Below are 144,179 nucleotides of genomic sequence, written 5' to 3'. Positions count from 1 at the left end.
TCCCTCTTACCTTTTGCCATCCCTTCCCATCCACCTATGTCTCTGATAGTACCAGTACGTCCCACTCTCTTAGCTTCTTCCAGAATTCCTCATCCTTCCCTCTCAATCCCGCTACGTTCTAAAATGGTATCTTCTATCTCTCTCCCCCCTCTTCACATCTACCCACCCCTCTTTCGCCTTCTCTTCTCTTCTTTACTTCATTTTCTCTAGTTCCTTCTTCCCCTCTTCTCCCCTCTTCCTCTCCTCCCCCTGCTCATCTCTCTCACCCTCCCCTCCTCATTTTTAGCACCCCCTCTCCCTCATCCCACCGCCACCATTGGCCACCATTTCTCATTTTCCCATAACCAACCCACACCCTCCTCCCTAGTCTCTCCTCCTCCCTCACTATCTTCTCCAGATTCCATTTCATTCTCCTTTCCTCTCATGTCCAGTCCTCCGCAATCTTTTCCCTCCTTCCCCTCAGGTTTCTTTTTTTCATCAGAACCTTCCTCCTCTGCTCCTCGTTCTCCAGCCTTGCCCATATCATCTCCTCCCCTTTCTCTCTTTCACCTCCCATTCTCTTCACCTCCCTCACGCTTGCTTCTGCTCCTTGCTATCACTCTAATAATTTCCTACACTGCTTCCCTTCTCTTCCCCTTCTTTACCTTTACTCCTCTAATTATGATGTTCCTCCTCCTATTCTCCCTCTCCATCTCCATTCTTCTTTTCATCTCTCTCAATTTTCTCTCCACCTTCCTTTCCCTCCCCCTCTCTCGCCCCTTCCCCTTTGCCCCCTTTAATTTTCTCCAGCTCCCTAACTTTCTCTTCTAACCACTTTATGTACTGCCTAATCTCCTCCTTCTCCACTCTCCATCTTTCTTCTTTCTCCCTGAACTCCTTTTTCATCATTTCTATCTCTCCTTTCATTAAGCTCCCTTGCTCCCTTATCCCCTTCTTAACCTGCTTCTAAACCTCTTTCTTAATCTCCTCTTTCATCCCTTTCAAACCCTCCTCCCGTTCCACTCTCCACCTCCCCATCATTTCCTCTATACATACCTCTCTGTTCTCCGTCGGAGATCTTAAAGTCTTTCTGCTTTTACTAAACACTCCCTGCCCCTTCCTTTTTCCCCCCGGTTCTTCTCTATTTCTTTTCAATAATTCCTCTATATTTCCATAGCTTCCTCTCCTTTCCTTACCATCTGCCAGCTTTCCGAGCTTACTTTCTGCCATTTTTCTTTTTCCCGCGCCACTTTTCCTAGTTTCCTGTCTCCTAGTCTCCTCTCTATACTTTATATTTTCCCTGCCCAACTGTCACTTTGCTCTCCGTCGCACTCTTTCCTAGCCTTTTCCCTCGCTTATCCCTCTTCACCCGCTTTCCCTCTTACTTCTCCCTCACGCTCACTCAATCCCTCTCACTCACTCACTCCACTTACTCTACTCTATCACTCCTTTTACACTGCTTATCCACAAGCTCACTCTTTCCACGTGTCACTATCTTACGCACCAGAACCAGAAACCCTTGTAAAATTTAGTATTTATACATATATACTTATTATTATTTTGGTAAATATCCCGAATAGGGGACCCAGTTCCAATGACCTTGATCTTGACATTTGTTGTCAAAGTCATGACTCTGAGTAACAATCAAAAGGTTTTAATCGTCGCTCGTTGTTTATTAAAAAGTTATAAACAAAAAAAGATTTATAAATAGCACATTATTTTCTCACATTGTGTACATTTAATGAGGCGTACTTTTAATGGATCTAATGTAATATATTGAATGCGTGAGCGGGGGAGGAGCTTCGTCCCTCCCTCTACATCCTTCTGCACAAAAAAACTAACCCAATCCAACCTTTGTCTAAGGTATGAAATAGATTTTGTTTCGTAACATAGATTGGGTTGGGTTAGTTTCTTGTGGGGTGGAGGTGCAGGGAGAGCAGCTCCGCCCCTCCCCCGCTCACGCATTCAATGTATCACATTTAAATAGTCTTCCTTTCAATGTCAAACGTGATTTATTATTGCACCATTTCATATAGACTCTTGTTTTGATTTTTTCTGTCATATTTATACATACTTTGTATTGATACGTTTCAACACTTCAAGTGCCCAGCACTCAGTCCACAGAAATATTTCTGCTGGTGAACATTGTAATAGAAAATTTTGCAATGCATTTGCACGAATTCATAAATATTACACATAAATTTTGGACAACATATGTCAAGATCATTGAAACTAGGTCGCCTATTCGCGATTTTTACCATTATTTTTAATAAACCGTAATACAGTAGTAGATATTTTAATACATATTATAATTTCTCTGCATTTCTTATTTCTGATAAATATAAAATATAAATTAATTAATAGATTTATCCATTTATTTTTATTACATAATACATAGAAATTGTTAGTACGTATTAACAAAAAATTTCTGGAATCAGTATGGCTGTAAATAATCAAAATTAATCCATCTCAAGAGATATTACTATTTTCGCATTTATGTAGTAATTTAATGTTTGTTTCATATACAGGGTGGCCAAATAACCTATGACAGGCTATTTTCTCCGAAACTATTGGAGACATGGACTTGAATTTTTTTACATTAAATGGCACATGGGGGTTAATTACTTGGCGTGTAAGAAAATTTTTTGGGGGGACTTTTAGGAAGACAAAAAGAAAGTACCCCTTATTTTTTTAATTGAATGGGGTACGTTTTTTAAACATTCGGGTAGCTTTCATCAAATTAACATTTACTTGAAACATTTTTTTTATTTTTGTACTGTTAAGAAGTTATGAAAGATCTCAATTTGATTTACAGGATACATTTATTGATGTACTCTAAGTTATTTCAACCTTGTTTACAAACATTCGGCATTGAAAAGGTAATTTCTTACAAAATATTAACAAATTTGCTGGATATGAGAACGGATTTAAAATTATTACGCATCGAAAATAATTCTAAATCTGCGGGCTCAGGGCCGATGGTACATATTCCGTCTGGAAGGCATCTCGGATCGGAAGGAATTGACTAAGAAGGTATTGCAGGGGATCTATAGGAGAGAGACGATGAGGCTCTCGATGTTCTGAGTTGTCGCGTTGTTCCCCTTCGGTAGAACCTGCGATTTCCTCCTCGAGGTCGATGACGACCTCGGCGAACTTACGAAGAATTCCTCACAAAGAAGCCTCCCAAATTTTATCTGACTCTCCTTGAGAATCAGGTATATTTTGAGGGGAAGATGGGGGCGAGTTCCCCAAGATAATGGTGGAGGCTGAGGATGGACGTGGAGGGGGTTCGGAATTAGAGGGGGGGTTTCCTTGGAAAGACCTGGTAAATCTGAAGAAGAAAAGGGAGGATGTACGTGTTCAGAGGGTGATACCATGAAGTGTAAAAGGAGAGGGAGATCGCTGAAGGCGAGAGGAGAAGGGTTAGGTAAGTGGGGTGATTCCGGCTCTCTCGAAGGAGGAGGAAGAGGAGAAGTGTTTACTGAAGTAGAAGAGGAAATGTCAGTGTTAGGTTGTGGATTCGATTGCTTAGTTACTAGTAACTTAAATAAATCTACATTAATTTTTGAAAAATCTACGACAAAGTTTTTGTCCTCTGCTGCCCGTGCCGCGACTCTGACGGTATGATGATTACGGCGCCGTTTATTTATTTACTCTAGCGCCCGACTTGATACATTTGAAAGAGACAAGATCCATTAAGAACCTCCACGAAGAAGTGTTAATATTTTATCTTTATTTAGAGAAGTAGTTCTTGATTGATCTATATGCTAAATTACAATAACTAATAATAATAACACGAGAGAAACCGAGAATAGAATAATATAGAATAATATCGATAATAATTATAATAGCATTAAAAGATAATAATATTAAAATAATAGGTCTTACACTGTTTGTAATGACGGTACGGCAATATAAGTTAACAAGATATTATTATCAGTATTAGGAGGAAATGAACGAGGAAGGAATATAAGTTTCCCTTAAATGTATTTAATGACCTAGCATGTGAAAGCCGGTACACATAAATACAGGGGTTAAAAGGGAAAGAAAAGATTACTCTTAATCGTATTTAGTAACCTAGCGTGTGAATGTCGATATATACATAAATACAGGGTTAAAGCGAAAAAGAAAAAGATTACCTTTAATTGTATTTAGTAACCTGGTTTGTGAAGGCCGGTATACATAAATACAGGGGTAAAGAGAGAAGCGAAGATAAGAGTAACAGAGAGGAGAAGAGGAGAGGAGAAGAGGAGAGGACAGGCAAAACAAAATTTAAATATTAATACTTAAATCATTGACTGATAGACCAAGAACTGCTTCAATGAAATTTAGTCTAGGAGTGGTAACAATCAAATAAAATGATCTATTAAAACTCACTACTTTTTAATTGCACTGGTATTTTTTCGCAAGGGACCTCGGCAGCGGATCCTGTGGCGTTGGTGAGTGGATTTAGCAGCGACCTTTGTTAACGGTACAATCTCGGAGTTGAATGGCACAATTACTTTATGAGTGTTATCAGTTTCGACACTTAGTATTGTGCTAGAGAACACTTGCACGCAACCACTTCACAAACAGTTCCGTGTTAAGTCGGAGCCGAACGGTGTACCGCGAGATTGAAAGGTAACTCCGCTTCTACCCGAAGAATTGATATGTGTTAAGTCGGAGCCAAACCGCGTGCCACGAAATTGAAAGGTAACACTGTTTCCACCCGAAGTATTGATATTGAAGAAGAAGAAAAAGTAATCAATTCAGCGTCCCGGAACCAAGATCAAAATGGTAGCGAGTACTAACGTTCGAGCAGCAGTGGTGTCGCGGCGCATTACTCTTGGCTTAAATAATAGACTTACAAGGAAAGGGTTGGAAGTGTCCCCTTCCGATTTTAATGAGCTTTGAATATGTTGTAGTCTAGGTCAAAATAGGAGACACGTATTTTTTTATAAGTGCCCATACGCCCGTTAAAGGGGTGAAACACCCTCTTGAGAAAAATCGATTTTTACATTTCTAAGCGAATACCGTCGAAACAATAAGATATAAAAAAAATGTTTTAAATAAAAGTTTTATGATTTTTTATGTACTTTAAAACCGTGCAATCAGATTTTTCAAAAATGTTATATTTTTTGAAATCCCTCCTTCTCCCTTTCAATTTTTGAAAATTTTAAAATTTGTCTTATAGCAAAACTTATAACTCATTTAAAGACAAATTCAACCATATATGATAAAGTTGTATTCCAAAGTCGCATTTTTCAGAAATAAGTTAAAAATATCTCTATATATCACTATACGCGCGCTTTATTCGCCTCATAACACTCGCTATTTACAGCGACAGTTTTTTTTTCGCAAACTTACAGAGGCAACCATAAATTATTATCAATAAATAATTTATGAGAATATACATTTATAAATTATAGCAATTATATTTATATAATTTACAATTATATAATATATATATATACATATATGTATATATACATATATATATATATATATATATATATATACAGGGTGTCCGGTAATAACCGCCTCACCGCTCATATACAGGTAGAGCAGGTCAAACTGAGTAGAAAAGTCCTCTACCATTTTTTGATTTTCGAAATAATTATCGAGAAATTAATTAACAAAGATTGACAAATCTGGGCGAGTATAAGCACGCGGCGAGAAGGCCTGTATATGAGTGGTGAGGCGGTTATTATCGGACACCCTGTATATATACAAGGTATCTCCGAATTACCAGATCAACTCTCATGGGTAGATAGAGCGTGTTAAACTGAAAACAAAAGTCTTATATTATTTTGCTAAATTTACAATAATTAATGAGATATAAATTAATAAAGATCGACCAATCCGTGCCAGTATAAGTGCGCGGCGCGAAGAAGCCTCCTACTTGTTATTTGATACTAGGCGCGCGACGAGACAGTAGGCGGAGCGCTCTACAAAGGACGTACAAAGGACGTACAAAGGGCGTATTAAAAGAGACACGTACAGTGCGCGCTGCGTTTATGTCTTGCCGCGCGCCTAGTATCAAGTAACAACTGGGAGGTTTCTTCGCGCCGCGCGCTTATACTGGCACAGATTGGCCGATCTTTATTAATTTATATTTCATTAATTATTGCGAATTTAGCAAAATGACATAAGACTTTTGTTTTCAGTTTAACACGTTCTATCTACTCACGAGAGTTGATCTGGCAATTCGGGGACACCCTGTATATATATATATATATATATATATATATATATATATATATACATATATATATATACATATATATATATATACATATATATATATATATATATATATAAATAATATATATGTTATGTGACAATAAATATATAATTTGCATAAGAAAAAGAATGTTTTTATACATTAAAAATAGAACTAGTCGAACAAGGAAAATTTTTGACAGAATGCAGAGGTTAATAGATTAATGATTCAGTTCTATGAATAAACAGATACGTTTACGCAACTGCGAGATAAGTTGGTGCAATATAGTTTTATTTACAACCACGTGTAGCACAACACGTATTACTACAAAAGCATCCATCGAATCAAGCAGCAGTTTAGTTGAATTCAGCAGCAGTTCTGTCTTGCGTGTATGCATATTATGTATGTTTTTTTTTTATTTTTTTAAATTTTTATTGTTTTTTGCTCTCACATATTTAAATTTTATTCAAAATTTAAGTTTATCTGTTTTGTTTTATTTAAGTTATAATTAATATTTTATTAAATTATTTAAATTATTATAAATTATGTGATAAAACAGTGTGCTATTTTTCATGAAACTCGGAAAATACTTATAACAAAGTGTTAATACGCATTAAATAATAAAATATTTTTGCGGCTGATAAATATTTTTGTTACTAATATTTATAAAATAAATATATATAATTTTAATAACTTTTTAGAGAATAATGTTTAATCCAAGAAACATAATAATGCTGCTATACGCAGTTTTTATTACTATGGATTTCCCAGAAAGTCCTGTTACTAGAGAAGAAATAGAAACAAAAAGCAAGATTGAAACTTAAATTAATGCATGAAGAAGCGTATGAAATTGATGAAGAAGTATCATTAGATTTTGAAAACGCATTTGATATACCCGAAGTAGAACGAGTAATTGATGAAGAAAGAGAAGATGACACATATGTTGTAAAGGAAATTACATGTGTTGCGGATTGTATACCAATACAATATAAAAAAAAGCTGTAGAATTTTGGAGAAGTGAGACAACAAAGTCAAGAAATCTTGAAACTGTAAAACATAAATTTCGGAAAGTCATGTCACTTCGTCAATTAAGAAGATGGAAACAACAGGTAAATCAAGGTGGTAGCAGATTTGATAACCTGAAAGTTTGTGTTATTAAATTTTCTTGTAACTTCAATTAGTTGCGAGATATTTACTCTGACATCTATGGACAGACATCCTGTATACAATGTATACAGGATGTATACATATATTTATACGCATTGTTACACTATGCAGTCTTTAATATTTTTATAATAATTGCTAAAAATGTGTCATTGTCTGAAGTATATCGTTAAATTGGAATAGGTTTATATTATATACAGGGTGTTAGAAAAGTCTGGAAACGGTGAAATATCTCAAAAACGAAACGTTTCTGAGAAAAATGTTTCCAACCAAAGTTGTAGGGTTTCGAGAAAGCCATAAAATGATATCATTGGTTTGACCTTTGGAGGTCATGTAAAGGTCACGTCAATTTTTTTAAATGGTACACCTTATATATTATTGCATATTCTTGTAGCTTATCTCGAGAGCTTTCCAAAACACTAAAATCAAATATTTTTTCATTAAATACTTTTCGAGTTATAACGCTTTAAAGTTGCAATATTGTGACATAAAATACAAGATATTTCGTAAAATATTCATTTTCCGATTAGCTTGCCCTAATACTTTTAAGCACAGAATAATGAGACGAATCAATTGGTGTAATTAAAATACATAATTATGTTAAAGTAAAAATGTGTAACTGTTAGTTGCAAATTCAGATTTTTTTCTTAAAGATAACTATGTGTTTTAATTGGTTTGAGATATAATTTAACTTTGATTTTCTTGAAAACTATCACTCGTATGGTAAAAATGAATAGAGTATAAAATGCATATTTCGAAGAGATCTTCAACTTTTGTTTAAAACATTTTTTTAATATTCTAATATTTGATAAATTAAACGCAAAAAAACGTCAATTTTTAACGATTTTTTATGGTTTTCACCATGAAACCATTTTCAATTTGCGCTAATTTTCACTATCATATTCGTAATCAGCACGTCAAAATACGTAAGTATACGTACTTCCAAACAAATAGGACATATATCCTATTCGGAAGTACACCCATAAATTTTAAGAATAAATTTTAAAAGTACATTTTCTAAAATGTATGTAATGTTTAAAAATTACGTGTAATTCGTAAAACTTTGTTTGTTAATAGCTTTTAATAAACAACGAGCTAAAATTGTTTTGTGGTTATTTAAAATTATTAATTTTGAGACTATATCAAGATTAAGGATATTAGAGCTGAATCCTCTTTTTGATGTTTTTACCAAAAATGGATATAATTTTGATAAATTCATAGTTTTCCATATAAAATGTATTTTATTTATTTTCTCTATATATTATAAAGAAAACACATGTAATTTGCTCGCAATTTATTATTCACTTTTTCAAAATTAAACCTGACTTTATTATGAGTAACATATCCACACAGCACAGAAAGAATATATACACATTACAACAATATTTCACCGCAATATTGCAAATTTACTGCGAAATGTTGTTGCACCATTGCTGTAGGATTGCAGTAATGTTAAAATGTTCGCCTTTAGGGAGATTGCAACGAAATATTATAGCAATATTGCAATGTTATGAATTTGCAATATTGCATTGTTACTGCAATCGTGGAATAATGTTGCACATAGGAATATTTTTGTTTCTGATAGATAAATGTTAGAAGTATATGAACACATAAAATACGAAAAAATTTAACTTAAACAAATGTTTGTAATAATTTTTTGCCTCTGTGAGTTTACGAAGAAAAAACCGTCGCTGAATAGCGAGTGTCATGAAGCAGATAAAACGCGCGTATAGTGGTATATAGAGATATTTTTAGTTTATTTTTGAAAAATGCGACTTCGGAGTACAACTTTATTATGTATGGTTGAATTTGTCGTTAAATGAGCTATAAGTTTTGCTATAAGACAAATTTTAAAATTTTTTAAAATTGAATTGGGGGGTGGGATTTCGAAAAATATGATATTTTAGAAAAATCTGATTGCATAGTTTTAAAGTACATTACAAGCCATAAAACTTTTATTGAAAACTTTTTTTTATATCTCTTATCGTTTTGACGGTATTCGCTCAGAAATATAAAGACCGATTTTTTTTCAAGAGGGTGTTTCACTCCCTTGACGGCCGTAAGAGCACATATAAAAAAATACGTGTCTCCTATTTTGACCTAGACTACAATATATTTAAAGCTCATTAAAATCGGAAGGGGACACTTCCAATCCTTTCCTTGTTAGATAAGTATTGTTGCGAGCATTTATTTTAAGTCCAACTTTTTCATATTTTATGTTTCCCATACGTTTTACCATAAATATAATTATAGAATTTTGATTTTGAAATTTTTCCAAAATATTTATGTAATGTTACGACAACTGTGCTCGTATTTTGTGAATTTATATTTCTGCAATGTCTTTGTAATGTTTCATTGCAATTTGCAATATTGCAACGTTACTGCAATGTAATTGCAATGATCTGTGCTGTATGGGTAATATTTAGTATAGAGTTATAATAATGTGCACATATTATTTAGAAAGAAGATTATAAATATCAAATTATTAAAATTGACAATAATTGAACAAACCAAGAAAGACGATGGCATTTTTCTTTTTTATGGGTTCGTTCAATGTAACTCATTTTCACATCGACATCGTCCTTCAGCATTTTGAACTTGATTGTGTTATAGTCACCTAAAAACATATCAAAATGATAACAGATTTTCTTTCTTTGGTAAATATTTAGAATAACGGAGCCAGCTCCGATCGCGTTGACCTTGACATAGGTTGTCAAGGTCATGACCCTGAGTAACATCTAAAAGGTTTTAGCCGTCGCTCGTTGTTTATTTAAAAGTTATTAACAAAAAAAGTTTAGAAAATATAACAGTTATTTTGAATCATTTAAATCATTTGAATCATTTAAAGCAGTTAATCGTTAATATATATAATAGTTTTTTATTAAAAATTCAAAATATTTTTTACTTTAACCACAAATAGTTAAATCAATTTATTCTCTGCTTTAACCAAACCATTTTACATATTATGGGTGTATATCTGAAAAGATGAAACAATATTTTCATAATATACGCACGCACACACACACCCGTGTGTGTGTGTGTGTGTGTGTGTGTGTGTGTGTGTGTGCGTGCGTGCGCGCGCGCGTGTGCGTATGCGTGTGCGTGCGCGCGCGTGTGTGCGTATGCGTGTGCGTGTGCGTGTGAAAGAAGAAATCAAAACAGAAAGTAAAGGACAACACATATTGCCCTGTGCTTCGGATGCGTATATATGTGGACACATATATACCCATGCATATTTGAAATATATAAAATATTGAAACCTCTGTGATATCGTGCAATGATAGTTAACAAATACATTTACTGTAAAGTTATTATACATTGTAAAATGTTACTTTACTTTCAAGAAGAACGAAAAATTGCATCACATTTTTCAAACTTTTTTTGTTAATAACTTTTAAATAAATAACAAGCGACGGCTAAAACCTTTTGGATGTTACTCAGGGTCATGACCTTGACAACATGTCAAGGTCAACGCGATCGGAGCTGGCTTCGTTATTCTAAATATTTACCCTTTCTTTTTGTTCTTCTTTCTTTTTAAAAGTTATGTTCCTGTTATGCGAAAAAATAAAAAATAAATGAAAAGTAAAATAATCAAAGCGTGTAAGGAAAACAAGAATAATTTATTTCTGGAATGCATTGGATATAATTAATTTCTTCAGTGACATAAGCGTCATGGGGTAGATGGGCTTCCAGTGTAGACGCATATACAGGGTTTACCAAAAGTGTGAAAACCCCTTAATATTTCGAAAAAATATGCATTTTCAAAAAAAATGTTTCATATAAAAGTTATAGAGTTTTATATAGCGTATTACATAGCAACATTATTATGACCTCGAATAGTGCTGTCAAGGTTATGTGAAGGACAGCTTCAATTTTTTAAATGGAACCCTATATTTTTTATTACAATTGCAGCTTAACTTAAGAGCTTTTTCAAACACGAAGACAGATAATATTCCGAATCACATAATGCGCATTTTTGTGCTGTCACGGCAGCAGTATATGATTGTGCGCCTGTCGAAGGTCGAGAAAAAGTCGAGCTCGATATCTGTTGTTTTTGCGGGAGCGACCGTTCAAGAGCCTCGAGAGTGTATATCCGACTGACGAGAAACATTTCGAAGTCGGCGAAGGACGGCAGATTGGATTGAGCGCCAAGAGTCTCCTCCCAACGTCTTAAAAGATCTGAGTCGAGCTTCCGTGTCATCATAAAGATGATGATGAGATCCCAATGACGGACAAGGCAGTCGAGAGCTTCGAGGGCTCCAAGCGCTTCCTTCACATCGCTGAGAAGTCATTTTTAACTCTGTTGCACTTTCAGGTTTCACTTTACGTGTTGCAAAGAGCGACGAAATTTGCACATCTATGAGAATTGCTTGTTCTCGTAGCGAGCGACGAGAATATCCCAAGCACGTGCGAAGTTTTCGCCTGAGATTGCGATATTCTTCAGATGTTATACAATAACATTATAAGAAACAAAACAATGTTCTTTTTTAAAGCACAAAACAAGGAAAATACAAAAATTTTTTAATGTACTGATAACGCATTAAAGTTGCTATCGGTAATTTAAAAAAATTTTTGTATTTTCCTTGTTTTGTGCTTTAAAAAAGAACATTGTTTTGTTTCTTAAAATATATTTTATTGTATTTTTGACATTGCAACTCGGTAAAAAAATTTCTCTCGAAAAATTTAAGTCAAGTTCCATAAACTACAATATTTTGCTTACAAAATGCTTTTTTTAAAACTTTCCTACAATTTTTTTTGACCGAGATACATAATTTTGAAACTAAATATGTATTTTTCAAACATATTGTCGATACTGGGAGAAAAATTACAAACAAAAAATTAAAAAACATTTTACAGCTTGACATTTCAGCTTTAAAGTGCTATTGATAGTTTTTTAAAATGTTTTAATCTTTTTAGTATTTATATACTATTAACAAAATAAGAAATACGGAAAATTTAAGGGTGTCTAATAATTTTGTCAATGACTGTACGTTTTAGGGTGGGGTAAAAAATATTTCTATAACTTTGATACAGAAACGAGACTATGTTTATATTTTATTGAACATTACAAGCATCTGCGAAGCTTTGCGACTTCTCCTAAACTAAGGTCCATTGACCCAAATCCCTTTAGGGTTTTTATTTTCTACCTTTAACCGAAGGTGCTAAGACTCATTAAAAAAGCGATTTTCAAGTTGGCGTCATCTCCTTGTTAGTATAGAACGACAAACAAACTATTAAAGAACTACTTAAGAACATATAACAATGAACATTTTAAAGGAATTTTTAAGTTATTAATTTTGACGCGAAAGAAGTAATTCCAGGTTTCTATTGCCTGTATTAGAAAATTTATTAATTATATCTGCAATATTTATTCCAATCTCTTTATAAATATTAAGAAGAGCGAGACCATTTAATCGATTTTCCGACATTAAAGAGTTTTACCAACTTTTAAACGTCTCAGTGTTGAAAAGCTTTGTTTAAATTCACTCGTCGTTATCGGAATGATGCAAAAGATTTTAAGAATTATTTTTATATTAGGGAAAAATTCTTCGCTGCATGCTCTTAAGGCAACTATTGCAGTTTTTAGAGCATTTTCCTCTACTAGCCACTTTAACCTCCATCTCTCCACTTCAAACATAAGCAGAATTTTATCAATATCTGGTTCTTCAATTTTTTTACGGTTTCTTCTATTTCTTTTGTTGGAGATTGCCATTCGCGCATCTGAGTTTTAATTCATGAGATTCACATAGATGATATACTTTGCCCAGATGGCGCTGGACCCTCTCTCGACGAGTGCGCCTCTCTTCGTACGGACGCAATTCTTCATCACACCGTGCCTTATATATTAACTATATACTCTATTGTTGTTGTTCATCACACCGTACTTTCTATATGTGTTTATAATACTGTTCTTGACTATTAAGGATCAACAGGACCGGCGAGAAAATTCCAGCGTCACTGTCATCAACATTGAGAAATGAATTCTTATTCAATGTATTGGTGTATGTCTGTACACGTACAAACATCATTGCATTTCAAGAGAGACAAAGACGACGTTATTGTCTTTCATTGTCTCTTCTTAGCAAGCAGTGCTGCCAACTCAATTTCTTACAATTAGCTGCACTTGCACTTTAGGTACAGATACAATATTCTATTCGGTAATATTTTGCCTCGAAGAAGTTATATTTCTGTATAAAACTTTTTTTGCTACATTTCTTGTAAAGTTTATTACCTCGCTAAAGAGCCGGATTTTACATTTTGGCTTTTAAAAAATTTATAATAATTACAATCGGTGCACATGGTCTATATACTTCATTCACGATCAGTATACCTTATTCATGTCAACTTTATGAAATTTTATTTTGAGCTTTTTTTCCAAAAAATCGCTCTTTAGCGGGCTGTGAGCAATTCTCCTGAATAAGAATATCATAATTTAAATATAATTCTTTCTTAATTTATAACCGAAATATCGTCGAAAAGAATTTGTAGTTCCGAAGTCTCCGCATGAGGTCTCCACCGTCGGTCTTCTCGACCCTTAAAGTAAAGAGTCAGTAGTATATTCCCCAAAGAGTAAAAAGAAACAGGAGGGAGCATTTGGCTCGAGCTAAACGGACGGAAATGCTTAGGGTAGTGGTCCCTATTACTGTGTGCCTGTCCTTATTAATGTGTCCTTGTATTTAAAGAAGCCATAAAAAAAGCTAGTAATAAATAAATAGAAAAAATATTTTTTTAAAATAAGGGGATCCCGGAGTGACAGGCGAACTCCGACGGATTTGCGCCCTCTTCTTAGTGGAACTAAAATTGTCGATAATACCGATCGATTATTCTATCGCTCTGTCTCTCTCTCTTGCCTTGATCTCACGCACACATAAGGGGATCCCGGAGTGACATACACGAAAATTTCAACTACATTTATCTTTTTTATTAGACTTCCGAACTCATTTCTAAAAGCTCACTAATACTCTCTTATGTTATTCCTATCGAGCCAGCTACATTTGCTGCATGAATAAGCTGCAGAACTTTTACATCAGATAAATATTCTTGTGATCTGACGCAAGAAAGTCATAACAAAATTGTAAATGTTTGATTTTTTATTTGAAATATAGCTGTCACGCATTGTTATTAAAAATACTTCAATCGTAGAAAAGGATTTATCAATAATTTTAATTAACAAAGATATCGGTGAGTTTAAAAAATATTAGCGTTTTATCGGTAAGGTAGGACAGTACAGCATCCCCTTAAGTTAAACTATTAATGTATATGATACAAAAGAAAATATTCTATTTGTTAACTATTAAAGGAACGTAAACATTTTTTGAAAAATACATATTACGATTCTGAGGAATTTACTCAAATGTCTTATCAAAAATCTTAAGAAACGCTTATTCAACAGAAGTGACTAAATTAATTATTAATATTATTTTCATCGCATAGAATGTAAATTACATCTTAATTTGGTTTAATATAATGATAAAATAAAGAAATAAGCACTTTTAAAGCATTTAAACAATTTTTTAAAGTAAGTAATACCGCGAGATTTTAAGGCTTCTCCGTATTAGTGTGCCCTCTTGTTCTCCTATATTACCGATTAACCTAACCTTTGTTTTTAATATCGAGACAGTTAGATACGGTGTGCGAATGTTATGTGAAATTGTAAGTATAATTAAAATGATTTATAAAATATTAATTTAAACAATTAATTACATCTATTACATAATTTAGGTAGTAACCAGTATCTTAAAATGAGTCAGTCTTATAAGAAAAAGCGTAAAGATTATGACAAAGAGATCATGGATAAAGCCTTAGAAGCAGTAAAATCAGGAACACTGATTAATACTGCTAGAAAAATGTATAAGGTTCCACGATCATCTCTTCACAGCAAATTTATAAATAAATATAGTCATGAAAAAACTGGACCAGGTACTGTGTTAACTTCGAATGAAGAAAATAATCTTGTACAATGGATTCTCCGTATGTGTTTTCTTGGCTGTCCAGTAAATAAAGAACACTTAATCCATAGTGTGGCAATATTAATTAAAAAGTTGGATAAGCCAAGTCCTTTTGTTGATGGACGATCAGGTCGCCACTGGTACGAGGGCTTCCTTCGTCGACATACAGTGCTGAGGAATAGAATTTATGAGAATGTTTCACTTTCTAGAGCCTCAGTTAGTGAAGAGTCTGCTAGAAACTGGTTTAAAGATGTTGAAAACTATTTAAAAAAAGAAAATCTTAAAAATATTGATGGTTCCAGAATATTTAATAGATAAAACAGCTTTGCTATTAAATCCTAAAGGAGGTTCTATATTAGCAGCGAGAGGTTCTAGAAACGTTTACAACATTATGAATAACAATGAAAAGGAAAACCTGACAGTATTAGTTACTGGTAATACTGTAGGTCAGTTGGCTCCGACGTTAGTTGTGTTTAATTACAAGCGAGTTCCTAATATTATTTACAGTACACTACTAAAAGAATTTCATGTTGGCACATCTGAAAAAGGATGGATGACTGCGATGCTCTTTTATGAATATATAGCGAATAAATTTTGGCTTTGGATTGTTACAAATAATATCCAATTACCAGTAATTTTATTTTTGGATGGTCACGTATCTCACCTAACACAACTATTAAGTGAATTTTGCCACACACATCAAATAGTGTTAATAGTTTTACCACCGAATACAACTCATTTCATGCAACCGATGGATGTTAGTATGTTTTCACCATTAAAGGCTCATTGGAAAAAACAAGTGCAATTTTATAGAATAGAAAAAGAAGTTCCGAGTGTTGGTAAACATGATTTTGCACCTTTATTGGAAAAAGTTTTCAATAATATGGATCTAATAAGAATTCTATCGCATGGTTTTTCAAGCTTGTGGTCTACATCCATTCTCAGTTGAAGGAGTAGATTTTAGCAAAGTTTTTATTCGATCTAAGAAAAATCAACAATTAGATGTTGAAACTATTACTTCAAAAAATAAATGAGAATTATTGAAATCTATTGAAAAGTATATTGATCAATCAACGCTAAAAACATTCAAATCCTGTAAAAATGAAGAAAAATGGATGGGTCCAACTGAGGACAAAAATCTCTTCTATTTTTGGAAAAAAATATTAAATGAATATGATGAGACTGACGTTGAATCCAATTCTTTGGTTAATGTAAGTAATAAAATTTAATTCTCTGGTCGTCAATTTTCTCAATCTAATATAAACAAAAATGTAAATAAATATAAAATTATTTTATAGCAGAATGAGATGTCTATGGAACCAGAACAAGTAAAAGATCAAACTGATATCTCACAAATAGAGAATAAAACTGATATTCCACAAGTAGAAGATGAAATTGATATTCCACAAAACAAATCACAAATCACAAATAATGAAGAAAACATGCAGTCGTTGAATGAAATTTTACATAAAGAAATTTTAGATGCAGAAGTAAATTAGAAATTATAATTTAAATTTCAAGAATATATTTTAAATCTATATAGGATATTTTAAATCTATATCAACAGAATATTTAAAGTTATTTTTTATTTAGTAGTTTAAATCTATTTTATAAATTTTTACAGGTAATTGTTTTGCAAAATAATAATAAACAAGATGTGTTATGTGAAGAATAGCTATGACATTGTTAATAAGTTGAATAACACCCGCATAGATGACGATATGAAATTTATTTCATTAGATGTGACCTCACTCCTTACTAACATTCCATTAAATTTAGCGCTTGACAGCATTTCAAACAGATGGCAATTTTTAAGCAATAACTGAATTTTCTGAAGCAGAGTTTTTAAATGGAATCAGGATGATTTTAAACTATACGTTTTTTACATTTAATAACGTTATATATAGACAAACATTTGGGACTCCCATGGGCTCACCATTATCACCCATTATAGCGGACATAGTTATGCAAGACTTAGAGATGAAAGCTTTGAACACTTTACATTTTAATCCTCCGTTTTATTTTAGATTCGTGGATGACATAATCATGGCTGTTCCCTCAGACTCTATTGAATACACGCTTAATATTTTTAATTCACAACATGTTAGATTGCAGTTCACTATTAAAGTAGAGAAGGATCATAAAATTAATTTTCTTGACTTAACATTCATGACGGAAAATAATAATTTAATATTTGACTGATATCACAAACCCACCTTTTCAGGGAGATACCTTAACTACTTCTCACATCACCCACTCCACCAAAAACGAGGCACAATCATAGGGCTAGTAGACAGAATAATTTTTCTCTCAAATCCTAGATACCACAAAAAAAATTTTGAATTGATCATCAGAATTCTGTTAGACAATAGTTACCTATTAAAACTGATTTTTAATGTCATCCGACTAAGATTAAAATCTATTATTGATAAAAAAACCCTCACTAGTAACATACCAAATGCAGTGAAACCGGTTTATTTCACGATTCCTTACATACAAGGATTAACAGAAAAATTTAATAGCATACCTAAAAATTCGAGGGTGAAAATCGCACAGTATAGTCTTAACAAAATAAATTAATTAGAGCTCACAAAGACATCATTTCCACTGAATCAAAAACTAACGTCGTTTATAAAATAAACTGTTTTCATTGTGACGCCTCATATGTTGGTCAAACGTCACGCAAGTTAAAAACTAGAATCACTGAACATAAAAGACATATACATCACAATACGAACACAAACTCGGTAATTACTAATCATAGGCGGGAGTTAAATCATGATTTTGCCTGGGGAGATACTTGATGAGACTCCATTTTATACTAAGAGGCCTATCTCTGAGATGCTGTTCATCAAAAGACAAAAGAACGGTCTAAATTTACAAATTGACACGGAAAATTTACCGAGTGTCTATCATGATGTTGTTAATGCTCTTCCTAAAATCTAGTGGTGGGAACACATTATATATATACGTAGCTTGTTATTGTTATTTGTCACTATCCGAGCGAACTCCATAGAACACGAATCAACAATTTTAATACCAACCATCACTATATATTGTTAATGAGTGAGTGAGCGCCTATCAGTTACTATTATTAAGTCATAAGTTACTTTAGTTAAAATATCACTTATTTGTAGATTTCAACGACCATTGCTATTCACATACAATATTATAAGGTCAGTGATTTTTTTTTAATGTTGACTTTGATGTCTACCACATTTTTAAAAAACATCCATTGGAGATGGTCCTAACAATCAAGTTAATAGCTTTATTACACTTACATTTTTAATTTATTATTAATAATTCTCGTTGTACTAAAACTGTACATTTATATTTTAATTATTGCGCTGAAGAAGACTAAAAAATGAGCTCGAAACGTCCGCATTTGTAATATATTTAATTGTATTTTAATTTTTCTGTAAACATTTATCGTTTTAATATATCTGGTTAGGTAATGATGCGAAAATGCGATACATAATTACGATATCAGGGATTTATTATTAGAGTTTTTGCGACATATGTATGTTAAAGTTAAAATTTCCGTTATTAATTATAACACACCTTACTTTGAGTAATTATATGATTTCTTACTTATCACCTAACTTGTTTTATCAGTACATAGTTTTTGCTCTCCATTGCCGTTTGTAATTTATTGTTCTTAATAAGATGTAAATTCTGATATTAATCTTACTTTCTATGATTGATGATCATGGAAATGTTAACCTTCATGAAGCTCTAAAGACATCACAAAATCAACTCCTTGAGCCTTTAGATATATCGAAAAATCTATATCTCAATCCTTTAAAGTTATCACAAGATTCACACCTTGAGCCTTTACAGTTATCGCAAGAACCACTTCTTAATCAAGATGAAAATCAAAATTCTAACATTAATGTGGATCAAAGTAGTAAAGCAGTTCAAGATACTGTTTTACAAAACTTAGATTCAAAAATATTATCTCCATTTAAAGAATTTATATTCTGGCCAAAAGAAAATACTTCTACAAAAAAGAAGAGAGCACCAAAGATAAAAATACCATCCGTACTATCATAGGAGGAAGGTTTGAAATGGTATAGTGAACAAGAAGAAAAGAAAAGAAAAATTGAAGAGCAAAAAGAACTGAAAAAAAGAATAAGAGCTGAAAAAGCTGTAATTAAAAAAGAAACAGTGGAAAAGAAAAAGCAAAAAAAATATATAATAAAAAAATAAATATAAAATAAAAAATACCTATATACAAAATAATATATATAATAATAATAATATATTTGTAATAAACTATTTAATTAAAATTAATTTATCATGATTTTATTTAATCGAAAATTATATACCTACAACCTACATAACAAAATGTTTTAAGAAAACAATTAAAATTGCTATAAGATCTATTAACCAGAAGCACATTAATCAGGCACACACAAATGCGGACAGGTACACTAATCGGGCACACACAAATACGAACAAGCACACTAATCGGGCACACACAAATACGGACAGGCACATTAATTGAGAGCACACAAATATGGACAGGCACACTAATGGGGGGGCATATTAATATGCTCATCGCCGTTGGAGAGGCACATTAATCGGAACAAAAACATCTTTATTTATTTTTATTATACCATTATAAAATATTAAGATTTTTCGTTTAAAAAAATACTTTAAGATAAAAAAATATCTGAAAAATCGATATTGAATTTAAACAGAAATTAAAGTTGCAATATTTAATAATTAATGTAATGAACAAATAGGCTTAAAGGCACACTAATATGGACATCTACCCTATATATACCAGCATAAAAGTGGACACTCAAAATGGTTGCTTATGGGCGCCAAAATTGAATGACTTTTCGGAGATACTGGAAAAACAAAGTTTTAAATATAAATATGGAATATACTTTATATTTTTAATAAAATCAGCTCAATAAGATTAAATTGAAATATATAATTTTAATATGCAACAAATAAAATAATATATATTAATAATATTGAAATTTTAACACATTGTTTTCTGTTCTTTAAATAGTCTAAATAAAACATAACCTTCAAAACATTAAATTTTCTTGTTATTATATTGATTACAATTACTAACCGATGAAATGTTATCTCATAATTTCGCGCTGTTGTTGTTATGCCACAGGCCTGACAATGCACCATAATTTTATTTCACTATTTTTTTTAGAATTAATAATTGTGCAAAATAATACGCACATGTGTCTCTCTGACAACAGCTACAGACGATACTAATAAGCGTTAAAAAAGTGGACACTCAAGATAGCGGCTTCCGTCAGCGATTTGGCTAGCCCCCACCGATACATTCCCTCTTGTTTTTTTTTACATTTTGATATTCCCTGCGTTCTTATTTTCGGATTGCCTTCAACATCTTTAAATAAATATTTTTTTATAGTATTTGGAAAAAAACATTTGCATAAGAGATTTTTTTTTTAAGTGAACCAACTCTTTCTGAAATTTCATTTAGTAAATAATATAAAAGGTATAAATACTGTTATTTTATAATATTGTTGTGCGTTTTCTGTCTGTACATTAAATCTATTTTGCTGCCGTCCACAAATTCTTGGAAGCGATTGTTCTATGTCGTTTTCTTCTGCGATTTTTTAAATTTGTTTGTAGATCCGCTCAAAATGGTTGATGACATTGTACCTAAATTTTATATTAATTTTTCTAAATTCTTTATTTCTTCAAATGCTTTCAGAAAGTCACATCCAGGACATTGCAAACTTATATTAATTAGCATAGAAAAGAACTGAAAACTTCCATTAATTTCAAGCACATAACCAAATTCAGTACCGAATTTAAATGAACCGCAAAACTATTGTTCTCTCTGACAATGAGAGACTGCAGAATATGGATTATTGTTGGAAATAACTTTACAAAGTCATTTATTATTTTATGACGCTCAACCCACCCTATTTCACATAAATTTCATCATCTATTAAGATAATACAAATATTAATTTATATTATCTGGTAAGTTTTATTTAAAATAATTTCGCCTTATATGATTGTCTCTTATAAAATTTGTTACAGTTTTTATTGTACCGATTCTATTCTAAATTTACTGGGTTTTATAACTTGACGTAATTACTAAATTTAGAGCATGACTTGAACAATGAGTATATTGAGCTAAAGGAATTTTTTGTAAAATTGTCTTTACACCTTTAAATCTTGTTTTTACACCGTTAACTTTCTCTATCATATTTAAAGCTCCGTCGAATCCCTGTCCTCGTAATTTAGTTAAATCTAATTCGAGAGTTTTCATAACTGAAATGATTGTATTTGCTATATTTTCACCAGATGTGTTATCAACAGGAGTAAATTTCAAAAATTTCTTGACAACTGTCGCATCTTTTAAATATCTCACACATAATGACATATATTCTATTCCAGCAACATCAGTTGTTTTCTCTACTAAAATAGAATAGTACGGTGATTCGCTTATTTCTTGAACAACTTTATTTGAACTTTCTTTACCTATGATTTCAATTATTTCATTTTGTATAGTAAGACTTACATAAATTGCGTTTTTTGATGCAGTTTCAAAATGGTTTTTTAATACGATATTACCAGCGTCTATTCTGAAGTTTAAAAGTGCCTGAAAATTACCTTCATTAATATTAGTATTATTAACTACTAAAATTGCTGATTGGTTTTTTCTTCGTGTTTTCATAACGGGAGATTCTACCGACCACAAAATATCAAGATTTTTAGAATAGATGTTAATAAATCTTTTTTGCCAAGTTATGTTGTGCAACGACGTTCAACTTTTCATTTTTATGAATTTTTATAAATTCTTCTGCAGAAGATGCAAACAAGTCTGATGATAAGAGATCTTTTCATGACTTCGAAAATACTCAAGAGCTTTTTTTCACTTAATTAAAGATTTTGTTATTAAAAACCCAAATTTATTATTATGAGCAGATGAAACGTGGAATATATAGTACAAAATTTGCAAAATGTTCCGCTATATTTCTGAGAATACACCATGAAAATTGTTCAAGCCATTTATGTTAAAAAGATTGCAATAAATCTCTTTCCGCCTATATAGGAAAGATATAATTTTGAGAAACTTTAAAATTGTAATTTAAAACCATAAACTTTTTTCATTTGTTAAGTTTGAAATGTGTTGGTCCAAAATACAACCAAAATCATCATTGTCTGAAAACACATTGACATGTTTACTTCTCTTTGATATGCTCATCAGGAAGGCTTTGTAAATGCAAAGGAGTTCTATTATCATCAGCATGATTATCATCTGAAGTCGAGATTTGATTTTCACTAGTCCGTTTAAGGAATTTTCTGATATTCATTTTGAAAATTTCTTATCAAAATCATACAAAAATAGGTACCTTATTTTCAAACTACATATTCTGCATATTAATTAAAAATACATAACAATAATAATCGAATAATTATTAAAGTTATCATCAATTTATAGGAGAAATAAGTATTGATTACTTCTATACTAAGTCGACGTTTCGATTTTATTCAAAATTATCAGGACTAAAAATATATACAAAAAAATCATTAGACAAGTATAATACGTATAATATAGATTGTTAAAAATTTATATTATTGTACTTATCAAATCATTCTTTTGTATATATTTTCAGTCCTGATGAAGATTTTGAATAAAATCGAAACATTGACTTAGTATAAAATATTTAGTACTTATTTCTCCTATGAACCGATAACTATTATCTCATCTACCCAGAAAAGAGATGAATCAGTCAAACTAGCAAATAGCAAACATTAATGACTAATTTCTTAATTTATATGTAGCATGTCAAAGAATTCTTGACAATGAGAGAATTTTATTATTGATTCAGAAAATTTTACTTTTACTCCACTTTCCTCTCCTCAACATATGTATTTTAGAATATCCACGCTGTTCTACCACGCTTAAAACTTATTACACCCTTATACATTATTGCCCAGAAAAACATTCACCCATCCCTTTGTATTCTCTAGTACATCCCTTTCCTTCTATCATCTCAATATCGGATGATTCCAGATTTCAGTTTCTAACGACTACTAATTTTAAGACTGTTCTTTCCACCGTAATTTTATCCCATAACTCACACTATCACATCGTTGAGCTTTTTAGTGACTCCTTTTCTGTCTTCCCCTACACTATTCCCACGGATTCCGATCGTGACTCAATTCTTTCTATGAGATCTAGGCTTTCAACTATTCCCACTCACACTTTACTCGATAGATATTTTGAATCAATTTAAATCCATTTTTTAACACACCTACACATTTCTTTATTTTGCATTCTTTTTTATTCAAGTAACATCATTGTAAATCACTAACCAGGATCTAAGTTTTAATAATAGAATCTAACTCTCCTTTCTATTCTGGTTGGCCTCCTCCGGACTTATGTAACACCCGTGATTAACACATACACGCACGCACGTATACACACGCACACAAATTATTAATTGAAAATAATTAATAAAATATGTAATATTATTAATTAGAAAAAATTAAAGTTTTATCACATTTGTCTTTATCTACTATAACTTCACCTTGAATCTGATTTCTTGAAATACATTATAGCTGAAATTACCGAGTTTCTCGTATGTCGGTTCTTCTATATTTGAATTATTCACTGTATATCCAGCTTGCAGCAGTGTGGCAATACATGCATTATAGATTACGTTCGATGTCAGTTCTCGAAACTCATCTAATTTTTTTTTGGCGTACTCCAATTTAGTGAGCTGTTTAAATATACAAAATATATAAAGTTACACAAAATATGTGTATACACAGAATGTATATTGCCGGATAAAGAACCTCTGAGACAGAAAATTATAAACCGGTCATCACTAACTATTTCGTTATTAATTAGCATAATATATGTTAACTTGCACATTGCGACGCCAATGCAGAACCAGTGAACTCTATATTATACTAGAATGGCTAGTACTGTGTTAAGAAAATGAGTCATAGTAAAGGTAAAGGACAGAGGATAAGTACTATTTTTCTCTTTGTCTAATTGTTTTTTGATTAATCAATGATTTTTTCTATCTTTCTTATCTTCCGAACTTTTATGTTCAGTAGAAAAAAGATACAGATAAGTACTTATCTTTTCTTTTACTCGCGCTTTCTTTTTCCATTTGACTAAGCATTTCCGTGTAGAATAGAGTTCACTGTATAGAATATGTATCCCAATTGGCATGGAACATTCACAAAACATCCCACAAAGATGCTATAAATATGACAGTGGTATTTATACACTTAAAAATATGACATACTCATATCTGAAATAGGTATAAAATATAAGTTACTTCATAATTTTATATTTTGCTGATTTCAGATATAAGTATTTCATAATTTTATATGTCCTAATACAACAGTAATAACATAAAATTAACAATATCTTAAAATATTTACTTTTATAGAATCTTTTATCAATTTTTATGTTCACAGAATACAACACCTGTAACATCCCAGACAGCGCAAAAAACTAAAAGATGATGAAAAGATTCCTTTTTTTAAGTCATCTTTTCGACAAGGCTAAAAGATGTCTAAAAAGATGTCTTTCTGCTTACACAAATAAGTCATCTTTTGAAAGATGTTTAAAAGATGTCTTCTAAAAGTCATAATTAATTTTAGTCGACGAAAATATGTTTTTTTGGTCATCTTTTTAGTCATTTTTTCGACAAGACAAAAATATTTATTTTGTAATATATGTGTGCCTTTGTTTGCTCCTACGTGGCGCGCTCAGATTTAACTCGTATTCAAGTTTTCATAAAATGTATATAAAGCCTACAAATAACAGGTACTACTAAATATGAAATTTAAAGTATATGTCTTTTTGTCAATTTAATTTCTGATATAATCTGAACAAGAGATTCAGAACATGATGAAATAGATTACTTGCTGGTCGCTAAATTGGAAGTTAGTCCGTTTTATTGTCTATTTGAAGCACAAAATCGAAATTTTTATATAACTTAAATACATATATATAATTTATTATATTATTAGTTATGATCAATTCTAAGTGGAATTGCAAAGCATTTCAATTTTGAACTGACCATATTTTGACGTCAAAATGTCGTGTGTTGCTACCTGGGATATCTAAAATATAATTTTAAAAAATAACTAAAAGATGTCTAAAATTAGACGTCTTTTAGATATCTTATGAATTAACGCTATAAGATAACTTTTAATGAGACATGAGACATCTTTTATTCATCTTTTTGTCGACTATACGCTCAGACTAAAAGATGTCCAAGCCGAAAATCCGTCATCTTTTAGTCGTCTATATGCTGTCTGGGATTCCTGGAACAAGACAATAAGTATTGCCAGCATATTCCAATAAAATATTCTATAAATATTTCAGGCTGTGCCAACCAGAGGTTCCAGAAATATTTTTTGAAACATTAATGAAACATCTGAACATTTCATTTAAGATATTTCTGGAATATATCTGACATATTCCGATACAAATTGAGATGTTATCTTTTTCCTACATCTGTTCTGCATTAACATTATAATATCCAAATCGGCACATATTATACCAGACAATCACGGAATGGCTGGTCACATGACCCATTAGTGATTCTTTCTCCTAGAGCTTGTCTATTTCCAAAAATAGATTAGTTCCTCTATCGGAGTACGAAGTAAACATGAAAGTATACATGACATCTTTAGATAGCAGTGGTTAACTATTATAGACTTTCATTGATCATTGATCGCCGAAATATATTGCTCTACATCGATAAAGAATAATATATGCACGATTTATCCAAAAGACATTAAAAATAATATTAAATTAAAAATATAAGCTTCTATATATTACTAAAACTGCTAATTCCCAAAATTTTGCTTGTACAAAACAACTTGAAGAAGCATGTAATAAAAGTATTTTATTTTGCACATGCGCAGAAGTAAAGTAATAGATTGTTAACAATTTGTCATTATTTTAATCTCTTATATTACATATAAATATCGTGTATGTAAAAGAGAAATAGAAAAATGATGAAAAAGTAAGAGTTAGTAAAACTAATTGCTTCAATTATAATTTATGTAGTTTGATATAGCTTTTGTAAATTCATTTTGTTATGACAAACAAGTGCGCTAACTATGCTGATGCTGGACATTCCATTTATGTTTAAATTTTACCTTTGACACGATTTGCTGTTTTCACTCTAACAAAATTAAAATAACTTTTAAATATTTATATGTTTTTCTTAAATTTTTTAAAACTCCCATTAGTAAGATTGTGTCCAAAAATAATTAAATCTTGATTTTAATACTTTCTCATACCATTAATTTATATATTTTTTAAAAGATTTTTATGGAGATAAAATCTGTCCAAAAAAAGTTTTTTTTACAGTTTTTTTATGTGAGAAAAAGAAGAGACAACTAGACAAAACTGAATAATTTTATAAATGTATTTTATTTTGCTCATTTATCGCATAAGTTATTTTATCAACTATTATCAACTATTCTAACTATTCTAACTTTGTCATGTTAGATGGAATCTTAAATTTACCTGTAACTCGACGAAGTCAGACAGTAATAATTTCTCAATAACATTGATATCCACCAAAGAGAAATTTAGAAATATCACGCACAAACTTCTGAAGTTAACCAGAGCCTTGCCGAGAATTAAATCGGACATAAATAAATTTTCTTGTATATAATGCCTCGCTTCAGTGAATTTTCGGCAGTTTATTGATTTTCGCCATATAAAGAAACTTTTCCAAAGTCGAAATGTTAGGAAGACTTTTAGCTGTTACAAAAAAAAACTAATAAATTTTAATGAATTATGTTTTTGACTTTTATTTATTTTGTTTGTCTTATTGTTAGAAAAAGATGGGATAAAATAGTGAATTCAATATTTAATGTTAAAAATAAGCCAATAAAGATTCAATTGTAATGTTTAAAGATATCAGAAAATTGTCACATTTTAAATAAACAAATACTACCTGAGCGTCTTTTTCTGGCATGTACATACCAGAAAATACATGTTGGAAAAGAATGTTAGCCGTCGCTCGTTGTTTGTTAAAAAGTTATTAACAAGAAAAGTTTTATTTCAAAAGATTATAGTTTTTCAACATAGTGTACATTTGAGAAGTAAATATATGATCTGCTATATAGAAATATAATATATATCTAATATATAGTAAAGTTTGCTATTTTTTTTTTATTTCTACGGTCAAATATCATATGAATTAAAGAGTCAGTGTGCTATACATTTCTATATCAGACGGTTGGAAGATTATCGATTTTCTGCATTTTTAATATGTTTACACGAATTTCTTAATATGACACACAATTTTGATTGTTTATAGAATTTTTTGTATGAGAAGAAAGTCATTCGTGAATCTATTTATGTAATGGATCTATTTATTTAACCATATATTGAATGCGGGAAAGGGGCTCTGCCCTTTCCCCTGCGCCCCCGCTCAAAAAACTAACCCAATCCAACCTGTGTCTAAGGCATAATATAGATTTTGCTTTGTAATTTAGGTTCGGTTAGTTTTTTTGGGTGGTAAGGATGCAGGGGGAGGGGCAAAGCCCCTCCCCCACCCACGCATTCGATGTATCACATTTAAATAAATAGATCTATTAAAAGTACGCTTCATCAAACATGATATGAAAAAATTATGTCCTATTTATAAAACTTTATGTGTTTATAACTTTCTAACAAATAACGAGCGAGTCAAAACCTCTTGAAGGTTATTCAGGGTGACTTTGACAATATATGTCAAGGTGAAAGTTATTAAAGCATCCTTCCTTAAATAGGAGTTTTATCTCTTCCCCTTTAAAATTAGTTTTAGTTTTCAAGATACAATCTGTTTTAAAACTGTGTCTTGTCCATAGTATAGCTCGAACGTTATTGTAAATGCAAAAAGGCAAGATGATTTGAGCAGTTCTATTGCTTGTGGCTAAATATGGTGACCTTTCTCATATATATGTATTTACAAATTATTTACAAGTTATTTTAACTATAAAAATAATAAAATAAAATGTCTAAATTAAAGGCTCTTGATATTACAAAGTAATAAAATTAAAATAACTAGGCAATAAAGAAATATTTGATCGATATGCCATGAGATTGTTGATCTCGTTCGTGTTATTTTGATTTACCAGTGTCAATTTGTAATAACTTCTTTATCAAGCAGAGCAGATCACAACAATTATACTACAGCTACGAAAGTACAAGGTTAAAAAAGAAATTTGGTTATTGTACAAACAAAATAAATTAACACAAAAAAATATTCGGCCCGTTCGATATTTTTGTAATGTATCGGACAATTCATCCAAAAGTCTGTCGCTTTCAGGAGCTAGTCAGTCATTGGTTGGATTCTGCGAATTTTTCCTTTAACCATATAAATCCTTCACCTTTTTCTTTTTCCTTTTGTATTTCTGTTGAGCCTTTGTCCTTCACTCCATCTGTTTCTTTTGTTTTCGAAAGAAATTAAAAGAAAAATAATTTATTAATTTATCGTCATCAATTATACCTCAGGAAGTGCAATCCCTTTTACAACTAAGGAAAAGATTCTGTTTACCTATCATTGATAAAGGAAAAACTATTATTGATTTATTAAAAAATGTAAAGTTTAACATTGATAAACTTCCTACGGAAGTTCATATGGCAAGGAACAGATCCTTCCCTTTAATAAATAAGTTTCATAATTCCATCATCCACAGATCCCTATGTGATAAATTTTTCTTAAATGCCTTTAAGAATACTAAGAAATTTATACAAGAAAATCCCAATATTATGTTCATTAAAGCTGACATATAAAATAATAAATAAAAACCCAGTTAGAGAGATGATCAGTAATTTACATGAGCTGTTGAGTCGATGGAAGACTCGTAATTATATTTCGAACGCGATATACAAGTTTTTAAATTGTACAGATGGAGTATGATCGAGGGCTTATGGGCTGCTTAAGATCCATAAACAGGTTTACTCATTGCGAATCATTGTCTCATCGCTAAACAGGCCTTTATATGACCTTGCGAAATTTTTGCATAAGATTATTTACAAATCTGTCCTGAGACCCGACAGACAAGTCTCCAATAGCGCTCATTTAATATAAAAACTTGATGGTCGACGTATTGATAAAAACATTAAACTAGTCTCCTTAGATGTTATCTTGCTATTTACTAACCATAATTATTAGACATGACGATAGACAACATCGTAAAAAGATAGGAGTTTATTGAAAAAACGTGTGCAATGCCTTGAGATACATTTCTAATTGCGGTATGCTTTATTATGAATTCAACTTATTTTACATTCAATGACGTTTGTTACTAACAAACTTTTGCTATCAACACCCATGGGCTCTCCGCTCTCTCTCTCCGATTATCACAGATATTACATTCTAGAATTTAGAAAATAGCTTGCGACTCTCCCTGTTAATCTTCCTTTTTATGTAAAATATGTTGACGATGTTGCGTTAGCGGCTCTTCCCTCGACACTCAACATGATTTTAAATATTATCAATTCTTACTATCCTAGATTACAATTTACTATGAAGGAGAGAGTTGATAACCACCTGACTTTTCTTGACATCACAATTATTTTAAACAATGGAGTAATAGAGTTTTACTGATTTCATAAACCTACTTTTTCCGGAAGATATCTGCATTTGGAGTCGCGGCACCCTTTGTGCCAAAAAAGTGGCAATGTGATTAGTAAAATTAATTGATAGAGTTTTTATAGTTTTCTCACTCAAGATTTCATCAGAGAAATTTTGAATTAGTATTGAGAATTCATTTAAATAACGGATATCCTCTCTCTTTTATTTTTGACACTATTAACGAGCGTTTCAAAAAGTTGTTTTTATAAAAGAAAGATAAGAGCTTGGATAATTTGTCAATCAACACTCACGCTAATAAAAATTAAAAAAAATTTCGTATTTTAATGTATGTCCTATATATCAGAATATTTTTGAACATTTTCGATATTGCACTAAAGATTTGGACGTTAGATTGTCTTACGAAATAAATAATGTGCGCTGTTTTATTAAAGTGGGAAAAACCAATTTGCAAACAGGGTTACACAACATAGTATATAAAATTAATTGTACAAACTGTGGTACTTCTTATGTGGGACAAACAGGATGGTTGTTAAAAACAAAAATAAAAGAACATATGAAAAATCATATTTCGGTTATTGCTAATCATAGATTATTAAATCATATTTTTAATTTTGACGATGTTGAAATTTTGGATGAGGAACCGTTCCTGGGAAACAGATTAATATCCGAGATGATTCACATCAAACGTCAAAAAAATGCGTTAAATCTTCAAAACGATACGTTAAAATTGAATAACTTTTGCCTAACAATTATTAACAATCTATCAAAGATTTGATATATATGTTGTTTTGATACGTGTCTTGTATATCGGAATCTAATATTTTCTACTTTTTTTTTTGACATTCAATGGTTATTTAAATTATTAGGTAAATTCTATCAGTCATATATCCGCGGTTTATCTTGTCTCTACTGTTCTTCTCGGTCTGAGTAAGTTGTCTCGGTTTCATATTATTGCTTTATTTTAAATTTTAATTTTAACAGTCTAAAAATTTGCTTCATTTTTATCAGTGCATCCCCTCCTCATGTTTTGTACCGTTTAGGAGGCTTCTTACATTAGACATTCGTGATAATCGGCTGAGATATCATGTACTAAACATCTTGAAAATGTATGTATTGTAATTTTATTATCAATTTCGTATATTGTTATTTTGAATCTATTTTGATTCTATCTTATAAGAAGGTTGTAATTTAAGTCACTGACCTTGAAAGGAGTCTGAAACGTAGGGATCATGAATAAATAATTAATTGAATTATTGTCTGAAACTATTTTACGCTTTACATTTGCGTCAGCTCTTCATTGCTTAGTTATTTTAATTTTATTACTTTATAAAAATAATGAATAAAAAATTGCGCTAACCAAAAATGAAAACTTATAAAAATTAATAATATTTTAACCAAAAAGAGTTGTATGAAATAGTTGTTTCAATATTCTGAGGAAACTTAACTGAGAAATTGCAAGATATAGGGGGAGTTTCCCTAACGCCGGACACAATTAATATCTATAACTGTTAGAAATGTGATTAATGCCCGTTTCTACCAACGCAGTTTAAAGCGTTAATCCCTAGTGACATTCGATTAACCAAAGTTTAGCAAAATATTGATTTTAACCAACGATTCAAGTTTAAACTTATATAAACTGAGATCAATTTAAGCGGCCAATTTTGGCCGTTTAAAGATTATTTACTGTCCAGTTAAAAATGTAACTAGCTTATCTGATACAAAAAGTAGCTCTAACCTCTAAACGTATATTTTTCAGATATGGACAATTTATTTAATCTTATGCTTTCATCCTCAGATGATTAAAATCTTGATGATTATCAAGAACAACATCGAAGAAGAATGTTTAAACAACGTATAAATTATTTTGACGAATTAGATGATATAGAATTTAAAATTTCGATTAAATAAACATTCTGTATTGTTAATATTAGAAGAAATAAAAGAAGAATTGGAATTTGCTAACCGGTAAGTTAAAATTATACTGTATAATTAAATTATAATTAAATTACTATATAATTAAATTTTTAAATATTAAGAAAAAGATGAGTAAATACAATATTTTTTTAGGAATAATGCCATATCTCCTATGGAACAATTATTATTAACACTTCGCATTTATGCAACCGGCTCATTTTTTATAACAATGGGTGATTTTTCTGGTGTAAGCACAACATCTGCGCATTATATAGTTCATCGAGTCAGTGCAGCAATTGCTAGACTGAGATCTCGTTGTATTCAGTTTCCAAGTACTGTACAAGAAATAAGAAACGAACAATTAGGTTTTTATAATATTGCTCGTTTTCCAAGGGTCATTGGCTGCATAGAGTGTACACATGTACGTGTTCAATCATTTGGTAAATTGTATTATCACAATAATATATTTAATTACTTTATTTATCTGAAATAGATTTATTAATAATATATTGCATTTATATTTTGATTATTGCAGGTGGAGAAAATGCCGAACTATTTCACAACAGAAAAAATTATTTTTCTTTAAATGGTGAAACAGTATGCAATAGTAATTTAGAGATAACGAATGTAGTTGCTCGTTGGCAAAAATCAGTACATGACAGCACTATTTTTAACAATAGTCACTTGCGACCAAACTTTGAAGATGGAACATACGGCAATAGTTTATTATTAGGAGACTCTGCTTATCCTTCAAAACAGTATCTTATAACTCCATTGCTAAATCCACAAACTGCTGCAGAGCGACTTTACAACGAGTCACATATTCGTACAAGAAATATAATAGAGCGCTTGTTTGATGTCTGGAAAAGAAGATGTCCAATATTAGCACTTGGGATGCGATACCATTTACATAGAATAATGTCTGTCATTGTCGCCACAGCTGTACTTCATAATATTGCGAGAAGGAATAATGATGTGGTGCCAGATCTCGATAGAATTGCATGTACCCCTACCATGGAATGAAATGTTAGGAGAATGTAATATCAACATTAACAACAGAATTAATAACGACGAAATTAACGATGTAGCAACTCGAACAGAAATAGTTGATAACTACTTTGCCAAATATGTTAGCATAAATTTTTGTATAAAAGTAACGTTTTGATATCTGAGAGATTACGTGTGTGTGTGTGTGTGCGTGTAACGAGTTTTTTTAATTCATCGATTGATCAATCAATGAATTAAAAAACTCGCCAATATTTGTGTATTAGCATAGTTATAATGTATGTAAATTATTCAATGTTGTATATAATATATTTATCTTTTTCAGCTTGCTATAAATAGAATACCGAATACCAATTTTATATCTGAAAAGATATATTAGAAATAAAGTTATAAATAAATAAGTTAACGGATATAAATGTGTATGTGAACAGAGGTTTAAATGAAAAGTTACAAAATACATTATATAATTTGTATGTTATAAAATATATATTTAACTCAAAAATATACATTTTTGTATATTATATTATTTTATACGCTTAATACTTATATTATTATATCTTCAAATATATTTATTGTTTAATAAAATATATAATTAATATTACTTTAATATCACAAAACAGGAACATTTTCTTCAAAACTATTTATTAAACTAAAATATATAGTTATCGCACAATAACGAAAATATATATTTATTTTTCTTAAAATAATTATAAATATTGGCAAAATATGTTTATAAAAACTCAGTCTTTTATAAAAAAAAATAATAATTAATATTTTTAAACAATCTTATTATGTCGTTCTAACAAAAGAAATTAAATATTTTTGATAAAATAATTTTAAAACTTGCTATAAAATAAAATGAATCTTTGTGACTCTTTTATATGAAAATCTTAAATAGAGTAAAGAAAACCTTAAATAAAATATAAAAATAAAAAACAGAGATTAAACATTAAAAACGTAACTTTTGTTGCTTGCTTTGCAGCATGTTTTCTTTTAACTCCAGCTCTTTTTGCAATATTTGTACTTCCAATTTCTCCTTCTCTAGTTGCGTTTGTAATATTTTTATTTCAATATCACTTTTTATTTTTAAATCTTCTACCATAAATTGCACAAGCTCAATTTTTGTGTCTCCTAATATTTTATATTGCAATATTTTTCAGTTATAGACTCTGGTCTCTTATATTTTCGTTCCTTACAGACTTTTCCTAGACTATCTTCATGTTTTGAAAGGTTCCTTTTTCTAAGTGGTGCACTTATCTTGCTAGTTAGTATTCCTACTGCAGATGTTTTATTAATGTTCTGTTCTTCTGTTTTCTGCATTTTGCCCTTTTCCTTTGAAATGTTATCCATGCACTAAAAGAAAAACATGTACGTATAATAATAAGAAATATATAAAATAAAAATAGATTCGTATTCTACATATTTTCTTAATATCTTCGATAAAAGTTCCAAATAAAACTTACAAACTACTTAATTGGCTGAGAAGTCACACATTTGAAGCACTTTTATTGATAAGAAAGATAAGTTCAGAATAAAGAAAGTTTAAAATATGAATTATAGTTTTATTTAAACTTACATGTAAGTTTATCGGTGTTCTATTATTAGTGTTTAAATCTGAACCGCTACTTTCAGTAATGTTATTTTCATTGTCGTTGTCTAATGCTGTATATGTATTTAAAACATTATTAGATGATTTTTCTTCTATACCAATAGCATTTCGATTTTTCAACACCTACAAATTAATACATTGAATATATTATTACGCTGCTCGCGTGCACATTTGGATATAAAATATATATATTTGAAAAAAACTGAAAACAATCAATTAATATTACAGATTTTTTCCCAACGTTCTGCTTTCACTTCTTTTACAAGATATAAATAGATGTGATATATCTTAATACTTACATTTAGTATATCATTCTCATTTCTGCTTTCATCTGTATCATCATCGAGCCATTCGATTATACTTTTGTTAATGTTACTTGTTGTTGCCTCATATAAATTTGTATTTGTATTTGTATATGTAATAGGAAGTTTACATGAATTTAAATTGTCATCTAAAAGATAATAAAAAAATAATGTCATAATATATTAGATACATTAATACATCATTAATGTCTTTCTATGATGACATCTATTGAGTATATTTTACCTATTGTATCACTGTCAAAATTATTAGTTATACCATCAACTGAAGGTTTTATAACTTCCCGTACATGTTCCAGAAGCACATCTAATTTTGATTGATAAAATCCTCCACCTAATGTTAAAATTATATAATATAGAATTATATTATTTTAAAATATATTTCTGCAAATTAATTTTTATTTTTCTTGGAATAATCATTAAGCAAAGACAACAGTTAATAATACCAAAAAGGTGAAACTAAAATATTTACCTGTTTTGTACAACTGCATCTTTTCATCAGCAAAAAATTTTCTTGTTTTCTTCTTTAAATTATCCCAACAGCTTCTCAAAACTTCAGAACTTCGATATTCGCTCGAAGATCTATTATTAAATAAATGTTCTATAATTTTCCAACATTTGTCTTTGTCTTTTGAAGTTACCGCGTCAGACCTTTTATTTTCAAGAATATCTTTATTTTCTTGTACTAAACTTATTAAAATCATTTTCTCTGCTTTGGAGAAATTTTAAGCACGTTTGCGTTACGGTTTATTTGTCATTTTTTCTTTACTCATGACGATACTACGGAGATAATAACAAGATATTTTTAGATTTGCACCATATTGTACATAGGTATGTCCGTTAGAGCAAATGTTGAACCAATCATATGCAATATCTCTAAATTTTCTGGAGTTATATCGCACAAGTCATAAGTTTTATTAAACGTTCCAAGTGGAGTGTTTATATAAACCAATCAATATTAAACTGAGAATTAATTCTAATTAAAGTTTTACTAAACTTTAGTTAAAACCAAACTTGGTAGAAACGGGCATAAGCCGTTACTGTGGCGAAAAGGGCGTGGGGGTGGAGCGATAGACGTGCATGTAACGACATGGCTCAGTCTTGCACGGAGGAAAGCGAGGAAAAGCGCTTCTTTGTTGCAGTTAGGAGGGAAAAACTGTACGACGCAAACTTTAGACAAATATATTTACAAAATTTGTGTTCTTAAATATTTATACATGGTATTTTTACGTGCCTGGTAAGTACTCTTTCAGTTACATTAGTGTTTTTGTACGTAAATACAAAGTTTAAACAAATATATTTTTTCTTTCGAAAATTAACTGTCCTCTGGTACCGGACAAACAATTGTTCCCTAATGCCGGACAAAAGATATGTCAATGTTATGTGTTTATATTTATTCTAAAATAGTATATTTTATGTTTAGAGAATATAAGAAATTCCTGGACGATATGGATACTAAAAAGAAAGCGTCATAGGATAAAGATAATTTGAAAACTGCTTTTGATAAAATCATGTCAAAAAAAATTAGTCTGAGCGAAGCTTCGCTGCAATTTGGCATTCCTAAAAGCACTTTACATGACAAAATAACCTGTCTCAAATCTGGCAAAGAAATTACATTACAGCCCAAGATTGATAGGTTTACCAAAACATTGTCATCAGCATATAAAGAACAATTAGTGGATCACATAAAAGACTTAACCAAACGATGTATGCCTTTGATAAAAAAAGAATTTCTAAAGTTGGCCTACAACTTAGCAATAGAGCACAAGTTTCCTCATCGCTTTAACACTGAAAAGAAAACAGCTGTAAACATTTTTATTATGAGTTTATGGCTAGACACTCTGATCTATCATTAAGAACACCTGAGTCTATGAGTATCATGCGAACTAGGATTTAATAAGCCGCAAGTTGATACCTTCTTTTCAAATGTTGAGAAACTCATGAATGAGTATAATTTTTCTTCTTCTAATATATATATATAATTGCAAAGAAACGGGAATCAGTTATGTTCAAAAATATCAAAAAGTTTTAGCTTCAAAGGCTGTATGTCAAGTAGAAAAGCTTACTTCAGTTAAAAGAGGCAAGAATATTACCATCTTGTTTTGTATGAGTGCCAACGGATATTTTAACCACCATTTTTCGTTTTCCCAAGACAGAGAATGAATGATCGTCTGATAATTAATGCTCCCGCACAAAGTAAAGGTGTGGCCCAATCAAAAGGTTGAATAAACAGCGACTTTTTTCTACAATGGTTGCAACATTTTGTACAATTTTCACGTCCTTCAAAAGAATCACTTGTGCTTATTCTCCTAGATGGTCATAGTAGCCATAGAACATTAGATGTTATATAAATTTTTGTAGAGAACATTACATTCATTATGATTAGTTCACTACCACACATAACCCATAAGTTACAGCCTTTGGATAGAACTTTTATGAAGCCTTTCAAAAATGCTTTCCATGAGCGATGTGATATGTGGATGAAAGTCAACGCAGGAACACGAATAACAGACTTCGAAATTGCTTGGTTGGTGAAGCACTTACAAAAGTAGCTCGATTAGACATTGCAGTGTCTGGTTTCACAAATGCACAAGAATTTATCCCTTTGATAGAAACATATTTTCAGACAGTGATTATCTATCATGTGATATGACAAATGTTCCATTAGAAGAAAAGGATTCAGCCTCCTATGCTTCCTTCCAGCGCAGAAACTCCTGCAATATCCAACGTTTTTGATGCTCAACCGTCTACTAGTTTTGCTGCTGAGATTTCCAAAAATATACGAAAGTTATCTCCATTACTCGATGCTGCAAAGAAGAGATCAAAATCAAAGAAAAGAAAAGTCGAAAGAAGTGAAATTTTCACTTCATCTCCCTATAAATTACTTACTGAAAAGAAAGAGAATGCAAAGAGAGCTAAAGAATTAAAAAAAAACTTTGGGAAGAAGTTAAAAAAACTAATCGAATCAAACAAGATAAAGAAAAGCAAAGCACTAACACCGAAAACTACAAATATTGAAAATATCTGTGTAGTCTGCACAGAATCTATGGATGAAGATTGGATTCAGTGCTCAAGCTGCCAAGGTTGGGCTCAAAGCTTGTGCCGATATTCCTGAATGTTCTGATGATTATATTTCTGATCGACGCAAATTATTTTAAGATTATCCGGTGTTAGGCGACCTAATTTTATTGTGTCCGGTACTAGGTGCCATTTTATGTTTCTCCAAAATCACAAGTCAAAGTTTGGTTATTATTTTAGATAATTGTACGGAGGAAATTTATAATTACATTTCTTTATTTTGAATTCTAATACTGGTTACTTGTAATAAATATAATATATATAACAATATAATTTTCAACTTATGATGAGAAATCCTTAAGTGTCCGCCACTAGGGGAACTCCTCCTACATGTATATTCATATGTAATATACACAAGATGTCTCATTTTATTTTTAATAGTTAAATATCTAAAGATCAGGGTTTTATAATTTTTTATAATTTTATAATTTTTTATATTTTTATGTATCAGATGAAAGTTGTTTGAATCTAAAGGGGAAAAAGAGATAGAGATATTAATTTGACTTTAGGTATTCGTGCCAAGATTATTAAGGAAAATCAACCTAGTTTTTTTTAAATAAAATTATCCTAATTTTTGAATATAAATCGATTCTTCGCAATATTCTACGTAAAAACTTATGAATATTTGATAGTCAAAATTTAATAGTTTGCAAGATATTTTATAATTTAATTTAACATAATTTTAGATAAATTATAAAATATTCATTTTTTTATTATCTTACCTCAATACTTTTATGCACAAAATAATAAGAATTAACTGATGTAAAGAAAACACATAGTTGTCTTGAAAATAAATATAAATTTGCAACAAGTAATTTAGATTTTTGTACCACTTGACACATCTGAGCCACTCATATATATAAAATAAGAAATGTATAATACCTCCATTAATTTTAAATAATATATATACTCCTTTTCCCACAATTCGATAGGAGTAAATGTCATCTCGTCTGGCCTATATTGCGTCACTCCACTTACATTGATCGTCATATATGTTTTATTTACATCTTTATAATCCACAATTCTGTAATAAAGTTAAATAATTTATTGCTACTAAAAGACGCTTAAAACAAATATTGACAAAAATGAATTCATTCTTAACTTCCTTACGGTTTAATCCGAGTCAGTCAGAGAAAGCAAATCGAATGGTTAACCTTGAGTCTGACTCAAGATATTATTTTTAATAGTTAAATATCTAAAGATCAGGGTTTTATAATTTTTTATAATTTTATAATTTTTTATATTTTTATGTATCAGATGAAAGTTGTCTTCCTTCATAACTTAATAATCAAATATCATACAAATATAAATAAAAATGAAAATTAAAGCCAAAATTAAAGACTATATATTAAAGTAATTAATCATACTAATGATAAATTATTTTAATCATTAAAGTTCGCTCATTTAAATGTTTAAAATAATTAATTTTTTTTTAAACTAACAAAAAAACAATTACTAGTTATATATATTATTTTATATATATTGTTAAGTCCCTGCTTGGCGTTCCCGTGCCATCATACCGCTCGTTGGGGCAAAGTAGACGTTCGTTGTTTGACAGCGCGAATGTCAATTTGTCAACAGCGAACATTAGAGATCTTAGTGAACTGCCAAGCTGTGCGGACGCGTTTTGACAGCTTCGCGATTTTTAAATATTAATCGCATATAATATCTGTATTTGTGCGTTCTGTTATTGTTGTGTTCGTTATTAAAGTTCTCGTATCATTATAAAAATCTTTTTTATTCCGACAGGTCTACGAGTATCGGTTGCGTCGCGCGTTTGATAAATATCGAAACTCGTCCCGCGGACGTAACAATATTATTATATATATTATTATAAGTAAGAATATTTAAAATTATATTCAGAACTTTATAAGTAAGAATGATATTGTGACAGTGTTTGAAGATGCTTTAAATTGTAAAGTGGCCATTGTTATACAATTCAAAATGACGAATCCAAAGATGTCAAATGATACAATCAGTACTCAGTACTGATATTGGTACTCAGTTTTGCGTCATTGAAAGATTTAAGCTAAAAATTTAAGATACAGAAAAATACGATCTATCATCAGTATAAGCACACTGAATTCGTCTGATTTTTCAAGATTAATCAGTATGCATAGTAAAACCATTTGTACTTATAGTAAAAACAAAAAAGTTCGTATTTCTCAAATTTTTGTTTTTTGAATTTGTATTACTTGGTATCTGAATCATTTATACATAAAGGATATTTCAATAAATAAGATAATAAAACTCAAGATGGTTCACAATTTGATATTTTTATATCAAATTGTGAACCTGAAATCAATAAATAAGCTATCAAATCAATAAAAGTAAAGTGTAAAAAAAGAAGAGAAGATAATAAACATTATATTTTAGTATAACGATGGATGAAAAGTCGATAAAAGAAAAAATTGAATATCATAGTCAAGAATGTTGCTGGTATGTTGATATTGGCATTAATATTAATAATATTAATATTTAGAACAATAATAACATACAGATAACGTTGCACGTTATGCGTTGGTCGTAATGTTAGTATAAATGATGACTGGAAACTTTCTATTAGCATATTATTTAATTAATGATTTATCTAGCGATAAACGCGTAGCAATTATTAATAAATGTTTAGAACAATTACATGCAATCGATGCAAATGTTGCGATAACAACTAATGGTGCTGCATGTAATTTATCAACTTTTAAAAAATTTGGTGCTTTCTTTGATATTGACAATCTTAAACTATTTTTTAACTATCCATCAATAAGAAAAAATGTTTACATACTTTTAGATCTTTGCCTTATGCTCAAATTAATTAGAAATTGTTTGGCTTTTAAAGGTATATTTATTGATAATGATAATAACATTATTAATTGGTTATATATTATTAAACGGATCCTAATAGGGTAGTGCATGCGAATCACAGAGCACACAACAAGAGAGATCACCACAGTTAGAGCCCGTCTATCGAGAGTCTAATAATTAACGACACTGAAGACTCCAAAGCTTGATATAGAAAAGCTAAGGAGACGGGAGATAACAGATAGGCTCAATGAGAAAATTCGTGAAGACTTGGAGACAACACAGATGGAGTCAGCACTTTCTCTGGGAATGGAAAATATTTGGACAGGGATAAGGGATAACCACCAGATGTTGATCTGCAGAAAGATAATTGAAATGAAAAAAATACACCAGGCAATGCTATTGTTTCGACAATGAATGTGGCATAGTAATTAAAAGAAAAAAACCAAGCATACTTGAAAGTGCAAGATAGGCGTACTAGACAGAACATGGAAGATTATAAGGCAAGAAGGGGAGAGAAAAAGCAACGTAAATAGAAAGAAAAAGATAGTACATTAATGTAAAATATAGACAAATTTAATAGAGAACATGACTACAAGAAATTTTATAAGAAAGTTAACATCAGTAGAAAAGGTTTTGCACCAAGGACAATCATGTGTATGGATGACAATGGAAAGCTGCTAACCAATAAACACAATATCCTTAACCGCTGGGCAGACCATTTTGAACAGCTGCTGCAAACCGGGAAGTAAGGCTATAATACACGGGATGTTGGCCACTGGCCAGCAGGCCAGAGAGATGCGTGTGGTGAAGACAGCCTGCGCTCCTATGAAGAGATGCAGAAAATGATTGAAAAGCTAGCAAACAATCACCTGGATCTAATAGGATACTATCGGAAATATTAAAGGTGGCTGGAACGACACCTCTCGCTAAGCCACACCTTCTAATCGTAGACATATGGAAAAAGAGAAAACTATTCGAAGATGGAATACTGCTATTGTATGTCCTATATACAAAAAAGAGAACTTGATGGAATGCGAGAACTATAGAAGAATAAATTTGCTGAACACAACGTGCAAGGTGTTCTCATCGGTTCTTTGTGAAAGATTGGCGCCATACGCTGAGAATAAAAGAATACCAGATAGGGTTCTGTAAAAATAAATCAACAACTGACTAAATATTTAGTCTTAAACAATATTGGAAAAAACTAAGGAATACAACATCGACACCCACCATATATATATTCATAGATTTCAAGGCAGTATACGACTCCATTAATAGGAATAAACTGGCATCGGTATTGCTGGAATTTGGAATACCAAATTACTTGGTAGAACTCGTGAGGTCAATCATGAGAAGAATAAAATGCAGAGTCAGAATTGGCGAAGACATGACCAGGAAGTTCTACACAAATAAACGCCTCAGACAGTAAGACGTGCTTTTCTGTATTTTGTTCAACCTAGCGTTGGAGAAGGCAATAAGGAGCTAGTATTCACACCGCTGAAAATATATTTAATAAGAGTACGCAAACGTTAGCGTATGGCGTCGATATTGACACTGTAGAAAGAATAAAAAATGATGTTAGTGAAGAAGAACAAAAGATGATATATATTACTCTTTTTTAAAAAAAGCGGCAAATGAAATAGGACTGTACAGTAATACAGTGAAAACAAATTTATGGTGGTTACGCAAAGACCAATAGTGAGTAATCGAGAGTGATACCTGCAGTATAAGATTGAGGTCGTCACGGAGTTTGTATACTTGGGATTGATAGTAGACGACGGCAACGACATGTCCAAAGAAATTTGGAGGCGTATAATGATGGCTAACAAATGCTATTTGAGCTTATTGCACAGCTAAAATCCCGAAATATCACAAGAGGCACTAAAATTAAGCTATATAAAACTTAATGCCAGTGCCAGATCCTAAGGCCAGTGCTATTATATGGCTCGGAAACCTGGACCGTGACAAAGAGGGGCATGGCGTTGCTTGGCTGTTTCGAAAAAAATACTCGTAAAATAGTATTCACTTTCCGATAGTCTTATCTTACATTGTCCGATCAGTCAAGGTACGATTCGGACATAATCCAGCCAACCAAGGCAAGATTTTACGAGATATTTTGTAGGTATTTTTATCAAAATACTGCAATTTGAAGCCTTATGACTCGAAACATACTTAATGAAAAAATATTTTATTATAATGTTTTGGAAAGCTCTCGAGATAAGTTACAATAATATGCAAAAATATATAGGGTGTCCCATTTAAAAAATTCAAGGTGGCCTTTATATGACCTTCAAACGACTATTCAAAGTCAAACTAATGGTACCATCTTATGTCCCCCTTAAAACCATACAACTTTTGTCTGAAACATTTTTCTCTAAAATGCTTTGTTTTCGAAATAAAAGGGATGTACGGGTGGTCTCAGACACCCTGTAGGGCGGACCAAATAACTTGTGACGGCTATTTTCTCCGAAACTATTGCAGATATGGACTTGAATTTTTGTTTTACATTAAATGGCACATCGGGGCTGATTACTTGGTGCGTAGGAAAATTTTTTGGGGGGACTTTTAGGGGGACTTTCAGGGGGACAAAAAGAAGGTGACCCTTATTTTTTTAATTGAATAGGATACATTTTTTTAAATATTCGGGTAGTTTTTATTAAATTAACATTTACTTGAAACATTTTTTTTATTTTTGTACTGTGAAGCAGTTATGAAAGATTTCAATTTGATTTACAGGAAACATTTATTGATGTACTCTAAGTTATTTCAACCTTCTTTACAAACATGTTCGAATTGAGCATTAAGAAGGTAATTTCTTACAATCAGTTGTCAGTATTATAATGGAAATTCTGTCGCAAATTAAACGTAAAAGATGTCCGAAACAATCTTTGCAAATGCATTAACGTGTATTTAGAAGCTGGTGGACACTATTTTAAACATTTAATAAAGTGACTCCATGTAAATACTAATAATTTACATTGTACATTTATTTCTTTAGTTACTCTATATTAAGCGCAAATTTGTTAATATTTTGGGTAATTATTTACTATAGAGGAGGCAGCCCTAATGACCTTGACCTTGACATATGTTGTTAAGGTCACTGTCCTGAGTAATGTTCAAAAGGTTTTAGCCGTCGCTCGTTGTTTCTTAAAAAGTTATTAACAAAAACGTTTGACAAATAGGATATTATTATTCGTCAGTAGGAATAATTATATAATATCTTATATTGTAAATTGTATAATTTTATTTAATTTATTTCATTTATTCATTTACATTTTCACTTTGAGGATACTTAATAGCCATTACTTCGAGAAAAGCATCTAATCGTTTTTCAAAATCAAATCTCTTTTTAAATACAAACTCTAAATAATGATTAAAATGTTCCTCTTTACGATCATACTTTCAGTGAACAACATAATACGAAAGGATACAGTCTATACACATACACATACACACACACACACACACACACACACACGGGGGAGAGTGCAAGGGGGGACCATCGGGCCCCTCCCTCTCGCACCCACCCCGTCCACCTCACTTCACATATACGTTGCAAGCAAAGCAAAGTTCACATGGGTTTGTAACTTTCCACGCGAAGCTAGGTCGACGAAGCGGTTGCGGGAGGGGGGGCCGAAGGCCCCCCTTGCACCCCACCGTGTGTATGTGTTTTATGAAAATATTCCCTGGCTCATATTTATATTATTCCATGCAAAATTCGAAGCACGCGTTACTTAGGAGTGTACTTTCTACAAGATCATCATCCGATATCAAGGTCGTCATCGGCGCGGTGTCCCTTAAAGTAAGTTTTTTTACATGTATGTATCACTGCTCACGCGATTGATTTAATACATCTAAATAAATAAACCCACTTTATTAAATATATATTAGGTGAGAAAATTGTCCTATTTATGAAACTTGTTTTGATAATAACATTTTAAGAAACAACGAGCGACTTTTAGAAGGCTAAAACCTTTTGAACATTACTTAGGACAGCGACCTTGACAACATATGTCAAGGTTAAGGTCATTGGAGCTGCCTCCCCTATAGTAAATAATTACCATATTTTGTAAGAAATTATACCTTCTCAATACCGAACATGTTTGTAAACAAAGTTGAAATAACTTAGAGTACATCAATAAATGTATCCTGTAAATCAAATTGAAATCTTTCATAACTCTTTAACAGTATAAAAATTAAAAAAAAGTTTTAAGTAAATATTGTGTCGTTACAGCGCTATGGCACACAGAGTGTTCAAAAAAGGTTGGAAGAAAAACTGAATAACTTTGAAACGACTGATCCAAAGTAGATAATAATGTTTTGAAAAGCTTTTGAGGAGGGCTACAAAAATATGCGATGAAAACTAAGTGGTCTTATTTAAAAAAATTCAAGGTGATCTTGACCTGACCTTAGCGACGTTTCTGACCCTAGGTTCATTTGCGAAAAATGATCATTTTGGTGCTCCCTACTACTGCTGCAAGTTTGTCGGTTTAATTTCCAAACACCCTGTATACTTACGAGGGAACCTCGCGAACCTAAAAATTTTGATTTTGATGAAACTTAGCACACGTAGAGTCAATAAATAAATTTAAAAATTTTCAGTTGCGTCTAAAAACCGTTTTAAGGAGTAAAATTATCCCTCATATGTAGAGCAGTTTTTCGATTTTTTCAAATATTATTTGAAATATGAAAAATTGTTTCATACAAAAGCTTCATAGTAAAAGCACCTCTATTTAACTATATTAATGAAATTAAGTGAAAAAATGTTTCAAAAAATTATCTTTTTTAAATTATATTTGGAAAATTATTCGAGATATAAAAAAATATTTTATTAAAAGTTTCATGATAAAATTATTTTTATTTAACCACATAAAGCAAATTAAAAAAAAAATTTTTTTTAATTTTTGAAAAAAATTATCTTTTTAAAATTTTGTTAATTAAAAAGTGATTTTACCATGAACCTTTTGTATGTAATATTTTTTTGTATCTCGAATAGTTTTCGAAATATATTGAGAAAATAAAAAACTGCTCTACATATGAAGGATGGTTTAACCTCTCAGAATCGTTTTGTAGCAGCAACTAAAAATTATTTTATTCATCTATTGACTCCGTATCTACGTGTGTGTCAAGGTTCATCAAAATCAGAATTTTCGGGTTCGCGAGATTTCCTTATTAGGACTAACAAAAAGTAATATAATAATGTTTTGAAAAATAACTAAAAAATTGATTTTAGCTTCATTTTCAGTTGTTTTGATCACTGTGCATCATATGAAGTACACACTCTGTAACATACTCAGAAAAGGTGTACTTTATTTGAGTTTTATCATACATTACAAGTTGTTTTATAGAATTACTGCCAGAGAGCTAAATGTATTTTTATTTTTATTATTAGTGACTGTCTCTTTATTTTATTATTTTATATATTTATAAATAATATCTCTTCTATATATTTATCTGTGCCTTATTAATGAAATGATTTTATTTATATTAATAGAACTCTTTCACGATGTATCATATAATCAGATATATTATTAATTATAAAAATTCGCAGAATATTTAGATTTAATTGACTTTTTTATTTAATTAAATATTCATGAGCTTTTAAATTTAAAAAATTAATGTAAAATTTTGCCTTTATGCAATATTGAAAAATAAATTAGAAATCAGATTGATCATAATCTTTAATTAAGCCATAATATATAAAAAAAATTTCTTACTTTAAAGCATAAGGAGAAAAATACTCAGAGGATCGGTCTGCAGCATAGATCATGTAATAGAACTTTCCACTTGGATCTTCTCGTAATTGTTTGATTAAATTTAATTGATCTATTATAGGTGGCTTGATTCTCATTGTATATTTTTTACTGTCCTTCTTATCATCTTTTGGTTGCACTTGTACTTATAAAATAAGATAACGTTATTATATGAAAATTAATTAATAAACTATAAAATTTAATTTACAGAAATAATGTTACATATATACAAAATTATTATTGTGCAAATAAAATAAAAAAATAATCATTTATAAAATTTTTTTACACTTTAAATTGTTAGATTTATATTTTGTAAAATAATAGCTTTTTATAATTTTTATTGCAAATAACTGCTCATAATTCTGAAGATATATGCTTTAAAAATAATGCTTTTAAAATAATAACTTTTATCTTGTGAATGTAAACAACTATTATCCTATATTTTTCCTATATATTATCCTATATATTTTCAATGCAAAATAATCTCAAAATCATACATTTTATATTTTCTATGTAAAAAAATCATATCTAAATTAAATTAAATTTTAAGTTAAATAAAAATTTATTAAATGTTCTCTCAGAATTACAATAAATACATTATATTAAATACATTAGCACTGTAATACCTTATCTATTAACTTTTATCTATTTTATATTAACTTATATGCGATTATGTTATCTTACTTTCTTAAACCTAATCTTACACCTCCTCTACTTCTTTTCTCCTAACACACACAGACATACACACACACGCACGCACGTACGTACACATATATAAATTTCTCTTATTTTATGTATTTACATTATTCTTTCTTTTCCTTTATCTAGTCAACAGTTTGTTATTTTTAATAAATTACGAAGGAATTCTAATTAAATAATTTCTTTGTATATTACCTCGGATTGGAGTGTGCAGTATAAAATTCTTTTTAGATGAATTTATTTCTCTCTCTGACACTTCAGTTATAATTGGTAAGTAAAGTTTATCTGTTTTTTGCTTGATTATATTTTGCTGCCAATGAAATCCACACTGAAAAATTTAAAACTATATAACTAAAATGAAGATAAAACGTCGAAAAAGGTTATTTAAAGGTTTTTTCATAAAAATTTTTATTACTACAATTATTTTAATAATTAGTTAATAAACAATATATTCAATATTTTAAATAACTCATATGTATAAATATTATTGTATATGTATATACAAGGTAGGCCATTTTAATCTATACACTGTGATATCTCAAAATCCATAAGTTTAAGACAAAAATGTTTCAGACAAAAGTTGTATGGTTTAGTGGGGGACATAAGATAGTACCATTGGTTTGACCTTGGATAGTCGTTTGAAGGTCACGTAAAGGTCATCTTTAATTTCTTAAATGGAACCTACTATTTTTTATTACATATTTTTGTAGCTTATCGAGAGCTTTCCAAAACACTATAATAAAAAATGTTTTCATTAAATACTTTTCTTGTTATAAGGCTTCAAAGTTACAGTATTTTGACATAAAATACAAGATATCTCGTAAAATATTCATTTCTCGATTATCTTATTCTAATACTTTCACAGAATAATGAAACAAATCAATTGACGTAATTAAAACACATAATTATGTTAAAGTAAAAATGTGTGTGTGTGTAACTGCTAGTTGCAAATTCAGATTTTTTTTCAAAGATAACTGTGTTTTCTTTACACCAATTGATTTGTCTCATTATTTTGTGCATAAAAGTATTAGGGTAAGATAATCGGAAAATGAATATTTTACGAAATATCTTGTATTTTATGTCACAATATTGCAACTTTAAAGCGTTATAACTCGAAAAGTATTTAATGAAAAAATATTTTATTATAGTGTTTTGGAAAGCTCTCGAGATAAGCTACAAGAATATGCAATAAATATATAAGGTGTCCCATTTAAAAAATTAAACGTGACGTTTATGTGACCTTCAAATAACTCTTCAAGGTCAAACCAATGGTACTCTCTTATGTCCCCCTCGAAACCATACAACTTTTGTCTGAAACATTTTTGTCTTAAACTTATGAATTTTGAGATATTACAGTGCATAGATTAAAATGGCCTACCCTGTATATGTATATACATACATATTATATATATATATATATATATATATATATATATATATATATATATATATATATATATATATATATATTGTATATACACAGGATGTCCTGGTAAAGGTGGGCAATTTCTCGTGGGCATGTAAAGCAGATAAAAATAATCCCATAAGTTCGTATAAATTTTTTTTCTAAAATGCATTTCTACCGAGGTAGTCTCTAAAGTTTGTCTTTAAAGTTTGAATTTGAGAATTATTTTTCTTAAATAATTTTTATTATTTTGTAGATCTTATTAATGTATGAGAACTTTTTTTATTATTAAGTAAGGATAATAGAGTATAGATTTTTTGATATCATCTCCGAGAGTCAGAATCGGATCACTTGTCTTTTAATTTACAAAACTTTAAAGCCGGTGTATTTTTTTACTTTTAAATTATGTTTTTAGATTCTTCACATCTTTCTCTAACAATAAGAAAAAGGTATTTTTATTTCATTTCGTTAAAACTAACTATTTTCAAGAAAAACGCATTTGATCGATAGAAAATAAACCTTTATTCGTAATAATTGAATAATGATTTTCAAAATAATATAGCATTGGATAAGAACAACAGCCAGGAATATTACGAGACTTTGGACGATCTTGATAGATAAGTCGGTGAGTTTGATTGTTGCGGATCAGTCTGGCACGACGTGATCGGAACGCCTAAGATGCGCAGAATTCATGGGCCGTCAGACAATCCTCGCGCAAGGAGCCAGGGTAGTACGAGGCCCCCCACAGGATACCCGAGGCGGAGGTGTTGGCTTATCAAGAGCGAAGAATGCTGTCGGAGGATCTCGAAGAAGATTGGCCATCAAAATCGAGAATCCAGACTCCAGCAGCGAGCCCTTCGACGACCTCGAAACCACACAGCGTGTCGTAATCGAAGGCGCGTGCACCTCGATACGGCCATAAGCGCGCGGCCTGGCGGCAAGACAACGTGCCGCGAGGTAATTGGCCACGCGGCACGCTGTCCGTATTATTTTCCGATTTTCGCAATAATTATTAAAATATTAATTAAAAACGCTCAGTGTATGAGCGCGCGCCGCATATAGCGCTTAACATACCCTGAGCATTTTTAATTAATAGTTCAATAATTATTGCGCTAATCGCAAAATGATAGACATTCATGTTTAGTTTGACCTGTTCTATCTGCCCTAGAGAGTTGGGGCGATTATTATCGGACATCTTGTACATATGTATAATATTGTTCGCTAAGCGTTTTTAATTAATATTTTAATAATTTTTGCGAAAATCGCAAAATGACCAAATACTTTTTTGTTCAGTTCACTGTACTCTATCCGTTCACGAGCGTTGGCTCGTTAGTTATGAGACACCCTGTATAGTGAACTTTAAGTTTAATAGTACTTTTAAATTTAATAATAATTAGGAATTTGCATTAGCATTCTTTGTATAAATCACAATTGTACCATATAAATAAATTTAGTTTAATACACATTAGTTGATTTTTTAGGCTTACATTAATTTCGATAATTTAAAAAATAAATAAGAGTACATACATATAATAATTTTAAATTTTTTCTTAGATGTAATTTATCAATTTGTTTTATCAATATGTAAATAGTTTACATAAAATTGTACTATACACATTTGTTTAAAAAGATTTATTTATTTATACTGAATTTTAATAATATAATAATGAAAAAGCTTTTAGATATAAATGTACGTCATGAAACGGTTTAGTTAATAAAAAAATTATTTTGTTTTACTTTAAAAATTTCTCAAATTTTCGGAAACTTAAGGAGGAATATTTTGCGATCTTTTATTTGAAAAATTGTATTGAAATTTTCCTTCGAATTTTTTATATACATATAATAACTATATGCATGCAAAAAGTTGATCTTACCAATGGTTTTTCTTCTTCTTCGTGTTTGATTTTCTTTAATAACTTTTTATGGGGCACGAATAATGGTATCTTGTCATCATATCTGCAGAATTATTTTCTTATTGAAAATAGCATATAGCAAAATATGAATAAAAATTAAATATATATATATATATATATATATAATGTGTATATAATGAGAAATATATGTATATTAATTGTAATAATTGCTAATTATAAATTAAAAAATTATAGAATAAAATTTTTTAATGTGAAATACTATTTAAGGAAACCAATTAAAAACAAAACAAAATAGAAATCAGCAACAGTATAACTTGACTAAATTCAGTTTTAGATATTATAAACTATACTATACCATGTTATGTTTATTTACAAAGTTTTTTATGATTTATTGCAATAATTTTATATAATATAAAATCTTCCATGACGTAAACATATAATATTGTATAAATGTGTAGGTAATTGCTAAAAATCGAAAAAACATTAACGTTTCGATTTTTTTAAACTTAATTTTCAAAAATTTTATATCGTACATTTTTGAATGACTTTCAAAATAATATTAAAATTAATATTGATATTATAATAATATATCTCGTACACCTCTCACATGCAAATAATGAATAAAAACAATATAAACTAATATAACCATTATATAACTAAAAATATGTATATAAAAATATTAAAATTGCTTTAATTGTAATTTTACATAATGTATTAGTTCTATATTAAGTATATTTTAATATTTTAAAAATTGCTAAAATACTTTTATATAAAAAATAGAAATTATTCTTATATAATTGTAGCATAATATAATGTTACAAATATGAAGATTATTTTTTCGTTTTTATTATATTAGATTATAATCGTTTATTATATATATATATTGAAATAATATAAACTGAATTATCGTTAAAATTAGAAAAAATATCAATTATTGTTATTTCAAAAATTATTTTTTATATTGCAAGCAAAGTTTTGTATAAAAATTAAATATAAATAGAATTTTCTGCTATATTTTATATTTATTCTTTAAAAAAATAACTTTTTCTGGTCATACACTATTCATCGACTAATTTTAAAGATATAAAAAAATAATTTATATACACAGAATTAAAAATTATATAATAAATACAATACAAAATATATAATAAATACAAAGTATATAATATAAATGCAAACTTTAATATGATGTAAGTTCTTTGTACACACAGACAAATAATTTCTATTACTTTTTATAAATTTCTTGCTGTGTCAAATACAGTCGGGATGCAAGGCTTCTAGAGAAGAAATTAAAGTTGAATTTTCTCTTAAAATTATTCAAATCTGCATTGCAATTGGAACTAATGTAATCACTATCTTTCTTATTCATCTCCATTTTTCTCTGTCAAAGAAAAACATACGAAGTAAAAAAAGTATTAAAGGTTAGCTGATCACTGATATATTGGCTATGAAGTCGATTGATATTGAAAGCTTATTGATTTAACAAATGACTAGTACTGCATCTGCTACATTTAGTAGTTATAAAAATGCCATATGTTATTAAAGATAATAATTATTATATTAAAAAAATTTATTTATTATTGCAGGAAATATAATAAAACTCACAAATTTGCAAAATTTTATATTTTTATTTTTTTATATATATTTATATTATTTATATTATTTATATATTATTTAATTATTATTTATATATTATTATGTATATATTATTACGTGTAATATAATATTATATAATATTATTTAATTCTAAAATAAGAAAAATGCAGTATAATTAAAATAAATTTCTATAATATTTTTATTAATTTATGTTATTAATTTATGTTAGTGCTAATTCTTATTAACTGATTAGGCCTAGCATGTACAAATGTTTTTTTGGCTTTGTGATTATTTTTCCACAATAATAAAAGGATTCAAAAGCTGTTCTATATTATCAACTAAAATTTAACCTAACATGACAATATATTTGCTTAATATAAAAGTTTTGCAATTTTTACACACAAAATAAGATAGATTTCTACTAGGAATTGCATGAAGTAATATTTGTGAATTTTTAGAAATGACATCTGACGTGAGTTTGTGTTTCAATCTCGCACACTCACAGATGCACGAGAGTAATATGTTTTACAGATTTTGAAAATCTTTTTTACTAGGTTTCTAAAGTCATTTCCGAAAATTTACTAATATTCTGTTATGTTATTCCAAACGCGGACGCTATATCTCTTACACGAACATACCGTAGAACTTTTTATATTAAATAAATATTGTTACGACGTAACTGTCATCTTTTAATTTTTTATCATTTTTATATGAAATTATTAACCCCCGCTGTTGTTGTTTTTATAAGTATTTTAATTGTGAAGGTTGTTGTTTTTATAAGTACTTTAATTTTGGAGAAGGATTTATTAATCCTTATAGCCAAAAAAGGAATTTTCAAAATCTTATTCATGTTCTGTCGGTAATTTTGGATCCTCTTAAATTAAGAAAATGTAATGATGCACGTATAAATAAATTATTTTAAGAATTAAAAGAATTTTTACAAGCGTAATCTTATTAATAATCTATTATATTTATTATACTTAATACTTATACTTATACTTAATACTTTGAATATAAGACTTTTAATATTTACAAACAAAAAACTAAGAAATTTGCAAATAAGAGCCAACGCGGATGTTGATGCGTCAGTTTCGTAGAAAATATGTGCCCCGTGCACTCATCAATTTCACAAAATAGATTATTGTATGCGAAATCAGCGCATTAATATCCGCATTGGCTGTTATTCGCCAATTTCCTAGTTCTTTGTTTATTATATTTATTATATTTTCTTTCGATGCAATAGTGATGTGACAACTAGTTGATAGCTATATGAATGTATGTATTATATATCAAACATTGTAAAAAAATTATATATACAGCATGTCTTATAATTGGTGAAAGACCTGCTAAACCGCTGGTGTTAGCATTATTCAAAGCTATGAGGAGATCGTACGGTCGGATTTAAATTCCGTTTTGTGTATATATGTGTATGCTTGCATAGAGATCTTACAACATCGCTTTTGTGGTTTTTTTTTACTTCAACCGGTTCGAGCTTTTCATGGTGGTTCTGTAATGTTATGGGCAGGAATATCTCAATTTTCACGAACATCTCTAGTAGTTATCCTCCCACCAAGAGTGGTTTCTAGACGATAAGTTTATGAGATACTGCAGCCATACATTGTACCAATTAAAAATTGCCTCTACATTATTTACTCACTCCACACACATACATACATACACACACACGCGCGCGCGCGCGCACACACACACACGTATGCATAAAAAAGAGTTAGAAGTGGAATTTTTTATTAAAACTAAATTAATAGATTATTGTATAATCTGTACATATAGGTTATTGTCCAAATAATAAAGTTTGATAACTAAAAGTAATTATTTACTTATACGGAGCCACCTCCGATTTCAATGTCCTTCACATATGTTATCAAGGTCATCACCTTGAGTAATGTTGTGAAGATTTTAGGCCGCGCTCGGCATTTATTAAAAAATTATTAAGATGGAAAGTTTGTAATTTTCAACGTTGAAATCTATTTATTGACATTTTCATATATGGGATACATAGTACATGTGCTATACTGATTTATCTTTCTCGAAAGATGATGTCTGATAATAACGATTTATTAGTTACCAAAGCTGACAAGGGACAGTCCACAGTCGTAATGAACAAGACTGATTATTTGTTAAAAATGGAGTCGTTGTTGAGTGATGAATTTACTTACAAGAAAATCAATAAAAATCCGACAAAACCACTTATGAACAAGATAAATTCATTACTAAAATCTTGGCTCAACAACAAGCTCATTGACGAAAGAACTTACAAACATCTAAACTGTACTAATGGAAATTTACCACGTTGCTATGGGTTGCCCAAGACCCATAAGCCTGGTTTTCCATTAAGAATCATTGTTTCGACTGTTGGCAGTGCTTTGTACAATTTATCAACTTACATACAGGATATACTGCAAAGGTCAGTTGTAAAACCAGCTTCACATATAAACGACGGATGGTCTTTTTCCAAAAAGATCAAGGACGTTATTATTGAGGGCGGTCAAGTAATGATATCATTGGATGTTAGCTCGTTATTTACTAATATCCCTAAAGAATTGGTTCTGACCGCCATTGAAAAGCGATGGAATAGCATCAGTTCTGCTACTAACTTTAGCCTTGCTCAATTTATTCATGTTGTGGAATTGATTTTAGATTCGACAAGTTTTAGTTTTAATGGACAGTTTTACGAGCAAATTTTCGGAAGCCCCATGGGCTCTCCTTTATCTCCGATATTAGCGGACATTGTTATGGATGATTTAGAGTCTCATTGTCTAAATTTGTTAAGTTTTAAAGTCCCAATTTACTATAGATATGTGGACGACATATTTGCAATAATTCCACGCACAAGCATTGATGAGATGTTGGATACCTTTAATAATTTTCACCCTCGTTTAAAATTTACGTTTGAGATTGAACAGAATAAGTCCATTAGCTTCTTAAATACTACTGTTTTACGTGCTGACAATGGACTCATAACTAATTGGTACAGGAAACCCACTTGGTCGGGAAGATATATCAACTTTTATTCGAATCACCCCATGAAATATAAAATTAATACGATTTATAGTCTTGTTGATCATGCATTGTTGCTCTCTGATACTAGGTTCCATAATGAGAATTTGTGTATCGTTTATAAAACTTTGCGTAATAATTGTTTCCCTGACAACCTTATTGGACGACACATCAAAAAGAGGGTCAATTTTTTAAAAAATCGCAACAATTTGGAATTTGAACCCCGGGTGAAGGAATTACAAAGAGGCAGACCTTATGTTTCAATTCCTTATGTTAATGAATTTAGCTTTTGTTTACGTCGTATTGTTTGTGACGCTGGTTTGAACGTCGTTATGACTATAACTAATAAACTTAATACATTGATTAAGCGTGGTAAAGACAGATTACATACTGACTTTAGAACTGATGTGGTTTATAAATTACAGTGTAAGGATTGCGATGCGCTTTACATTGGCCAAACAAAGCGACATATACGCACACGTATTAGAGAACATCTTAACAATATAAAATTACATCCTACCAATCAATCAGTCGTTAGCAAACACAGAGTTGAATTTGGGCATGATTTTGAGTGGGATGATCCGGTTATTTTACACAATGAAAAATTTATTAAGAAAAGAGAAATAGCTGAAATGTTTTTTATTAAGAAATTTAACTCCACCATTAATCTACAAAGAGATACTGAAAATTTAAATAATATTTATGACAAAATTATAAAGGTCGTTTGAACTGTTTTTCTTTTTAAATATTCACAGTTTTGTTCAAAAAACTCATGCTGACATGACGTGTCTCCTTGTTTGTGTTCATCTCAAAATTTATAACCATTGTTTTTAACTAAGTGACATATTTAATTATTCCATCATTATGTTCTACCTTTAAACATGCCCCATTGGATTTTTTCATCTCTTTCTTAATTTACGTGTGAGTAGACTAGTTTTATGACGCCTTTATGTTGTATTGTTTGGCTAAAATCTGGTAAAAATTGTATCTATATATCAATGTTTGATCCGTTATTTATTTATTTTCTTTATAGTTACACTTGAAAAGGACCACAACCATATGGTCGAAACGTCGTGTAAGTAAATTGAATAATTTTGGCTAGTCAGGTCGTTTTTAATTAACCCGTTGTTTATAATCAAATACTAGCGACTTTAATAACTTATAATTTTAAAATTGCTCTTGGACCTAATTATGGAGCCTCCCCGTATTGAAGACTTCTTTAAATTCATATCGAATCTTTATGGCGACCATTGCACATCTCTACTGAAGTCATGGATCAACTACAAAAAGAAGTTTTTTACCTCCAAACATCAATTGACTTTCCTATTACGATGCAGAAGACTGGATCTCGTTCCTACACACATAAAGAACCTCAAGACTTACATTGAGTTTCACAGTTGTAGTGTTAACCACAAATTTCAAAAGTTGTTAAATTTAAGTCAGCATTCTATTCTAAATTTCGAGATTGAAGACTTGAACATTAGTTTGATGTTTTTTAGAAAAAAGATCTGTTATATTGAGAAAGGACTCTTTGAATGTTTACCACATGACTTGGTTTTTGACTTTTTTAAACGTAGCAAACAAAGGATGTTCTCATTCGGTTTAAAGATAAAAAATAATTTAATTAATAAGTTTGACAAATTAAAATTAAAAAATGATTTCAAAGAGGATCCTTTTCATAATATTGATAAATCCAAATGGTTTGTAAACATTAGTGATAAGACCATTCCCGAACATGTCTCCACTCTCTTAAGCTTGGGTGACAATTTTGCGCTACCCATAAATCCTTCACGCAGAAAAGATCGCGTTGATTATGTATTAAACGTCGTTAAAGGTTTTGAGGCGTGTTCTAGCATGATTCCAACTGATCTTATAGAGACTACCAGAATCTCTGTTGCGAATACACTGCAGAGATTTTTATGTTCTCGTCGTCATGTCAGTTATATTGAAAGACATATAGGGCGGGCCTTTACACTTTCGAAAAAATTTTTGTCTGATAATAACGATTTATTAGTTACCAAAGCTGACAAGGGACAGTCCACAGTCGTAATGAACAAGACTGATTATTTGTTAAAAATGGAGTCGTTGTTGAGTGATGAATTTACTTACAAGAAAATCAATAAAAATCCGACAAAACCACTTATGAACAAGATAAATTCATTACTAAAATCTTGGCTCAACAACAAGCTCATTGACGAAAGAACTTACAAACATCTAAACTGTACTAATGGAAATTTACCACGTTGCTATGGGTTGCCCAAGACCCATAAGCCTGGTTTTCCATTAAGAATCATTGTTTCGACTGTTGGCAGTGCTTTGTACAATTTATCAACTTACATACAGGATATACTGCAAAGGTCAGTTGTAAAACCAGCTTCACATATAAACGACGGATGGTCTTTTTCCAAAAAGATCAAGGACGTTATTATTGAGGGCGGTCAAGTAATGATATCATTGGATGTTAGCTCGTTATTTACTAATATCCCTAAAGAATTGGTTCTGACCGCCATTGAAAAGCGATGGAATAGCATCAGTTCTGCTACTAACTTTAGCCTTGCTCAATTTATTCATGTTGTGGAATTGATTTTAGATTCGACAAGTTTTAGTTTTAATGGACAGTTTTACGAGCAAATTTTCGGAAGCCCCATGGGCTCTCCTTTATCTCCGATATTAGCGGACATTGTTATGGATGATTTAGAGTCTCATTGTCTAAATTTGTTAAGTTTTAAAGTCCCAATTTACTATAGATATGTGGACGACATATTTGCAATAATTCCACGCACAAGCATTGATGAGATGTTGGATACCTTTAATAATTTTCACCCTCGTTTAAAATTTACGTTTGAGATTGAACAGAATAAGTCCATTAGCTTCTTAAATACTACTGTTTTACGTGCTGACAATGGACTCATAACTAATTGGTACAGGAAACCCACTTGGTCGGGAAGATATATCAACTTTTATTCGAATCACCCCATGAAATATAAAATTAATACGATTTATAGTCTTGTTGATCATGCATTGTTGCTCTCTGATACTAGGTTCCATAATGAGAATTTGTGTATCGTTTATAAAACTTTGCGTAATAATTGTTTCCCTGACAACCTTATTGGACGACACATCAAAAAGAGGGTCAATTTTTTAAAAAATCGCAACAATTTGGAATTTGAACCCCGGGTGAAGGAATTACAAAGAGGCAGACCTTATGTTTCAATTCCTTATGTTAATGAATTTAGCTTTTGTTTACGTCGTATTGTTTGTGACGCTGGTTTGAACGTCGTTATGACTATAACTAATAAACTTAATACATTGATTAAGCGTGGTAAAGACAGATTACATACTGACTTTAGAACTGATGTGGTTTATAAATTACAGTGTAAGGATTGCGATGCGCTTTACATTGGCCAAACAAAGCGACATATACGCACACGTATTAGAGAACATCTTAACAATATAAAATTACATCCTACCAATCAATCAGTCGTTAGCAAACACAGAGTTGAATTTGGGCATGATTTTGAGTGGGATGATCCGGTTATTTTACACAATGAAAAATTTATTAAGAAAAGAGAAATAGCTGAAATGTTTTTTATTAAGAAATTTAACTCCACCATTAATCTACAAAGAGATACTGAAAATTTAAATAATATTTATGACAAAATTATAAAGGTCGTTTGAACTGTTTTTCTTTTTAAATATTCACAGTTTTGTTCAAAAAACTCATGCTGACATGACGTGTCTCCTTGTTTGTGTTCATCTCAAAATTTATAACCATTGTTTTTAACTAAGTGACATATTTAATTATTCCATCATTATGTTCTACCTTTAAACATGCCCCATTGGATTTTTTCATCTCTTTCTTAATTTACGTGTGAGTAGACTAGTTTTATGACGCCTTTATGTTGTATTGTTTGGCTAAAATCTGGTAAAAATTGTATCTATATATCAATGTTTGATCCGTTATTTATTTATTTTCTTTATAGTTACACTTGAAAAGGACCACAACCATATGGTCGAAACGTCGTGTAAGTAAATTGAATAATTTTGGCTAGTCAGGTCGTTTTTAATTAACCCGTTGTTTATAATCAAATACTAGCGACTTTAATAACTTATAATTTTAAAATTGCTCTTGGACCTAATTATGGAGCCTCCCCGTATTGAAGACTTCTTTAAATTCATATCGAATCTTTATGGCGACCATTGCACATCTCTACTGAAGTCATGGATCAACTACAAAAAGAAGTTTTTTACCTCCAAACATCAATTGACTTTCCTATTACGATGCAGAAGACTGGATCTCGTTCCTACACACATAAAGAACCTCAAGACTTACATTGAGTTTCACAGTTGTAGTGTTAACCACAAATTTCAAAAGTTGTTAAATTTAAGTCAGCATTCTATTCTAAATTTCGAGATTGAAGACTTGAACATTAGTTTGATGTTTTTTAGAAAAAAGATCTGTTATATTGAGAAAGGACTCTTTGAATGTTTACCACATGACTTGGTTTTTGACTTTTTTAAACGTAGCAAACAAAGGATGTTCTCATTCGGTTTAAAGATAAAAAATAATTTAATTAATAAGTTTGACAAATTAAAATTAAAAAATGATTTCAAAGAGGATCCTTTTCATAATATTGATAAATCCAAATGGTTTGTAAACATTAGTGATAAGACCATTCCCGAACATGTCTCCACTCTCTTAAGCTTGGGTGACAATTTTGCGCTACCCATAAATCCTTCACGCAGAAAAGATCGCGTTGATTATGTATTAAACGTCGTTAAAGGTTTTGAGGCGTGTTCTAGCATGATTCCAACTGATCTTATAGAGACTACCAGAATCTCTGTTGCGAATACACTGCAGAGATTTTTATGTTCTCGTCGTCATGTCAGTTATATTGAAAGACATATAGGGCGGGCCTTTACACTTTCGAAAAAATTTTTGTCTGATAATAACGATTTATTAGTTACCAAAGCTGACAAGGGACAGTCCACAGTCGTAATGAACAAGACTGATTATTTGTTAAAAATGGAGTCGTTGTTGAGTGATGAATTTACTTACAAGAAAATCAATAAAAATCCGACAAAACCACTTATGAACAAGATAAATTCATTACTAAAATCTTGGCTCAACAACAAGCTCATTGACGAAAGAACTTACAAACATCTAAACTGTACTAATGGAAATTTACCACGTTGCTATGGGTTGCCCAAGACCCATAAGCCTGGTTTTCCATTAAGAATCATTGTTTCGACTGTTGGCAGTGCTTTGTACAATTTATCAACTTACATACAGGATATACTGCAAAGGTCAGTTGTAAAACCAGCTTCACATATAAACGACGGATGGTCTTTTTCCAAAAAGATCAAGGACGTTATTATTGAGGGCGGTCAAGTAATGATATCATTGGATGTTAGCTCGTTATTTACTAATATCCCTAAAGAATTGGTTCTGACCGCCATTGAAAAGCGATGGAATAGCATCAGTTCTGCTACTAACTTTAGCCTTGCTCAATTTATTCATGTTGTGGAATTGATTTTAGATTCGACAAGTTTTAGTTTTAATGGACAGTTTTACGAGCAAATTTTCGGAAGCCCCATGGGCTCTCCTTTATCTCCGATATTAGCGGACATTGTTATGGATGATTTAGAGTCTCATTGTCTAAATTTGTTAAGTTTTAAAGTCCCAATTTACTATAGATATGTGGACGACATATTTGCAATAATTCCACGCACAAGCATTGATGAGATGTTGGATACCTTTAATAATTTTCACCCTCGTTTAAAATTTACGTTTGAGATTGAACAGAATAAGTCCATTAGCTTCTTAAATACTACTGTTTTACGTGCTGACAATGGACTCATAACTAATTGGTACAGGAAACCCACTTGGTCGGGAAGATATATCAACTTTTATTCGAATCACCCCATGAAATATAAAATTAATACGATTTATAGTCTTGTTGATCATGCATTGTTGCTCTCTGATACTAGGTTCCATAATGAGAATTTGTGTATCGTTTATAAAACTTTGCGTAATAATTGTTTCCCTGACAACCTTATTGGACGACACATCAAAAAGAGGGTCAATTTTTTAAAAAATCGCAACAATTTGGAATTTGAACCCCGGGTGAAGGAATTACAAAGAGGCAGACCTTATGTTTCAATTCCTTATGTTAATGAATTTAGCTTTTGTTTACGTCGTATTGTTTGTGACGCTGGTTTGAACGTCGTTATGACTATAACTAATAAACTTAATACATTGATTAAGCGTGGTAAAGACAGATTACATACTGACTTTAGAACTGATGTGGTTTATAAATTACAGTGTAAGGATTGCGATGCGCTTTACATTGGCCAAACAAAGCGACATATACGCACACGTATTAGAGAACATCTTAACAATATAAAATTACATCCTACCAATCAATCAGTCGTTAGCAAACACAGAGTTGAATTTGGGCATGATTTTGAGTGGGATGATCCGGTTATTTTACACAATGAAAAATTTATTAAGAAAAGAGAAATAGCTGAAATGTTTTTTATTAAGAAATTTAACTCCACCATTAATCTACAAAGAGATACTGAAAATTTAAATAATATTTATGACAAAATTATAAAGGTCGTTTGAACTGTTTTTCTTTTTAAATATTCACAGTTTTGTTCAAAAAACTCATGCTGACATGACGTGTCTCCTTGTTTGTGTTCATCTCAAAATTTATAACCATTGTTTTTAACTAAGTGACATATTTAATTATTCCATCATTATGTTCTACCTTTAAACATGCCCCATTGGATTTTTTCATCTCTTTCTTAATTTACGTGTGAGTAGACTAGTTTTATGACGCCTTTATGTTGTATTGTTTGGCTAAAATCTGGTAAAAATTGTATCTATATATCAATGTTTGATCCGTTATTTATTTATTTTCTTTATAGTTACACTTGAAAAGGACCACAACCATATGGTCGAAACGTCGTGTAAGTAAATTGAATAATTTTGGCTAGTCAGGTCGTTTTTAATTAACCCGTTGTTTATAATCAAATACTAGCGACTTTAATAACTTATAATTTTAAAATTGCTCTTGGACCTAATTATGGAGCCTCCCCGTATTGAAGACTTCTTTAAATTCATATCGAATCTTTATGGCGACCATTGCACATCTCTACTGAAGTCATGGATCAACTACAAAAAGAAGTTTTTTACCTCCAAACATCAATTGACTTTCCTATTACGATGCAGAAGACTGGATCTCGTTCCTACACACATAAAGAACCTCAAGACTTACATTGAGTTTCACAGTTGTAGTGTTAACCACAAATTTCAAAAGTTGTTAAATTTAAGTCAGCATTCTATTCTAAATTTCGAGATTGAAGACTTGAACATTAGTTTGATGTTTTTTAGAAAAAAGATCTGTTATATTGAGAAAGGACTCTTTGAATGTTTACCACATGACTTGGTTTTTGACTTTTTTAAACGTAGCAAACAAAGGATGTTCTCATTCGGTTTAAAGATAAAAAATAATTTAATTAATAAGTTTGACAAATTAAAATTAAAAAATGATTTCAAAGAGGATCCTTTTCATAATATTGATAAATCCAAATGGTTTGTAAACATTAGTGATAAGACCATTCCCGAACATGTCTCCACTCTCTTAAGCTTGGGTGACAATTTTGCGCTACCCATAAATCCTTCACGCAGAAAAGATCGCGTTGATTATGTATTAAACGTCGTTAAAGGTTTTGAGGCGTGTTCTAGCATGATTCCAACTGATCTTATAGAGACTACCAGAATCTCTGTTGCGAATACACTGCAGAGATTTTTATGTTCTCGTCGTCATGTCAGTTATATTGAAAGACATATAGGGCGGGCCTTTACACTTTCGAAAAAATTTTTGTCTGATAATAACGATTTATTAGTTACCAAAGCTGACAAGGGACAGTCCACAGTCGTAATGAACAAGACTGATTATTTGTTAAAAATGGAGTCGTTGTTGAGTGATGAATTTACTTACAAGAAAATCAATAAAAATCCGACAAAACCACTTATGAACAAGATAAATTCATTACTAAAATCTTGGCTCAACAACAAGCTCATTGACGAAAGAACTTACAAACATCTAAACTGTACTAATGGAAATTTACCACGTTGCTATGGGTTGCCCAAGACCCATAAGCCTGGTTTTCCATTAAGAATCATTGTTTCGACTGTTGGCAGTGCTTTGTACAATTTATCAACTTACATACAGGATATACTGCAAAGGTCAGTTGTAAAACCAGCTTCACATATAAACGACGGATGGTCTTTTTCCAAAAAGATCAAGGACGTTATTATTGAGGGCGGTCAAGTAATGATATCATTGGATGTTAGCTCGTTATTTACTAATATCCCTAAAGAATTGGTTCTGACCGCCATTGAAAAGCGATGGAATAGCATCAGTTCTGCTACTAACTTTAGCCTTGCTCAATTTATTCATGTTGTGGAATTGATTTTAGATTCGACAAGTTTTAGTTTTAATGGACAGTTTTACGAGCAAATTTTCGGAAGCCCCATGGGCTCTCCTTTATCTCCGATATTAGCGGACATTGTTATGGATGATTTAGAGTCTCATTGTCTAAATTTGTTAAGTTTTAAAGTCCCAATTTACTATAGATATGTGGACGACATATTTGCAATAATTCCACGCACAAGCATTGATGAGATGTTGGATACCTTTAATAATTTTCACCCTCGTTTAAAATTTACGTTTGAGATTGAACAGAATAAGTCCATTAGCTTCTTAAATACTACTGTTTTACGTGCTGACAATGGACTCATAACTAATTGGTACAGGAAACCCACTTGGTCGGGAAGATATATCAACTTTTATTCGAATCACCCCATGAAATATAAAATTAATACGATTTATAGTCTTGTTGATCATGCATTGTTGCTCTCTGATACTAGGTTCCATAATGAGAATTTGTGTATCGTTTATAAAACTTTGCGTAATAATTGTTTCCCTGACAACCTTATTGGACGACACATCAAAAAGAGGGTCAATTTTTTAAAAAATCGCAACAATTTGGAATTTGAACCCCGGGTGAAGGAATTACAAAGAGGCAGACCTTATGTTTCAATTCCTTATGTTAATGAATTTAGCTTTTGTTTACGTCGTATTGTTTGTGACGCTGGTTTGAACGTCGTTATGACTATAACTAATAAACTTAATACATTGATTAAGCGTGGTAAAGACAGATTACATACTGACTTTAGAACTGATGTGGTTTATAAATTACAGTGTAAGGATTGCGATGCGCTTTACATTGGCCAAACAAAGCGACATATACGCACACGTATTAGAGAACATCTTAACAATATAAAATTACATCCTACCAATCAATCAGTCGTTAGCAAACACAGAGTTGAATTTGGGCATGATTTTGAGTGGGATGATCCGGTTATTTTACACAATGAAAAATTTATTAAGAAAAGAGAAATAGCTGAAATGTTTTTTATTAAGAAATTTAACTCCACCATTAATCTACAAAGAGATACTGAAAATTTAAATAATATTTATGACAAAATTATAAAGGTCGTTTGAACTGTTTTTCTTTTTAAATATTCACAGTTTTGTTCAAAAAACTCATGCTGACATGACGTGTCTCCTTGTTTGTGTTCATCTCAAAATTTATAACCATTGTTTTTAACTAAGTGACATATTTAATTATTCCATCATTATGTTCTACCTTTAAACATGCCCCATTGGATTTTTTCATCTCTTTCTTAATTTACGTGTGAGTAGACTAGTTTTATGACGCCTTTATGTTGTATTGTTTGGCTAAAATCTGGTAAAAATTGTATCTATATATCAATGTTTGATCCGTTATTTATTTATTTTCTTTATAGTTACACTTGAAAAGGACCACAACCATATGGTCGAAACGTCGTGTAAATAAATTGAATAATTTTGGCTAGTCAGGTCGTTTTTAATTAACCCGTTGTTTATTTCTCGAAAGAATTTGAAAAATAAATATGAACAAAATATACGTACAAGTAAGATAGTACATCAAGTACGTAAAAATGATATAGTGACGTTCGAGCAAATGTAAATAAACACTCAAAGGAATTTCTGTGTAAGTGAAAAAGATACTTCATCGACATTTCTTCGTTGGGCCACACACACACACACACACACACACACACACACACACACACACACACACACACGCACGCACGCACGCACACGCACACGACACGCACACGCACACGCACACGACACGCACACGCACACGCACACGCACACGCACACGCACACGCACACACAGGCACACGCACACGCACACGCACACGCACACGCACACGACACGCACACGCACACGACACGCACACGCACACGCACACGCACACGCACACGACACGCACACACACACACACACACACGGGGGGAGGGTGCAAAAGGACCTTCGGCCCCCCTTCCGCACCCACCCCGTCTACCTAGCTTCGCATGTACGTTGCAAGACAAAGCAAAGTTTATATGGGTTTGTTTTTACAACTTTTTACGTAAAACGAGGTGGACGGGGCGGGTGCGAGAGGGGGGCCTTCTGCCCCCCTTGCACCCCCCCCCCCCCTCCCCGTGTGTGTGTGATGGCAGAAGAAATCAAAACAGAAAGCAAAGGACACCATATTGTCTTGTGCTTCGAATACGTATACATGCGGACACATATATACCCAGGCATATTTGAAATATATGAAATATTGAAACCTCTGTGATATCGTGCAATGATAGTTAACAAATGCATTTACTGTAAAGTTATTAAACATTGTAAAATGTTACTTTACTTTCAAAAAGAACAAAAAATTACATCACATTTTTCAAACTTTTATTGTCAATAACTTTTTAATAAACAACGAGCGACGGCTAAAATCTTTTGGATATTACTTAGGGTCTTGACCTTAACAACATATGTCAAGGTCAACGCGATCGGAGTTGGCTTCGTTATTCTAAATATTTACCGAAGTTTCATTATTCTTAGTAATAATGTGTTATCTAAAGTTTGTTATTTAAAATTAAATTTTTTTATAGGTAGATTATTTTTGTACACTGATGAAAGTCGATGGACAGACCGATGAATATACAGCTGTCGGCCGTATTCTACCTAAACTTATTACGAATTCTTTGCTTGCATGATAAATTATGCAGAATCAGGTTTAGTAAAGCTCAAATTTCAAAATACTTAATAAACTTCATGAAGCAATCAATTGTAAGTTTAAATTTAACTTCTTAAATAATATTTTTTAAATAACACACTGATGTCTATTTTATACAATACATAGGTTATTTTAAAGATATTCCCTGAAAATAATTTAATTCAAGCGGAAAGGAAAATATCACGATGGTTCCACACAAGTAATCAGTGAAAAATCTAGTTGTGTCAGATTTTTTAATGACCGAAATTGGAATCTGACATTTTCAAAATATGCTCTCCTTTACATAAATGTCTTATGTTAGGATAACTATAATTGCGCTTTAGCATCAGAATTTTTATTGAAAGTTTATTTTGGAGATATAAAATTTTATTTTCTGTTATGCAGTTTTTTTTCAATTTATATTAAGTTTAAAATACCAATGCTTAGACCTATATTTGAAGATTCGAATTTTTTTGGTTTTTTAAAATGCAGATATCTAATAATAATTGATACAATAAGTGCTGTAGAGAGCAAGGACACGAAACAAAATAAATTAAAATGGATAACATTAAAATAACATATCATATAATTCAATAAGGTTAAAATACAAATATGAAAATAATTAGTACAGAACACTAAATAAAATAATCGTAGAAATCGCGAACGTTTCGGGTTCCGATTTGAACCTTCTTTAGCGCAATACAGTAATTGTAATGAAAAGTCAAAAATATAAAATTTATTAAAAGTTAAACTAGTTTTATTGAAACGCAGTAAATAGAATTACAAGTTAATACTATGGTAAGATGCTAAAAAATTATAGTTGTCAATATGTATAATCATGCATGGTTGATAAACCATGAAGAATTAATAATGTGTTGTTTTTAGATTAATGACTTGAACACAATACCAGTTGAATCCTATAATGACATAGGTAATTATTTATATGTTAACAATATCTCAAGTCATCAAACAATCTAATTGATTAAATATCTATTTATAAAGTCAGGTTATATAACAGCACATTTGTTACAAAGATGATGGACAATAGAGCAGTTAAAAAGTCAGGATGTTACTGTCAAAAATTCTTCAAAGTAGTCAATATATATATACAGATCAATGACCTTTAAATTTTAGAAAGTTTATTTATTAAGATGTAACGAGGCGCCCCTCCCGTTACTAAATTCCCGACCATCCGACCGTCGGAAGTCCGCTGCCCGGCGAACACCAGCCGGGCACAAGCGAAGGTGCAGTGCGCCCCTTTTTAAAACGCAAACATAAACACCCGCAATGGGTAAACCTCGGCGCGCCCGAGATTAAGACCCGCTCGAGCACCGACCGACCGAACCCGAAAACGCCCGAGCGCGAGACGAGATCTCGGAGCCCGCCGAAGAACCGAGCTCCAGCAGCCGAGCCCGGAGACGCCCGACCGAGACGAGCCTCGGGCGTGAAGGGGAAGCCATACCGGTATAAAACCCGCACAGCATCCACGCTTCAGACCAGATCTCCGAATCCAGTTCTCCGAGACGGGTCTCGCCTCAGAGAACATCCCAGCATCCCGCAACGAATCCCGGAAGCAACCGCGGTGGAGCGTACTTCACCACTGTCGAGAGTTCTTGACACCTTCCACGACTGTTCCTCTCGATATCATAGCAGGGACGATCGGGGAGTGGAGAGTACTCCGCTTCAGTCGAGCGTTCTCGACAATCGCCACTGCCGCGCGGCCATCTCCTCGTACCCGGATCCTCTAGAATACGGGAGACAATCACAGTCTCGAGGTGGAGAGTGAGCCGCCTCCGACGAGGGTTCTCGTCGTCGCCCGATCCTTCGCCGCGAATTCTCCGCGAACCCTTTTCCTAGCCCACGGGGTGGGGGGGGGGGGACCCGCGATTAAATCGCGACCTGCCCGGCAGCGGCCGGAAAACGAAAATCACCAGAAGAACCGGGCCGGCACGCGCCGCCAGCGTAAAAACCGACACGCGCGTTGTACGAAGACGCCCGCAACAAAAACATCGACACTCAAGCGTTAGCGCAAAAACGCGACCGCCGAAAAAACCCGGCACGCGCCGCGCCGACCCGCGCACCAATACCCGCGCGGCCTGCCCGACCGACACTCCGCAATCACTCACTGTATCTATTCACTCTGTACATAGCGCTCTCACCTATACGCACACACGCACACAAACACACCTCTGTACATACATCATCCAATAAACCATTATACCTTGCAGCAGAACAACTCTCGCAGTGTATATTCTCCCCCCTCGAACCGCGAACCTTGATCCCGACGAACTGTCCGGTCAAACATACGAGACAACGAGGGGGGCCGTTACAAAGTCGTTGTATAAAGTCAATAAACTATCTGTGTCTATTTGAAGATTTAAACCGTTGTTCTGTCTTTTAATGAATAGTATTTCTGAGATCAATCTCTTATTGTAAAAGGGACCAACCTCATCCAACATCATCTCAACGAAAATCATGATTTTACAATAGTCGATGATTAGTAACCACGGAAAAATTGTGGACATTTCTATTGATTTGCGATTTATGTTCAGATATTCTAGTTTCAACATTCTTGACGTTTGTCCGACATATGAGGAATCATAGTCAGAACAATTAATTTTATAAACGACATTAGTTCTACAATCTTTCGGAATAATATTCTTATGTACTTTGATAAATCTCTCAAGTTTATTCATGCTGCAATAAGACAATTTAACGTCCGTATTTTTAAAAATGCTTCTGAATTGTTCCGTTATGTTCAGTAAGTACGGTACCGTAAAATACGAGGGTGAATTCGTAAGGCTCGTTTTTTATTAGAATCCGGTTTATTAATCAGATATTTAATCCGTTGATGAATGACGTAAAATATCAATTTAAGCGGATAGCCATTATCTAAGAGTATTTTGATGATAATATCAAAATTTTTTGCATGAACTTTAGGGTGTGACAAGGTAAATGCTCTATCAACAGGACCAATTATCGTGCCCCTCTTCTGACAAACTGGGTGTTGAGAATAAAAATTCAGGTATCTACCTGAGAAAGTAGACTTATGGAACCAGTCAGAAACTAATAATAATTATTTTCCGCTATAAGTATTACGTCTAGAAAATTAATTTTACGATCTTGTTCAATCTCTATGGTAAAACTGCAATCTATCATGGAAAGAGTTAAAAATGGAGAGTATCAAGTCAATTAAATTAACAGAAACAGTCATTAAAATATCGTCGACATATCTGTAATATAAAGACGGACTGAACAATAATGTGTTGAGAGCTCGATTTTCCAAATCTTGCAGAACAATATCAGCAATAATCGAAGATAAGGGGGAACCCATAGGGGTACCAAAAGTTTGTCGGTATGTGATGTTATTAAACGTGAAGAATGTTGAATTTAAAACTAATTTAATTCCATTTAAGAATTCACTCTCAGGCAAATCACAGTTATCCTGTATGAAGGCCCATCTATTAGAAACACTTTCAATAGCTAAATCAATGGGAACATTAGTAAATAACGATACAACATCTAAGAGATAATCGAGATAAGTTTTATGTATATCATCGTTTAAATGAATATTTGATATATTATTTAGAAGGTCAAAACTGTTGTTAATATGACTCCGTGCTGTGAGGAAATTTTTGTTCATGACCTTGTGCAGAAACAATGCAAGGGAGTGAAGAGGGGTATTAATGGTGGAAACAATAAGCCTGTAAGGAGCATTAATTTTATGGACCTTTGGTAGCCTATATACCCTTGATAAAGTACCATCAGTAAACAAGAGTGACTTATAAGTAGCATTTGTAACCATGATTCTTCCATCTACAATAGATAATAAGTTGGAAATTAATTTTTTTGTCGGATCTTTTTAACGATTGTATAAGAAGCTTCATCTCTTAATAAGTCTCCTACTTTTCATACATCTTCAATTCTGTTTAGAGCCACCGTTACATTCCCTTTATCTGCTCTTGTGAAAATTAGATCATTATTATTCTCAAGGAATTTTTTTGTAGTGGAATATGAGTGCAGTAACCAATCATGCTGTGGTGTTTTCGGGTAGGAATATGTGGAAATATTTTCAATAATGTTCCTCGATCAATCTCTAAAATGCATTCTTTTTTTTACCAAGAGTTTTTTCACATTAGTTTCTATATCTTTAATGAATTCCATGGTTAAAGAGGAATTTTTTAAAATAGGGAGACTAAAATTATTACCTAGTTGTAAAAGACAACAAATATTTTTTGGAATATTTACATTCGATAATTGAACCATTTATCTCTGACCTCATCAAGATTCGAATGTGATTCCGAATAATAAGATGGATCTATAAGAACTTTAACGGTCTCGTTAGAAGAGGAATGATTGTTGGAAAAGAATTTAGTTGAAAATTTAAAATGTTGATTTTGTAAGACCTTGTTATTGGTGAAAGACGACTGTGGAAAACAATAGTAATTAACCGGTTTTATGATATTTCTATTTTTCTGTTTAATCAATAAGAAATTAAACTTTTTGTCTAATCTACTTTTCTCTTTTTTAAAAAGATATCTAATCTTTCAACTATAAACATATATGTAGTACATTTAATATATATGTATATGTATACATATATATATATATATATATATATATATATATATATATATATATATATATACATATATATTGTATATACATATATATTGTATAATATATATACATATTAATTAGAATAGAATTAATTAGAAAATTTGTTTGTTTTTATATTAATATAATGTACTTTTATTAGTTTATAATATTATATGTTTTTTGCGTCAAGATTTTTATTTTCAAAACTTTTTGTTTTATTAAAAGTTATTTGTATTACTTTCTAATTAGAAGATATTATATTAGATAATTCATTTATTTTTACATTATTAACATATGATCTCTTAAGTACTTTTTTATGCAATACTGTTTATTTATAATAATAATTAATATACTACTTGTAATATTACTTATAATAATAATATGTATAATTTGTAATATAAATATTTTTATTAATATTAATATTATTAATATTATTGTGATTAATAAGCTCACTACTTCGCGACACTCGAACACACATGTACAAATATCGCGCTCAATTACGTCCCGTGACAGTATTTTGACAACTAACTAGAGATGTACAGCACTGTAGAATACTCTGGGAAACTAGTTCTTTTTTTGTTGATTCAAGACGGCAAATTATAAATATCTTAAAATTTGACTTCATACCTTTGATCACCGTTGCGTTAATTTTATCATACAATGACTGATTATTAACATTTGAATATTTGCGCTGAAGAAGGCTTGAAAAGACAAGCCGAAACGTTCGCCACACCACGACACATGTTTTTATTATCTTCTTATTTTTAATTTTGTATTATGTAATTTATGATTTTTATGTCATTACACTTTAGTTTATTAGTTACGTTTCAATTTTGTTAATACATTTTAGTTACTTCCGCTACGACTATATAATATTTCGATTTGACTTTTTAATTTTATTGTATTTTTCTGACTTTGCATTAAATAATTTTTATTATAATTTTAATTTATACGTGTTTGATTCACTCACGCCTTTGTATCACATCTTCCGATCTTTAAAAGATTTTAGCGTGCTGTAAACGTTTGGTTTGTTTCAAATCGTACTAACAAGGAAAAATATGGAAGTGTCCTCTTCCGATTTTAATGCGCTTTGAATATATTGTAGCCTAGATCAAAATAGGAGACACGTACTTTTTTATGTACTCTTACCGCCGTTGACCTTTTTGCAGTGTATGAGCCGAACTCGGCCAAAAATAAGTCGTGCCACCAGTGTTATGGCCAAACTCGGCTATATAAAAAAAAAGGGTTTACGCTTTTTCAATTTTTACAAAAGTACGTACTCTAAGGTTTTTGGGGTCGCTGAATTCAAATCTGACATCAGAATTTCAAAATTCAAAATGGCGGATCAAAAATTTGAAAATCGTTCGATTCAAACGATTATCCAAGGTCAAACCATCTTATAGCCCTTTAGAAACCATATAACTTTTGTCCGAAACATTTTTCTATAAAACTTATATTTTCCGAGATTTTTCAGGGTTTCCATATTTTTTCCTCATCTTGTATGTATTGGATCCGCCATTTTGAATTTTAAAATTCTAATATCAGATTTGAATTCAGCGACCCCAAAAACCTAAATAGTAAAATCATCAAGAGAATCTAAAAACTTTTTTTACACATTGGTGGCACAGTCTATTTTAGCTACACTGCGAAGGAGTTAAGGAAGTGAAACACTCTCTTGAAAAAAATCGGTTTTTTATTTCTGAGCGAATACCGTCGAAACGATAAGAGATATAAAAAAAAGTTTCGAATAAAAGTTTTATGGTTTTCTATGTACTTTAAAACTACATAATCAGATTTTTCGAAAATGTCACATTTCTTGAAATCCCCTCTCGATTTAAAAAAATTTTAAAATTTGTCTTATAGCAAAACTTATAGTATATTTAACGACAAAATTAATCATGATAAAGTTTTATTCCAAAATCACATTTTTCAGAAATAAGTTAGCCTCTATATTGCTATATGAGTGCCCCATTCGTATGTGCTCGCTACTCGCTGGCGACAATTGTTTCTTCGCATTATTAGAAACAACCATGAATTATCAATAAATAATTTATATATTGAAAATTGAAGTTGATACGATTTTTTTCGCGGAGTTATGACGTTTTAAAGTTACCCATGCATATTTGGTCAATTACCGCCAGCATTAGTATTACCCGATGTGCACCACGAGGAGATTGCTGGTCAGATTTTCCGCATCGTGCGTGCGTGCGTGCGTGCGTGCGTGTGTGTGATATTGGCGAAAAAAATTTATTCCACCCCGTGGAGTGCGTCAAACTATGCAATTTTTTGGAAATGAAATACGTCCTCACTTTTGAAAGAGCGGCGAAAAGGGGAAAAGAGAAATTTAAAATCTAACAAATGCTTTTCAAAGTAGAGACTTTAAGCTTTAAAATAAAAAAAATTTTTTCAAATACGACCATTTTTGACGGAGTCATGCTTATTTGAAATCATGCAAAATTTTGCATAAATTTACATATGCGATAATTTTGATCGCCAGTGTAATTTTTGTTTTCTCATACCGATATGAATCTGGTGTAGCCATTTTCCATATGGCAATAAGAAATTGTTTTTCCGGTGATATTGTTTTTTGTCCACTCTTAGACCTTAATAATAAAGGTTTTATCATATTTAAGATGTAATAGAATTGTTGTGCCCGTGCCGTGAGGATAGGGTCTTCCGGGATATTCGCCCAAAGAGTTGGAACTCAGGCAGCAAATAAAAGCACTCCGTACTTGTTTAATAAAGGAATATATTTCGGTCGTACTGTTACACTATTCTCACACTACTGTTAACTCGCGTATTCGGTCGTCGTGTAGACGAACCGTGTCGATAGGTCGATAACTTATTTACGCGCGGCTCTCTTATTAGCTACTTTCTTACGAGTGACCGCGATGGGTCTCGCGATCGGTTTATATATCGCTTTAATTTCGAGGGTGGAAGGATGAGGTTTTCCGGGTCGGAGCGCGGGACATGCTCCGTGCTCGGGTGTAGCTAAATGCTTATTTAGCTTGACCGTGACTTGCTTTCTTGTTAGTCACGTCTTATTTTTCTTTCTTAATCTTTCTGTTTAATTCTTATTTAATTTTCTTATTTAATTCTTTTAATGTTTTGCTTTGCTTGCTTGATTTTAGTTTCTTATTTCTTAATTTTATATATTTACTTTTCCTTTTCAGGTAAGTGTATCGGGTTACGACAGAATGTAGTGCGCTTCATTCTAAAATATAATAATTTTAAAAAGTCAGCTTTAAAACATAAGTTTTTTACTTACATATATTAAATATATTTATAAATATATGTATAATTTTGTCTTATCGAAAATAAAGTTGATACTTGTACAAATATTTATATAAAAAATATTACACTTACCTAAAATGTGATTTAAACTGTACATCGGTATATGATGGTAAAATCTTTTCCACGTAATTCTTTAAACGTAATATTGCGGTTTTCTCACGATACTTATTAAGAATTAAAAGAATGTTTTCTACTTCTGTATTAAATTTTAAAGACTCTCCATCGTCATCAAACAATATTTCGAACATTATTATAATTAGCGAACACAAAAGAACAATTTGTTTTTCCGCCATTTTGACATGCTCACGATGCTCATACACCCAAAAGGAACAACTTTCCGTTTGCAATTTTAAGCGCTTAAGCAGCAAACGGAACGATTGAAAATAGCGCTTATAAGCGTGACCGCTTACAGCGCATGAGCGTTCATATGGAACGCACCTTAAGCCACTCAGTGAGCGCTCACTCAACGGTTGAGTTATCAGTAATGTTTTCTGAACGCATTCAATTATATACATGAAATCGGCTATGGTAAACTGACTGATAAGAAACAATGGAAGTTTAGCAGCAGCGATTTTATCAATATAACCCAAAATATAATAATTTTATATCTGAATTTAATATCTTCCTCTAAACTAATATGATAAAAAGATGGTCTTCTATATCCGACATTGCAAAGATCGTTTCGGAAGATACGAAATGTTTACCATTACATGATTTTACGCTTAGCAAGGTAAGTCAATCATACATACCTAAACGTTTACATATACGTTTTATATATATTTTATATGAATATATATTATATTTAAAAAATTATATTAATTGTTATATAAAGTACGCATATTTTTCTATGTACCGTTATATCTTTTTTACATTGATATACATTTTATTTTCTCTTAATGTTTCGGCTTTTAAGTTACTTGCTATGGAGATACAAGATGTTTTGGAAGCGGCGTCGACAAAAGCTAAAATGCATCATTACGAGAGGTTTGATATTCATTTGACCGAGTGCGAATTAGCAGAATCGCAGAATTTTTATTTTAATAAGATGAGAAATGCTGCCGAAAAAGTGCCTATTAGTGGTTTACTTCCGGTAAAGTTATGTTTTAAAATTTAGTATTAATTTTTAATTTTTTATGGTAGTTTTATAGGAAAATTTTTTGAAAGATTCTAATTATTAAACTTAAATATTAAAAGTTGTAATTATAATTAAGATCAAGAATTATAATTATAACTTTTTCCTTTAGTGAATTAAATTAAAATTAAGATTAAGTAGAGAGCTGTTTTTCTATTTTTTTTAAAAAATATGTTTTATATTAGAGATGTTAATTCTTATATGTAAAATTATTTAAAGTAAAAAAAAAGTATTATGTATAATATTTTTATAGTTCTTTAATTCTTTGCAGAACATTAAAAAATAAAGAATATAAGGCATACTTTAACAATAATTAGCAATAATTAACAACAAAATAAAAATACAAATACATCATTTTTATTAAGTTCATGCATAATGATAATATTGAATAATAAAAAAAATTTTTGAAAACATTTTTTCTATAATGTCAAAGTTTTTTTTTTAAAGATAAGTTTTTTATTATTTATCTACATTATTTAATATAAAATATGCTAGTAAAATAAAAACATTTATTTTCTTGTTTTACAAAATTATTTATTATTAATATAGTTATTTTTGAAATTTTAACGAACTATTCAGAAACATGGTTAGTAATGCGTCAGTTTCGCATAGAAAATTAATTTTTTGAAAACAGAATTTTAGCTATTAGTAAACATTTAATATACAACAGGAATGGGAAGACAACATTCGTGACTTAAGTCGATTGCAACTATACAGCAAATATAAAGATATCTATGAAGAACAAATGCAAGAGACAAAGGAGCGATACTATAAGACGATTCGCGATACAGAGATACGTCGAATAATACTTATCGAATGCGAAGAGGCATGCAATGAGAACTCATTTGCTATTTTGCCATACAAATACCCTGGTCACACTGAATTTACTGTGAAGTTTCGTAAGAATCGCTGTGTGTTCGTTAAACAATATTATTTGTCGCACCGACTTATCAGAAGCATTGTTGAAAAGGCGCATCTTCTTTTGCCGAAAATATTTTGCGATCTTGAACATTATCGGAGCTTCGATTTTCTTGATATTGACAAGTATATTAATTACACAAATACATTATATTAATAAAACAAAATCTTATTATTATAACGACCATATAAACAGGGTAATATATATATATATATATATATATATATATATATATATATATATATTTATTTATTTATTATCTTTAATCAATATTTAATAAATAGTTATTATTGATATCGTATAAATACAACAACTAAATATTAGTTGTAATATCGCAAAAATACAGAGTATCTCTTAAATTTTTTAAATCATAAACTATCTTGTAAATTGTTCAATTTTTGGCCATTTCACCCTTTTAACTTTTACACTATATATTCCTACACTATATATTCCTTTACACTATATATAAGGAAGCAATGTACATAAAATTAGAGTAAATCTGTTTAAACAAACTAGTTTGATTTTTTGACATAACTTTAAAAAATAACTTTATTTGAAGATTCTTAACTTTCTTCCTTCTCAAAATCCTATAAATTTTTTTTTTTTTGAATTTTTTTATGCAATATCAAATTTAGAAAATATATAGCTGTTTCCATTAAAATAAAAGCGACTGTAAATATTTTTTTTCAGAAATTATTTATAATATCTTAACTTTTTATGTTACTAATTGTAAAACTATTAAAATGAAAATTATTCGTCAATGTGTATTGCAATTATATAAAAAACTTAACAAATTATTTGTAGCTGTTTTATTTTTGATCTTATACTGTACACTCTATACAAATATAGTATAATAGATATAATAATAGATAATATAATATAATATAATATAATAGATAATATAATAAATAATATAATGTAATAGATAATATAATAGATATATAATAATAGATATTATTACTCTATAAACATATCTTTGTGTTTTTTAAATTATATAATACGTGTATAAGAGATAATATGTACAAGAGATTTTTTTTTTGCAATTAAAATTAATTAATATAAAAGCTTAAATTTAATTCGTTTCACAGATTTTTTGAATTCGTCGAAGCGGACTTGAAAAAAAATGCGCACATTATTATCACTTTGTATTACAATAATATCGTACGGTTGGTCTCTCAACGTCGTTACATCCAGGATGTGCCATCAAATATTCTAATGCGCTTTCTTAAATGCGCTACAACTATCCTTGGTTTGCAGATAATAACTCGTGCAACTGACACCATCAAGCATTTATTAAGTATCCTTGCTGATCCGACAAAGATACCTTTATTAAAGGTATGCTATCATAGAGTTAAATTAATACTATTAAATATTTAAATTTGTAAGATAATAATTAAAAAATTTTTATTCATTGAAAAAACTGTCAATTAAAGACTTGAAAAGCATACAATAATTTTATTTTATTTTATTAATTGTAAAATTAATTACGTTTATTATTTTATCCATTATATGTATATATAACTTTATCATATAAAACATTAATTTTTATTAAAGATTATTTATAACTAACAATGAGAAAATCTATTGTAACACAAAAATAACTTTTTGTAATTATTTTTATTAAATATTTTTGTAAGAAAGAAAATAACCAGAAAAGAATAACATAAAAATAAAACATAGAAATAAACTTTAACATATTTTTCTAATTTTATAATTAATTAATTGAATATTTAATCTAAAAATTAGGAAGTTAAAAGATATATATTTTTTATTTATTCTTTACGCACATAAAAAGATAAAACATCTCTTTGCAAAGATCGATTTTAACGTTCTTCTGCTAATATAATTGAAATGGTAGAAAAAATATAAAAGTAATTTAAATATAATTTTATAATATATAAATGATTAAAATCAAATTTAATAAGTCTCATTATTTTATAATATATTTTGCAAAAATGTTGAACTTTTGAAAATATTCACTCTCTCTCTCTCTCCCTCTCTCTCTCTCTCTCTCTCTCTATTGTATTTTTAGAATTTTAAGATTTTTCCTTAAAATAAAAATAAACATCATTTTATATTAACTTCGACTTTGTATAATAAAATTATTTACTAAAAAGGTATTTTTTTTAAAAGTTAATTACAAACCTTTTTTACATCATTCATGTGTCATTTATTTGTTAATATGGGCGCGTTCAGCAGACGCAACTGTTGTACAACTGTTGGATGATTGTATGCTGAACGCACTTCGCTCAGTCACCGCTACTCAACATGTTTAGGGAGCGGATGCCATTCTTTCCATTAAACTTTTTCTCCGCTACCTAAACGGAACATGTTGTAAAACAATATGGCGGCACGCATCTGAAAAATCACATCACATACCCTGGAATAATTTAGAATCATAAAATAAGAAAATGAGTTTTGGAAATCCCGGGATCGAAATGTATAGTGTTAATTATACAATTGGTGGTGCGCAATATAGTATAAGTGACACAGAAGAGGTTCACAGAAGATTACAGTCAAGTAAATGCATATAACATGCTATTTTATTTTTTAAAGTATACTTGCAAATAATTTTTTTTACTTTATTTATTTAATTGTTTCTTTTGTTTGTATAAATCCGATAATTATTTTTTAGATGCAGATTTTTTTGTCGCAGTATGTTGCAAATACTTCAACTGCACCAGAGTTGGTTTCAGTTATAGATGAGACTACTGACAATACATGTACCGGTATGTAAATCATTCTTTTTTACTATAAGAAATAAAAAAATAAAAATATCTTATCGATTTTTTATATAATTATAGATCCTTTAACGAAAACCTTTTCATGGACTAAACAAGCGACGAAATTATTTTTGAATAGTTATTTAGAGCGCAAAGACAATGTTCGGAATCCAAAAGTGAAAAAAAAATCTCTGTGGACTGAAATTCTTCAAATTATAAAAACAAATCATTATAATGATTTAAACGAAGATCTTCTCAATAGAAAAATTATGTTATGTAATTAGGTAATAAACTAGCTATAAAAGTAACAATTTTTTTAAATATATAATGACTAGTGCTTTTAGGTAATCCAAACCGATTTCTGGCGAGAAAGCTTTCTGGTTTAGCTAAAATCCCGACCGAGAACATGATTTTCTTTCTTAAATCCGCAAAGTAATTTGGATTTTCAGGGATAGCATGTCCAATTATATTGACTAGGTCCTAAAGAGATTTGTTCACAAAATTAATGAAATATTGAGTACTCTAATTAATTTTATACAAGATTTATTAAATATCTATATCTTTATTTACAGTTTCATAAAATATGTTATAATGTACCTCAAATGTTGCACGAGACATTCTAAAATGTTCCTTAAATAAAAAATCATCATATTGAGGAACAATAATTTCGTAATATTTTTGATTTCTGACCCTTTCACTACGTTGTTTCACTTGTAATTCCTCATCTAATTCTGGTAATGGTTCCATAATTTCATCCAGCAGATAACGCAATGCGTTATTTCGATCATTTTCATCCATGGCAAATATGGCAATAATATCCAAATCATCCATTGCAGATAATATGAGCTAGTATTTCGTACTTGCAATATTAAATATACTGACAATTGAAAAATAGGTTATCAAATATCTATTATTAACACAAAAACGTCATCTATTGGTAATAAACATTATTTTTTTATCAACTTAATATTTTAATTTTATTATGTGTGATTGCCCAAGATACGAGATAAATTTCTCTTTTTTTTAAAGTAATATTATTTAAAAATTATCTAGATAAGATCTTTTATAACTTCATCTATGTTTCAGACAAACTTTTTTTTTGTTTTGCTGGCCGGGAGATGGAAATGCTTTATGCAAACCCTTAGACCGGCCTAGGGGTTATGTGAGATTGAGTGCAATAGTGAGCGGACATAATGATCCCCGACATACCGTACGTTATCCAATAACCCCCCCTCCTCCCCCAGAGAGAAGACGGCAATTATCCGCATCCTCTCTCCCTTTAGGCATCGGAAGTCCTTCCAGTCTCTCTCTCCCCCTCTCTCCCCCACTCTCTATTTCCCCCCCCCCCCTCTCTCTCTCTCTCTTCCTCTCTTTCTTTCTCAAACGGACGCAGGCCCCAAAATACCGTCCATAGTCATAGTTAAAGTATGTTTTACTTCCAAACTTTCTAATTTTGTATTGTTAAGAGACAGTTTTTGTCTCGATATAATTTGTCTCATCCTTTATTATATCCGTAGTTTTTTTTTTTGTAAATACGTTTTTAATTAGACGACAATATCTCGGAGATAATGGTGTAAAATTTTGCCAAATTATTTTTTTGGTTTTTGTGCTACAAAGTAGTCACAAAGGTACTAAAGAACTTTGGAAAACATTAGCATCTGATTCCTCATTGTTAACAAATTTTTGTACTGAACCTGCTGTGAGCTATCACATCTCCACTTTAATATTAACTCCAAAGAATTGACCTCGTCTTTACTTAAGCCTATTGCACAATGTAAAAGTACAGACAATAGGAATAAGAAATAACACAGGCAATAAGAATAATCACATTTCAGTTTACCAAACCCTATATCAACGCACAATGGAATATGGAATAGGCAATAGGAACAGAATTTCCGACGCGTTGAATTTCTGTTCTCTATTGCCTGTACCTGACCAATCATAGTGATTCAATTTCTGGGCGTCCGCATATTTTCAAGTAGAACTTTTTTGTCATCCGCGGACGAGAATAGACTTGTGAAATGACGACAATGTCATATCACGATTATTATAAAAAAAATTTGACGACGTGATGGAGATTCCGAATATTACTGAAACCTTTGATTCAGATGCCGAAGATTTAACGCAAAATCAAAAATTTAACAACAAATTAATAGATATGGTGCGATCTCGTCCATTCCTTTATGATAAAAGTTCAAAAGAATACCGTGATTCCAACATGAAGAACAATGCATGGATGGAGATATTTTTTGTTCTAGAAATGTCAAGTATATGTTTAACTTAATATTTTTAAAGCTATAAAAATATAAAATACACTGAGAATAGAGGTTATATTCTTTGGTAAAAATATTTCAGTATATATTCATATGAAAAACAAATTGCAAGAAATTCTCCGATATTTATAATTTTTTTTTTGCTAAAATTTTCTTTTGCTTATATCTAATTAATCTAATTAAAATTATGTCTAATACATATTTTGTGTAGCATCAGATTGTCAGACACGTTGGCTTCGTCATCGTCAACATTTCGGTAAAGAAAGGCAACAACAAGAGCAGGAAACAAAAGAAATGGTGCAGCCAAACCAACAAGACAGAAATAGGCTTTGTTTGATCAATTGAATTTTTTGAAGCATTGCATCTCTCAGAGAAAGTTTGTTTCATTTTTTAGAACAACATATATTATAACAATAATAAGCATTTATTATAACAATGATTATTATTTTATTTCATTATATTTTTATAATCTTATATTTTTTATATATCTGTACTATATTTTTTTATGATTTCAGAAGTTCAGAAGTTTCAGTAATATTGGTTGGTCAAACCCTAAAGAATCAGAGCCAGAGTTGCTTGGACGTCAAAGAGTTCCAATTCTTTTTCAGTTTCAGAGTTTCCAGTTCTTATTCAAACTCAACAAAATAAAAGAAACCAGGATGACATTGACATTAATAAGATACAAGAAGTTAGTATTTTCAAATAAATTATATCTGTATTTATGATACATTTAATTATTCGTATGTAACAACACCAGTAGAAGATTCACATGTGGAAAATGTTTTTATAACTATATATTTGCATATTATTTTTTTTAATAGAGATTTATTATTTGAATTATTATTTTTATTCATTAATTAAACTGTTTTTAGCCAATGGCGCCTTTGGTAGTGCAGATACCAACATTTTTGCCCTCTCAGCGAATAATTCCTTCACAGCTGCTTAGATCAACTCCTTTGCCATTACAACAATTACTTCATTTGCCGTTACAACAGTTATCTTGTTCGTCGTTGCAATCATCATCTGCTTTGTCGCGTAGAACATCAGTGTCAGAAAAAGCAGATTATCAGAAAGATCTTTCAGCAAGTCCATCAAATATATCATTATCTTCACAGGAAAAAGTAAGATGAAGAAAAAAAAATTGATCCTGTAGAAACAGCCTTTCTTGAAATGAATAATACTTTGAATACTATGGCATCTACAATTTGTCGGAATAAAAATCTAAATGATCAAGCTGACGACACGGATGTATTAATTAGCAAACTTGTGACAGCGGAACTTAAAAAGGCAGCAGAATCAAGAAAAATTATATTAATAAAGAAGTTTATGCAAATTTCATATTCTTTAAATGATGATTGAAATAAATAACTTAAATTTATTTTATGATACGTATATTTAATATATATATATATATATATATATATATATATATATATATATATATATTAATATATATTAATACATATTATACATATATAAAATATATATTTTTCCAATATAAAAATAAAGTTTTTTTTATTCTCAATTCGTTCACAATTACTTACGGAAAGTTACATGAATTATGATTTCTATAATGTATCATTATATTGTCCACGTCTTACATATTCGTATTGCCAAGATACCTCGCCAGCTGGTGTTAAAAAGTATGATGAAAGAGTGTCTCGCATTTCATATGCATCTCTAGCAGCTCGATGAGGATCATGTGGCAACTATTTTAAATTGTTGTTATCAAATTGATCTCTCCAATTATCAGTAATTGTGCTTCCTTCGGTAATTTCTCGATTCACATATTGACTTGGGCAATATCTTTGATTTTGTGGTAATTTCTCGTCATTTTTACTTTTTAAGAAATTATGTAAACACATTGCTGCTAAAACTAATTTATCAGCAACATCTGGACTAGTGCATATCGGCTTTCGGAATATTCTTCATCTGAACACGAGGATATCAAATGTATTTTTGATTACCTTTCGAGCACGCGACAACCGATAATTGAAAATTTTCCTCTGTTTATTTAAATATCGTCCTGGATAAGGTTGCATTAGGTTTGTCGACATTTGGAAGCTTCATCACCAACAAAATAGAAAGGCGTTTCCTTCTCAGAGCCAGATAAACGTATTTTTCCTTTTGGAAAATTTAAATTATTTTCGTATAAAGCCTTGCCGAATGTTGATCTAGACAGAATTCCTCCGCCACTTTCACTACCAAATGCACCCACATCGAATAGTGTCAATTTGTAATTGCGATTGCATGCAGCCATTAGAACTATACTAAATGTCTTTTTATAATTAAGAAAGAGAGACCCAGAATTTGATAGTGCTTGTATGGTAATGTGCTTACCATTTATTGCACCAATGCAATTTGGCAAACTCCATGTTGCTAAAAAATTCCTACTAATCTCCATCTATTCTACTTCTGAAGGAATTTTCATACAAACTCCAAATAAAACATTGACGTTATACGTTTCTTTTATAATCTTATAAGCAGTAAATTCTCCTACTCTGTATGCAAGAATAGTAACTTAATCGTCACTCGCCAGATATTTATAATAAAATTGTTGACATTGAAAAAAGTAAATAAAGAATTTAATTATTGTACTATAATTTATCATTACAACATATATTTAAATTATCAGAATAGTACTATCTCTTGCCTAAGTGTAATTGCAAGCCATTGTTCTGGGCAAATTGGTCTTCTAATGCTTTTTTTTGTGAGTGTGATCGTAACATGTCTAGAAGCTCATAAAATGTAATAACATCCATTCATGTATAGCAAAAAAAGAGATCAGGATCTTTTTTTAATTCTGCAAAAAGAGTTGAAAAATCCCTCATACTGTTCTCGTCTTCTGTTTATGGGTCTCACCCACCATCTTCTATTAATCCAATGCTTAGATTTATTTCTTTCCCATACTCTGTATAATCTTAAACCAAGAAGTTGCACATTGGAAAGAAATAATAATAAATCATCCTCATTCATTGCAAGTATGCTATAACAGAAACATAAATAAACATTACGATAAACATGTATAAGAAAAAAAATGTGTAATAATAAACAAATTATATAAATTACTCTTAATATCTTTCGATCTGTATTGTATTGGAGAGTTTAATTGCAGTAGAGAAATTAAATAGAAAACTATTTTCAGTTCGAATTCGAAATTATTAATAATATTATAATATTAATATTGCACGTAATGTAAGTTATAAAATGTCAGGCAGTGAGGTTATATCTGTTATACACATGCGTGTGAGTAACGACGCAGATGATTGGACAACATACTTGTTACAGAAGAATCATTGTGTTTTAATATTACATAGTTTCTATTCCTGTTCCCTTATTTCTTTTCTCTGTACTTTTACATTGTGCAATAGGTTTTAGAGTCTCAACTATTTCTTCTAAATATTTTAGTAATCGTTTGGCTGTATGGTCCAGTAAATCTTGGAGATTGATTTCAGCATACTTTTTGGTCACTGTGTACGCCTTAGGAACAGGGTAACAGTCTCTTTTTGCTTTCTATACTAAACTGTAACAAGGAAATAACTTCTTGTCATTAGTACTAATAATCTTATATTGTCTTCTAGAGAAACTTGCCTCCATAAATATAGAAAGAGCTTTCAAAGTAGATATACAATTTTTTTTTTATGTAAACTGTCTAAATAGGCCTTTCTGTACTTTTGCACCTTTGTCGGAGAATAAGTAATGTCTTCTAAGACTTTTGCCGTTTCATTATTTCCGGAAGCTCAAAGTTTCATTTTAGTGGCGGGTGTTAATTCTTCTGTACTCAAATCTCCACGAACATTTTGCATTTTACGCCTTTTACTTCGCAAGCTTGATTCTTGAAACGACTTAATTGGGTGTCCAGGTCGCTTGGTTACAATTGGTAATTCAATAGTATTTTGAACCCAATTTTCATTATTTTAAAAATATCATTTTTTCTATGTGACTTTTCCCTACTTTCATCTACTTTTAAATTCAAACTTAATATTATTTATTTTCACCTTCAATTCTTTCAGTTGATTTTCCGAATATTGATCTCTACTTAACAAATATTCTTCTAAAAAATCTAACTTTTTTTCATGTATTTGTATGACGTCATATAATTGCTTTTTTGTTAACACTTTTACCTCAGAAGATTCTGAGCACAAAATAAAAAAACTTGTAATTTTGTATTAATTTCCTAGTATCATCAACTTTATGTATAAATATCTGTAAAAACTGTTGTCCGCAAAAATCCACATTTTTTTTATTTAATGAAATAGAACCTTTATTTTCTTTCTAATCCTGTAAGTAAAATCATCTAACAACACATTCATAACAATAACAAAAAATATATTTTCTTTTACAACTTGTTACTAAATAGTGTTACATAGAAAATGTATTAATTTAAATCATACATACCTCCTTTTGAATAATCCATAATGAATAATTCAACACCATTTACCATAAAAAATTATTAAAAACACTGCAGATCGTACACAAAAAGAAGGTAGTAGAATAAGTGAACCGCGTGTTTATTTGTAATCATCGTCCTTAGATTAACTTCATTATATATCTTCTTTCTTTAGTAAAAGAACAAGTACGATTTAATGTTCGACATGTATTCAAGTCGCGTAAAAAACAAAAAATATGTATACATGTATAAGCAACTTTTGAAAATTGACTTATGGCCAAATTTTTATAGTAAATATTCCTATGTACAGCGGTTTAAATATGTTCGTTTTTTAAAGCGTAAAGCTCGGCGAATCAGGGAATTGACCACTAAATGTATTTGGGGTAAAAAAGGAAAAGAAAGAAAGAACAAACAAGAGAAGGAAGGAACCAAAATTAGTGTGAAGTTACTGCTGCGAAAGTTCAACGGGGTGCTTATTTGCGGCCGTTGGTTAAGGTCCTCAGAGTCGGAAGCTGTGAGTAGTGAAATCCTCCGCGGTCGGACTGTAGGTGTGATTTGCTGAAATTGCGCCGTAGGACTGTGAACGTTGTTTCGTTGAACTCGCACTGTCGGACTGTGAGTGCCGTTTGTCGAATTTGTCTAACGTATTCAACTGGGTAGTTCACCAACGGGTTTTCACTGGCTGACTGACAGATTAATGGGCTGAAGACTGGCTGATAAATTTTCTCTTGATTGACTTCCTCCCGAAAATCTCTCTTATATACTTTTTTGGGAGTAAGATTATTTCATGACATGTGGTCCTGAGTCATATTATTTTCTATGGTTTCTGCTGATAGTTCTATCGATTTTAATTAGAAATTCTTCTAATATTGTCAGGAACCCGTTTCCTGTTTTTGGTGCTTCCGTTGCATTGGAAGTCATACAAAAACTTGTTATCATTTTTATTATTCAGAAGATGATTCATGGTTTTGTGCGAGGACTTGGTATTAAATACGTTATTGTAATTTTCTAATAGAGTAGAGTCATCTTTTTCTATTTTTTTGTAATAATAAGTTGTTATCGCGCGCTTGGTTATTATCACGACTCCGCGAGAGTCATTAAGTCAGGATGGTCTGGATGATTGTTGTTGTGTAGGTGGTTAATCTTATTGTTAGAACTCCGCGGAAAGAAGAAATATGCAGTCGAGACAACGTAACAATACTTTATACATGAGCAAATAAAATTTTTTTCGTTAATTGATGATCTTTTTCTCCAAGATAATAATGTTTCTCTTGTTGCTAAATTTTTATGAGAAAATAATCTTATATTTAAATATTCTGTTGCTATAGACGGTATTAAAATTAATTTGTGTCGTCGCTCCAAATAATTAAAATTTTTGCAATTTATTTCAGAAAATGTGGTTATCTAATGCAAATTTACGTTTTATATTTAAAATAATAGTTCTGCCTAAATTGTATGCTGTTAAATTGCTTAAACTTGGTACTTGTTTGGTACAAACTAAGGTTGGGAAAATATCAATTACATCTTTTAAGATTAATAATTGATGTGAATAAATTTAATTAAAAATTTTTAAATTGATCATTAATTTGAGAAAAATTAATTGTGGATCGTTCAACTGACGATTGATATAAGCGAGATTAATTGAAGATTATTTGATTAACGATTAATATGAACAAAATTAATTTAAGGTCGCTCGATTAACAAGTGATATAAGCAAAATTAATCGAAATATATACGATTAACGATTCATATGAACGAATTTAATTGAAAGTCTTTTGATTGACAATTGATATGAGCAAATTCAATTAGTAAAATGATTATTTTTTAAGCTAACGTCATTTTTAACTCATAAAGTCAATTTATATCGACAAAAAATTTTTTCGTGATCTAATTAGTTAAGAATTGAATTTAGAAGGAAGAGTGTTGCAGCACATTGAGGAAAATCCTTGCTCAAGTACAAGGAGAATTGCAGCAATACAAGAAATTAGTAACAGTACTGTGTGGCATATTTTAAAAGAGCAACAATTGCACCCATATCATTACCAATGGATACAAGAATTGGAAACAGAGGATTTGGAAAAAAGATTTAATTTTTGCACGTGGATCTTGCCTAAAATTACAGAGAATCCAAATTTTACGTCGAAAATATTATTCATCGATGAGGCAAGTTTCAATAGATGCAGCATAATTAATTTTCATAATAATCATGTTTGGGCTGATGAAAATCCACGCGCACTGATAGAAATAAATTTGTAGTGACAATTTTTTACAAATATTTAGGCAGGAATTTTTGGCGATAAAATTATCGATCCTGTTATTTTACCTCATCGGTTGACAGGATAGGCATACATGGACTTTTTACATTTTCAGTTGCATGAACTTTTAGAAGATATATCGCTACAAGTGCGCAAAGACATGTGGTTTATGCGTAATGGTGCACCACTACATTATACTGCGATTGTGCGAGAATATTTGAGAAATAATTTTGGAAATAAATGGATCGGTCGAAGAGGACCTGTATCTTGGCCGGTTTGCTCTCCAGATTTGAATCCTCTCCATTTCTTCTTTCGGGGACATTTAAAAACTTTGATATATTCAATGTCTGTGTTGATGATAAATTATTATCGCCTCTTTTTATTGTTTTAAAAGAACCTACTGGAACATTTGGTTCAACGGTAAAAGAAACAATGTTTAAAGAAGATAATATCTTTGTCATGGCATCAAAATCTGGAAAATTAACATCGCATCATTTTGAGATCTGGATAAACGAAGTGTTTTTTCCAAATGTTGGACCAAAATCAGCTTTATTATTAGATTCTTAGACTGGTCATTGTTCTGATATAATTCAAAGAAACAAACCAGATTTTATAGAAAATATCAATTTGTTAACTATACCAGCTGGAACAACAGGAAAAATACAACCTTTGATGTATTCGGTTTTCGTTTATGGAAAAATATTTTGAAACATTTTTCGGATACCGTCATGCTTTTAGATCTTGAGGTCAAGCTTCATTCAAGAAACAATATTTTAAAATTACAATCATTAACACATAATCAATTTTCATCACCGAGGTTTAAAAATTTATTCAAATATGCATGGTATAAAAGTGGTTATTTAGAAAAGAGACTAGAAGAATTTGATACACCAGTAGATTTTTGTTTCAAAAATAATTTAAAACCAACATGCGATATTTGCGGTGAAGTTGCTATAATTGCCTGCGCATGGTAAAAAGTCCCTTTGTATAAATCATTTCTTTCACGATCATCATCTTACCGATATGAACCATGAATATTTGTTATTCTTGTATGCAATAATTATGCTATTTTATGTATACTTATGTAATATCTCCATATAATTTATTAAGACAATGCGTATTACATTTTTCTTTATACTTTAAGAAATTAAATATTATAAAACAGAATATCTGATTAGTAAAATACTTTATTTCTCTTTCATGTATGTAATGTATATGAGCAAGGAAGTTATCTTGCTATTTACATTTTCGACACAATAATGCATACATGTTTTGCTGCACGTGGTTATAAATAAAACTGTATTGCACCAACTTATCTCGCAGTTGCGTAAACGCATCTGTTTATTCATAGAACTGAATCATTTAATCTATTAACCTCCGCATTCCGTCAAAAATTTTCCTTGTTCGACTACTTCTATTTTTAACGTATAAAAACATTATTTTTCTTATGCAAATTATATATTTATTGTCACATAACATATATATTAATTATTTATATATATATATACATATAGAGTGTCCCGAAACAACTGGTAAATATTCTAATGGTAGGTTCCTTAGAACATTTTAAAACAAAAAGTTTAATACAAAAATGTCGAGGCTACAATAGTTTTCAAATTAGAAAAATTACGAATGACAGGACTAGAATTTCGCGCGCTCAGGTACGGTAAAATAACAAGTGATAAAAGTGCTTCTATGAATTTATCTAATTTATCTAATTCTTTTATCACTTGTTATGTTGCCGTACCTGAGTGCGTGAAATCTCAGCCCTACCATTCGTAAAATATAATCGCTTCCAGTTTGAAAACTATTGTAGCCTCGACATTTTTGTATTAAATTTTTCGCCTTAAAATGTTTTAAAGAACCTGCCATTAAAACATTTACCGGCCATTTCAGGACACCCTGTATATATATGTATACAATATATACATATATATATTATATAATTGTAAATTATATAAATATAATTGCTATAATTTATAAATGTATATTCTCATAAATTATTTATCGACAATTTATGGTTGCCTCTGTGAGTTTGCGAAGAAAAAACCATCGCTGTGAATAGTGAGTGTCATGAGGCGGATAAAGCGCGAGTATAGTGATATATAGAGATATTTTTAACTTATTTCTGAAAAATGCAAATTCGGAATACAACTTTATCATATATGGTTAAATTTGTCTTTAAATGAGCTATAAGTTTTGCTATAAGACAAATTTTAAAATTTTCAAAAATTAAAAGGGAGGGGGAGGGATTTCGGAAAATATAACATTTTTGAAAAATCTGATTGCACGGTTTTAAAGTATGAAAAACCATAAAACTTTTATTTGAAACATTTTTTTATATCTTATTGTTTCAACGATATTCACTCAGAAATGTAAAAATCGATTTTTCTCAAGAGGATGTTTCACCCCCTTAACGGACGTATGGGCACTTATAAAAAAATATGTGTCTCCTATTTTGACCTAGACTACAACATAGTCAAAGCTCATTAAAATTGGAGGGGGACACTTTTAACCCCTTCCTTGTCAGAATACCTCTCCCCCCTACAATATATTTAAGTAGCGATAAAATCCATGAGATGTTACCTTTTATGCAGGTTTACCTAATTTAATAACTTATACATATAGTTTAAATAAATATCAATAAATAAATTTAACTAATAATAAATTTAATAAAAATACAGCTCGAGTTAAGATGCGAAAGCAACGACTTGTTCGTAAGTCCGCGATTGGAGGAGTTAGCTGATGCATTCCATAACCTCGTCGACAAAATAGCCAATATCGCTTGTCATTTGTCACCATTAGAATCATGGGTGAGGATGAAAGGAAAACGAATACAAGAAAAAGAAAGAAGCATGGCAGAGATCAATATAGCTATGAATAACAAACCTACATTCATCTCATTGCCTAGTTGGTACTTAGATGAAGTGCATCAACGCTTAAGCGTAGTTTTGCGGGAATCTTTTCGACCTTTAAACAACTATTTAGAAGAATTGCGATTACGCTTTGGCTGCATCGTTTATGAAATAGATCGTGATGCAGCGGTAGCCTTAATGAATGCTGGAACGGAACGCTTCTTTGAAGAGTATATCGCAAAAGTTGAGGACTTCAATCAATTGGTGCGAGTGATAAATAAAATGGTACGTAGTCTTTTAATTGTATTTTACTATGATTAATATATGGAAATTTGAATTTTTAATGTGGAAATTTCAAGCCATAAAAACTCATTTAATTTTGAGTATAATCTTGTTAAGTCATAGTTATTATATTTGTCTTACACAGCACTATAACTTTTATTCTAGAGATATCTTTCCACATTAATCATATTAATTATAGAGATATCTCTCCACTACTTTAAAAAAATAATGCATATTTTATCGTTCTTTAAAATAGAGATATTTGTGTGCTTTTTGTGATTGACTCTTATACTCACAATAAAGTCAATTTGAATCATTTAATTTCATATACAGGATAGGTCAAAAAAAGCTTGAGTACACCTGAATAACTTTAAAATAAACAGAAATAGAGTTAAAATTTTAAGGGATTTTATGAGACTATCTTTTATTCATAAACTCTATAAAAATTACTTTTGACAAGGGTGATGCCCATATTCTTAATCTCATGAAGCAAGAAAGTAAAAATGATTTAAAAATCTTAAATCGCATGAAGGTCGAGAGGGTATCCATTAAAAAATAATGTAATATGACGGATATCAGATCCCACATGCGTGTATGCGTGTGTATGTGTAGATTTTATTATAATTCTAACTATTCCTTCATTTCTATCAATCTTCTTCGGCAGTCGTTTACATTTTCTTCTCCTGTAACTAATTATCGTTTTTTTCGTTGCTGTTATCCCTTCTTCTTAACCTATAACACTTTCTGATTGTGAGTTTAACTATTTTTACAATTAATAATTCCGTGACTTTTTTCTAATTTTTCCTACGTTATTTGCTTGGTTTAACTGTTTTTACAACTAGTAAATATGTGACATCTTTCCTTAATTTTTTCTCTGTCACTTGGATTTAACTATATCTGTAGATAATAAACCTGTAATGGTTTTTTTTTTTTAATTTTTACTTTAAGCAGTTTTCCGAACTTACTTCTTAAGTAATTAGTAGATCCGTCATTCCTTTCTTAATTTATTACTTTTTCTTTGTCTATTTTTTCATATTTTTATTACTTTATTTGTTTGATTTATTTGCATAATATTATAAAAGAATTAATAAAGAATCACGTACACATGAAATTTACGAGAAATAATTGGAGAAAGAACAGACGAATAAAAATGGCTCAGTTTAATGAATTCGACTATTATTTTTAACTTACAATTAGACGCATGCTTTGGCAATAAAATCTATATAATTGAAATTTTAATTTTAATTAAACATGTGAGTTCTATAGTTCTTTACATATATACACATTTTTACTAATATATTTGATTACTAATAATATCAGGAGAAAGACAATACAAGCGCAGAGTATAAAAGCGCAAATAAAAACTCTTATTGAAACTCTTAAAATAAGTTTTTTTCAAAATAAAAAACACATTTAATTGAATTTCAGTCCATATTCAGACCATCTTTAGCAATACAAATTGAATATAAACATATAACAAAACAAATCTTGTAAAAGTACGCGGATGCCTAAATTATAATAGGTCTCTTATCAACTCTAAAAAATTTAAAAGCAAAAGTGGAATGCGTACTGAAATGCACTCCCCCATTTGATGCTAAAATGGCGAAATTAAAAAAAAAACAATAGGAAAGAGATCTACCACAGGTCTCGAAACGCAGGAGATAATCATGGTAATGCACACACAACCGTCGCTCAACGCACAAGTGAGCATAATAAAGTTGAATGTTGGCTACAAGCCTACATTGTCCGCAATATTAATATAGATAATAGATATAGATAAAATTTAATAAAATTGATATAGATAAAATTTTATTCAAATAACAAAAATGTATTCGAATAATCCCTATCTCTGTCCTCTACCTTGTTATTTGAGAGTGAAGTTTTATTACTGACAATTTGCAGCATCCAACTTTGTTATATTCACTTATGCGTCAAGCGACAGTTATCATTGCCATAATTATCTGCATTTCAAAACTTGTGGTAGATCTCTTCCTAGTTCTTATTGTTTTTCTTTAATTTTATAGCGTAGGGTTAGAAAATACTTTTGAGCACGCATTGCTGTAATTATCTGCATTACAAAATCGTACTTTTGCTTTTAAAGTTTGGTACCGATAAGAGACCTATTTTACAATTTATATCCGTATATTTAAGAGCTTAGTTTTGTTATATGTTTATATTCAATTTATATTGTTAAAGATGATCTGAAGATAGATTAAAACGTTTAATTAATGTGTTTTTTGTTTTTTTAAAAAACCTAACCTGAGTTTTATTTGTGCTTGCGGTCGTATTGTCTTTTTCCTGATGTTATTAGTTTTATTTAAAAGCCTTATAAATTATTTTTATTATATTTTGATTTTGTTTTACTTATCTTGTTAAGAGGGATAAGCACTGTGACGGCAAAAAAATTGATTTTTTTTACATTTCCTTAAAATATAATATGTGGAAAATAACCTTTTAAAATATTTTACTGAAATTTGTAAAAATAACAGACCCAGATAGCCAAATGTTCCGATTTTGCAATCATGTTGCCGATAACCGTTGCGGCAACTAATTTTGAAAAACTAGGGACAAGGTGCGACAGCATTATGCTTGTCGGGTTGAGCTCACGTGATTTCTTATTCTCAGAACAGCAAACTGATAGCAATATGGTAACATTGATTGCTGTCAGCAAACAAGAGACTTGACAGCAATTTGATGACAACCTATATTCATCGATTTGTCATCCGTGATTAACCACATTGATAATGTGGCGATAATTTTTTAGGGGATCAATCATGTAATTTTTGTTTTAGTAAGACAGAAACAAAGAAGTTAAAAATTCTTATTAATTAAGCATTCAAGAATAAGAAATTTTAACTTTTTGTTTCTACCCAGACAACATTATGTCGTCTTAAAGACGTCTAAAAGACATCCTAAAATTTCTAAGACATCTTAAAAAATTATCAGAAAGACGTATTTATGACGTCTTTAAGACGAATAATCTTTTTTTATTCGGACAATCTACCCGAAATGTTACAATTTTATTTATTTGGATAGAAACTATCCGAAATGAAATTGATCGAAATGGTTGTTACAATAATCTTATTAGTCGCGCTTTTATATATTTTTGGTAACTAAATTTTAAATACGAGATAGATACCTCATGCAGCGCTGCATAGCGGTAAGAAAATGACCTTTTTTGGTCCAAAAAGACATCTTTTAGTCATCTTTTTGCTTTGTCGAGAAAACAACTATAAAAAGATGATGAAAAGATATCTTTTTTAAGTTGTCTTTTTAATAAAGCAAAAAAATGTATTATAGACATCTTTCAGATGGCATCTTAAATTAAATGTTTTTTAGACGTCTTTAAGACATCTTAAAAATGACGTCTTAAATTACAATGTCTTTAAGACGTCAGAAAGACGTCTTTTGGTCAAGTCTTAAAGGCGTCATAAGAAAGACGTCTTTAATACGTCTTTAAGACATGCATGTTGTTTGGAAATATTATACATGTATTGTTGTTATCATAATGCTGTTGTCAGCTGTAGACAAAATGGCAATCATCAGATGTTACCTAACCTAACCATATTGCTGACAATATAACGTTTCAGTATCTCAGATCGTTTGCTTTAAAAATTTTGTAAATTAATTGTTTGTAATATGCTCTCATGTTGCTGAATTCAGTAGCGCGTTTTAATTTGATGTCAACAAACGTACAAACAAACATATAACAACTCATGCATTGCATTAGTTTGTTTTTAATGATCAATCACGCTTGGCTATCTGGGGAATTATATTTTTGTTGCGCGCCATACGGGACTCCAGATAGGTATGACATTTTCACAACTGATCTTGTACTTTTCTGAGCCAATTTACATTCAAATGATGATTCGTTTGCACGTCCGATATAGACAATAGATGAACTCGCGAGTACGCGTACGATGATAGTCTTGAACTAATCGATGGTGAGAAGCGCGGAAGTGAGAAGCGTGCCCGCGAATTCTTGTTATACGTCTTCGCTTAACACTGTTTCAAGAAGAAGGAAAACGAGTAGAGAGCTCACCACTGCTAACGTCGCCTTCCTGCGTTCCTTAGGTCTCATCGTTCCTAGAAGAGTGGTATTTTGAGAGAAAAAAATGTACGATCGTATAGTTAAGATCAAGACTCATATGTACAATCCATACACTAACACTACGTTTGGCCACAGCGATGAAATACGAATACCTATACAACAAGATTTATATACATTATACCATGCGAAAATTTTCTATATATCGAGGGAAAACTTACAGCGAAGAAGAAATTCTCTGCTCAATCGAGCGGAAGCTCTATCGAGAAACAGTTGATAACGCTGGTGAACAAAGGTGTCGCATTTATATTTGAGGAAATTCGTTACGAACACAACGGCTTGAAGATAGATCGAAATAGAAATATAGGGATAATCAGTACGATGAAAAATTACGTGTCATTATCAGCGAAAGCAAAATTGGAAAACCGTTATCGTTTTGCGAATTTAAGGAAGATTTCAATTTTTTACGTGCCTCTTTATATATTACTGGGTTTTTGCGAGGATTATAACGAGACAGAAACTTATTTTGAAAATGGCGCGAAACGACAGCGATTACATTGTAGCACTTGAAGAACTCGAACCTAAGATCGATCTGTTGAAGATACAATGGAGAATGCCACATATTGTGTTGAACGACGTTAATAAATTGTCATTATTACGCGCGTTGAACAGTGGACGATATTTAAGCGTTGATTTTCACTCATGAGATTTGTACGAATTTCCGCTTCTGCAAAGCACGACCAAAATATTCATAGGCCTTAAAGCAGCTACTCAGTTGGAGAAACCGAGATACGTCATTTTTGTGCAAAATAAGTTTCTGCAAACAGGAAAAAAGAACGTCTTATCAGCTGACTCTTCTACGTTTGACAATTGTAAATTGATTAATGTAAAACTATATTTAAATTTAGAGTTTTATCCTTACGATGATTCTTGATTTTGAGACAAATAAGTTTGTTATATTGTATAATATGTTCACAAAATTTCAAAAACATATTACGGATACGTTAATGACGACGCGCTCCTTAATATACTCAAATTTCTCACGTGTGGACCGCTCGTGGTGATCGATTGCTCTAGACAGAACGAATCGATCAAGAACGCTATCGTAGATGTTCGTTTAGAGTTCGACTACAAAGAAAACGTTCCTCTTAATACAACCGTCTATTGCCTTATCGTTCACGACCGTATTGTGGAGTACAATCCGTTCACGAATATTGTGCGCAGAATTGTGTGAGAAACACGTATTAAAGAGGAAAAAACGAAGCGAGGCGATCACTCATTCGTGAACAAGTCGCGACAATGAACGCGCCGCAACTTTTACCGATCTTCAAGGTTTCATCGTAAATGAGATTCGTTGTGAAAAAGGTGGCAGTACTCGGTAAAAATATGGATTTGACTCATCATATTTTTCGCGCGCCAATGTCTTGGAATTTATTAACAAAATCTGAAAAATCGCGCACTTCTTGCTTAACTCTGAACCATCATCAATTTCATTGGAACAATGGACACGTGGATTACAGATTTATGAAAGAACTTATATGAAACGCTATATATCGTGGATCTAACATGCGAACGAGTGTACTAGTCTATGTAAAAGGTCTCGAGAAGAAAAAGTGGTTGCTTGAAATCTTAGATATCATTGAGGATCGCAATATAGTGATTGAAACTATAGATGCCGATTTCGAGGGCATCGTGTGTTGGAAATGTTGCGTTGCGTGCGTATCATACGTTGCGCTTATCATACAAAAAATTGTGCGTTGAGAAATGTGTGCAAATTGCGCAATTGGTGGCTAAAACGGCGCGGTCAATTAAACGAAAATGACAGATTAATTAGTGAAAAGTATTAGTTCCAGATATTAGTATAAGATATATAAATTTTTTATTTTTATATTTTTTATTAACAGAGAGTGATATGTATAGCGCGTGTAAAATCGCAATTACATATCCTCCTCTCGTTGAGCTTTTCACTCGATAAAAAGTCTTGCGCGAAGAGTTATATGAGTCAGATTAGTGTGTATTTATGGTGAAGATTCGCAAAAACTATCGCGACAAGTCAGAGATGCTGGTTGAATCATTAGTTACTAAAGCAAGACGCATTGTAAATATACGCGTGCTTAAAACACAATTATATATCTATTATATGGAAAATCGTCTGTACTGCAGAGAAAAAGAGAACAAAACATTGTGTTATATGCTTAAAACCGCTAATTATTACGTTTTTAATGAACTTTACATAATAATGGACATCGATTCATTCTTTTCATTCAAAACATGGAAAACAGAATATGGTGTTCTGGAATTCGCGTATGAAACTAATAGAGCCAAAAGCGTGTGATACGAGATTCTTATCAACGAGACTTCCCTCACTCTTTTCGTTTGTTTTGAATGCGTTTACAACCCCGAATTTAGACAGAGAAGAGGAAATATAACTGAAGAAATGGTACGGTTCGAAATACGTGCTTAGCGAAAATATCGTAGAATATATATTGCAAGATCATAAAAATTAGTGCGACAATTGCTGGCGCACGTCATTGTTTTACATCACAGATTGAGAGGACGACAGGAATATCGAAAAATACGATTGTCGTTGGGAAATAAATCACAGATTGCTTAATACTTTCAACAAACACAGCAAAAAAGGAAAAGAATAGGCGACACGGATGCATTTCCTTCCACTAGATATACTTCGCCAGATACGCTTTGCTAGACACACATCGCGCGTGCATTTCATTAAGTGATGGATGATTGGCATATCAAGTTGCATTTTTTTATGCGCTCTTTACAAGATCGGATATTCGGCCTTCGGATAATAATTACAACACTGCTGGATGAGTGAAAAATCTAGCATTGAAACTGATAAGGATCATTATCGCTCTTGTGCAGACACAAAGTGTGAATATCACATTTATCCTTTAATCCTAGGTATTTTTTCACATATTCATGTATTTATGTTTATTTTTTATTACAGATTAAATACTTTTCAGAAATTGAGATAAATGGATTCATTAATATATCGGATATGCACGATAGGCGTAAATGGAGAAAATACGAAAGAGAGATAGACTAATGGGAAAGAGATAACATATGGGGCGATTTTCCAAAGATTGATCGCGCCGCTGAATTATTTCAATCAGAGCTTTCCATTCTCCTTCGACGTATTTCCTTCTCTCTCTTAACGCTATTGTCAAATTAGAACGCACGAGATCAAATGTTCGAACCGAGCGGAACGATTATTCGCGTTCGGGAACTCTTGTTCACGCCTCTCTCCTTTGCTCATGAAGATGCTGGCGATTCTGATTGTGGCGATGCTTGTCGTTTCCGTCATCGTGCGTTCTCTCGTCGATGATGCGGGAAGAGAGGAGGTTTTTCGCTTTTTATGGACCTACATCTTCCTAAATGACTTCGCTATTATCGAACGACACAACACATCTGAGTTGCGCGCTCACATTGTTTCAAGAATATTACAACCTTCCCGGAAATTAAACGCAGATATACTCCGTCTAATGCGCAGACCGAAATGTGGTATCAGGAATGTTCCGGATCGTGTTTATAGTTCGGTCACGCGTAATGGTAAAAAACGCATCTAACATCTTTCTTTCAATCGACCGATGTGGGAAATATACGAACGCTCAAACCGCATTTGCAGTATGGGCGACGAATTGCTCTTTAATGTTTGGACGCGACATGCTTTATCCCAATATATTGATATTGTATCGAACAGATCTTCATAATTTCGCGAATCCAAGAAACGGCGACATCTGCGTGTCGAAATTCGATCGGTCTTAGCCCACGCGTACTTTCCATCCGGAACAGCCGACTACACGTCTGAGGTACATATCAATGCGAAGAAATCGTAACACATAACTCTTGATAAAAATCCACCGAACAAGATTCATATGTTGCACACGTTGATATACGAGATCGGTCACGCTTTAGGCTTGCGCCACAGTTTGCGCAGAGACTTGGTTATGTTTGCGTTCGTACCAGACAATGATAAGCAATTTTCAGTTAAACTGAGTCTAGACGATATTATATTTATACAAAATATAGATAAAAAAATAATACGGAAAATCCTAAACTAATTCCCGATTTACCCTATACTACGACGATACCGACGATAACGACCACGATCGTAGCTTTGACAACGATCGCTACTATGGCGGAAGCGACGCCCCAACATCCTTTGACGACGGATCTGTGCGCGTTGCAACGTGTAGACGCTGCGCTGATATTGAATCATCGTATGTACATTGTTTACAGAAACTGTTGAGATTAGTACAATTTAACCTTTTTGATGGTAATTATTATTGTTGGTACGCCACTGGGCATCTAATTCCTTTTTTTAGTTTCTTTTTGGTTTCCTTTGTCGCCACTAGATAGTGTTCCTACTTACTTACTTATTAACCATCTATTGACTTCCTTTTTGTTCATGTTCTTCTTGATAACTATCGTCTCTACGATTCATTGTTCTTTTGTACGACCGCATGTAAGAATATATATATAAAAAGTAAACCACTGGTATTTATTCCACAAAGAAAATCCCAACAGAAACAATATATGGTCCATTAATATAAACGAGAAGCGTTTTGGAAACCTATGAAATTGACCGACTACGCGAGATTTCTTCCAAAAAATTTCACGCGTTTATCGGGCGCGTATCAAAGGCCCTCGGGCAACCTTGCGTTATTTGTAAACGACTCGTTCTACGCGAGCCACTATTCAGGTTTTGACACTAACACCAGGTTGGCCAAAATCCCTCAAGAACATCATACTACCTACGAATTCAAAGTAACGCTGTAGTGAACACTCATGCGAGACGAACCTACGTAATCTACAACAACGACAAAGTAGCCGAAATAGACGAATGTTCTATGAAATTTATTAGACATAATTTATTACAGAATATCAACCGCGATAACGTCTGCTTATCGTCAATACGACAGAAATCTATACTTTTTTGTTAAACCAATTTTTACGCGTTCAACGAATTTACGAATATCGTGCAATTTGCTGGTAACTTCGATCTGTACGCTCTCGAAATTGAGTCCCACGGATAAATTGCTGCAGGAATTGCGCGATCTCCTGAACAGAATTTATCGCCCTAGTGAAACAGTGACGATCGAGCCGATAACGAGAAGGAAAATTACGACTCGTGACTATACAACATTGAGTGGAAATTACAAAGAGAATGAAATCAATAGTATATAACACAAGTATATAAGAATTCTTTATTAGAAAAGAACAAAACCGCTCATCATTCTTTCAGTCGTGAAAACGAATCGAGCCATTCTATCTCGAGATGAAACTCATCGCCATGTACGCATCCGTGAATCAACAACCGCAACAAATATCTCGAAGTATCCATCGCCGTCAGTCGTCCTTCTTACGTCGATATTATTATCGGAAACAACCATGGCAAGGAAATCTCGTTCACACGCGATATGTGGAAACAGTTGCTCGGTCAGCGAAACACGTTCTTATCGTACATTCGCGGTCACGAATACGACGAAATGCATCCTCCTCCACCGATGTACATAGGATACGTTTCGCTAAGATTCGGTAAAATAAACAATCTAAGAGTGTTGCGCATCGAAACGCCGATGGTTCGTCTCGCCGTCGAAAGCCACCGTATGCGCCATATTCAGATTGAGAATCTTCGTTGACTACATGATCGATACTCTTAGTACTTTAACAGCATGAGTAAACGAAAAAGTGCAACGCTTCGACGAAATCGTATCGAAGATAACGAGCAAAGAGGATGTCTCAGACGTGATATCTGAAAGCAAGAGTTTCAATAGCATAACCTCGTCGATTGCGAAGCTCTCCTTTTCAAGAAGACTATCTAATACGTACTCAATAAAAATTATTCAAAAATACTTGTGTAATGCGTACCAAATTAACCCTACAATAAAATTAAATACTTATGTAATATGTATGAAGTAATGAGTGCAAAAATAATATTTATGTACATTAAAATAATCCCACAATAAAATTATTCAAAATACAAAAATAAACGTAATATTTCCTTGAGCGATAAAAAATACAACCTCTTCTTTTCATGAACGATAAAAAATACAGTTCCTCGTAGTAATCTCATTTTTTTCCAACCACAATCCTTCCGTTCGACCGTGATGAAAATACGACAATTGTCAAAGACGCGACCAAGCGGCAACAGCGATCTACACACATTGAATATTTGATACTATAAATAAATCTCACGACCGATTCGGTGTTTACTACCTACTCACATAAAATTAAATCGTCGCAAACAGAACCTTTTGGACAATTAACATCAAACATGAAATTACTTTATCTCGCGCCAAAATCGAAGGCATAATTAATGTACTCCCTTTTACAATCCAGTTCTCCCAACTCTCACCTCTCACCCCCCCATTGACGACTTGAGTTAGAACTCTTTTTCTCTTCTTACACCAGAGACCGAACTCCAAAGACGGAGCTCCAGAGACCGAGCTCTGAAGGCCGATTCCTAGAAACTTTCACCCCGAACACCCGCTCCCCCGATCGAAACTGAAGACCCCTTCAATTCCCTCCTCCACTCACCCCACATCACGCGCACCTCAGCCATCAGAGACATTTCTCGAGTAAACCTCGTACCCCTCCCCCCCCTCTTTCTATCTACGTCGCACAATATCTTTTCTTAAACTAACATGAAAACTGACAATGAGTTAGAATCATAGATATATTAAATATAGAAAGATCTTCTCTAGATATAATACTTTGACATAAAAAATGTACAAATTCTTTGTATCTTCTTGGATTGTTCTTCAACATTAAAATCTGTGAACAGTCGCTGAACGTATGTACTGATTTATTGCACACGATACATAAATGATCATTTGTTAGTTTATCATCGGAATGCTAAACTTGCATTAATATCTGTATTATGTAAATATATGAACGTAACATGTCGGAATATCGTCCCGACATTCTTGTAACATATTTCTCTATATTTTGATGTTTGATAAAATCTCATATCACAGCTGTCAATAATGCTCTACATGAATCGTACGTAATTTCTTTTGGTATAAGTATCTTTGCTTGCAATCACTCCATAGTCAAAAAGATATAATGTTTGTTGTTTGAGTTTCAGATACCATTTGCATTATTGGAAAATTGTTATGGTTAGTTGAATTTAAATGCATGAATATAAAAAAATATGTTTTGATTTATTATTATTAGGTCTATTGAGTTTGGTTATTATACTACCAATTGCATCAGTAGCAATTGAAAACCTTATCCAGCATATTCTCTGTACATTGCAATCTGGTAATAGATCAATAATGAATATAAAAAGGATTCAGTCCTATATTATGTATTATATTTTTATATACAATTTCTTGTATTATTAATAATGATTGAAGGAGTTCTTTATAGAAACACAAATTTTGACTATATTCTTGTTTTGCACTTCTTATCGTTTCGTTGAATATGCGATGGTTCTGGATCATTAACTGTCATTAATTCTTCACCCTGTTCAGCTCTATATACTTCAGTAGTTAAATGTCTATCCCATAATATTTTATCAATTTTTGTTCGTTCAGATTTCTCAAGATTTCTTGACATATGCCTGTTCCTTTCGTACGTTCACATATTATAACATTATCATTTTAAAAATTTAAATAATTAATAACGCCATTAATAACCATGCTACAATTACATTTTCCATTTATTGTAATTGTGTTATTATAAATTTTATTTCGTTTAAAATAATATGCACATTTAATTTTATATAACCGTTCCACAATTTCTCAATTATAAGCTATTGCAATACATCCGGTTGCAATATTTCATATTTTCGAAGTTGTTTATTATATAATTTAGGGTCGTTATTTTTCTGTGCGAACATATTACTTTGTTACAATCAAATTTTTTAATCCTTATTTCTCAAAAATAATTTTAATAGCATTATTTGCATCATAATCGCTTGTATTTAATGTAGAAGCAGTGATATTCAAACTTATATTCAAATCTGTATTGGATGAACAATTGTGATTTGAAATATTTGTAAGACTGTTTGTATTAACTATAATCTAAAACTATTTGTGTTAATTATTTTGTCTTTTAATTTAAAATAATTTTTTACGACTAATGTATTTGTATTGTATTGTATTTGGTTTCTCCCGGACTCCCCTAAGGATTTGCCATGTAAATCAACCTCTTACAATCCACATCTCCTATACACCCCTTCCTATACAGCCATCTGGCTTATCCCTCTAACATCAACCGCAGAGTGCGTCTATCTGCAGTCAATGGGATCTACTGTTTTAATGCCGGTTTCAAACGGCTTAGATAGAGGGAATTTTTGTGGCAAGATACTCTTTGGTGGGTTGTCATTTCCATCCGAGAGATGGCGATCAAATAAAGTCGAAGAAAAATTCGAAATTTCTGATCGGATTGAACCTGAGATCTTAAGCACAGCAGACGCTCAACTCACTGTGCCAGAATCGCACTTTTTTAAGACTAATGTCTAAATCATTTTCTGAAATATCCCACTTTTCGTTCACGAGATACAATTCATATTTTGCTTCATTTTGAAATTATTTTGTTATCAATAAACAATCTTTATATTGCAAAATTGTTGATACAATTAATTTTTCGTCATACAGACAAGGTCTACCACGTTTTGACGCCATAGTTGTAAAATTTTTTACTTGAAAATTAAACCGTATATGCGCGTAAAACTATATAACTGAGACTATATGCGAGATTCCTGTTAAATCACTAATTGACTAAAGTTTCGCGGAAATTCAAAATGGAGAGTTAATAACAAAAGAAGTATATCGAGATTCAATTTATTTATCATTACGTAACCATAGTGGAATGAATGACGAAATAAGCGAAAACTGTGTAATATGAACTCAGCGCATCGACTTTGAATAAAAGAAGATATATATTTGCTGTCTGCTTCCTAATAAGCCAGTAACAAGGATGATGGGCAACGATGGACGACTCTGTTCGCTTTTTGCTGCTTGATATGCGTGACAGCATTAAATGTTTTTTTGTTACAATCTTTTTATTAATTAGTTCAATATATTAATTAATAAGAAGATTGTAAAAAAACATGGTAAATATGCTTAATAGAGGACCCAGCCCCGATGATTTTGACATATGTTGTCAAGGTCACTGTCCTGAGTAACATTCAAAAGATTTTAGTCGTCGCTTGTTGTTCATTAAAAAGTTAATAACAAAAAGTGGGAAATATTCATATAAAGTCAGCCCTTTCAGAAGTTAATGACCTTGACATATATTGTCAAGGTCACTGTCTTGAGTAATGTTCAAAAGGTTTTAGCCGTCGCTCGTTGTTTGTTAGAAAGTTATAAACAAAAAATGTTTTATTTCGAAATACCATAATTATTGTATTTGTTGCTTTATCTTGATATATATTTTCAATATTTTCATAATTACACACACATACACACGAGGGGGGGGGGGTGCAAGTGGGGGCCTTCGACCCTTCCTCCCACACTCATCCCGTCCACCTCGTTTCGCATGTACATTGCAAGACAAAGCAAAGTTCACATGGGTTTGTAACTTTCCACGCGAAGCGAGGTGGACGGGGTGGGTGCGGAAGGGGGAGTCAAAGGTCCCCTTTGCACCCCCCCGCCTCGTGTGTGTGTGTGATGGCAGAAGAAATCAAAACAGAAAGCAAAGAACAACACATATTGTCCTGTGCTTCAGATGCGTATACATGCGGACACATATAAGTGTATCCATACATATCTGAAATATTAGGTAAAGTAAAAAGTTCTGAGCGTTTTTCGCTAGATGTCTTTAGTGAGCCATATCTCACAATATATCGCATCGGGGCATATTAAACAGCGATTTAAAGATGTCATTATGCTTACAAAAAAGTTCTTTGACATTTTTGTGTTTGGTCAAGCCAGTTGTAAGTTACAGCGTTTCAAAATGGAGATAAAAAAAGAGAAAATTCGGTACATTCTTCAGTACCACTACGACCAAGGTGAAAAGGCGGAGCAGGCAGCCAAAAAATTTGTACTGTTTATGGATCCAATACCGTATCGAATGCAACAGCAAAGCGATGGTTCCAACGATTCCGTTCTGGTAATATGGACGTCGAAGACGAGGCACGCTCTGGTAGACCAATCATCGAAAATGTCGATAAAATCATGGAAATCGTCGAGTCGGACCGGCATGTGAGCACTTATTCCATTGCCCAGGAACTGAAGATTAGCCAGAAAACCGTTTGGAACCATTTGCAAAAGGCTGGTCTCAAGAAGAAGATGTATGGGTGCCACACGAATTGACGCAAAAGAATCTTTTGGGCCGAATTGATGCCTGCAATTCTTTGCTGAAACATAACGAAATCGACCCATTTTTGAAGCGGATTGTGACTGGCGATGAAAAATGGGTCACATACGAGAACAAAAGCCGAAAAAGATCGTGGTCCAATCGCGATGAGGCGGCCCAAACGATCGCCAAGCCCGGATTAACGGCCAAGAAAGTTTTGCTGTGTATTTGGTGGGATTGGAAGGGAATCATCCATTATGAGCTGCTCCCATCGGGCCAAACACTCAATTCTGACCTCTACTGTCAACAACTGACCAGATTGAAGCAGGCGATCGACCAGAAGCGGCCAGAATTGGCCAATAGGAAGGGTGTTGTGTTCCATCAAGACAACGCCAGGCCGCGCACATCTTTAACGACGCGCCAGAAGCTCCGAGAACTTGGATGGGAGGTTCTATCGCACCCGCCGTATAGTCCAGACCTGGCACCAAGCGATTATCACCTTTTTAAGCATTTGCAAAATTTTCTTGATGGCACAAAACTGGCCTCAAGAGAGACTTGTGAAAATGAGCAAGTTTTTTACCAATAGGGACGAGGACTTCTTCAATCGCGGAATCATGAAATTGCCTTCAAAATGGACAAAAGTTATTGAACAAAATGGCGCATATTTGATCTAAATCGGATAATCTTAACTATATTAATTTTATCGTCGAAATATAATATTAGCGAAAAACGCTCAGAACTTTTTACTTCACCTAATATATGAAATATTGAAACCTCTGTGATATCGTACAATGATAGTTAACAAATGTGTTTACTATAAAGTTATTATACATTGTAAAATGTTACTTCACTTTCAAGAAGAACGAAAAATTACATCACATTTTTTAAACTTTTTTTGTTAATAATTTTTTAATAAACAACGAGCAACGGCTAAACCTTTTGAATGTTACTCAGGACAGTGACCTTGACATCATATGTTGACATATGATGTCAAGGTCAAGGTCATCGAGGCTGGGTCCCTTATTCAGCATATTTATCAAAAACTTTTCACTTATGTGGATTTCCATTTCCAGTGCGATAGAGTGACATTTGTGATAAAAAGATTTTTGCAGATAAAGTTAAGAGGTGTTAAAGAAAACTGTGAGTCAGAGTAAGAGAGGAGAGAGTGACGGTAAGAGAATAATGGGTGAGTGAGAATATGAGAGTGTATCGAGAAATGGGGTGGAGAAATAAAGAAAGAAAAAGGGAAATAGAGATCGGGAGAGTGACGGTTAGGCAGGAAATATGAAGAAGGTAGAGAGTAAACGTTGGCAGGCGACGAAAGCGAGTGTATTTTAGGAAGGATCATGGAGCTTGGGAGAAAGAACGCAGTGAATAAAGAAATACGTGGGAGTTATGGAACCGTGTAGGATATGTTAAAGAGAAAAAGAGAGGAGTCAAGGGAGGGAAAAAGGGAAGATATATTTAGTAGGAACAAGAAAACGAGATTGCCAGTTAAAGGGTGGGAGAGAAGAGAGGAGATGAAAAGGAGTTATTGAATAAATGGAGGATAGAAATGGAAAAGGTTATGAGGAAAATGTGAGGCATAAAAGGATAAAGGGGAGATTTAAGACTGATGAAGAAGGAGGTGAATGAGAGAATTAAAGAGCAAGGTAAGATAATGAGAAGGAAAATAGAGGAGAAAAGAATTTAGGGAAAGAAAAGATAAATAGAAAGAAGAAAGGAAGGAAATAAAGAAATGTATTAAGAAATTGGAGAAAAAAGTTGAAATTTTGAAAAAGGATAGGAAAGATAGAAAGAAGAGTGAATGGAAGGAGAGTTAATATGGAAGTTATTATAAAGTAAAAGAGTTAAAGAGAAGAATGAAGGTGATGGAGCAAAGGAGAGGGGAAGGAATGTAACAATAAAAAGAATGGAGACAAAAGAAGGAAGGAGACAGAAAGCAGTGGAAGAAATAATAAAATATATTGGAGCGAAAACAAAAGTAATAAGAAAGATAGAAGAAGAAAAGGAAAAAAAGGCTAATTAAATGATGGTAAGGGTAAAAAATAAAAAGCAGAGGAAGAAGATCATGTTGAAAAAAAGTTTGAAGGAAAGAAAAGAAGGAATTTTTGAAGATTGGACATGGAAGGAAAAAAAATAAGATAAAAATTAGAGGAAATTGCAGAAAAAGGAAGAGAGTAAAAGGAAAAATATATGGATAGGGGTATGGGAAAATTAGGATAGACGAGCAATGGGAGGTGGGATGAGGAAGAGGAGGATCTAAGAGATGATATAGGGAAAGCGAGGAAAAAGGGACAAAGGAAGAGATGAAAAAAGAAAGAGAGGAAAAATAGAAGAAAAGAAAAGAAAAGAAGGAAGAATTAGAAGAACGTGAAGGGGAAAGAGAAAAGATGGAGAATGGTGCTTTATAATGTAGCGAGTATGAGGAACAAGGATTGGAATTTTTGGGAGAGTCTAAGGGTGTGGGACGTACTCTCTTGGAAACATGGATTCAAAGGGGTGGAGAAAGACAAGGAAAAGACTGCTAGGGGGATTTGTATGAGGAGTGTAGATAGCGAAGAGAGTGAGTGGAAAGAGGAGACCAATGGGTGGTATGATGAATAGGAAGAGGAATAGGATAGGAAGAGGAAGAAAGGAACTGGTAGAGAAGGGGACAAAGATTGAGGATGAAATGAAAAAGATGATGAGCAGGATAAAGCAGAAAAGAGAGATGACGAATAATAGGAGTGTATGTAAATGGGAATATGAATAAGAAGCTGGACGGGATTGAGAGTGGAGGACAAGGCGGGAGAGATTAGGACAATGATTAGGAAGAGAGGTAGAAGACTTTAATGCTAGAATAAAGAGGAAGGAAGAAAAGGTAGAGGGAGAGGATACGGTAGGTATGGAAGGAGGGAGGAAAGGAAGAAAATCAAAAGGGAAGTGAACAGGGAGGGAAGAACATTGGTGGAATTTGTAATTAAAACATATAATTATGTTAAAGTAAAAATGTGTAACTGCTAGTTGCAAATTCAAATTTTTTCTTAAAGATAACTATGTGTTTTCTTGTCACCAATTGATTTGTCTCATTATTCTGTGCATAGAAGTATTAAGGTAAGATTGCCGAAAACGGAATGTTTTACAAGATATTTTGTATTTTGAAACAAAATGTTGAAACTTTCAAGTCTCATAACTCGAAAAGTATTTAATGAAAAAACATTTTATTATAGTGTTTCGGAAAGTTCTCGAGATAAGCTACAAGAATATGCAATAATATATAGGGTGTCCCATTTATAAAATTAAACATGACGTTTATGTGACCTTCAAATAACTCTTCAAGGTCAAACCAATGGTGCCCTCTTATGTCCCTCTCGAAACCATACAACTTTTGTCTGAAACATTTTTGTCTTAAACTTATGGATTTTGAGATATTACAGTGCATAGATTAAAATGGCCTACCCTGTATAGCTATAGTATTTTATTTTATTATCATAGTCTTTTTGCATTCAGTTTATAATTATTTAAAAAGATTTAATTAAATGTAAATGCACTAAACTCATTATTTTTGCATGTAATGTATTGGAAAGACTATATGATAAGAATATGCAAAAGAAAAAAAATGTTTGCAGCCTGATAACGAGTATTTAGTAACGACAAAACTGAATCAAGTCTCCGCGAAACGTAACCTCGTCGCTTACGCAAACGAATTACGAGAACTTATCATTGACAAACTAGTTCAGCATCATTGGACCTACAATCTGGAGATATGCACTACGTTTGAAATGTTAAAAGAACGTGCATTGAATATTCCACGAACTACAAAAGAATTACTGGAATTGGGTGAGTTTTTCTCCTAATTACTCGCTGTAGTTTTCTTTTTGTCGCAATTATTTTACTGAAATGATACATGAAATGACACATGAATTAAGCAAAACATTTTTTACATTTAAATTCATTTATTTTATATTTATTTTCAAAACTTAATTAAATTATTTCTTCTAAAATAAAAAATGTCTTTAATATATTGCACATATTTCGCTTTATAAAGTAACTATTTTAAAATTGTTTAAAAACTTATTTTGTTTTTAATTTTATTATTTTATTTTATAATAAAAATAGAATTGGTCAATATACACACACACGCACACACGCACGGATTAATAAGTTCAGATATTTATATTGTAACATAATATCTAAAATATTTATAATGAACAAAAAATCCATATTTATCTATATTTAGATTAGTATACAAATTATTAAATTTTTTTCATATTATTTATGCACTACTCACGAATGGCGAATCACGCATCGTGAATCGCGTTAGCATTATATTCTAATTTGCAGATTTGAATTCGGTTAACTTACATATTACGGATTATTTACGTTTTTATATGATAATGGGTACATTCCCAAGTAATACTTTTGTGGCGCTCTCTTTTGGTTCCTGAGATGCGCAATTTTGAACTATTGTAAAAATAATATTTTTTAGAAAAAGAGCTTTAGTTAACCCATTAATCTTAACACATGTTTTCAACTTTTTTATCATAAAGACGTAGACAGAAGAGCAACGAAGCATCTCCCTTTCCACTGAGAAAAAAATAACTTAACTGAACCTATTTCAAAATTAAATCTTAAATTAAAATCAGGAATAGGCGGAGCCCGTTCCCCTGCTCACGTGTTTATTAAAATATTTATTCTCTTTTTATTTTTAATATAAAGACATAAGCGGAGAAAAGGCGAAGTCCTTCATACTTAACAAACACATAAATAAATAAATAAATAAATATAAATAAATATAAACATACAAATAGGATATAATGAAAAGATAATACAAATAAGCACAAAGATTACAATATTCTAAAATTGCATCTCAGGAAGCAAAACGAGAACGCTACAAAATTCAAAGTGTATTATTCAGGAATGTACCTCATGTCATATAAAATAAAAATTTTAAAAATGATCCATAATGTGTAAATTAATCATTTACCTTTAATTCTGTCCTTTCTAATTAATTAAATACTTAATATCATACGTAAAATAGAACAAGGTTTATAAGTAATCTTAAAGTGTTATTGCTATCTTCGAAAAGATTAATAATAATAACAATTGCATCTTTCTGATATAGGGCAGTATATGTTAAAAGCAACATCAACGCTGATGATAGAATTACAGAGTAAAATAGCTCTCTCACTTTCTATGATGAGTTCACTGATTGAGATGACTACTCTAAGCAGACATCATATTGAATTGAACAGCACAACTGTTCAATGGTTAAAACGTATTAGACCAATCTTTGAGCGTAATTCAGCAATGTACGAACAAATGAAATTCGATTTGGAAGAAAAACTTCAAGAAGAGACAGTAATTCTAAATGCACGAGTAGAGGACGTGTTTCCCAGGTAAATCAGACACTATCTATATTTTATCTATTTATAGTGTGGCCTTGTACCAACACATTTTATTATCTTGTTTAACACCTGTGCCTAGGTTCGTCAAATTTTCATTATTTATTTTTCATTCCAGTGTTTTTATCTATTGTTCTCCATTTAAAAATTAATTTTTAGAAAAATTAGAAATTAAAACTAAATGGCAATAATATTATTAATCTATAATTAATAAATAAAAAGTGTGCAGTTTTTTTTCATCTTTGTATTCAATTCATTATTAAGTTAAAAATTAAAATAATTTTTAAAAATGTATTTTGTTTATATGTATATGTATACATATATACAAAAGCTGTTCGATAAGTCTGTGCAAAAATAAACAATATATCACTTTTTCGAAAAAAATTAACTTTATTTTTCAAAGTAATAGTAGTAGTAGTAGTAGTATTTAGTAGAAGACTAAGGCCGATTCTCATTTAGTTTTCATGTTAGTGCAAGAGAGAGCTATTGTGCGATATAGATAGTAAGAGGGGGTACGAGGCTCGCTCGAGAGATGTCTCTGATGCTTGAGGTATTACGTGTGATGTGGGGGTAAGTGGAGGGCGTGAGAGGAGATGTGAGGGATACGGTGTTCGCTCTAGAGGTGTCTTTGATTCGAGGGTTTTCGGTTTCAATCAGCGGAGCAGGATGCGAGTTCCTACTAGGAACTTCCTAGGAATTGGTCTCCAGAGCTTGGTTTATGGAGTTCGGCCTTTGGAGTTCAGTCTCTGGTGTAAGAAGAGAAAGAGATGGGTCGTCGGTCACGCAGTTGGTCAATATCATAGGTTTTCCGAAAGGCTTCTTGTTTATGTTAATGGACCATATATTGTCTCTGTAAGCAATGTACATACAATGATTTAATATCAACGCGGCGATTACACGTCGCAACGCGCACAGATCCATCCTCGAGGGACGTCGGGGTACCGCTTCCGTCGTGGTAGCAATCGTTGTCGAAGTTACGGTCGTGATCGTTGTTATCGTCGATGTCGTCGTAGTAGAGGGCAAGTCAAGAATTAGTTTAGAATTTTCTGTATTATTTTTTGATCCATATATATTTTGTATAGATATAATATAGATATAATATCGTCGTAGATTCAGTTTAACTGGAAATTGTTTGTCATTGTCTGGTATGAACGCAAACATAACCGAGTCTCTGCGTAAACTGTGGAGCAAGCCTAAAGTGTGACCGATCTCGTGTATCAACGTGTGCAACAGTTGAATCTTGTTCGGTGGATTTTTATCAAGAGTAATGTGTTACGGTTTTTTCGCATTAATTTATACCTCAGACGTATAGTCGGCCGTTCCGATTGGAAAGTACGCGTGGGCTAAGACCGATCCGGGACCGTCGAACTTCGACACGCAGATGTCACCGTTTCTCGGATTCGTGAAATTATGAAGATCCATTTGATACAATATTAATATATTGGGACAAAGCGTGTCACGTTCGAACATTAAGGAATTCGTCGCCCATACCGCAAACACGGCTCAATTCATTCGTATACTTTCCACATCAGTCGATTGAAAATCTCACGTGAGATGCGTTTTCGGCCATTTACGCCATCGAGTTGTAAACATGATCCGGAACGTCCCTATACCGCATCTCGTTCTGCGAATTAGACGAAGTGTAATCTGCGTTAATTCACCATTTCTGAAATGGTTGTAATATTCTTGAAACAATGTAAGCGCGTAACTCAGATCTGTCGTGTTGTTCAATAATAGCGAAGTCTCGTCGTCGTTTAAGAAGCCATAAGTCCGTAAAAAGCGAAAAATCTCTTGCTCTTTGGCGAGAGAATGCGTTATGACGGAAACAACAAGCGTCGCCACAATCAGAATCGCCAGCATCTTTGTGAGCGAGGGAGGGAGACACGAATAAGAGTTCTCGGACGTGATTAATCGTTCCGGTCGCTTGAACGTCTGTGCTCGTGCGTTCTAGCGGGACAATAGCACTAAGAATAAGAGAGAGGGCAATACGTCGAAGGAGAATCGAAAGCTCCGATTAAGAGGTAACGCGACAATGCAATGTGCATTTATCTAATCGCGTCCTCGTACATTCGCGCTAATTGGAAGCAAGAGGAATCGTCTTAATTAGAAGTAAAAGAAATCGCGGAAGAACAACACGATGATTTTGCCAGATTTAATCACGGTTTCGACGATACAATAATGAATTGTTAAAAAATAGTTCGCAATTTACGACAGACGAGACATGACCCAATAGGGAAAAAAACGAGATAATTTAGTGGTCGCACAAAAGAAACACTGACGATTGAGCGATAAGACGAGAGAGATCCGGCGACAAGAATAGACGAGGAAGTAGGAGAGATATTATTTATCAAAAATAATTTTTTTCAGTTGTTTCGCTTTAATAAGAACAATTTGAAGAATAATACACGTGTTGTAAAAATTAAAAAATTCAACGTATAATATGAATATAATACAAAATAACAATGATATAATCTAAAATAAAAGAATATATTAATAAGTGTGACGCAATATTAAAAAATAATCTAATATGAAATACGCAAATCAAAGTATAATGTAAATGAAAGGAGATATCAATAAGTGTATACGAAATACGCAAGTATGAATTTTATGAATAGCGTCGAGGATTATGATAGAAAAAAACTCACAATTCTTTTTTGTTCGAACGCTCATCAGTATCATCGATATCATCGAGATCGCGATCTCTTCGCCAATTTGTGGATACAATGGAGTTCGTCGAACCCATTTGTGTCCCATGATTCTTCCTCCCAAGATTCGTACGGCTCTTCTCCGAACAGCTTTCGAAGACCGATCCAGTTGTCGAAAATCTCAAGAAATAATTCAGCGGTGTCACCAATCTCTGGAACATCACCCCGCATGTTATCTCTTTCCCATTGGTTTATTTCCTTTTCATATTTTCTCCATCTGCACTTATCTTGCATATTCGATATATTGACGAATCCATCTATCTCAATTTCTGAAAAGCTTTTAATCTGTAACAAAAAATTAAACATAAATATGTGAAAAAATAATTACGATTAAAGGATCAATGTGATACTCACACTTTGTGTCTGCACAAGAGCAATAATGATCCTTATCAATTTTAATGCTAGATTTTTCACCCATCAAGCGGCGTTGTAATTATTCCGGTCGAAAACCAAATCTTGTAAAGAACGCATAAAAAATATATCTTAGTATTTTGATCGTTCATCACTCAATGAAATACACGCGCGATGCGCATCCAACGAAGTGTATCTAGTGGAAGGAAATGCATCCACGTCGTCTATTCTTCTCCTTCTTTGCTGTGTTTGTTGAAAACCCAAGTGTTAAGCAATCAGTGATTTATCTCCCAACGACGATCGCGTTCTTCCTTATTCCTTTCGTCTTCTCAATCTGTGATGTAAAACAATGACGTGTACCAGCAATGGTCGCACCAATTTTTATGATCTATTAATATATACTTTACGATATTTTCACCAAGCACGTATTTCGAACTGTACCACTTCTTCTGTATATTTCCTCTTCTCTGTCTAAATTCGGGTTGTGAACGCACTCAAAACAATAACGAAAAAAATGAGGAAAATCTCCATCGTTAATAAACTCCTCCAACGATGACAAGATGGAATCGATCATACGTCTTCCATACTACTCTCGCAAATCGGAAACAGGTAATAGAAAATTATTTTTAGTAGCAATGGTTTTTACAGCGACTCTATCTCCAGCGACGAATTCTCCGTTGAACGCTGTCACATGTGCCGATGACATCGCGCACTCGATTTATAATTATATCTCTAACATCTTCGAGAAATTGTAAAGACTCTATATAATTCAAATTCACCACTATACCAGTCACTACATGTCTCTTAAAAGCTGTCTTGATCTTAGACCAAAAAATTTATCTCGCCTTTCGATGTCACTGCTGTCGCCACCATCAAAATGTTCGAAGCGCCGTTTTCTATCATACCTGTCAACTGTGCTATTCGAACCACTAAAGAATTTATCGCTCCGGTAGACTTGCCGGATCGCCTGACTCGACACCTCTCTCTCAAAATTCGAAGACATTTATCGCATCGTCGTTCCCACGCAAAATAAGCGTCAGCCATCCCCACGATTCAAGCATGATCCAAAAGATCGCGGTCGTCTCGTCAATAACGAAACGTTTGACTTGCGATATTCAACGTTTCGAGCATCTTTTTATACATATCAATACATATCTCGTTCCCCGCGTCACGTCAAAACAACGCCGGGCACAGGATACGCAAATATCGCATTTTCGAACACATAGGATACGTATATCGCGGTTCTAATTAATATAAACTGATACCAATGATGTGTCAACGATGTGACACGAACTGCAATCACGGAAACGACTGATGCACACGCACACGCGCACGCACGCACACACGCACACACGTACGCACACTAGTTAGCGATACGTGTGTGCGTGCGTGCGTGTGCGTGTGCGTTAGTCGTTTCCGTGATTGCAGTTTACGTCTTGTTGACACATTATTGGTATCAGTTTATATACAGGGTGTTCCATTTTAATTCCTCCAGTCGAATATGTCGAAAACCAAGCCTGAGAGAAAAAAATGTTTCAGGCAAAAGTTGTATGGTTTCGAGGGGCCCTAAGATGGTACCATTGGTCTGACCTTGAAGAGTTATTTAAAGGTCACCTGAAGGTCACCTCAATCTTTTGAAATGGCACCTCCTATTTGTTGTTACATATCCTTGTAGCTGACTTTGAGAGCTTTCCAAAACATTATGATAAAATGTTTTTTCATTAAACACTTTTCTTGTTATAAGGCTTCAAAGTTGCAATATTTTGACATAAAATACAAGATATTTCGTAAAATATTCATTTCTCGATTATCTTATCCTAATACTTTTATGCACAAAATAATGAGACGAATCAAGTGGTGTAATTAAAACACATAATTATGTTAAAGTAAAAATGTGTAACTGTTAGTTGCAAATTCAGATTTTTTTTAAAGATAACTATGTGTTTTAATTACACCACTTGATTCGTCTCATTATTCTGTGCATAAAAGTATTAGGGTAAGATAATCGAAAAATTAATATTTTACGAGATATCTTATATTTTATATTAAAATATTGCAACTTTGAAGCCTTATAACTCGAAAAGTATTTAATGAAAAAATATTTTATTATAGTGTTTTGGAAAGCTCTTGAGATAAACTACAAGAATGTGCAATAATATATAAGGTGTCCCATTTAAAAAATTAAACATGACGTTTATGTGACCTTCAAATGACTCTTCAAAGTCAAACCAATGGTACCATCTTATGGCCCCCTCAAAATCAAACAACTTTTGCCTGAAAAATTTTTCTCTCCCGAGCTTGATTTTCAAGATATTCGACTGGATCGATTAAAATAGCTCACCCTGTATATATATGTATATATATATATATATATATATATATAATGTAATTATAAATTATAAAAATATAATTTTGCTATAATTTGTAAATGTATATTCTCATAAATTATTTATTGATAATTTATAGTTGCCTCTGAGTTTACGAAGAAAAAACCGTCGCTGTGAATAGCGAGTGTCATGAAGCAGATAAAGCGCGCGTATAGTGGTATATAGAGATATTTTTAGTTTATTTCTAAAAAATGCGACTTCGGAATACTTTATCATATATGGTTGAATTTGTCAAATGAGCTATAAGTTTTGCTATAAGACAAATTTTAAAATTTTCAAAATTTTCAAAAATTGAAAGGGAGGGGAGGGATTTCGAAAAATATGACATTTTAGAAAAATCTGATTGCACTTTTAAAGTACATTAAAAACCATAAACTTTTATTGGAAACTTCTTTTTATATCTCTTATTGTTTTTACGGTATTCGCTCAGAAATATAAAAACCGATTTTTTTCAAGAGGGTGTTTCACCCCCTTAACGGCCATAAGAGCACATATAAAAAAATATGTGTCTCCTATTTGACCTATGTGACCTAGACTACAACATATTCAAAACTAGTTAAAATCGGAGGGGGACACGTCCAACCCTTTCCTTGTTAGGAGTGTACCCTCTACAACATATATCAAGGTCATTGGGGTGGTTCCCTATAAGGAAACATTTACCATTAAATATCTCGGAAAGTATAAGAGAACGCCATTTAAGTTATTAGGAAAAGTTGATCAGTACTTTCCTCTCTATAATATATATATATATATATATATATATCAAGGTCAAGGTCATCGGCGAGGTATCCGTTAAAGTAAATAATAATCAAAAAACTAAAGAAATCTGTGTTTTATTGATCATTCCTGCTTTCTTTAAAGATCTTGAAAACACCGATAATTCCGTAGAATGTTTATATGAAATTATACATAAGAGATTTGTTTATATATAAAGAACAAAGGATGTTAACGGTCTACTAGATTATATAGAAGTCTTTGTGAAACAGTCATTCAGCAGGCGGAAAATTCACATTTGATTCTCGATTCAGCAATACTTTACTAGCTGATATATTTTATGAAGATACAAGAGCTTTATTATTAATAAATCTTGTAAGATTTATTTAATCACTTGATATTGTATATCAAGAAAAATTTGTTTTTTTCTATCATACAAATTATCTAGTTTCAAGAAAAATTAATTTTTCTTTAAAGTTATACATTATTATGCACTACTGGTGTGTGTGTGTGTGCGTGTGCGTGTGCGTGCGTGCGTGTGTGCGTGTGCATGTGCATGTACATGTGTGTGTGTGTGTGTGTGTGTGTGTGTGTGTGTGTGTGTGTGCGTGCGTGCGCGCGCGCGTGTATGTGTGTGTGTGTGTGTTTAAGGAATTTAAATTAAATAATTATTTAATTTAATTATAATAATTTCTAGGTTAATTGTAATGAACGATATGGATAATGCCGAACGAATAAAGGAATACATTGAAGACATGCGAAAGATAGTGCGCCAGTTGAAACGTATGGAACAAAAAGCCGAATGGATAAACGCCGAGGAAGCATTATTTCAATTTCCGTTATCCACTTATCCACGTATTAAGGAATTGAAAGAAAATATTTTACCGTTTTATGCTCTGATCTATCGAAGTTATCAGTGGCAAAGGGATCGCGGAGTTTGGTTAGACGGTCCCTTTGAATATCTTAATGTTCAGTATATTGAGGACAAGCTCAATCAATATCTAATCGATTTCACCAAAACCAATAAACAGTATAAGACACGAATCAAAATGCAAATTGCAATCAATTATCCATACAGGTAATATAAAATTTAAATAATCTCTTTTTAAACATTTTGAAATAATTTAAAATCGATTTTTTCTCAAACTAATAAAATTTCGAATAAAATTATTGCTTTTTGTAAATTTTGAATTTGTAACATTAAATATTTGCATAAATAAAAATTTTAAATTGTAAATTTATTAAATTAGAAATAATTTACTTAAAAACAATGTCTTACTATTTTCATGTGGTATATTTTCTATAAAATTTTTTATTCTTAATCATGTTTTTTAACTTTAAAAAATTAACTTCAGATTGCTAGAGAATTTAAAACGTTACAGCACTGTCACACTCGATATTTTTGTTTTAAAAAAATCAGTTTAATTAATTTCAGAATTTTTAAATAAAGAAACTAACATGATAATTTTAGTAACACAATTTGACAAAAAATAATTTTTTTTATATACTAAATAAGAATAATCATTTCTTATAGTTATTTTGACACTGAATATAATTCTAATTTCGAAATTATTTTAACATGTCTCTATTTTGAAAAAGAAAGATATTAAAAAGTGTCGATTTTATTTCCCAAGCGTAAGTAAAGTCAGCAGATCTTGAAAAATCATTATTGTCGATTCTCGTTCTGCCATTATCTTTCAACAATCGTATCCGTATGCTTAATATGTCGGTGTTTGTATTTACACGGACACTACTACATATTGTTGTGCCTGAAGATGACCCATTTTTGGATCATCTTCAGTGATAAAAAAAGTTATTGTGATGCCACATACGTGGGTCAAACAAGTAGAATTTTGAAAACGCGAATTAAAGAACATAAAAACCACATTAATAGAAATTCCACGCAAAAATCTGTTATTACGGATCACAGGTTGAATAACCATATATTTGATTGGGATAACGTTGATATCTTGGATGAAGAGCCCTATCTGAAAAAGAGACTTGCATCAGAGATCTTGTTTATCAAACATTAAAAGAATGGTTTGAATCGACAAGGAGATACGGAGTTTTTGAACCAGGCATACATATCTATTGTAGAACAGATGCCTCAACTTTAGAATCTAGACCTTGACTCATTTGTTATTCCCCTCTCTTTGAGGGCTGAGTTTATTATTGACGATTAATGAACGGCTCTCGGATCATTGTATGTTTACTTGTGCGTTTGACACGTCGTGAGACGGTCGCGTGCGTCTTGTCTCGCGTTGCTCACAGTTTGTGATGAGTCTCTTTTTGGTTTGTTCTTCTTTTTTCTTTTTCTTTGTTCTCGCCATTATGATATTGACCTAGAGAGTGCATTTGAGCAAGCACTATTACTTTTAATTATATAGTGTGAACCATTGGGGAACTCAGCGTTATAATTTGATGTAATTGCGAAAGCATGGGCGCCTTTGTAATACTCTAGATAATTCTTTTTATCACTAAAAATGATCTAAAAATAGATCAAAACGTCTGAAAATAAAGTTTGCTTGTTTTACTACAAAACGTTGTTTTTATTTGCGCTCCTTTATCTGGCGCTTGGTTTTACATGCCTTTCATGTTTTTCTGTAATTTTAATTTGTGAGCCTTCTAGTCTTTATTGCTTTAAATAGAAGTTCCATACTACGCGAAAAAAATTACTGTAACTTTGTACATTATAAAAAATGGGAGCATCCTGTTTGACCAAGTTACGATTGACCACAGCCACTTATATCAACCGATGCCTAGGGTCATCAGCAACAATTGACCAATCAGAGAACCTCATTTTAAACTGGCCAATTGGCGACATGGTCAATAGACTCCCATCCTAAAAAGTTGAATTGTTTGGAAGGGTCAATATGACATATTTTTATTATTTTTTTCTTACGAATTGTTTAGTTTTGCGTATATTTTGGATTAAATAAATGAACAATAATTTCAGATAATTCAAATTTTTTTTTCTATTATAAAAAATCTATAAACTTTTATAAAAACCACAATCCATAACTTAAAAAATCTTATGGAAAAAAATAATCCATAAACTTTCAGAGAGAAACAAAAGAAAAACAATCCATATATTTAAAAAAAAATTATAGAAAAGAAATTGTCTTTTTTATAATTCATAACTATTTAAATTTTAGAAATACAAAACCGAAAGGAGATCTATCGCAAACAACGCACACGCGAGACAAAGCGCACACAACCGTCTCACATCGTGTCGGACACACAAAAGTAAACAAACAATGATCAAGAAGCTGTCCATCAGTTGTCAATAATAAAACTTGATCCTCACAGAGAGGGAAAATAACAAATGAGTCACGAAAATTTTTAAAATTGAGGCACATTTTCTACAATAAATGTGCTTGATGTAAAAATTGGATGTCTTCTTATCGATTCAAATCATTTTTTTGACTGATAAATAATATCTCTGATACAAGTCTTTTTTTAGATAAAACTCTTCATCTAAGATTTCAATATTATTCCAATCAAATTCATGATTAATCAGTCTGTGGTCCGTAACAACAGATTTTTGCGTAATATTTCTATTAATGTGGTTTTCGTATTCTTTGATTCGCGTTTTAAAAATCTACTTGTTTGACCAACATATGTGGTGTCACAATTATTACATGAAATTTTAGAAACCACATTATTATGATAATCTTTCAACAAAGTGTTCTTATTAACATGGATAAACGAACGCAACTTATTCATCCCTGTGCAAGACATTCTTACGTCAAGATTACGGATCAAATGTCTGAATTGTTCGGAAATTTTAGGCACGTAAGGGATATTAAAATATGAGAAGTTGCAAGTCAGATTACAAAGAAGCTTATTGGAAGCAAAGATATTATCTTAACGTATTCTCTCCGATATGTGAGATCGGATAAGATTGCCAATAACCGAGAAAACTTGGTAAAGAATGTTAACAGTTTTGTTTTTCTGTACGCACATTTGATCAAAGCTGCGAAATGTTTAGCAATATACTATTATCAAATGAATTTGGTAGTGAACTGGTGATTAAGAAAACGATTCCCTTTATAATACTAATTGTTGCATTTGGTAATGTTTGATCGAACCCACGGCGGTTAGGTCAATTACTGTGCTCAAGTTGTCAGAGCTAAATAATAGTTTGGTTAATTAACACTCTTAGGATTATTCGGTAGTTCGATGCGGTTCAGAAATGTACAGCAGAACCGAGTTCGGTTATTAGCGGCAGACGCGAGTAGGCGAATTCTCATGATTCAGATAGGCTCGTGTAGATCTCGTAGTGTTAGTACGGCGATATTGTATGCATACTGCAGCGCAAGTAAATTTTTATTCTAGTCACAATGATCCTTCTTTACGTATTATTAGCTGAGCAATGTTTCGCTCGTGGGTTTGTCCGCTCGACTTACAATGTGGAGTGTAAGTATGTGTGGACGTCTTTTAGTTGCGTTCTGTTAATTGACAATATCAAGTAGCAAGATGGTACGTTAGTGCTTTTACAATGTTTTTGCGATCGTTTGTCACAGGAGTTTCACTCGCTTTGTGAACTGGTCCTGCATAATTTATAACCAGGTGTGTCTATCGGGGCCTTGTAGACCGACGAAGTCGATCACTTGTTTACAAAGGCCAGTGACATTGACGGCATGCAGCGTCCTGGCAGAATAGTATTTCCTGAATTTATGCCAAGTAATTTTGGCATGTCCATACATAGGTTGCGATTTCACAGGATATACTAAGCTAATAGTATTTTTCTAAAACGCATGTTATGATCTTCGCGATACCGAGGTGTCTGGTCAATGCATAGCGGAATCAGTGGATGATGCTTGTCTATTGTTCTCGCAGTTTAGCGTTTCCATTGTGTTTCGATTGGCAGCTCATTAAAACTGTGCTGGTGCAATTGTTCATTTTTGATGCGATAATCTGGTCAAGAGTCAAGGATTGTGACCAGTACAATAAAGCCATTCCAAGGAATTAACATAGCTGTTTAACTGAATGAAGTTCTGGCCAGTTTTTGATATTGCTTATTCTTTAGGGATCAGTTCGACGAAACCAAGATTTAATGATAGCGACAGTCATTTCCGCTACGGGTCATAACAATGACCGTTTATAAATATTTTAAATTAAGAATGTCAATGAAGGCTAAACCGAGCAACTGTTTTTTGGATAGAACGTGCTATATTTTTTCAATAATTACATGTAAATATGTACGTTTCGGCACTACTGATGCCTCTTCAGCCCCTTATATTAAATCCTTAATCTATAATAAAGTATAACAATGTAATCATACATGCACTAAAATTTGACAATATTTGAACTCTTAATGGACTTACAAAAGTAAAATGTTGCATGTTTCAAGCCCATGATGGTCAGTCGAAAAAATGAAAAATTTTTCGACTGTTTCATAGTCACTAGTCAATGCGCAAATTAAAACTAATGATATATGTCTAATTATAAAAATATATGTGAGTCATAACATTGTTTATTGCCAGTTAAAGTCATAAATAACAGAAAATACTGTTCGTTTAAAGAGTTCGTATCCTCTACAGTGTTTAGAGCATTCTTTTGTAGTTTAATAAAAATAGTCTCTGAGATAATCCTTTTAACGTAATTTGTTTCAGAATCTAAGATCTCAACATTGTGTTCAATCTCAGCAATGTGATCTCAGCAATGTGTTCTTTAATCCTGGTCTTCAACTTTCTCTTCGTCTGACCAACGTAACTCGCATCACAATTTTTGCAATTAATTTTGCAAATAACATTGTTGTTGTCCGTAAAAAAGTGGTACCTTTGTGTCTCTTTATTATGCCGGTCAGATGATTGAAACATTTATTACCAGCGGAGAACTCAGTCTCTCTGAACGCTATGCTGACAAATTCCGAAAGGCCTTTTATATACAGGAACCCTATAAACTTTTTGTTTTTTTCTTCTCTTTTCATTACATTGTCCCTCACCAATGTCCCTAATGTTTTATTGTTTAATTTTGTGGCTAATAGTTTTTTTAGTCTTATCTTAATATATTTAAAAATGACCGGTAACGGATATTTATTCTCTATTAATGTTGATACAAAAAATTATATTTTTTTCATGATGCCGAAGATGTGACAGAAGTGTCGCTTTAGCAACTAAACTGTAAATTGTTCCAATCTTATGACGTAATGGGTAACCTGAAAGGAAGGACAAATACCTCCCAGAGAAAGTATTGTTGTGGAACCAATCTAAGGTTAATCTATTATTATTTCTTTTAATATTTAATTCTAGAAAGAAATATTTTTTAAAGATTAAAAAGAACATCGTGCGTCTGTGCCTTTGCCCGATTGGTTCACCAGAGATTTCCGGCGGATAATCAGCCGGGGATACATTGTATTATATAACAATAATTTATTTCATACCGCCATCTATTATACAGTGAGAGATTTCTACCTAGGGCGTATGAGCTGTCGAAGGTACACAAACCGAATTGTCCATACAGAATTATAGTGTCATCAGTTAATAGACCACTTTACAATATAGCGTCATTTTTACACAAAATTATGGTGAAAAGTTTTCCAAAGGCTTTGAAACATGTAGAGAATAGTTTTGATATGGTGAATAGATTACATAATATTGAGATGGACAATAATTGCAAACTTGTTTCACTTGATGTGGTGGCTCTTTTTATTAATATAGCCATTGATCTCGCCATTGAAAGTGTCTCTAACAGATGAATACATATTAGTAATAATACTGAGATTCCACAATCAGAATTTCTAACGTGTGTTAAATTTGTGCTTGATTTTATTTCACGTTCAATCAAGTTATTTATCGGTAATTGTTCGGCACGCCTATGGGGTCCCCCTTCTTCTTTATTATCGCAGACATCGTTTTGCAAGATTTAGAACCGAAAGCGCTTCAAACCATCAAGTTCACTCCTCCGTTTTATTTCAGATATATAGACGATATTATAATGGCTGCTCCTCTTCATCTTATTGAACATACTAGGACAATATTTAATTCCTTTTACCGAGGTTACAGTTTACTCTAGAAACGGAATCTGATAACGCTATCAATTTTCTTGAAGTTACCATAATGCGAAATATGAATTCATTCATCTTTGACTGGTATCATAAACCAACCTTTTCCAGATATTTGAATTTCCTTTCACAACATCCTGATTGTCAAAAGAGAAGTATGATTATGAATTTAGTCGATAGAGCTTTTTTCATATCACATCTAGTTTTCCATCTCAAAAATATTAAATTTATTATTGAAGTTCTTCTCAATACGTAATTCGCAATAATTAAGAGAAATAAGAATATGTTCGAGAGTAAAGAAAATAAACCAGAATGATTAAGAGTCGACTTTCTACCTTAACTGGATCTTAGAGCTTTGGAGAATTAGCAGGAAGAGTCAGTCTATTGTGGCCGTTCGAGAGGGTGAGCCAATGAAGGTTGAAGTTTTTGTTTCGCTGATGCTGACTCTAGCCGAGAGTTAAGTGACAAATTCGTAAATGTTGTGATCGGGGTTCGACAGGATTGTTATTAGCAACCGCTAGTTAGGTCAAGGCCGAAAGTTATGGTTGCGAAATCCTCCGTGATCGTATTAAAGTCCAAGTTGCGCCGTCCAAGCATTCGTCTGAGGTTGTTCACTGACAGGTTTTCACTAGCTGAGCAATTGGTTTTCATTGGCTGACTTCCACTGAGTGACTTGTGAATTACTGGTGAATGACTTGTGAGTAGTGACTGGTGACTGATGACTTTCACCGGGTTACGGTCTTAAAGAAGACTGATAAATTTTTGAGAGAACTCTTGTGCTCCTCTTCTCTCGAAAATCTCTCTTTTATAGTTTTTGGGAGTAAGATTATTTTGTGACATGTGACTCTGAGTCACGTTATCTTTTATAGTTTTTGCTGATAATTCTATCGGTTCTGATTAGAAATTCTTCTAATATTGTCAGGAACCCGTTTTCTGTTTTTGTGCTTCCGTTGCATTTGGAAGTCATATGAAAATTTGTTGTTTTTATTGTTCAAGATGTGATTCATGGTTTTGTGAGAAGACTTAGTATTAAATACGTTATTATAATTCCCCAATAGATTAGAGTCATACTGTCCTTTTCTGTTTTTTATAATAATAAGTTGTTATTGCGCTTGGTTATTATCGCGATTCCGCGAGAGTCGTTAAATCAGGATGCCCTAATGATTGTCGTTGTGTAGGCGATTAATCTTAAAACTCAGCTGAAGAAAGGAATCATGTAATAACGTTTTCAATGAATATTGAATCCACTTCTTAATACACCTACACATTTTTTTATTCTAATAAATCATTGTAAACTATGAACCAGAATTTAAAATTTAATAGTAAAGTCTCACTTTCTTCTCTATTCTAGTTGACGTCCTCCAAACTTATCTAAAACTCGCAATTGCCACATACTTACACACACTGGCTAGCTATAATTATATATATATACATATATATATATCAAAATTATAAGCAAATTAAAAACCAATTATATGTAATCTCTCTAAATGATCATCATGAATAAATTTATAAAAAACTAAAAAAAGCATTTACTTCATAATTTCTCTCTCATACCAACTGAAAAATCGCACTTGATCCTATCCTGCATAACAAGGATTAGATTCCTTTACCAAGAAGGACCGGTTGAAGGAGCTGTTATTTTCGAACAAATGTCAGAAAATAACAACTCAGAGCGATTTATTATCGTTGACCTGTTTTTCTGACCTAATAATTCGTTCGACTCGAGACCTATATCCTGACTCATATGGTCTCGAGAATTATCTTACTGTTCCGCTCTTCCTTTGATTCATCCTTCTCCAGGTCTGGACGTAATACTTTATATATGAAGGGTGATCCATTTAAAAATGTTTTTCCGCCGCAACTAAAAATTTCTAAATTTATCTATTTATCTCCTTTGCATGTGTACAAAGTTTTATTAAAATCAGAATTTCCGAGTTCCCAAGGTTCTCTTATTAGTTTTATTGCGCTTTAACACTTAGCTGACTATTTTTGTCTTATAATAATAAACAAAATTATTGAGAAATGTGTATCATATATTTATTTCTTATTAGTTTTGCAGGATTAGTAGATGACCCCGACCCATTTCAACAACCGGCGCCTTTAAAATTATGTCATCAATTGGCAGAAGATGTAAAATGGTTTAAGGTGCTCCTAATATTAAAGTAATACAAAAAAGTTTTTAATATACTTAAAAATAAAGTTTGAAAATTTTGACAAAGAAAGTTTTTTTTAAACAATTTTTTTCAAAAACAAAATTTTAAAATAAGTTCTATAATTTTTAACTGTTACCTACAGGGTGTCCGGTAATAATCGCCCATCTCTCTAAGACAGATAGAACAGATCAAACTGAACATAAAAGTCCTCTACCATTTTGCGATTTGCGCAATAATTATTAAAATATTAATTAAAAACGCTCAGCATACGCTGAGTGCTATATACGGCGCGCGCTCATACGCTGAGCGTTTTTAATAATTATTGCGCAAATCGCAAAATGGTAGAGGACTTTTATGTTCAGTTTAACCTGCTCTATCTGTCCTAGAAAGGTGGGGCGATTATTACCGGACATCCTGTATAATAGTACTTATATATTTAAAATAAATAATTTATTTCATCCCCTTGTATCTCCGGGACCGTGCCTATGCTCATCTTAAAATTTTACTAGGATTAATGTTTCATCTAATAGTACTATTTGGCTTGAAAAAAAGTTTGAAATTCGAGGTTCAAAAAATGAGCCAAATTTGTCATTACTCTTTAATCTGATTTTAATCATCAGATATTATCCAACATATCATATATAAGTAGTAAAAGCATCAAATGCCCTTACTATCTCAATATTGATATAATTTTGTGCAAGTTATATTATTATATTTTTAAAAATATTTTTACCTTTATTTTATTTAATAATGTAATTCAAAAACCATAAATAAGAGTAATTATTTTTAATTAATGGAAATTATTGCAAAAATAATTATAGAATTTAATATAAGCTTTTAAAAGATATAAAAAATTAACTTACAAAATTGGCGAATAAGAGCAAAATGCTATAATTGATGCGCAAGTATTTATTTTATGTATCAAATTTATCTATTAAAATAGCATGTACATTCTGGTCAACTTTATGACCTTCTTCAGTGCAAAAAGTACAAATCTAACGAGACATACAAAGATTTCGAAACAATACAATTATACATAATGTGTTAATAAGTGAAGACGCAAAGAGTCGTATAAATAATTCGAAAAATGTCAAAAATCATTATGTAGTCGTTAAATTAAAAATAAACATGAAATAAGATTAGATGAAATTGATAAGTTAATGTGTTCTTCCTTTGGTTGGTAAGCCAAGAAGTGACAAAAAAGTTGGAAACCTGTATTGGAATAAGTAAAAATCAACTTACAATTTCACTAATTATTAGACATTTTTTAAAAACACTGTATTATAGTGTAACTTACATATTAGTCCAAAAATGTTTTACTAAAGATATTTCTTAAATGTTAAAATGTTTAACGATAAACTGATTTTATAATAATGGAAATAAGTCAACTGTTATATCTGTTATATATATAGAAAATGGCAAAGAATAACAGAACATATGACTTTCAGGTTAGTTAGCATTTTTGGCAATTTGTCTATAATGTTTATGTATGTAGAGTTTAGGCATTCTGTATCTGTTAGCAAGTTTATACTGTTTGTCTTTGTATAAATATCATCTCAAAAATTAATCTTTTATTATAGAAATTCTCTCTGTCAAAAATTTTCTCTGTCTAAAAATAATTATATTTGAATAAAAGTAGCTAACATTAAAATCTTGAACCTTTTACATAAAAGTTAAATAAGAAAATTTAATATTATGAAAAACTTATTCAATATTTGAAATATATTCTTGTTATTCGAAATTTATTTGTGATGAGTCAAAAATTGAAAAAAATGTTTACTATTTTCAATTTTATTTAAAATTTTTACCTAAAAAAATTTTCTTTTAATTTAATAAAACGAAAAAAGAAATATACATAATATAGTCAAACTATAATTATATTAATATTGTAGTAATTTAGAAAAATATTTATTTATTAATATTCAATTGAATTTATTTTAATTCCGATAGAAATGGAATAGTTTAGGCAGAAAAGATTGCCTACATTCCCATTTACAAACCGCTTTGTTTTTTTTTTTTTTTTTTTTACGAGTTTATTTGAATGTTTCGGTCCATTTTCAGACCTTTCATTAAAAGAAAAAAAACTTAAGTTTTTGCGGATATATCGCGTTTCTCCTTGATATTATTAGTATCTGATTTATATTATAATCAACTAATTTGTACAAAAAAATACTATACATGACAACTTTGTTTTTGAAGGAGACATGATAAAGTTCGTGCTATATTTCATCCTTTTCATTGAGATAGCTACTTCAAAATTTTAAATGGTAATATGGTTAACACATCGTTTTAAAAAGCTGTTGATTTTTTTACAATTGTGTTTATTTTTTCAATTTGAATAGGTTGGAGAAATCATACATTTCGTACATTTGTGAATTTTAAATATTAAAAATTAAAAATGTAGAAAATAATTTACTTTATTATATGTTTAAAATATATGTGCATGCGCGCGCGCGTATGTGTGTGTTTTACATCAAAATTTTCACATAATAATAGTTTCAGAAATTTTGCGTGAAATTTCGCGAGGTTCCCTTGTAAGTCTATGTTGGGACCGCGTCGCACGCTCGGGTATTTCCAGAAACGGTCGGACGGTACCCGAGCGGGACTTAGTTTCTCGCTCGCCGAGATCCGTCGCGAATTAAGCCTTAAAAAAGGGCGCACACCTCTGCTTTTGCCCGGCCAGTGTTTGCCGGGCAGTGGACTTCCGACGGATGGACAGTCGGGAATAACGAGATAATAATAACCGGAGGTGCCTCGTTACAGAGTTGATAATTTGTATCTGTAACTAGTTACTGTTTCAGTGAAAAAGTACAATACTCGATATTTCTACGTAACTTTCCCAATCCTGTATAAAACAGCAATCATAACTAATTATATTTTACGCTGAGTTCATCTTTATATATATTTGAATCTCTATTCAACTTTGATGATTGATAAAATAAAAACTCGGAAAAGAAGTTGCAAATGTTTGTGAGATTTATATTAAAAGTAGAAATAGTAATAAGTGATGAAAAATAATGCTTGAAATATTATAAAAGTTACATAAAATTTTGATCAAGGGTTTAATTATTGTATGAAATTTGATAAAAACATATTAAATATATTTTATAAAATAAATTATTCTTTAAATTGTAAACTTTTAATTTTTAATATCTAAATCTTCCACATGCGATTTTTTGAAAAAGATCCACACAATTTTAAAAAACAAATTGTAAAAAAGTGAAGTAAACCTTTAAAAGTCTTTTAAATTATTACAAAACTGATCTTTATATTGCTATGTAAAATTTTTTAAGAAATCTTAACGAATGGAATAAAGTAAGAGTAAATTTATTATAGGCACATATTATCCTTGAAAACAAAATTGTCATGTTTCGATTTTTTACGTACAAATTAATTAAATACTCAAAGTGGAAACTTTTAACTTACTCTGTATATAAAAAGAAATTTAGTAGAAAAATGAGAAATTTATTTTTATTAACTTAGTTATTTATTTACTTATTGTTAGTTCTTTGTATATAACAGCTTTTTTATTTGAACTTCTTGTCACACAGCAATATGTTGCGTTATTAGCCATCTTTCGCAATCCAGCGATGCGACAGTTACATTGGGACAATATGTCAACCATAGCGGGATTCGACTTGACACCTGATGCTGGTACAACATTGAGAAAAATAATCAATATGAACTTGATGGAAGACTTAGAAAAGTAAAAATCTTAACGTTCTTTACGATTCTAATATTGAGATGATTTTTGACATAATATTTGATAATATGTATTTTATAATAATGTTTAATTATAAGCAAATTATAATATTTTAATAATAACTAAAATTCTTTAAATAATTCCTTTAATAATCAAAATTAATTAGAACATCAAAATTTTAAATTACAGTTTATACAACTTACAGACTGGCTTTCCTGCCCAAACATCTGCTAGTAGTTGCGCCAAGAAGAGTGTGGATAGTGCGACAAATATTGAGTTACTTGGAATAATTACAACACACACACGCACGCGCACTCATGTGCACGCACACGTACACGCACCCGTGCACGCACCCACGTACGCACACAATAGACTACTTGATATATTGTTCAGTTGTAACAGTGTTGAATATCTATATTACTGTTATTTTTGATTAATTGGCGACCACTATCAGATACTTGGAAGGAAGAGGCCAACCACAAGAAATGATAACTTTCAAACTTTAGTTATATTATACTATATATATTACACTAATTATATCAAAGTAAAAAAAACAATTTAAAAAATTAATAATATGTTACAGATATGAGATAATTAGTAGCGGTGCGACAAAGGAATTAGCGCACGAGCAATCACTTGCGAAAATGATAACCGATTGGGAGAACGTATTTTTTTTTACTATGCTATACAAAGACACACGTGTTCCGATTTTAACACAGTTGGATGATATATTGATGCTGTTAGAAGAGCATATAATTAAAATACAGGCGATGCAAGGATCGGCTTTCATAAAAGTCATCGAAAACGACGTCAAATTCTTTTATGAACTACTTCTTCGCATGCAATCGACAATTGATGAATGGACGAAGGTAAATTTGTCTAGACTTCAATTGATGAATTAGATAATAAAATTAATAACGTTTTCAACTCCAAATTAGTGAAAATGGGAACAGAAAAACTTAAAGAGTCAATAGATGTATTGATTCTTCAAGTCTTTCTATTCCCATTTTCACTAATATGGAGTTGAGAATGTTATTAATTTTTATTATTTATTACTTATATGTATTTTAACATGTATTTTTATGTTTAAATAGTTTTTATTATGCACAAATTATTTGTGCATGTACAATAGAACATTTATAAGTCATCGCTCTATGTAATTAAGTTTGTTAGCAATCGAAATACTTTAAGTAACAATATTCCGATTTAATTTGTTATCTTTAGTAAACTATCTTGGTAGAGCAATCAAACAGGTATAATATTTTCAAAATTAAATACATATATTATCTTTATTTTCTTTACAAAATTCACACTGCACATATACATGTGCTCTGCTCAGCTCACGCCATACATCAGTAGTCATAGAACGTATATTAGAACATAGAGTGACGACCATGTTAATACCATAGAATACGATATAATATAGAATGACATTATATCTTAACACCCTCTCTTAATGTCATTCTTAAAAAAAATCTTAATAAATTTATGAACTTAAAGATTAAATTTATAAACTTAAAGGTTTATTTAATTTTCATCATGTAAATGATATCCTCTCTCTAGTTACCTTAATCCTAAACTTTTCCGATTTTTACTAAATATGTAAGCCTTTCGTCAAAATATCTGCTTATTGATATACGCCATTAATATATTGTAACTGTATAACTCCACATTATCACATACAAATTTAAATTTCAGATCTATATGTTTTACTCTTTTATTATTTTCCAGATTTTTTATTAAAAATATACATGCCTAGTTATCTTCAAAAATTGTAAAGTTATCAATCTTTATATTAAAATCCAACAATAATTTTTTAAAACAAAGTCCATCCACAACTGAACTACATAATGCTACCAGTTCAGCTTCAGTCGTTGATAATGCAATGCAATTTCGTTTCTTAATAGTCCAAGATACCGTATTATCAAACACTTTAATCAATAATCCAGACACACACTTCCGATCATGTATATCACCTCCCCAATCTGCGTCTACTTAACATTTTAGGGGATTTTCTTCTTCTTTTATATAAACTAAGCTTAAATCTACTCCTTTTAAATACCTCAACAGTCTTTTAAGATATTGCCATACAGTATTTGGATATTTATCCTGATATCTACTAAAATAATTAACTGCAAAACTTAAATCTGGACGAGAACCTAACATTAAATACATTAAACAACTTATTAATTCTTTTACTGGCTTATTTGTTATTTTTTTACTCTCAGTCTTAGTTAAACTTAATTTTGATTCAACAGGCGTTACACACTCTTTATAATTTTCAAAATTAAATCTTCTTAAAATTCCTAACACATATCGTCTTTGGTTAATCTTTAGTACACCATTTATTCTATTATACTCTATTTCTAATCCAAGAAAATTTTTAAGTTCCCCTTTTTCTTTAACATTAAATTCTTGAGTTAATTTTATTTACTTTATGGAATTCTATATACTTTAAATTTGGACTTGCTAATATTGTCATCAACATATAATAATAAGTAAACCACTTGATGGGTTTTAAAATATAAACAATAGTCATTTTCTAATCTTTGAAAATCTAGACTTAATAAAAATATATTAATTCTACTGTTCCAACATTAAATGATTGTTTTAGCCCATAAAGTGATTTGTTTAATTTAAATACATGGCCAGTTTTATAATTTATACCTTTTGGTGGATAAATATAAACGTCTTTAAGTTTCTATGTAAAAATGCAGTTTTCATCTAATTGTACAAAATAATATTTGAATTGATTTCCTACAGCTAACAAAGTTCTTATAGTCGACTTTTTTGCTATAGATAAATATAACTCATCATAGTTAAATGTTTTCTTTTGCGCAAATCCTCTTATAACTAATCTAGCTTTATATTGATTTATTTTTTCCTTTTCAAATGATTTATAAGTATATACCCATTTTGTATCTAATATCTCTACATTTTTAGGTTCAACAACTGACTTCCATGTGTTCGCTTTAATTATGGATTCTATTTCTTTATTCATTGCTTCCTCCCATAGATTTTTACCTCTTTTATTTGTTAATTCATCATAATCATTAGGAACATTTTCCACAAAAGACATAGCATCAAACGCCATATACATTTCATACTCATCATATTAATTAATGTCTTTTCTTTTATTGTTGTGTTACATACATATAAAAAGCTAACTTAACTTATTAATTTTAAGCACAAAGTAAAGTAAAAAAGAAACTAACTAGAAAGTAAACTCAGTTCAGTGACTATACAATCAACGCCACCTAGGACTAAAACGGAAGGCATTAAACATAAAATAACAATCTCAATACATCAACTTTCTTGGGAGTTTTACATGTCTTTTCATTTCTATGTTTTGATTCTTCAGTTTCTAACCTATCAGTCTCTAATTCTTCATTCTCTAAATCCTCAATTTCTGATTTTGTACTATCATCTCTATTTTCGTAATTATCTTCGTTTATTACTTTAATTTTTACATTATTATCTTTCTTTTCATTTAACACTTTATCTTTATTCTGTTTATAATAAAACATATTTTCATTAAAAGACTACATTTCTAGTTTGAATGGTCTTCTTTTTAATATTCCATAATCTAACACCGTTATTCACGTATCCCATCGTAATACATTTTTCTGATTTTTTTTCAATCTTTCAATCTTTCTGAACGGCACATGTGAATATACTATTGTAAAATTCTCAAATTTTTAACATTTGGTTTCTTGTTGTATCATAATTCAGCGGGAGTAATTGATTGGACTTCGATTTAAAATATTGTATATGCTGCTGTTTTTATTGCTTCATTCCAAAAGCCTTTTGGTACTCCTGAATCATTTATCATTGACCTTGATTTTTCTACTAAAATACGATTAAAACGTTCAGCTTTACTGTTTTGCTGCGGGATATATGGAATCGTGTAATCAATAAAAAACCTAACCATTTTCTTTACAATATTGAAGCATGTTACTTGAAACATATTGTCTATCATTATTGCAACGCAAAGTCGATATTCGTTTATTAAATCTAGTTTGTACCATTTGTGCATATTCTTTAAAACAACTATATAAATCAGTTCTATTTTTTATCATGTAAACACAAATAAAATTTGAAAAATCATCAATAAACGTGACAAAATATTTATTACCATCATGTGATATTGGATCTATAGAACCACAGACATCGAAATGTACTACTTTTAATATATTTTTACTTTTCTTTCTTGCACCAAACTGTAACTTTGTCATTTTTCCATTTACACATGACTCGCAAAACTCTACCTTACTTAACTTTAATTTATCAACCAGTTACCAAATCATTTTTTATCAATTTTTCTAGATTTGAATAATTTATATAACCATATCTTCTATGCTATAGTTTGAGTTTTTCATGCTTTTTGTCAATGCTCAAACATTAATTTTTATAACCTTAAAAGATATTTCATATAGATTACTTCTGAGACGTAAACCAATCAATCTACTTTTATCAAATAATTTTACTTTACTGTCTTCAAATACTACGCTTATGTTAAACATTTCTAATTTTTTCACAGATAATAGATATTTCCTTAAATTTGGGACAAAAAAACATTTTTATTTGTACATTTAATACTATTGCCATTCACATAACTCTGAACATTTATATTTCCTATACCTACTGCTTTTAAATAACTTTGTCTTTTGCAACTGCTATTCTAATTGGTGTAATTCAATGTCATAAAATCACTAAAATACTCTTTATCATTTACTAACTGATAAGTACATCCAGAATCAACAAAAAATAGAATGTTTTCATTACTTATGGTTTTTACGTTATCTACTGCTTACAAAACATATACTATCCTCTCGAGTATTATTCGTCTCTGCATAATCTTCTCTCCTCCTTTGTTGATTGTAGTTAGTGTGCCTCGTATGTGATTGATTCTAACTTTGATGATCCTTGAATCTGTTATTATTGTTTCCACCTCCTCTAGATGTACTGCTTTGATTCAATGTGCCTCTTCTACTTCTGGCTCCTCGAAATGAATTACCTTGAGTGTTGTTGCGTCCTTATTGAATTTGTAATTTCTTATATCTTTTAATATGTCCACTTTCGTCACAATTGTGACACTTTATTGATTTATTGGAGGTTACGTCGTTTCGACTGCATGATTCCTTCCTTCCACGGAACTTTAACACTAACCGTCTACACTACGATACTCACTAGGGCATATTGCTTCAACGACTCTCGCGGAGTCGTGGTAACATCCGAGTGCGCGATAACAACTTGTTATCATAAAAAACGGAAAAGGGCAGTACGACTCTAATCTATTGGGAAATTATAATAACGCACTTAATACCAAGTCCTCTCACAAAATAATGAATCACATCTTTTTCCACATGATTTCCAAATGCACCGGAAACACCTAAAAACAGGAAACAGGTTCCTGACGTTAGAACAGTTTCCAATTGGAACCGATAGAACTATTAGCAGAGAGCATAGAAAATAATATGACTTAGAATCACATGAGCATAGAAAATAATATGACTCAGAATTACATGAGCGATATTCTTGCTTCAAAAACCATATAAAAGAGGGATTTTTGGAAGAAAAAAACACAAGCTCTTTCTCATATTTCATCAGTCTGTTTTAACCCGTCACCCAATAAAAATGAACAGTAAAAGTCTATCGGTGAACAACCCGGACTGACGTTTCAAGTCTAACGAATCAACAACAACACTCCGACGGCACAATTTGACCACGGAGGATTTTGTAGACTCGAAGACGTAACGTCACTAAAGGAAATCCGGTTGAATCCGGTTGAATCCGGTTGATCACAATATCTACGAATTTATCACTCAACTCACGGCTAGAGTCAGCAAAACCAAAGCTTCAACTTCCATTGGCTCACCCTCTCGAACGGCCACAATAGATTCTTCAAAGCTCCAGCTAAGGTATTCCAAAGGTAAACTCAAGTCGTCATTTTTCACGACCGTATCAAAAACGTCGGCTAGACAAAGCGTACTGCCCACTAAACACGGATAATATTTCCAATGAATTTAAACCCACTCCTTAACACACTTACACACTTCTTTATTTTGCATTCCTTTTTTTCATTTTAGTAAGATCATTGTAAACTTTCAATCAGAATTTAAAATTTAATAGTAGGGTCTCACTCCCTTCTCTATTCTGATTGACGTCCTCCGCACTAATGTATCACCCGCGATTAAAACACACACACACACACGCACGCACGCACGCACGCACGCACGCACGCACGCACGCACGCACGCACGCACGCACGCACGCACGCACGCACGCACGCACGCACGCACGCACGCACGCACGCACGCACGCACGCACGCACGCACGCACGCACGCACGCACACACACACACACACTCACTTGAACACCAATTAGAATTTAATTTCATGCCTACGTATACACATATTTGTAACCAAACTTAGCGACAATTAGATGTAATATATATTCAAAATTATGAATAAATTTATGTAATACTAAAATTCAATTTTCTCCGTGACTTTTAACCCCTCTATCGATTGAAAGATCGCACTTGGTCCTATCCCGCATAATAAGGATTTATATTTCCTTTATCAAAAAGGATCTTTCGACGAATGTCCGAAATAACAAGTAATAGCGATATTCATTATCGTTGACTTGTTTTTGAATCTGATAATTCGTTTGACTCGAAACCTACATCCTGATCCGTACGGTTTCGAGAGCTAGCTGTTACGTCCTTCCTTCTAACTTATCCTTCCCAAGTCTGGATGTAACATGGACATAAATGTAGTTTTATTGGTTCATTTTGATCACCACAATTTTCTTTCTTTTTCTCAGAATCTATCTTTAATCTTGTTTTTATATAATTTAGGTCCAACATTTCATTTGCCATATTTTCCAAAACAGTCACTATTGTTTCGTATGACTTTGGTAATGCAAGCAATAGTGTACATACGGCATCCTCTTTCTTTATCTCGACACCTGACGATTTCAGTTGACATAAAACGTACTTAAAACTAGATAGGTAATCATCTAACTTTTCTCTTCATTCATTTCATCGATATTAATTTTCTTCTAAGAAATAATTTTCCAGATAAACTTCTTTTCTCGTACACATCTTGTAAACTTATCCACATATCATATGCTGCTTTCTTATCTCGAATAATATCTATTTGCATATCATCTGTACATTATACGAGTATGGATTTTCATTTATTTTCTTTCCTCTTTGCTTCCTCCTTTTGTGCTGATGTTTCATAATCCTCATCTCTGTATTTTGCCACTATTATATTTTCTACGTTGTGTTCAGTTAGTATCATTTTAACTCTAAACTTCCAGGCTTCATAATTATCACCATTAAATGGATCAATATTATAATAATTATTTTTATTCGTATTCTAAGCTATTTTTAACTCGAGTCAGAACCTTAATAAAGAAAAATTCGTATCTAATCTTGAAGTCGATAATCCATCTTTATTCCAGTAATCCTGTACATGGGTCCATAACCTGTTATCTTTAATAAACTATCTTAGTGAGGCAATCAAACAGGTATAATATTTTCAAAATTAAATACATATATTATCTTTACTTTCTTTACAAAATTCACACTGCACACACATGTGCCTGCTCAGTTCGTGCCATACATCAGTAGTAGAACGTATATTAAAACTTAGAGTGACGACCGGGTTGATACAACCATAGCATACGATATAATATACATAGAATGACATCTTAACATAATTCAATTTCAAATGCTGATTTCTTAATTATAAATGCATAATTTTTTTAACAGTATATGAAAAATTATATTTTTTCAATTTCTTAATTATAAATTAATATTTGTTATACATATGAGTTTTATGTAATATTATAATTTATATATTGATTTTTGTTTTTAATCTATGTAGTATTAACTTCTTAATTTCAATAATAAAATATCTAATTTCAATTTTACAACATAACTTATAATAAAATTATTTTATAGAATTATTTTATAGAAATTAAGAAGATGCTTGACGCATCTTTTTATCGACGAACCGAAAGAAAACTTTGCGTGTATAAATATTTTTTTTTGGCTACACAAATTGATAAATCCTTTTCCACAATTGAAGTACTTATAAGAACGAAGAATGGGCGCTATAATTTAAGGTAGGAAAGGGAAAAAATTATAAAATTACAGTTTTGTTACCTGCTTGTCAAGTCAACATTTGTTTGAAATAAAAATTCTGCAGTTTTTCCGTACAAAATAAATAGCGCCCATTCTTTATTATTATAAGTACTTCAATTGTGGAAAAGGATTTATCAATCTGTGTAGCCAAAAAACGTATTTATACACGCAAAGTTTTCGTGCATTGCGTAGTGCGAGATCGAGGTACACGAGATAAAACAGAGCAATAGATTAGTTGCGTGATGTCGTAATAGACGGTGCAGCAATCTGTTTGTGTGACAAGGACAGTCGCCGTACGAACAGAGAACGAAAACGTATAAGGAGCAAGCAAGATAGTTAACATGAAAGAGTCCGAAGTCTCGCTCGCAGATTTCTTTATCTATTGTTTTTCATATCATACATCATCTCATTATAGAAAATAAAACTTTTTATTTCGCATTTTAGCGGTTAATTTTAGTGGATTAATGAGATTTTTGTGATTAAAATAACACCAAACATGACATAAATCGGATGATTTTTAATTAACAAATAATCATAATTATGATTATCTTTCTAATTAAATATTATCCGATTTATGTCATGTTTGGTATCATTTTAATCATAAAAATCTCATTAATGTATTAAAATTACTTTCAAACTGATAAATTGCGTAATAACAAATTTTATTTTCTATAGCAAGATGACATATAATACAAAAATTGTAGTATTATCGACAATTTTAGTTCCTCTTAAATGAGGGCGCTAACTCGTCGAAGTTCGGCCGTCAGTTCCATGGACCTATAATAGGCTAAACTTTGTCTTAGCGGGGCATGAATTTTTTCAATCAAAACCTATTTTTTTGAAAAGTCTTTGGAATATAGAGAAAAAAAATTAATAGAGTCAATGCCAGGAAACTAACGGTTTAAAAGTTATGTGAGATTTTATTTTTTTAATTTTTATTGTTTTTTTAATTTTTACAAGTAAGTAGCGTTGTTTTACTTACGTTTTTACAATGGTATTGTTTTGCAATCGGAAGTGAAACCCTCTGCATGGAGGAACGGAATCCTCTGTATCTGCGCATACACTTTTCCATCTATATAGCAATTGATTTAAGTTAGGTTATATTTTTCGGAAGTGGAGTCCTCCGCAGGGGGGCGGATTCCAATGTATTCGCGCATACACTTTCTTATCTAGACAGCAATTGGTTTGGGTTAGGTTTATCCAAAGCTTTTTGTTAAAAAAAAGCAGTAAGAAAGTTTGGGTGTAATTCCGAAAAGCTGAAACTCCCGATTTTGCTGTCATCACGTACACTTACGTATTTTGATGCGCTGATTATGAAAATAATACCGAAAATTACCGCAAATTTTATTTTCAAATTTATATGGCAAAAACCATAAAAAATCGTTAAAAATTGACACTTCTTGCGAAGTAAGGTTTCACATGGATTTGCAACTTTCCACGCGAAGCGAGGAGGACGGGGTGGGTGTGGAAGGGAGGCCAAAGGCCCTTGCACCCCCCCTTCCGTGTGTGTGTATGTGAGGTCACAACGGTTCCGTTGCTCTATTTGTGAGAGACAAGGGAACTCCCATTTAAATGCTCACATGAAAATGAAAAATTTGCGCCAATTTTCACTATCATATTCGTAATCAGCACGTCAAAATACGTAAGTATACGTAGTTTCAAAAAAAATCGGACATATGTCCTATTCGGAAGTACACCTTTTTTTTGAGTATACGGGTAACGGGGTATATCTTTAACTTTGATTTTCTCGAAAACTGTCAGTCATACAGTAAAAATAAATAGAACATAAAATGCGTATTTTGAAAAGATCTACAACTTTTATTTGAAACATTTTTAAAAATTTTCAGTATTTAATAAAATAAATGCAAAAAGTGTCAATTTTTAAGGTTTTTTTATGATTTTCGCCATGAAAATAAAATTTGCGGTAATTTTCGGTATTATTTTCGTAATCAGCGCATCAAAATACGTAAGTATATGTGATGACAGCAAAATCGAAGGTTTCATCTTTTCGGAACTTTATCTGAAAGTTTAAATAAAAGTAAAAGTTTTTTAAATGTAACTTTTAAATCGTTAGTTTCCTGCCATTGAGTCTATTAACTTTTTTTCTCTATATCTCAAAGACGTTTAAAAAAAAATAGGTTTCGATAAAAAATTAATGCCCCTCTAAGACGAAGTTTAACCTTATAATATACGGACTGCGCATCGAAATGGGAGAAATGTATCCTATACAACTGAGAGAGATGCAAAATAAGTAGACATTTCTTTTCCGCGTATACGCACAAGAGGGATTTGAAACTGATTCCTTCAAACCTTAATTTCAAAAATAATGAAATTAATTTAAAAAAAATTAAATAATAATAATTAATTAATAATTAATAGAATAATATAAATTAATTATATTATTATTAATGTTATTATTATTTTTAATTATAATAATAATATTACTTTTTAATATTATAATAAATATATTTAATATATATATTTTTTTTGTTTGTTTTTTTAATATATTTAATTTATTAATTAATTTGCAATAATTAAAATAACAATTTACTGATGCTTGAATAAAATATATTTGGTGAACAATAAATGTACTCGTTCAACTGATTGCTGTCTAGATACTCCTTTATGATGTAGCCTTAATTTACAGTATCTTTCAGCTATCGCTTTTATTAATTGGAATCGACAATCTGATAACGGAGCCTTGGTTGTCATGTGATCTACATTGCTGAAAACATGTTCTGGTATTGTTGATAAGATCAGCTGAATCATTTTAGAAATGACGTTTTTTTTTAGTGTATAAATTGAGATATGTACGCACGACATATTCTGCAGAAATGCATACTTGAATAACGTCCTCTGAGACTGAAATCAATCCACCTTCTAATTTTTTAATTTGCAACTTTGATTTTGGTGTTTTTCCCACCAGTGTCAATGAACAAAAATCACACTTAATGACCGTCATTAATCTTCTCGCAATAAAACCAGCAATATAAGCCATAACATCTTCAGCATATTCAGAAGACAACCAAATATTCATAAGTTCCGTATCATCATCACTTTTTGCCTGTTTGTCATATTCTATGTCGATATTCTACATCGATGATACTGTCTATTCTATTTTCACTTATAGAACAAGTTGCTATTAGATCTAGTTGCCTTGGGCATGTTGTTTGTAAAATGTTTGTACTGTTCATTTTAATGATGCTGGCACTATGTGACAGAGTTGGATCGACATACATTATTAATTTTTTGTATGCAGTCTTAAATTGCTTGCAAGATGGATTATTATTAAATCCTCCACGACGTCTGACAGCACTAAAAAATGTTTCAAGATGATCTTGTGAGAGTTTGTACGTCATTAGAAATTTAATTTTTTTGATAGCAAAAAGTGATTCAGCCAGAGTTATTGAGTTTTTGAGGCAAACAATTAAACTGAGAAATCCTGTTTTTGTTCGGGATTGAAGAATGGGATCTTTCTCGTCTTGTATATTTTGTAAAAATGTGCAAAAACTCTGCACCTTCGTCTTCATTTCCTCAAGACTTTCAACAGAAATGCATTTTTTACTCTTTGACTTGCATATCAAATTTCTGCTGTTTAACAAATCGAACATATTGTTGATTTCAATGCAAAATCTTGAGGTAGCGCCTGAACCCGCAAATTCAGGAAGTTGCAAATTTTCACGGCAAAAAGATAATGCATCTGTAACGCTCTTGCTAAAAGTTTGTGTTGCAAGCTTTATTTTCATTTTTTCTTTTTTTCATTGAAGATGACGCCTATGAATTTTTGTGGCAGCGTGAAGACTTTCATCTTCTTGCAGAGCTACCAGTTGCTCCAGATAGCTTCAACGAATAGCTTCATCCTCATGATTATATAAAATCTTTTTATTGCCGAGACAATTGTGGATTAATTTAATCATATGAATAGCGTCAATATAAATGTATATTTGTTCATTGGTGACTGGATGGAGAAAAAATGGTATTATATTCTTAACAGAATTTGTAAATAAAATAGCGCCTAATTGCTCAAACATTGAGATATTAACAGATGTGCCATCTGTGGTAACTGAGACGATTTTTATATTATTTTCATGAAGTACCATTAAACATAATTTTAATAGATTTGCGTGTTCTTTGTCAGACAATCCGCTTATAAAATAATATGCGACTGAAATTTTAAAATACATATTTAGGCATGTAACTAAAAATACCAGTGCATGTTCGGCTTCAGGTGAAGTATCGTTTGGCTCTGCATTTGCTCCTATGTCCTATATATTGATCTCCATCCAGTTTCACACACTTTTTTAAATTCATCTCGTCTGCCACAAGATTAAAAAACAGGCATTTGGCTTCCAGTGAAACTGTTTTGATCTTTTCATTCAATGTAGTAATAGCTTCTTTAGTGATGCCAGGTGATCCATGGAGATGTTGATACCAACGTCAGAATGTCGAGAGATGTGACAAGGAATTCATAAAAATCTTACGAACATAATCATACGCTGCACTTGAATGAAAATGCAATGTAACTGCAAAAGTTCTCAGAGCATCAGGGTACATTTTCTGTGCATTTCCACTGAGCTGACGCTCCCAAAATGCTCTGTATTCATCGAAAACCGCATCCTGCATTTTGAAAACGATTATATAACAAAACGATTATACAAAAAAAATTTATTTTTTAAATAGATATACATGTAAAAATATACATTGATATACGCAATACTAATTTTCAGAGTATATGACAATTAATTTCAGACAATATTCAATTAACATAAACAATTGCATGATTAAAGTGTAAATATATAATTGGATATATAATTGAAAATATATAATTGAAAAATTACAAAAAGTAATTCCGGAAAAAAATTTTATTTTATTTTATTAATTATTTATTAATGATAGATGTAAATATATATAATTAGATCAGTTCTGAAATTTATATAACTATTATTATTATTATTTTATATAATATCTGAAAATTGGCGCGATATGATCTTAGATGCATCCTGCAGAACTCCAATAACTATCAATTGTCCACAATACTTATTATATATATCAGTTAAAAATAAGATTCAAAATAATCACGCTCATGCTGCCGATATGAATGATTGTGTGTAATTGAATTGTGTGCAACTGAACCACTCCCATGGATTAAGAGGATATACATATATGATAGATCCAATTCCACAATTTACTTTAATTGAAGTTTAACACTGTTAAAGAGAGAGAGGTTTATCGTGTCCAATAGGATGCCTTCTACACTTAGCCAATAGAGAGCTATAAGTATTGTTAGCTAAAAGTATTGTAAGCTATAAGTATTGTTTGCATCTATATAAGATATAGTTTCTGTTTATGTTCAGTTCTTTCAAGATTCTTCATGCGCCTTTCTTTTTCCTTTGTCTTCTTGCTGTGCAGAATAAAGAGTCATTTACTTTATTCCTAGTATTAATTCTCCTGCCCCAACAAACACGTTAATAGAAAATTCACTGCGTCTGATATCCGATATATCGAACATCGGATGCAATGTGAATTCTCCATTAACGTGTTAAACTTTGGTGTTAAAATAAGTTATGAAGTCGGACCATAGGAAAAGGATTAGGTTCTTACGAATATCATTTTTCTGCTTGTTCTGAGATCATCTGTTTTTCCCTTAATTCTGTAATCAAAGATTTCATATCTGAGACTTTTTTCTTCAGATGTAGAACCTGCTGTTGTAATATTCGTATTTTACGTTTTTAGTCATTGACTGTTTTTGTGGTTATTTGCAATTTGTGTGTTGCCATAAGGGGATATTTTTGAGTGAGGCAGTCCCCAAAATGTGAGCTCGAATAGCGTTGTTTTTTTTACGCGGTGACTCCAAAAGCCTAACGTCCAATTACCAATTTCTGTAATAAACATTTTTTTGAAAATTTATATAATTCCAATATTTATGCACAAAAAGACTGCATAAATATTTCTCATTACAATTAGTTAGTACCTTTCATTACAATCAGTATTTGGGTCTGATCTAACCGGATCAGCGCTGGAAGTACTTTTATTAGCAGACTCGATTTTTGCAATAGCTTGATCTGCAATGTAAACATTGGAACTTATTTCCGTATATGCTGCTTCTTTTCTGCAATTATAAAAAATGATGATAGCTGATTTAATGATACAAACAATTATCTGATCAGCAATGTAACACAAACACATACCGTGAATAATTAAAACCAAAAATTGTTGGAACTGCATCCGGCTTGATAAATCTTCTCTTTTTGTCTCCTAGTTTGTAGAAAATTTGATTGTAGAAAAAGCAAGCATCTTCAAAATATTGGCTACACAATTGACTTGATTTTTTCAATTGTGTAGCCAAATTCTTCAATCCTATGACTGAAATCCATCGTTGAAATAACTCATCATTCTTTAGAAATCTGTTAGACAACAAGAGTTTTTTTATTTTTACATGTCTCAGTTTGTTTATC

At 31.5% G+C, this 144,179-nt stretch overlaps 1 protein-coding gene, 1 long non-coding RNA gene and 1 pseudogene across 2 annotated transcripts; 2 read left to right on the top strand and 1 right to left on the bottom strand.

Moving 5' to 3' along the window:
- The first annotated feature begins 31,564 nt into the window (after positions 1-31,564).
- On the top strand, positions 31,565-32,417 carry LOC140670562 (uncharacterized). The gene is made up of 3 exons (XR_012047586.1): positions 31,565-31,846; positions 31,949-32,216; positions 32,331-32,417. It is a non-coding gene; the product is annotated as an uncharacterized lncRNA (long non-coding RNA).
- Positions 32,418-74,618: 42,201 nt separating this feature from the next.
- On the top strand, positions 74,619-132,545 carry LOC140670393 (dynein axonemal heavy chain 12-like). The gene is made up of 13 exons (XM_072900950.1): positions 74,619-74,741; positions 74,925-75,101; positions 75,814-76,187; positions 77,151-77,397; positions 90,388-90,843; positions 108,769-108,979; positions 110,265-110,538; positions 117,399-117,779; positions 125,765-125,858; positions 129,418-129,572; positions 130,153-130,234; positions 130,289-130,438; positions 132,513-132,545. The coding sequence occupies exons 1-13, from the start codon at positions 74,649-74,651 to the stop codon at positions 132,543-132,545; spliced, it is 2,727 nt and encodes a 908-aa protein (XP_072757051.1). The 5' UTR covers positions 74,619-74,648.
- Positions 83,100-83,820, bottom strand: LOC140670289 (uncharacterized; annotated as a pseudogene).
- Positions 132,546-144,179: the final 11,634 nt, after the last annotated feature.

Source organism: Anoplolepis gracilipes, chromosome 10 (genome assembly GCF_047496725.1).
Source record: "Anoplolepis gracilipes chromosome 10, ASM4749672v1, whole genome shotgun sequence".
In the NCBI taxonomy this organism is placed as follows: domain Eukaryota; kingdom Metazoa; phylum Arthropoda; class Insecta; order Hymenoptera; family Formicidae; genus Anoplolepis; species Anoplolepis gracilipes.
This window is presented reverse-complemented; position numbering and strand designations above follow the sequence as displayed.

Bases quoted from the DNA above. Each gene is read 5' to 3' on its own strand.
- LOC140670393 (XM_072900950.1), top strand. From the start codon at position 74,649: ATGATAAAAAGATGGTCTTCTATATCCGACATTGCAAAGATCGTTTCG. The intron at 74,742-74,924 runs GTAAGTCAATCA...TCGGCTTTTAAG, and splicing joins ATGATTTTACGCTTAGCAAG to TTACTTGCTATGGAGATACA. The intron at 108,980-110,264 runs GTGAGTTTTTCT...TTTCTGATATAG, and splicing joins AAAAGAATTACTGGAATTGG to GGCAGTATATGTTAAAAGCA.